This window comes from Lygodium microphyllum, chromosome 14 (genome assembly GCF_053477565.2).
Source record: "Lygodium microphyllum isolate KBCC chromosome 14, Lygodium_microphyllum_v1.1.10, whole genome shotgun sequence".
Classification (NCBI taxonomy): Eukaryota; Viridiplantae; Streptophyta; class Polypodiopsida; order Schizaeales; family Lygodiaceae; genus Lygodium; species Lygodium microphyllum.
Genome location: NC_141148.1, coordinates 139793035 through 139937213, shown reverse-complemented (window position 1 = coordinate 139937213; position 144179 = coordinate 139793035). Strand labels below are relative to the sequence as shown.

At 42.2% G+C, this 144179-nt stretch overlaps 1 pseudogene; it reads left to right on the top strand.

The window, feature by feature from the left end:
* The first annotated feature begins 77476 nt into the window (after positions 1-77476).
* LOC148026166 (putative glucan 1,3-alpha-glucosidase pseudogene) lies at positions 77477-132791 on the top strand (annotated as a pseudogene).
* Positions 132792-144179: the final 11388 nt, after the last annotated feature.

Genomic DNA, 144179 nt, shown 5'->3' with positions numbered 1-144179 from the left:
AGAGGAGCACACGGGAAGATCTCTCATCAAGTCGTTGAGTACAGATAAGAAAATGCATCCATAGCTTTTGAAGCTTTAAGGATTAGTTATAAAGCTTCAAAAGAAGCTTAACTAAAAGCTTCATTAATCGAATTCATGTATCTGCGGTGGCAGCACGAACTGACCGTCGTCAAATCTGGCGAAAACGTCCTCTGGTCCTCAAAATCCAAGCTTAATCATTAAAGCTTAAAACTACAAGTCTTCTAAGTTATCCAAGTTATAAAGGTCCTACAAGTCATCTTCAACAACTACCGTAGAGGCAGTTCATACTTAGCAACTCAGGAATCAGTCTACTACCCTCTGGAAGCCCCTATTCACACCTCTAAACTGACAGAAGTAGATTACAGCAAACAATCATCAACGCGCAGACTATACGCAGTCTATATGCAGTCTATATGCACAATTATTTTCTTGGAAGACGGTTGTGACATCGAATTTCACAATCGTAAAGGACAAATACTACAAAAGCCTAACTAATATATATATATATATATATATATATATATATATATATATACAAGCCTTGTAAACCCACCTTTGAGCTATGCTCATCCCACTAACAAGGTTTCGAGTGTGTGAGGTCTTTTGGAATTTTGCAGGATGACTGATCAAACCATGGAAGATTTTATGGCTGAAGGTGATCTACCCGAACCAACGATGGAGCAAAAGTTGGATTTGATTATGATGCAGCTTCAAGAGGAACGAAGAGCACGACAAGCTTTGCAAGTTCAATTGGCCAATCTACAATGACCTACCACTGACCAAGATGGATCACAACCTGAAGATTTTATACGGTGTACCATCGATGCAACACTTGAAGCCCAATCTATTCGGAAAGAAACAAAGATAAGTAAAAGAAACTTCAAATTTCGTACTTTCAATGGATCACGCGATGGAAAGACTGTTCTTGCTTTTATCAGTCAATTTGATGATTATTTCCATGAAGAAACATATGCTGAGAAAGACAAAATTAAATGTGTCACTAACCATTTAGTTGACCAAGCATCCTTATGGTGGATTGTGGTCCGCAAAAGCGTTGATTGTCCCACTACTTGGGAGACTTTCCAAAAGAAATTTTTGCAGAATTTCCTTCCTCCCCAATTCCACAAAAAAGCAATCAAGCAATGGGATCTTCTACAACAAAGGGATCGCGAACCTATTTCACAATATACCGAACGTTTCAGGAATGCTCTATTGCAACTACGAATGCTCGAAGATGTACCTAAAGCAACTCATAAACGCAAGTTTATGTCTGTCTTACTTGGACATTTTTATGCGGAAGTCAATATGTTCAAGCCAACAACCCTTGAAGATGCAATTTCCTTGGCACATGACACTGAAGACAAAATTCGTGGACGAGACAAGCGACCACAACAATTCCCAACTAATGGTAACTTTGGTTCCAAACAATTCATTCAAATTTTCAAAGATTCAATCAAAGTCATTTTCTTCCATCTTCATTCCGTAAATCTTGGACACGACCACCTGCCTTGCCATCAAACACAAGTCCAAACCCTAAGCCATCCCTACAGTCAAATCCCAACATTCCTAAACTTCCTGCCATTACCAATAATGTATCCAAATCAAAACCCATAGTTTGTTATAAATGTCATCAACCTGGACATCTAGCAGCCAATTGTCAATCCAAAAAGCCATCCGTCCATATCAATTATCTGGGAGCAATAGAAGATGAAGAACGTGAGGAAATGTCGAACTTTACGGAAGATGATGATGACATTGGTACTACTTCTGATACTTTGCCAGGTATGCCAACTTCCCATTCCTTATTAACAATGAAATGTTTTGTGCATGGTAAAGAAAAGACTATTTTACATGATGATGGGAGCACACATGACTTTATTTCTGCAAAATTGGTCAAAGAATTGAATTTACAAACTGTTTCTACACATTATCGCATCAAGACTGCATTCCTAGGTACGAGATATAATGGAACACAAGAGGTGCATAATTTAAAAATTAAAATTGGTGATTATACTGAACGAAGAAAGTTATTAGTTGTACCTTTGCAGTCTAGTGGCATTATCTTAGGAATGCCTTGGCGTCATCAATACAATCCTGATATAGATTATTCTATGCATTCAATTAAAATTTATTGTCAAGGAAAACAAATCACACTACATGGTATGCACGCTTCCAATAATTTTCCATTGCTTACTCATACTCAGGCTAAACATGCATTACGTAAAAGTAGCAAATCTTATTTAATATGGGTGAATAAAATTCAAGCTAAAGAAAAACAGATGCATCCTAGGCATGCACAATTTCTTTCCCAATTCCAAGATTGTTTTGCTGCTAATTTACCACCTGGATTACCACCTTCACGTCCTGAAGATCATAAGATAGATTTAATTCTTGGAACACAACCACCATTTAAAGCACCATATAGACATAACCAAATTGAATAGAAAGAAATTCAAAACCAAATAGAAGAATTGCTTAACAGAGGATTAATTAGACCTAGTAGTTCTCCATTTGGTGCACCCGTCTTATTAATGAAAAATAAAAATAATACCTATCGCATGTGCATTGATTATCGTGCCCTAAATAAAATTACTGTTAAGAATAGATACCCGATTCCTAGGGTAGATGATCTTATGGATAAGTTACAAGGATCTCCCATATTCAGTAAGATAGATCTTAAATCTGGATATCATAAAGTAAGATTGGACAAATCTAATATATTCAAAACTGCATTTAGAACACAATTTGGACATTATGAATTTCTAGTTATGCCTCTCGGTTTAACTAATGCACCAGCCACATTCAGTCGTATGATGAATCGCATATTTTTGAAACATCAGCATTGTGTCATTGTTTTCTTTGATGACATATTAGTTTTCAGTAAAAATGAGAATGAGCATTATGAACATTTGTCTTTATTTTTTAAGTTACTAAAAGACAATCAATTATATACAAATCCAGAAAAAGAGTGAATTCTTCCAAACAGAAATTGAATATCTAGGACATATTATTTCATCAGAAGGTATTAAAGTCGACCCTAAAAAGGTACAAGCAAATTTAAATTGGCCGATACCCAAAAATGTTCATGAATTACGTTCTTTTCTCGGTCTTGCTAGCTTTTAGAGAAAATTTGTGAGGAATTTCTCATTACTTGCATTACCTTTGACAAAACTCTTAAAGAAGGATATCGTCTATAATTGGTCTGACAATCAACAAAAATCCTTTGATTTGTTGAAACATACTTTAACTCATGCTCCTATATTACAATTACCTGACTTCAATAGACCATTCTTCTTAGTAGTTACTGACGCTAGTGGATCTGGAATAGGAGCATCCTTATGCAAGATTCTCATCCCATAGCTTACTCTAGCTGCAAACTCAAACCATCTGAACTTAAATATTCTACCTATGATAAGGAATTGTTAGCAGTAGTACAAGCCTTATGTCAATGGAAACATTATTTAATGGGATCTGAATTCATGATCAAAACTGACCAACAAAGCATCAGACATCTCCTTAGTCAACCACAAATATCTGTCCGACACATTAAATGGGCCGCTTTTATTCAAAGTTTTCATCCCCTTATACAATATCAACCTGGAAAAGAGAATGTTATTGCTGATGCTTTGAGTAGAAGACTGACAATTCAAAATATTTTTGTGATATCATTTGATTCCCTCATTCCTATGAAAGATACTTATCATCAAGATCCTACTTTTCAAGCTGATTGGAATAAACTAGTTGCAAATAATTGGATTCCTATTGATTCATTGTCTTACACTAATGGATTTATGTTTTATGAAAAAAGATTATGTGTGACGGTTCCATTTCAATCATTTGTTTTGCATGAAATTCATTGTCCCCTATATCAAGGTCATAGATGCATTATATCTACTTTGCGTACATTGATTGAAGATTTTTATTGGCCACATATGGACATTGATGTATCTAATTTTGTATCTGAATGCCTAATTTGTCAACGAGTAAAAAGACACCATGGTAAACAATATGGTTTATTAATGCCATTATCCATTCCATCACGACCATGGGAACAGATTTCAATGGATTTTATTGTCAAGATTGTGGGAGAGAAGGAAGGAGTCTCACTTGTAGCTTTCTTGCTTGCACAATGGGGGAATACACACAAAGGTGGAGGCTGAAAACAGTTTTCCTCTTCTTAGTTGTGTAAGCCAAAAGAACTCTAATACAAAGAAATAGAAGAACCCTATATATGGGTCTCAAACCAAACTCAACTAACTAAGGTGGCATACTAACTGAGCCACGAACTAGAGTAGATAAGGATAGCTGTTATCTAGCTATTATTCATGGGCGGTGTACCAACCGCGTCTGCAACTGACAAGTCGGTGACATAAATACACAATGGTCACCCTGGCGTATCATGAGTGGAGCTCGATATCTCAACACTTCCCCTCGAGCTCAATCCCAATTCCTGCACACCAAGCAGGTCTCTGAACTTGTGCAGCTTCTCTGCGCCCAATGCCTTCGTAAATATGTCAGCTACCTGATCCTCTATGCTGACATAAACTAGATCAATAAGACCTAGTAAAACCCTCTCCCGCACATAGTGATAATGCACCTCAATGTGCTTTGTTCTAGCATGATAGACTGGGTTATTTGCCAAGTGTATACTACTCATGTTGTCACAATAAATGACAACTGGCCCATCTGTAGACTGATGCATATCATAAAGTAGCTTATGCAACCAAGCTACCTCACATGCAGCCATTGCTGCGCCCCTGTACTCGGCCTCTGTGCTCGACAAGGCAACTGTAGGCTGTTTCTTGCTGCTCCAAGTGACTGCAGCACTCCCAAAAGAGAACACATATCCACTGGTAGATCGTCTATCAGAAATACTACCAGCCCAATCAGCATCAGTGTATCCATGCAGCTGTATCTGAACCCCAGTCTCATAAAATAGTCCATACTGCAATGTGGACTTCACATACCTGAGTATGCGTCTAGCCGCATCCAAATGCGGTTTCCTTGGAGCCTGCATAAACTGACTTACCAATCCAATAGCATAGCTCAAATCTGTCCTGGTAATAGTCATATAAATCAAGCTTCCTACTATGCGTCTGTACATAGTAGGGTCTTCCAGAAGCTCACCTGCATCTGCGCTCAGCTTCACATTCTGCTCCAAAGGAACTGAAATAGGCTTACAGCCTGTCATCCCATATTTGGACAGCATGTCCAATCCATACTGCCTCTGCAAGAGTTGTATCCCACTTGGTGATCTAATCACCTCAACGCCCAAGAAATAACGCAGCTCTCCCAAATCCTTCATCTCAAACTTCTGCTTCAATAGCATTTTCACATGAAGGATATCTTCATCACTGTCACCTGTCATAATCAAATCATCAACATAAATGACAAGTAGCATGATACCTTTCTCTGTTTTTCTCACATAAAGTGAGAAATCTGCCTTGGAAATCTGAAAGCCAATAGTGACATGATACTGTCCTATCTTGTCAGACCATGCTCTAGGTGCTTGCTTCAAGCCATACAATGCTTTCTTCAACCTGCAAACAAACTCAGGATGAACAGCATGCACATAACCTGGTGGCTGCTCCATATATACCTCTTCTTGCAAATCACCATGCAAGAAGGCATTCTTTACATCCATCTGATGTAAAGACCATCCCTTTGATGCAGCCATAGCAATGACTGCTCTTACGGTTTCCATCCTTGCAACCGGACTGAATGTTTCTTCATAGTCAATGCCATATGTTCGTGCATACCCCTTGACAACTAATCTTGCCTTGTATCTGTTCACAGAACCATCTGCATTGTGCTTCACTTTATAAACCCACTTACAGCCAATTGCATTCTTACCTTTAGGCAAAGGTACCAATTCCCATGTAGCATTTGCTTCCAAGGCATCCATTTCTTTATCCATGGCTTTCTCCCATTTTTCTTTTCCCATGGCTTGCTCAAAAGAAGTGGGTTCTGGTTCCTGTATCACTTTGACCATATATGCATAGTGAATGGCTGTAAATCCATCATGTTTCAGCCTATCCACAGGATACCTAGCTCTCGTAGACCTGCGCAAAGTAGGTTCACTCCCAGGTGCTCTCAAAACATCCCTGGTCTTCCTTACTCCAGGTGTAACAATAGAGGGGATACCCAACTCATCATCAATGCTCTGTTCTGAACCACTGGATTTACCATCCACATAAGAGTGACCTGCATTCACATCAAACATGGGCTGATCAATCTTCTCTTTTCCTTTTCGTGATACCTGCATACCACTATCTGCATTGCTTTGAGAAGATTCTCCTGATCTCAATCTACCTGTCCATGGTGAAGAATGTGAACCACTGCTAGAGGACGCTCCAAGTCCACTAATATTTTGTGACTGCTGCTGTGAATTCTGTGCAGCATTACCATTTTGTGCATCTACATCATCAATCACATTTACTGGTTTATACCAGCTACTCATCTCATAAAAAACAACATCTCTGCTCACTGTAAACTTACGAGTAGAAGGGTTATAGCATCTATACCCTTTTTGTTGCAGAGAGTAACCAATAAAGATGCACTTCTCAGCTTTTGGATCCAACTTGGATCTCAACTCATCTGGCACATGCACATAGGCAATGCAACCAGAAATTTTCAAATGAGAAATATCTGGTTTCCTACCAGTATACCTCTCCTCTGGAGTCATTCCATGTATTGCTGCAGTGGGAGTCCTGTTCATTATGTAGACTGCTGTAGCAACTGCTTCAGTCCAATAAAAATCTGGCAAGTCTTTTTCATTGAGCATGGCACGAGATACCTCTCCAATATGCCTGTTTTTCCTTTCTGCAATTCCATTTTGTTGTGGGGTATGACTGCATGAATATTGCTGCTTTATGCCATGCTCCTGCAGGAACCTTGCAAACTCATTTGAGAGGTACTCTCCCCCTCCATCTGACCTTAGGCATTTTATCTGCATGCCTGTTTCTTTTTCAACCATAGCTTTAAGAGTTTTGAAGTGCCCAAAAACTTCACTTTTCTTTTTCATAAAATACACCCAAACTTTTCTGCTATAGTCATCAATAAAAGTGACAAAATAATGACAGCCTCCAAGAGATGCAGCTTTAGTAGTCCACACATCAGAGTGGATTAATTCCAATGGCTTCTTACTTTCTTGAACATGTCTAGGAAATGGTTTCCTTGCCTGTTTTCCAAACTGACAGGCTTCACATACCTTATGCATTTCTGCAACCTTGAATTTAGGCAATTCTGCAACAATATTTTGGGCCTGCATTGATTTAAGTCGTTGTACATTAACATGACCAATGCGTTTATGCCAGATATCAATATTTGCAACTACACCGGTCCCATGTGCAAACATTGCTGCACTCAATTCAGACATGTCTGCATCCAACGTAAACATTCTGCCCTTCTTCTTTCCTTTTGCTATCAAGCGACCTTTATTTTTCATATCCTCAACAAAGCATCCATGAGGATTAAATCTGACCTGCAAGCCCTGCTCAACCATTTGACCAACAGAAACCAGATTCTTGGTGATATTCGGGACATGAAATACATCGGACAGGTATTTCTTTTTCCCATCTTGCATAGACAAGGGAATTTTTCCAATCTGCACAATAGGATGTGCAGTATCATCACCAGTCTCCACAAATCCAGGTTTTTCCATTTTCCTTGCATCCTCCATCCATTCTGCATGACCTGTCATGTGGTTTGATGCACCTGAGTCAACATACCATACATCGTTGCTTTCTTCTGCACTTGTCACAGAATTGTTCATGTGCTGCACCATAAACAAATGCTCATTTCTGTCATCACCCTGTCTACTAGAAGATGCATAATTCCCTTGTTGCAGTTTTCCATTCATGATGTCATTCTGCTTTTTATAGCAGTCTTTAGCCATATGACCCATTTTACCACAGTAGTAGCATTCAACATTACTGTTTGCATTTTGACCTCTTTGCCATCCACCACGACCTCTTTGGCTCCCCCTGCCTCTAGAGTTACCACGTCCTCCTCCATAGGACTGGTTTTCTTGAGTTTGCTGCATATTCTGATTTCTACCACGGCCTCCAAATCGGCCTCCTCTACCTCTGCCTCTGCCTCTTCCAGCATTTGAGTAGAAGACAGCTTCTTTTGAAGTTCCTCCTGAAGAAGATGCACCACCATTTCTCTGCTCCTCAGAAATTAGAAGAGCAATCAACTCCTCAAAATCAGGAAATCTTTCACGAATTGAAATGGATGTCCGAAACTGTGCGTAATCCTTTCCTAGACCATTCAAGGTCACGGAAACTAAATCATCATCTTCCACTGGCGACCCAATGGAAGCAAGTGCATCTGCAATCTTCTTCACCTTCATGTGGTAGTCATTGATGCTCATATTTTCTCTTTGCACATTATGCAACTCTTGCTTGAGCTGCATTTTCTTGGCTTGCGTATTTGTGCTATACATTTTTGACAAAGTATCCCATGCCTCCTTTGGCGTACTTGCATCCTGAATATGCACAATCATAGAGTCTGAAATACTGATAGACAGCCAGTACATAACTTTCCTGGCTCTCTCATGCCATGCTTTGAATGCCTGCATTTGCTGTTGATTGGGAACATCAGGAAGAACTGGTTCTTCTTCATTTCCTGCAACAAATTCCCAATATCCTTTTCCCATAAGGAAATTCGTCATTCTAAACTTCCATGCCTGGAAGTTGTTTTTGTCAAGCTTTTCAGTGACAATCTGTGAAAGAGAATCAAACGCCATTACAGAATATTGCAAAAAATTTTGTCACTGCAAAAAACACAGCTTCACCCTCACAAGGGCAAATCTGCAAAACTGGCGAAAGTGGTATTTGACCACACAGTCACTTCCTAGTGACGATTTTGCATAAACAGGAACCAAGGATGATTCTGTAACTCCCAATGTCTCTGCACATGAGCATACGATGCAATTTCTACAGTAACTTTTCACCGACCTGTAGAACAGTGGTCGCACATCATAAAACTGGGCCTTTTCCTGAGTGCGTGCAGAAAACTTCCGCCTCCAAAACAGGCCCCGAAATGGCCTCAAATAAAAAAAACAAGGTCGCCATGGGCTAAAGCCCTCTCCCCAGCATATACTGCCCTCTTGCTTCACTGCGAAGGGCATCTCAACCTGAGACAATGCACTCCTGCACTTTCCGGCTGTGCTACCTACAAAGATCTGCTCCCAAAACAGAAAAAGAAAGCAACACTGCTCCTCTTACCAGAACACCGCGATCTTGGCTTGCTTTCTTGAGCTCCTTACCACGAACAAGGCTCTGATACCATGTCAAGATTGTGGGAGAGAAGGAAGGAGTCTCACTTGTAGCTTTCTTGCTTGCACAATGGGGGAATACACACAAAGGTGGAGGCTGAAAACAGTTTTCCTCTTCTTAGTTGTGTAAGCCAAAAGAACTCTAATACAAAGAAATAGAAGAACCCTATATATGGGTCTCAAACCAAACTCAACTAACTAAGGTGGCATACTAATTGAGCCACGAACTAGAGTAGATAAGGATAGCTGTCATCTAGCTATTATTCATGGGCGGTGTACCAACCCCGTCTGCAACTGACAAGTCGGTGACATAAATACACAACGGTCACCCTGGCGTATCATGAGTGGAGCTCGATATCTCAACATTTATCACTGGTTTACCTAACACTAAAGCTAATCATGATATGATTTGGACTGTTGTAGACAGGTTCAGCAAACAAGCATATTTTATTCCATGCAAGAAAACCTTAACTGCATCTCAAGCTCCTCAATTGTTTTTGAAAACTGTTTTTACTAACCATGGTTTACCAAAAGTCATTATTTCTGATCGTGATTCTAGATTCTGCAATAATTTTTGGATTACTTTGTTTGCTAACTTAGGAACAAAGATTGATTTTTCATCTGCATTTCATCATAAAACTAATGGTCAAACAGAAGCTACTAACAGTACTATTTTAGATCTTTTGTATGCTTACACCATTTCAAAACCACACATATGGGATACATATCTACATTTACTTCAGTATTCATATAATAACACACCACATACAGCTACAAAGAAAGCACCATTTGAAATTATCTATGAATATCGATTGTCTACACCTGTTACATCATTATCAAACAAAATTCAAACTGCTGATGATTTTGCTAACATGCATGCCACTATTTTTTATGAAGTTAAAGATATGATTGCCAAAGCCCAGCAATCATACACAAAACAAGCAAACAAGAAAAGACAGGCTATGAATGTTAAAGTTGATGATTATGTTTGGTTACGAATTGAAAAACACAGATTACAAAGTGTAGATAAACACCCCGTTGTCAAATTAGCACCTAGATTTTATGGACCATTCAAGATCATACACAAAATCAATGACAATGCATTTAAACTAGAATTACCACAACATTGGAAAATCCACAACACCTTCCATATCAGTTTATTATGACCTTTTAGAGGACAACTACCTGTACTCCCTGTCTATGAAAACCCTCCTTTGCTAGATGATGAAACTGAAATCCTTGAGCCTGAAACTATTATAGATACTAACTTTATGACCACTAGAACTGGCCGTAGATATTCTAGATATTTGGTCAAGTTTAAAAATCATCCTGTTGAAGAGGCCCAATGGATGCATGCTAGAGACCTAAATGCTTTCCCCACACTGTTAGCTCCACATTGAGCTAATAGCAATTGAGGACAATTGCTATCCCACCCCGGGGGTATGATGCCAGGAGGCATATTCCACAGTGGATTTCGTGAGGTTTTGCGGTGGATTTTGTAAAATTTTATTACTGGGGATCATACACAAAGTGGATTCTTTGTGCGAAAAGTCGATGGGGACGCCTATCCTTTTCGGGCGCTTTGTTAATTTAATGTGTAAGTGGGTGATTCCATAACAAGTGATTCCGCAAAATACATATTTAAATTAATAAACGTTTATGAGTTTAGAGTGCGCACTCGTAATAAATTAAGGTTAGGATTGAGTTCTAACCAATTTATTTTTGTAGCTGAAGACTGCTAGGTATTCACTTTTGTCGGTTTAATTGTATTATTTTTCTAACAATTGTGAATGCTTCAATTGATGTGTAGAGCAAGCAGCGGTGGCATTGGGAAACATTGGAGGACATCGCGTATTCAAATTATCATCAATTTTTTATGGGCACGTATCTTAGGCATGGCGTCCATATTTTGAGGTGCTTATTTATCAAAGCGCTTGATATTTATTTATTACTTTTGTATGCGCATGGGTGCACGATTTAAATATTTGTATTGGACATTGTATTTGGGTACCGCCTGACTTCTTGGGCGCCCAATAGCTTTAATTCTTTAGTGGCACAAAAGCAAACACAAAAGCTAAAGCGTGCTAATTGTAAATTGGGCTATTTTTTGAGCTTGAAGATGAATAATATATAAAATACATGCTTTGTGGAGAGCTTACACAAGGCATGGGGGGAGATTGCACCCAATTGGTCTATTGTTCATGTTGTGTAAGATTTCTTCATTGTTTTTTGTGCAAAAAGTAGAGTTCTTTTGTTCTTGGGGACTTTCTGACGCTCACTATGCATGCATACGGCGTCCGATCTGTGCACCAATGAAGTAGAGTATACACACATACTCTACACATGCTCTAGTGCATATAGGCACTTGTATGCTGACCTTTGCTCCCCTCTTGTAGACCTGCCTAGCCATATTGAGGGCATCATCTTGCCTTGCACCTCCATTCATTACCTTCAATTTAGCTTCAACGTAGCACATAGTGCACAATGTACATTGCATGGTGCATATGTGTACACATGCACACATACATGTTGCATATAATCACATAGTACTCACACTTGCATCAATGCATTGCACCTAGTGTATACATCATGTGGCACACCCTTTTTTGTAGCCATTTAGTATCTTAGACCTAGCCCCACACACCAACTAGTGCACACATGCACACATGCAGAAAGTATGACCCACATCTGTAGTATGACACACTAGCGCTAGCCGATATAATAGCATCACTAATTCATCAACCCTATATTAGGCATCCCACACCTACATCCTGGTGCACTACAAAAATGCATTAACATGTAATCTTAGTGCACAATGCATGATGCACATGTATGCACAGATTGGTACATAGTGCACAATGCACAATGCACGATGCACATGCATAGTGGAGCACACCTTGTCACGCATACTCAAGCACCTCCACTTTAGAATATCCTAGGATATTCATTAAACCATAGTTTCACATTGTTAATCAAATGCAATCACTTATTTTATCCTAGTGCATAGTGCACATGTACACGTGTACTAGTGCACAATACACTAATGCATAGTACACACCTACACACGTACACCAACTTTTCACAACCACTCTTCAAATGCTCCTACACATGAACTTCACATAGAGTTATTGTGCAAGGGTTTACCTAACTGTTGCATGTTGCATCCTAGTGTATGTAGACTAGACCATTAGTAATCCACTGCACAAGCTGAGTGCACTATCCCACTACACTACAATACTCTCACAAACTTGGCTTAGAGCATCTTTTAACATATATTGATATTGATAGCCTTTGTGTATCATCCATTGAAATTTATACCTTAACATATGTAGAACCATTCACACATCTTGCATCCTCTCATCCATAAAATAGGCACATAATCCATGTAAAATCTCCATATGACTACAACATGTGCATGCACACACTTGGCCAAGAAAATCAAATAAAACATGATTAGCAACACATATGAGAAGAGAATGCATAAAAATATAAAGGGAAATTGACCAAAATAAATAAATGAAGGGGAAAAAGCAACATAAACAAGAGAATTCAACTAGAAAACCACTCATATGGTTGAAACTTAACTAAGGAACAATTGTGTTATTGAATGAATCATAATAACGATTGAAAATTATACTAAGCATTGGATATAGATTGATTGTAAAAAAAAGATTGTAAAAAAAAAAGCATATTTGTGCACATCACATGAAACATATAAGGAGCACAAGATGATTGAGCCAAGACAAGCCTTGCCTTCCAAGCCATAGCTCAAAGATGGGGAGGGATCACTCGTGAATGTATATATCATGTGTATTTAAAATAAGGGGTTTTAAAATACCATTTTTATATATTTTTAACATACAAAATGGTATCATATAAAGGGATTACTTACACATTGAATAAAAAAGAATTGTATTTTATTCAAGAAAAAATAACATATAAGGATATTTGTAAATAGGCCTTTAACGCACATGGTATAAATGATATACATATAATAAACCCCTTGAGAGTCGTAGAGCCCATCACACCTGAGACCGTGTAGGGCATGAGGCATCCACCATTGTTAACACCCAAAATGATCCTAGAACCATCATGATTTATCGACCAAAGCACACAACCATCAACTCCTTGGTCCTTCCTAAGGCAGCTACACCACCTGAATTCTCGTGAGCGTAGATGGCCACCTAATGTCTCATAAAAACCCTCACACTATACTACCACCCTCAATTGCTTTACATGCCATGCCCAAAATTTTTGGGTCTCTCTTCAAATCAATGACTGCAACTCACTTTCCCCTAGCCATTCAAAAGAGTTGATTTTCCCACTCAATCTATGAAAGAGTGGAAGAATTGGCCCAAAAAACTAAGCTAGCTCTCACAAAGTGCTTCTTACAAATAGAATCCACCATTGGCATCTTTGCAAAACTTCTCACTATGATATGTTTAGGTCTAATTGATGATAACATGATTGTGCATGCATCCTAATGGTAGCCTATACCACAAAAACATTCATATCCACTAACAACTCTCCTATGAACTATGAACACTAATTGGATACATATCATATCCTTCCTAGCCAAACAACCATTACAAGGTTTAAAGACACAACCTAGCTTAAAGTACTCAAACAACAATGTACCTCCCTGTGTTGCTTCACATGGAGTTGGTACTAACTATACCATGCCGTAGCAAATAAAGGTAATCGCCTTTTCACCTTGCCTAAAAAGTATCATGCCCTCAGTTTGCTAGATATTGATCCCACATACTTTGGATTGAAATCCTTAAGGACTATCATCAAGTGCTACAAACTAGATGCATCAAAATATTTTCTACATCCCCTACTATACAAGATCATGAACAAAGATGAGCTCCACATCACCAATTCTTTTCTTGGTGGATAAGTCTAATAATCATTACTCATGTTTGCATATGGCAGTATAGCAAGTCCATTCATTGCAATGTTACCCATTTCTTGCCCAATACTAATTAGAGACCCTTTTTATGAGAATGAATTGGTATTACAGAGCTTGGATTTTGATCTACTTGTAAGCATGTATGGAGTGGGTTTACTACGATTTCAACTCCGTTCAACTTAGAAGGTTTGGTCAATACATACCAAACCACTAGAAAGTTGATAGACAAATTGTTGAAAATAAAGCTCTCTAATAGGCTCATGTGAATCCTGTCTTATTTGCTTTAAAAAGAGGAGATATGTATTTGGACCCTTTTGAGAAAAATTGTTTGAAATTGACATCACTACTGGTGCAAGCAAGCTACTTGTTTAAGCCTATAAAAGAGACTCTATTCCACATTGTAAAGTTGCACTCTACAATCAATCATTCTCTATAAAGAAGACTATGTTTTTACTTTGAATCTCTTTGTGGCTTACTCTCTTTTCGTCTTCACACACACATTCTCACTTGCGCACAACCATGAGCACTTTAAAATACCATCCACTATAGTTATATCCTTGAGCTCATGATCATGTGAAAATACAAAAATTCTAGCACAAATGTAGCTTAACTAACTAGATCAAGGCCACTACAATCAATATTCACTTCATGACATGTTCAACCCTTAAAAAAAAACTACCACCAAGATAGCAAATCTCATAGATTCTCATATACCTTAAGATATGAAGACTGGTTTATAGAAATGATAAAAAAATTTGAACTGATCAGCCCAAAATTGATAAAGGAAACTGATAAATTTTTTTGTAAAAGAGCTACAAAATCCAGAAGCATCAATCAATGAGTGTATATAAAAAGAAGTAATAGGTGTCAAAAGAAGTAAAAGTTTGTAAAATCATTCTCAAGCACTAGGCTCACGCTCGTGCAAATGGTGTGTGGCCATCTCTTACATGAAAGTTCTCAAAAAGATAGGGAAAGTCTTGTGAGAGCTTGTGAGCTTGCTCTTGGTTACTATGGAAAAATTCTATTGCTTCCTCTCACCTTCTTAGGATCTTCCCAATTTGAAAGGTGGAAGATTAGAGACTTTTTTGCAGAGATAGAGAGCTAGAGGGGCACTTGGCAGAGAGAGTGCGAGAGGGAGAATGAGAGAGAGGGAGAATGAGAGAGAGAAAAGAGGTAGACTTACGTCATCTTTGGCAGAGAGAGTGCGAGAGGGAGAATGAGAGAGAGGGAGAATGAGAGAGAGAGAGAGAGAAGAGGTAGACTTACATCATATTTGAGGAATAAGTGACAGAGATCAACTCTTTGCATGAGAAGGACGAGGAGTGACAAAATTTTGGTGTAATATTTCCACAGCAAAATATTAAAGATCCTAGATCCTGCGCAAAAGCGATTCAAAGTAATCAAAAGCCTGAAGGGAGAGGCAATATCAGTTACCTCCGACTGTCTGCCTGACCCTATCCAAGGGGGTTGTTATTCGCGTCGGGTACATGGACCGAACCCGCCGTGAGAGGTCTCTCCCTGGGCGCTACTTGGAGCAGGAGGATGCTTGGGTGCCATGGGAGGCTCTGGCCATAAATTCCTTGCCTCCAAATCCTGCACAAGAGGCCGATGTGACTCGAGATGGGATCTTGAGGCCCGTATACTAGTCAATGGGCAAAACTTGGAATAGCGATCCCTGAGGATTGCTGGGATAGCCTTCGGGTATGTTATTTGATGTATTCCAAAGACTATGATAAATAAATATCAAATGTTGAAAAAGGAACTTGCTTGACATTGTTTTTGTGTGTCAGTGCCTAAGTTACATGAAGGAACCAATGATCAATTGGTTAATTAAGGAAGCTGTTTTTTCTTGTCAAACTAAATTTGGTAGGTAATTAGATAACTAAAGCAACCCGAGAAAAGTGCGGTGGACGTGACTCTGGATCCGTCCTATGGAAGGGTGGTCCCGATTGGCTAGAAATTTTTCTCAAAGGAATTGACAGCGAGGTAACAATGACCTAGAATCAATAGAGTTAGAGTGTCGATTTATGCTATTTTAGGGGAACGGAATGGGACTATGCCTTACGGGCAGAGAGGTCGAGCTTCACATCCCTCTCATTTCCCATTCTCCTTGTTCCAAGTGTAGTATAAATCTGCTTCGACCCTAATGTTCTACGTAAAGTGGTTTGTCTAGGGCTCGACGCTAGCTACCTCCTAGGAACTTGACTATTAGGAAAACCTTGATTTAGGTCGGTCCTAAGTGGGAACGGCTAGATGCTTCCGCTTTGTGGCAGACTCAGGAAGACCTTGATTGCAAACCCCATGACATTCCTTGTGAGTGTGGGGCGGCGCTTTCTAGACTCTCTTCCCAATGGGCTGCCAAGACGTGTCCTACAAGTGGACAGGGGACACATTACAGTTGGTATCAGAGAGAACCAACGGATCTAATATTTACAAGGGAACTTAACGAGGGGAAGTAGAGCAATGTTTTCGCTGTCGTAGAGTTCACGCAAGGGCTGCAGAACACGGGGTTCAAGATACATCAATGAAAGAGACTAACAAGAAGAAAATTGAATGTTTGATGCCAAAGTACATTATAATCCTTGTCAAGGGAGTTACATGAAGTTCATGTTCAGAATAATCTAAACATATTCAGTTTTACATTCAGATACTTGAGTTCAGTTTTTCCATTGGCACTTGATAAATTCTGCTGGGTAATATTTCCTGTGAACAAATTTTCAGGAATCCACACAAAGTAGGAGTTTAGTAGGCAACAAAATATGTATGCTCAGGTAAGCACAAAATGAGGAACAATCTGATTGTATCTCCAAAGCCAAAGCAGGGTATCAAATTGTCTTCATAAAAAGGTGAGAGTATTCATTTCTGAGAGAGGATAGGCAGGCACTTCTCTTAAGCCACAAATATGTTGCTACTCTGCTGGTCTTTCTGGCCTTGTGTTGTGGCCATGCAGCCACCCATTCCATCAGACCTGTTGCAAGGTTTTCCAAGACCTACTGTATCCTGCTTCATAGAGTTCAACCGTTTCTTTTGAGAGAGTCCTCCAGGTCTTCTTGTGTTTCCTGATTAGTTCCAGGATTTAGAAAGGCAGGCTATAAGGAGGGGCTTCCTCTGTGTCTTGCCTGTCTTTGCCCTGCGTATAGCAGCACATGCTGCCCAGTTTTGAGCAATACCTTGTTGCTTTGTAAGCTTCACACTGACAGAATTTGGTGTTGAAGTATCTTCTTCCTATTCATCATTCTGCGGTTCTTGTTTCCTACCAGTTGGTTGGTCCTCATTCCCCACTAATGCACAGCACAGAATGTACTTGGACTCCTCAAGTGGCATGAAGTAGGGTGAATTGGAGATAATCTTCAAAACCTCCACCCCAGGCACATCGCCACCTTTGTGCAGGCCCGGAATTCAGCAATCTAAGCCAGACCGGCAGAGAATAATGTTATCTGCCAAAGAGGTTATCTTGTCTGATGCACGATTTGCAACATATGCACCTGTGCTGGTAAGTGAATCCGCACCAAGGACCACACCGCCGTTGTACTGCACGTCCATTATGGTCGTCCCCATGGTGTGGGCGCGTTCATCCAGTCGGCAGTCTAAGGCTCCATTTTCGCTGGGGCAATCGACAATAGAATACGCTCTCTACCCCCTGCCTCTGTGAACAGCACTCCAAGTCTCCAACAGCCCAGGCTATCCTGTACAGCCTATCCTAAAGGGGAAGCAAGGTTCTAGGACGTGGCAATCCCCTCAGAATCCAGATTCCTCTTCTCTTCGTTTCCCCGTTTGATCTGCGTCTTCTTCTTCGCCATCTCAATCACAGCAACATCCGTCCGGCATCCACATCAGGTTGATTCTTTTCCTCCTCCATTTCGTTGTTGACGTGTTCTTCTTCTTCCACCCTTTTATTCTTCTCAACAGTGCGGTGTTCTCCTTCCGCAGTGTACAAGCTCAGACCAGCAGGGCCTTTCAGAGCTCACAAACTCTTGGATTTGTTGACATTGGCCACCTCGTCGTTCTTCAACACTCGTTGATGCTTCATGTTTGCTAAAACAATCATTACCAGTCTAGCGCTGATCAATCAACCTTAATTGCAATCTGTCGATAACCAGTTAGCTGATCGAAGCATGTCGAAATGCAACGCCCACTTCTTGTTTCTGATTATCCTCCTTCTTCCCAAAGGCGCCTGAAAAATCCCTTGTTTTTTTACCAAAAGATGCTTTTTCCCTCCAAAAACGGTTTTTGAAACCAAATTAGTCTCCCCTTCTCCTCTTTTAGTTGAGCAGGGATTAAAAAAAACCTCCTCTTTGACAAGATAGTTTCTGTACACCCTTACAAGATCTAAGCACCAACATTGATTTTGACTTTGAGGTTTATCTTTGAAGTCATGCATTGCCCTTTGTCAGTCAGCTTTACAATGCGTAATCTGCGCATAAACTTCGACTTCGGCCTTGAAAATTGGATGGCAAAATACTCCCTTGGTGCTTCACTAGTGCTTTGCTCGCTTAAGCAGCTTTTGAGAGACTTCCTTCAACTCTATGTCATGGGAACTTTTGAACTTAGATGATCGCTTCCACAAACCTTCCTTTGATTCCATAATTCCCTGCACTTTTCTTAGAGATCATCATTGAAATTATCAGCTTGATAATGTCCTTTGGCATCAGTTTTTCATATTTTTCTAAAACACACACATCATGCATCCAAACAAAATCATACACACACACAAACGGAATATATACGTTGGATGCGGATTATCATAATGCATCTCACACACAATGAATCACACGTAGAAAATAACACAAATGCACAACAAAAGAAATGGAGGTGTATACGACTCGGATGCGCAGCAGCACGACATCCACCCCCTCTAAACCTGCGCATCCTCCGGATGAGCCAACTATCCAGGATCATTCAAATCCACAAACAGGTCGAGTCCATCTTCTGTTTCTAGTAGACCTGTTTCTCCATCAGCTTCATCATCCACATTCTCTGCTTCTTCTGCTTGACTTTCTTCTACCTGCTCTTCTTCTGTCAACGCTTCAAGTGCATATTCTTCATCTTCTCTTCTCTTGAAAATCTTGACTCGTTTTCCAGCAATGGGCACCCTCAATACTATTCCATCTAATTCAGCCAACTCATAGGTATCATTGTCAAAAACCTGTTTTACCTCATATGGTCCAAACCATCTTTGAACCATTTTTCTCATGCTATTATGCTAATTCTCTAGACTACTGTCGTAGACTAGAACCCAATCTCCTTCTTTTATGGCTCTAGGCCTCAAGCGATGCCTTAAATCAAACCTGTCCTTGTTTCTGAGTCGGGCTGCCTTCAAACGATCAACTGCTAGCTGCACATCTTCTATTCTTCTCTCTAGTTGACGAATCCGAAGAGCTAGAAGCTCCTCCCTTGATAAATTCTCATGCCACAGAAGAACACTCCAAGTGAGAGCACAAATTTCTGTAGGCATGATAGGTTTTTGCCCATACATCAACTCTGCAAGCATGTATCCAGTAGTCACACTATGTGTAGAGCGATCAGCCCACAACGCAAAAGGTAGTAATCTTGGCCAATCCCCAATCCGACCTCTACAAGCTTTTGCCAATGCTTTAACTATCGGCGGATGTCCTCTTTCACTCTTGCCATTTCCCTCTGGATTATAGGCAATAGTAAGAGCCAATTTAATCCCAAACCGTGAGAAAAATTCTCTAGCTTCATCTGCATCTAGCTCTCCACGATCAACTGTAATCTTGCCTATACATCCATACCTGCAACATATTTCTTCCAACAAGAATTTACATACAGTAGTGGTGGTCTTTGTCCGCAAAGGTCTGCCTTCAACATAGTTTGTAAGATCCTCCCTAGCCAAGACAAGATATCTCATCTGCCAAAGTCCCACTGGTAAAGTAACCAAGTCTACCACCCACTTATAATGCATACATAGTGGATAAGTCGGATGCAACTCATCACGATGTCGCACTAAAGAGTAAAGCTAGCAGTCCCTACAAGTCTCCACAAAGTGAGAAACATCTTTATACATCCCTTTCCACCAGTATCTTTCTTTGATTTTCTCATAGGTAGCCCACACACCTCTATGTCCAGCCCATGAGCTCTCATGAAACTCTCGCATAATCTGTATCTGCATCGCTACATCACAAACTACTCTCAAGGGAAAGCCGCCTCTCTTCTTTGGATGCTTCCAAAGAAAACCATCTTTCAAGAAATACCCATAAGCCTTCCTTCTGATTTTCTTGAATTCATCATCTGTCCAATCAGCTCTTCGAGTCAATGAACTTAGATACTGTCCAATTTGCAGCCACTCATCAACATAAAGTTCTTCAATAAAGGCTTCAACAGTAGATACATGACAATCATGAACAAGAACAGAAGCTGCTAGCTCTGTCTCATCATCTTCTGCAAGCATTGACTCCTCATCCTCATATCTTGCTCTAGATAGCATGTCAGCAACTGGATTATCTTTCCCTGCTATGTGTCGAAATTCTGGATTCAATGATTTGATATAGGCAATCCACCGAAGCATCGCTATATCTGGAGTCGAGCAACTAGTAATCATGCCAAGCAAAGGCAAACAATCTGTTTCCACAACAACTGAAGCTCCAATGAAATACCCTTTATCACACTTCAGTGCAGTAACTACTCCCCACAACTCTCTTTTGATCTGCAGATATCTCCTCTGTCGCTCATTAAGAACTTTAGCTCCAAAGCGGATTGCATATCTATTTCCATCAGCATCATCCTGTCCCACTGCCCAACCTATGCCAATAGGGCTAGTATCAACTGTCAACATGATCGGCTGTCCACACTGATAATCTGCCTTGCGAAGAGTAGGAGCTGACTGTAACAGCTTCTTGAGTTTACGCATGGCTTTCGAATGCTTTTCATCCCAATGAAATTTCTGCCCCTTTTGAAGCAGCTGATAGAGAACATCTGCTATATGAGCAAAATGAGGAATCCAAATCATGTAAAATACACAAGCTCCCACAAATCTCCGCACCTCTGAAGTAGTCGAGCAATACTCTGCAATCCTGCTTATGGCATCCACCTTTGCAGGTGAAGGCTTCCTGCCATAATATCCAACCATATGCCCAACTATGATGACTTCATTAACACTAAAGACAAATTTCAGCCCTGAAAGAGTCAAGTTTACCTCCTCTAATCGTGTCAATATTTGCTCACAAGCAACCAAGTGGTCAGCCACAAACTGTCTACATCCACGCAAATCAAGACTTTCATTCTTTTCTTCTTTTGCACAACCCTTAATAGGCACATCATCTAGGAAAGGCATGGTATACTGCGGAATATAGTCTCGTAGAACTCTATGCATAGCATTCATCATATGAGCAACTGAGTTTGTGGCACCTTGAGGCAAGGTACAGATCCTCACAAGACCAATAGATGTCCGCATAGTAGTAATATCCCTGCTTTCCAAGGCAAGCTGAAACTGATCATAACCTGAATACAAGTCACCTAGAGAATAGATGGCTCGTCCTGCAAAAGCCTCAGCAAATTCATCCACAACTGGACCTGTTTCCACATTCCTGATTGTCACTTTGTTCACGGGCTGCATATCCTAAATAAATCTCAAAGTACCATTCTTCTTTGGTACAGTAAACCACCTGTTAGAATAGGGTGCAGAAGAGGGTTCCAAAATCCCCATCTTAATCTTCTCATTCAGCAACTCTATCAGCTTTGGCAAGTGTGTTTTAGGCACAGGTATAGGACGTATATTCCATGGTACATGAGGAACAGTGAAGATGACCATAGGTGCAACCAATTCGGGACTAATGCAACCAATTTCCTGTGGAAAGAAAGAAAATGCCTTACCATGACGTCCAAGCATCTCTCTAAAACATTCTTTTTCCACTGGAAGCAAGAAATCATCATTTCCAATCTTCAATTCTACAAGAGTTTCAGCTGTAAATTTATGTCCAATATTTGCAGGATCTCTCAACATAGGCTGCTTCATAGCTTTTTCAATCTGCTCATCACTATCAGGAGGAAGCGGCCCTGCAACCGGCTTAACCTTCTTATCAACTGTTTTATACTTCGTGTCAACCTTGGCATCATTCAAGCACTCTTTTCTTTGCTGCAATTTTTGCAAATTTTCAGCAACTCTCAACTCTGTTGGCTGAAAAATTTCAGCCCTTTGCTCTATGGATTGCATAGGTGTAGCCTGAAATTCTATATGCTGAAATTTTTCAGCATTCACCTCTGTTGGCTGAATGGATTCAGCCCTCGGCTCTATGGACTGCAAGGGTGCAGCCTCATACTCCATATGCTGAATTTTTCCAGCATTTAACTCTGTTGGCTGAAAGGTTTCAGCCCTTTGCAACTCTGTTAGCTGATCAAGATCAGCCATAAATTCAGTTTGCTGAGTTTTCTCAGCCTCTAACTCTGTTTTCAGCATAAAACCAGAAATTTCCTGAAACATATCCAAGGTTTCCACAGGTATGATCTTTGAACCCTTACATACATCAGTTTTCAGCATTGCTCCCATCTCAAACAATGTAGCTGCATAAGACATGCCTTCATACAATCCATCTACATGCTCTTCTGCTTGCAAAATACCTGCATTCTTCAACTCTTTCTCCTTACAACCAATGTACTGCGTGGCAGCTCTAGGCAAATCTGAAATTTTCTAATAACTCACTGAACTATCTGAAGAAAAACCAACAAAATTATTGGAGAAAGACTGGCTGCCAGAGGCGAGATCTCCTCTTTTCTCCGTTCCGTACCACTGGCGTCTCGCAAGACAGCGGTACCTAATGAAAATCCAACTCCTTCGCAAGTAGTGGTGCCTCACGTAAGGAGTCCCTGTTTCTCGGATGATTTACCCCAACAGTCATAAACTGAACAGCTCGCATACCATCTTTACTACGTATCCGCGCATAAGTTGACCCATCATCCATCACTTTCGTTTCCATTCTTGCTTCTGTAATGAAAGGCTGTCCAAGAATAATCGGATAAGAGCAAGAATCCTGAACAAAGCAATGATAATCCTCTTCAACATTACCAATAGAAATTCTGATACTCGGACAAGCAGCATACATATCACCAGAAGTATTATTGGCGGCTCTCATGCGCCAGCCATGCCTTGCATCCATAGGCCACTTGCCACTCTCATAAACACCTCGAGCAATAAGATTAATCTCAGAACCATGATCGACTAAAGCGATCAAAGGAATTTGTTTCTCTCCAATCCTTACCACCGTCTCAGTGGTTGCTCTAGCCCAATGACTTCATGAAAAATGGCTGCGAGGAATGAGAATAGGGGTATCATCATCTTCATACTGCATAGGTTGAACTATTTTCTCCAATTTCGGATTAACAGAAGCATTCTCAACCATCACTGCATCATCATGCTCTTCCCCAAGAGCTCCATGCCACAATCCCTGTAAAGCAGGTCCTTCCATCACATGTCATTTCCTCCGCAAAAGATCCTGCATCTGATCCTGTATTTCTCTTCTAGCAATCCCAAGAGCTTCTCCAACAGTAAAAGTGACTTCACTATTCAAAATTCTTTCATGAAAAATCTTACTCATATCCGTCTGCATATCAAGGTCTGACAAGAGCTTGAATCCTGGCTCCTTTCTTGGTTGCCTCTTCTCTTTCATCTGCTTATCTCCCATAGGTTGTTCAGGACCTGATTGAGCTGGAGAACTTGACATAGGTGGAGCTGTAATAGGTGGTGAAACAAAGTCACCCCCTCTAGTCTTTTTGGAGGTGCTGGGACCCTCCTCATCTCTTCTTCTCTTTTCCTCAACCATGGCATCTAAACCCTGTGTTTTAGCCATATAAGCAAAAATAGAATACCTGTCAACAGGAGAATCCCATCCCGTTTCTCCTCGGATGCTGGAGCCCACACAAGTCATAGTAGATGCCTGAACTTTCCCTCTTCTCGCTATCTCCAAGGTAGAGGACCATAAAGCAGAGTCTCCATCTGATTTCTGCTCAAGCTGGACTCCATAAGCTGAAGCATCTCCTCTAACACTCACATAAGCTGATCGCACAGCCATATCATCAACAAGCTTCTTCATGCCTCCCTTACCAAAGTTCGTGTCAAGAGGAGCGCCAGTCTCTGTAAGCCATATCTTCCCATCTTGTCCCCAGAACACTACATTCTTCTTACGCGCTTCCTGAAAAGCATCACAATCTCTGCAGTGTTGGTGCTCTGTACTATCGCACCAAATACATCGTCTCCCTTTTCTTTGACCAGCTGGAAAAGCAGTCGCTGGAGCAAGTGCTACAGCAGGTACTGACATAAGTTTCTCCTTTAACTTACCAACTTCAGCTTTGACTGCTTCAATCGTCAAATCTGCCAAGCCTTTAATAACATCATGTACAGATAAGGGCACTGGAGCAGCAGGAACTGGTGGATTCACAACAGGAGGAGTAGGCTTAGGTAAAGAAGTTGCAGCAGGGGTAGAAGAAGAAGTCTCCAAGGATTTTTCAGAAACTGATCCTGTATTACGATGCAATCGTACTCTCCTGCGCTACTTCTTAACAAGAGCATTCACAGCATCAATGACATGTCTCCACTCGGTCTTTAAACCTGAATCAATAGCTTGATCTTCCAAAAGATCATCCAACTTTTCCTGTAAATCAGCATCAGCAGCTTGTAAAAATAACTCCACTTTCTGCATCTCCAAAGCTTGCTGCTTAGTTCCATCCAACTAATCATAACGGCTCTCAAACTCTTGCAGAAGAGCGGTAACTGAAAGTCCCTTATTAGGCATAGAAACCCATGCTAAGAAATTCCTGCGATTCATAAGACCTGTATCCTCCAGGAAATATTCATCTTTTAATGCCTTCTTAAACTCTGCTCAACCTGCATGTGTTTCTTGAATTTCTGAAATTCGGACTTCAAGAGCGCGCACCACGATCCGCAAAAAGTAGCAGCTCCAAATATCTTGAGAAACCCCAAAAAACTTCATCTTTTCTTCATACAAATGCAAGTAAGTTGACACTTGCTGGCCATTAAACTGCTTCATCTCCTGTTGGACAGCTTTCAAGGCATCCATGGCATCACTATCATGTTTTGTGTGAGCTTGCTGCTGCATATAAGTGGTAAATGACTGAAACATGTTCTTCATGACATTATCATCTGTCATCTCTTCTTGCGAGTCTCCCATCTTGCTGAAAAGTGATGCAGCACTTTCACGTCGGCTTCACCAGAAATCTCGTAGAGTTCACGCAAGGGCTGCAGAACACGGGGTTCAAGATACAGCAATGAAAGAGACTAACAAGAAGAAAATTGAATGTTTGATGCCAAAGTACATTATAATCCTTGTCAAGGGAGTTACATGAAGTTCATGTTCAGAACAATCTGAACATATTCAGTTTTACATTTAGATACTTGAGTTCAATTTTTCCATTGGCACTTGATAAATTCTACTGGGTAATATTTCCTGTGAACAAATTTTCAGGAATCCATACAAAGTAGGAGTTTAGTAGGCAACAAAAGATGTATGCTCAGGTAAGCACAAAATGAGGAACAATCTGATTGTATCTCCAAAGCCAAAGCAGGGTATCAAATTGTCTTCATAAAAAGGTGAGAGTATTCATTTCTGAGAGAGGATAGGCAGGCACTTCTCTTAAGCCACAAATATGTTGCTACTCTGATGGTCTTTCTGGCCTTGTGTTGTGGCCATGCAGCCACCCATTCCATCAGACCTGTTGCAAGGTTTTCCAAGACCTGCTGTATCCTGCTTCATAGAGTTCAACCGTTTCTTTTGAGAGAGTTCTCCAGGGCTTCTTGTGTTTCCTGATAAGTTCCAGGATTCAGAAAGGCAGGCTATAAGGAGGGGCTTCCTCTGTGTCTTACCTATCTTTGCCCTACGTATAGCAGCACATGCTGCCCAGTTTTGAGCAATACCTTGCTGCTTTGTAAGCTTCACACTGACAGAATTTGGTTTTGAAGTATCTTCTTCCTGTTCATCATTCTGCGGTTCTTGTTTCCTACCAGTTGGTTGGTCCTCATTCCCCACTAATGCACAGCACAAAATGTACTTGGACTCCTCAAGTGGCATGAAGTAGGGTGAATTGGAGATAATCTTCAAAACCTCCACCCTAGGCACATCGCCACCTTCATGCAGGCCAGGAATTCAGCAATCTGAGCCAGACCGGCAGAGAATAATGTTATCTGCCAAAGAGGTTATCTTGTCCGATGCACGATTTGCAACATATGCACCTGTGCTGGTGCGTGAATCCGCACCAAGGACTACACCGCCATTGTACTGCACGGCCATTATGGTCGTCCCCATGGTGTGGGCGCGTTCGTCCAGTCGGCAGTCCAAGGCTCCATTTTCGCTGGGGCAATCGACAACAGAATACGCTCTCTACCCCCTGCCTCCGTGAATAGCACTCCACGTCTCCAACAGCCCAGGCTATCCTGTACAGCCTATCCTAAAGGGGAAGCAAGGTTCCAGTACGTGGCAATCCCCTCAGAATCCAAATTCCTCTTCTCTTCGTTTCCCCGTTTGATCTGCGTCTTCTTCTTCGCCATCTCAATCACAGCAACATCCGTCCGGCATCCAAATCAGGTTGATTCTTTTCCTCCTCCATTTTGTTGTCGACGTGTTCTTCTTCTTCCACCATTTTATTCTTCTCAACAGTGCGGTGTTCTCCTTCCGCAGTGTACAAGCTCAGACCAACAGGGCCTTTCAGAGCTCACAAACTCTTGGATTTGTTGACGTTGGCCACCTCGTCGTTCTTCAACACTCGTTGATGCTTCATGTTTGCTAAAACAATCATTACCAATCTAGCGTTGATCAATCAACCTTAATTGCAATCTGTCGATAACCAGTTAGCTGATCGAAGCATGTCGAAACGCAACGCCCACTTCTTGTTTCTGATTATCCTCCTTCTTCCCAAAGGCGCCTGAAAAAGCCCTTGCTTTTTTTACCAAAAGATGCTTTTTCCCTCCAAAAACGGTTTTTGAAACCAAGTTAGTCTTCCCTTCTCCTCTTTTAGTTGAGCAGGGATAAAAAAAACCTCCTGTTTGACAAGATAGTTTCTGTACACCCTTACAAGATCTAAGCACCAACATTGATTTTGACTTTGAGGTTTATCTTTGAAGTCATGCATTGCCCTTTGTCAGTCAGCTTTACAATGCGTAATCTGCACATAAACTTCGACTTCGGCCTTGAAAATTGGATGGCAAAATACTCCCTCGGTGCTTCACTAGTGCTTTGCTTGCTTAAGCAGCTTTTGAGAGACTTCCTTCAACTCTATGTCATGGGAACTTTTGAACTTAGATGATCGCTTCCACAAGCCTTCCTTTGATTCCATAATTCCCTGCACTTTTCTTAGAGATCATCATTGAAATTATCAGCTTGATAATGTCCTTTGGCATCAGTTTTTCATATTTTTCTAACACACACACATCATGCATCCAAACAAAATCATACACATACACTAACGGAATATATACATTGGATGCGGATTATCATAATGCATCTCACACACAATGAATCACATGCAAAAAATAACACAAATGCACAACAAAAGAAATGGAGGTGTATATGACTCGGATGCGCAGCAGCACGACACCGCTAAGAACATTTTAATCAATAGAGTTAGAGTGTCGATTTATGCTATTTTAGGGGAACGGAATGGGACTATGCCTTTCGGGCAGAGAGGTCGAGCTTCACATCCCTCTCATTTCCCATTCTCCTTGAACCAAGTGTAGTATAAATCTGCTTCAACCATGATGTTCTACGTAAAGTGGTTTGTCTAGGGCTCGACGAGAGCTACCTCCTAGGAACTTGACTATTAGGAAAACCTTGATTCAGGTCGGTCCTAAGTGGGAATGGCCAGATGCTTCTGCTTTGTGGTAGACTCAGGAAGACCTTGATCGCAAACCTCGTGACATTCCTTGTGAGTGTGGGGCGGCGCTTTCTAGACTCTCTTCCTGATGGGCTGCCAAGACGTGTCCTACAAGTGGACAGGGGACACATTATAGTTGGTATCAGAGCGAACCAACGGATCTAATATTTACAAGGAAACTTAACGAGGGGAAGTAGAGCAATTTTGCCGCTAAGAACATTTCCTTACTTACTTATGGATGTTGGGCTACAGAGCCGCGAAGCATGGAACAAATTCTTGGTGTTCCAGGTTATGTTTATGACTACAATGCATGCTTCAGGTTATCAACGGAGGCTAGGCATCATGAATATTCTAGATCGCATCTACAATCCTTCACCCCTGTACGTGGAACGGAGATGGATGGGTGAATTAGGGATATATTACATAGCAGCCCACCAACTTGCATACCTTCAGACCAACTTGAAGAGAATCAAGTGGATGGAGGATTTAAAGATCGTGAAGCTGTTCATCTTTGTCCAGGCTCACGCAAATGCAACCCTACATGTCGGCAGTCGGAATGTCAAGCAGAACAAGTATGTGTACGAGGAAGTGACTCGAATAATCCCTGCCAACAGAATCAAGGTATTGGGACGTTATGAGAAGAATGAGTATCAAAGGAAGGGATATCCCAAGCTTCCTATGACCTATCGATTCCTGAAAATCCATGACCCCTCTCCATATAATTACTCAGTCCTCATAGCCGAATGTAACACAATCTTATTTTTCCCAAACTGATGTGCCAATCAGCTTGTTCTACCTTCCCAAAATAAATGTACTAAAAAGGGCTATGCCCACATGAATGAATAAGATTTTTTATTGCTATCTGTCATGGCTATAAGTGTTGGTAAAGGAGTTAAGTGATTAGGTCACTTGGCTAAAAGCTGAACTGGACATTTTTAACGCAAAGAATCCTATTGCCTAGGCGCAACCTCAAGTGAAGATTCCTAGTCCGACCCCTGCACTAAGTATGGCTATAATTCAAGAGAAGAAGTTCCTTCTCAAACAAATCAAGCCACCTGAATTCGATGGTAAGGGAAGGACCGTCCAAACTAACGTTGAGGTCTGGATTGAATCCATGGAGGATTATTTCGAGGTAGCAGGAACTGCACCCGCTAACCAAGATATGCTTGCCAAACAAAAGCTTACCGGCGAAGCAAGACTTTGGTGGAAACAATGGTGCAGAGACCAAGGGATCTCGGAAGGGTCAGTTACCTGGGAGAAGCTTAAAAAAGTTGTGCGAGGGAGATATCTGCCACCTACCTACCGCACACAGAAGATGAAAGAATTCTATGAATTAAAGCAGCTTGGACTATCCTTGGATGCATATTATTCAAAGTTCGTCTCTCTCTTAAAATACGTGCCACAAATGGATATGACACAGCAGGTGTCAAAGTTTTGTGCCAGGTTAAATCCACCCATAAACACCCGCTTGGAATCAATGCACCCAACGGACCTACAAGACGCGCTCATTCGAGCTGCACCGATAATACAGGAGGTGCAGACCAAGCCAAGGAACAACAAGACTTGGTCTTACAAGGATCTAAACAAGGGAGTGTGTAGGTCTCAGGCTAAGAGAGTGCAGGACCAAAACTAGGGACAAAGGAAGAAAGCTAGGGCGAACACTGTCAACAACTTTGTTCCTACACAAGGATCAGAACAAGGGAGTGTGTAGGTCTCAGGCTAAGAGAGTGCAGGGCCAAAACCAAGGACAAAGGAAGAAAGCTAGAGCGAACGCTGTCAACAACTTTGTTCCTACATAAGGTAATGGCCGCAATCTTCGTTGCTTCCATTGCAACGAGCCTGGACACTTCAAAAGGCAGTGTCCCAAGCTTAGCAGAGGACAACGCCAAGGGCCATTCCAAGGAGCCGTCCATGGCCAAGGAGCCATCGTCAGGGCCAGAGGGAGAACCTCCAGTGTTGCCAACAAGGAGCTGGGTGATGAAGAAGATCCATCCATGGAAGCTGACATTGAGAGGGCAACGGTTCATGCCGCCCTTCACAAGAAAGGCCCAAATCGCCAATTCTCGATGATTCAAACTCCATCGGATTATCAAGGTAAAAGCTTTAAAACCTTGATTGATTGTGGTAGTACAAATTCCTTCATTTCACCAATTCGTGCAAAAAGATTAGGAATAGCCACAAAAGATACACCTACCTTACTTGTGGAAATAGCAAATGGTCATGAGGTCTCTTGTACCAGGCAAATTGCTAAGGTGAAATTCCTACTGGGTGGAAATTCGACTTCGGTCAGATTCAAGGTAATGAACCTAGGTGTCCACAATTGTTTGCTCGGAATGGATTGGCTAATACCTAATGATGCCCACATTCACTATGGAAAGGGCCAAGTCTCCTTTCGAAATTCTAAAGGGGAACTAGTCACAACTCAAGGAGAGGCTGTTAAGCCAAAAATTCAGCTCACAAAAGCAACACGGATAATAAAAGGAGTTAGGAAGGGCCTACCTGTCTATTTGATTAAACTAAATAAGCTAGATCAGAATCAAGAATCTAGGGAAGAACCTTCCTGGTTAAAGGAATATGTAGACGTATTTCCTGAAGAGCTGAGAGAACTTCCTCCTCAAAGGGAAGTCGATCATGAAATCAAGCTGGCGCCAGGAGCTGCACCAGTGTCGCAAAGAGACCATATAGGATGTCCATCCTAGAAGTGATTGAGCTGAAGGAGAAACTCAAGCAACTGTTAGACCAAGGCTACATCCGTCCTAGCAGTTCGCCATGGGGAGCTCCAGTGCTGTTCCAGAAGAAGAAAGATGGAACGCTTCAGCTATGCATTGACTACAGAGGGTTGAATCAATCGACCATTAAAAACAAATACCCCATTCCAAGAATAGATGAACTTCTTGACCGTCTTCAAGGTGCGAAGATCTTCTCCAAGATAGATCTCAGGTTTGGATATTATCAGATAAGGATTAGGGAAGAAGATATCCCGAAGACCGCATTCAGCATAAGGTACGGACACTTTGAATTCCTAGTCACGTCATTCGGGCTAACAAATGCTCATGCTACCTTCAACAGGTTAATGCAAGATATCTTTAGGACCTATCTTGATGACTTTGTACTTGTCTTCTTTGACGATACCCTAGTCAACTCCAAGCAGGAAAAAGATCATGAACCCCAGCTTTGCATTGTCCTTGAAACAATGAGAGCACACAAGCTTTATGCCAAGAAGAAGAAGCGTGCATTTTTTAAGCGACAGATCGAATATCTAGGATTCATTGTATTAGCGAAAGGAATTTCAGTAGATCATCCGGCCAAGGTTAGAGACGTTTTCGAATGGCCAACACCAACTTCTGTCAAAGAAATACGTAGTTTTCTTGGATTGGCAGGATGGTACAAGGTCTTTATCAACAACTATGCTTTGATTGCAGCGCCTCTGTTTGACTGATCTACTAAAGAAGCAAGTATCAATTGTATGGTCACTTGCTGAACACTCCATCTTTGATAAACTAAAGCAAAGCTTGGTATTAGCACCCATCCTGAAACTTCCTGATCTTAATAAGAAGTTTGAAGTGATAACTGATGCTAGCACACTTGCCTTGGGATGTGTGTGCTCATGCAAGAAGTTCATCCCATAGCATACTCTTCAAGGAAACTGAAGAGCCATGAAAGAAACTATGCTACCCACGATCTGGAGCTGTTGGCTGTCATCCATGCTCTCAAAATTTGGAGACACTACTTGCTGGGTAACAAATTTTCCCTAGTAATGGACTACAAAAGTCTAAAATGGATTTTCACCTAGAATGAGCTCAATATCAGGCAACGTCGATGGATTGAAGTACTGAAAGAATATGACTTTGAAATCAAATATCGGCCTGGAAAGAAGAATGTAGTTGTTGACGCACTCAGTCGCAAGGCATTTTTGAATTCTCTGATTTTGCAAGATCCATCGACAACAAGATCTCTAGCCACAAAGGTATCCATGCCAGACAACCCAATACTCAAACTAGCTAGAGAAGAGGCATGTCATGACCCAACCTATCAGAAATTGCTAACGGAGATTCCCATCAAAGATCAAGACCCGAAGCTACAAGCACAGTATCAAGAATTTTCTATCAATAGTGGACTTGTCTACTTTAGGACAAGATTAATGTATCCCGACAAGCCAGCCACTCAAGCAGAAGATACTTTGGGACCCATGACTCCCCTTTCTCAGGACATCCTGGCTATGCCAAGACCCTTCATGCGGTCAGGAAGAGCTGTTATTGGGATAGGCTCAAAGGTGACGTTCTCAAAAATGTCACGGAATGTTTGTCTTGTCAACGCATTAAGGTCGAACATGTCAAAATGCCAGGGAAATTGCAACCACTTGACCATTCCCCAAATGAAATGGGAATTCATTAGTATGGACTTTGTTGTTGGCCTGCCCCAACTTTAGGGAGGATACAACTCCATTATGGTCGTGGTAGATATGCTCACCAAGGTTGCATATCTTATCCCTGTTAAGACAAACTATAAATCCTCAGACATCGCTAGGTTATTCATCAAGGAGATATTCAAAATGCATGGGCTACCCAGAAGAATCATTAGTGATCGTGACTCTCTCTTCACCTCACACTTCTGGAGGGCTATCTTCGAGGCCATTGGGACTCAACTATGTTTCAATACAGCTTACCATTCCCAAATCGATGGACAAACGCAACAAGTCAACCAAGTCATTGAAGATATGCTTAGGGCACACTGCTGCCGCGAACCCAAAAAGTGGATTCAATATTTGCCACTGGTTGAGTTTGCCTACAATGCTTCTTACCAACAAAGCATTCAGATGACCCCTTTTCAAGCATTGTATGGGCATGATTGTCGTACTCCTTTGAGCTTTTCAGATCCAACCTTGAGGGTTGAAGCTTCAAAGAAAATGTGGAAGATATGGATGACCGAATCAAATCAATAAGACAGGACATCCAAGCCGCCAAGGACAGACAAAAGGCTTACGCGGACTTGAAACAACAAGACAGATCCTTCGTTGAAGGTGACATGGTATTCATTCACGTACCTCCAAAGAAGAGTTTTCTATCCTTGGGTAAATGCAAAAAGCTAAGTCCAAGGTATTGTGGACCCTACAAGATTCTCAAGTGCCTAGGGCCTAATGCTTATAGACTTAAACTCCCTGAAAACCTAAAAGTTCATAATGTATTCCATATCATCCTATTGAAAAAGTATGTGCCTAACCCTAGTCACGTGCTTGATGATCAACAAGTTGTAATGCCCAGCCAAGGAGTCCTTGAGCTACGGCCTGATAGAATCTTAGATGTTAGGGAGAGGCATTTGAGATCTAGGACCTTGAGAGAATACCTCATCCAGTGGAAAGATTACCCCGAAGAGGATGCCACTTGGATGGATGAAAGTACTCTCAACCAACAATACCCCCAGATCTTCTCGAGATGAGGACATCTTGATTCCTCTAAGGGGGAGAGAATGTAATATTTCCATAGCAAAATATTAAAGACCCTAGATCCCGCCAAAAGAGATTCAAAGTAATCTCCCGCAACAAAAAAAACTTTGGGCTAAGTGCTCCATCCTCGTGCACCAACAAACACCAGCCCTGCGTTGTGCATAGGAAACCGTGGCTCAAAACCGTAACCCACCGCGGGAACGCCCCTTCAAGGGAAAAAGGATAATGAATTATTTGCAATTGTTTTTTAAAAACTCCCTCCCCTTCACCCGTTGCATGGCGGGGAGAGGGAGTATGTGTTGGAGCTTGTGGAGGGGCATGGGGAGGAGGGCATGCAATCTACCACTTGTGTGGCCACCCCCCCACCTTCCCCCTATAAAAACCCCCCCGCCGCCTGTCTACGCCACGCCGCCTGGCTGCTGCCGCCCCCATCATCATCATCCTCATCGTCATCCTCTCCTTCATCATTATCACCATTATCACCCCAATCATCTCCCCATCACATCTCCACGTCATCTCCCTGTTTATCTAGAAGCTTGAGAAGCTTCTATTGAAGCTTCCTCTAGGCCAAGTTCACCCGTGCCTCCTGGTTTTTTATTAGATTGTGTCTTGCAAGGCCCATTTCCTGTGCAGGGAAGGAAATATCGAGCAGCAATGACTTCGAAACGCGTAAGAGAGCCAAGGGAGAGTTCGATGAGTCGAAGTTTACTTCGTCAATGGCTCCTAAGCAAAAGTGAAGAGGAGCGTATGCGGGAGCTTCCACCCAAAGTACAAGAGTGGACAACGCCCTGATTTTGAATGCCCAGGTTCCAAAAAATATTCCCGCATGGAAAGGATGCACAAAGCATGTTTTAATTCACATAGGAAACTTAAATGCATTGGAAAATTTATATACTCGCTCGATTTACAAAGTGTAGTTGCACGACGAGTGCTTGCATTTGCTTGCACTTTCGTGGTCAAGGGTAGTTGCATTTTTGAACGTATGATGCATAAGTTAAAAGATGAAATTGTGCGAAGGCGTCCTTGTTGCATCACGCAAAGGATAGGGAATATAACACATAATGCACTTACGTAATAAATTCCTGGTTGTGACTCGTGTATAAGATAATCGTAGACAGACATTAAATGATGTCTAAATAGTTGCATTGAAAGGAAAAAGATTTATGAACTTTGACAATAAAACATATATATTATGCAATTCACATGCAATGATAGCTACATTTTAGGTTGAGATAAGCAATAAAAGAAGGATTAAATCAATGATGTATTCATTGGCATCTGTTCATGAAAGAATGATGCATCCATGCATGGAATTCTTTTATCAAAGTTTAAATTTGGGAAAGGATGCATCTTCATTAAAATACTAAAGCTTGAACTCGATGCATAAAACGTAGGGTTTATAAGAATAGCTCTGAATGTCAATCAATATCACATAGGGCAAGGAAAAGAAAGATCACTATAGATCCTATAGTTGCATAAAGGCAAAAGGTCTATGGTCTTGAAATTGCATATTCCATGGAATGATACATCTCATACATCTTGTAGTTACTTACATCTTTTAGGGAAAGTATTTGCATATCTAAGGGAAAGATCACCTTTAATCGTAAGACAATTAGATAAATTAGGTAAATCGCATGTAATTGTGTAACTCACATGAGATTCATAAAGGCGTGAATAGTTAGCGTACGACGAACACATCAATGTGCTGGGTTAGATTAAGTTATGTTAAAGTTATGCCTAGTATCGCACTTAGGATGCCGATTTAATATTTCCGATCTTAAAGGTCCTACCCACATTCTCGAAATGTTAGGATTAGGGTTCTCACCCTAAGGATCAATTGACCAAATGCTAGACTTCCGCAAGGAATTTAGGGACCTTAGGGCCAAGGCCTAGTAGGGTTAGGGTTTTGGATTGGGTCAATAGGACTCCCAAGCCCTATATCTTGATCAAAGGTATTCTTGATCAAGAAACACTGTACGATGAGAGATATAATCCCACAAGTTAGATACTGACACCTATCTCGTGCTACAAGCTGCAACGTCATATGCCCTTGTGTCTAAATCACAAAATGGTACTGCTACACCTTAGGCCGAGTTTGGCAAGTTCTAATTACAAGTCAAATTTCCTAGGAATTGATCGTTCCACTACAATACTCTTCCTTGGAGATTGATTTGTCAAGCTAGGGTAGTTATGAATTGCCAAGAAAGCAATTGACCAACCAAGTTAGGGCGACGGGGTTGTCCAAGATTTATTGAACATAATATAAGAAAACCTAAGGTAGTCACAAGTTGGGTCAACAGGGTATAAACCCTAGCCCAAGGAAAAATAGTAAACAAGAAACTCAACTTACGAAACCCTTGGGATCTTGCCAAGTCATGAATGATCTAGGTTCGAATGTTGGAAGTATTCATAGAGAAGGAATTATACCTTAGCAGTTGGCCGTACAAACGACCACTAGAATGCTCGTGACTGTACACTTAGGTGCACAGTTTTTACTTATTTGCTCAAAGAACTAATTCAGGAAAAATAACTAATGCTTCAAGTTAAAAGCCTGGAGGGAGAGGTAGTATCAGTTACCTCCGACTGTCTTCTTGACCCTATCCAAGGGGGTTATTAGCCGTGCCGGCGGGTACGTGGACCGAACCTGCCGCGAGAGGTCTCTCCGTGGGCGCTACTTGGAGCAGGAGGACGCTTGGGTGCCAGGGGAGGCTCTGGCCGTAAATTCCTTGCCTTTGGATCTTGCACAAGAGGCCGACGTGACTCGAGATGGGATCTCGAGGCCCATATACTAGTCAACGGGTAGAACTTGGAATAGCGATCCCTGAGGATTGCTGGAATAGCGTTCGGGCAGGTTATTTGATGTATTCCAAAGACTATAATAAATAAAGATCAAATGTTGAAAAAGGAACTTGCTTGACATTGTTTTTCTATGTTACTGCCTAAGTTACGTGAAGGAACCAGTGATTAATTGGTTAATTAAGGAAGTTGTTTTTGCTTGTCAAACTAAATGTGATAGGTAATTAGATAACTAAAGCAACCCGAGGAAAGTGCGGTGGACGTAACTCTGGGTCCGTCCTATGGAAGGGTGGTCCCAATTGGCTAGAAATTTTTCTCAAAGGAATTGACAGCGAGGTAACAATGACCTAGAATCAATAGAGTTAGAGTCCTGATTTATGTTGTTTTAGGGGAACGGAATGGGACTATGCCTTACAGGCAGAGAGGTCGAGCTTCGTATCCCTCTCGTTTCCCATTCTCCTTGAACCAAGTGCAGTATAAATCCGCTTCGCTTGATGTTCTACGCAAAGTGGTTCGTCTAGAGCTCGACGCTAGCTACCTCCTAGGAACTTGACTATTAGGAAAACCTTGATTCAGGTCGGTCCTAAGTGGGAACGGCCAGATTCTTCTGTTTCGTGGCAGACTCAAAAAGACCTTGATCGCAAACCCTGCGACATTCCTTGTGAGTGCCGGGTGGTGCTTTCTAGACTCTCTTCCCGATGGGCTGCCAAGACGTGTCCTACAAGTGGAGAGGGAGACACGTTACATTTGGAGCTTGTAGTTGCACTCATGAGTCGTCTCAAAGACAATAACTATATCATGCAAATCATGTGTATCCATTTCTTCACCAGTCTCCCTTTGAGTCCTTGCATCAAGTAAAACATGAGCTTCATAATCCTCTTCAGATGCATTAAGTAAATCTACATATACATGGGCTGAATCTTCCACTATAGTATCTTCCAAGGCATCTATGGCTGTCTCAATATCAAATTGCAGCTTATATCTTGGTTGTTTGTCCTTCCTTTTGCTCTCTTGCTTGCTATCCTGTTTCTGGTCCTGCACAACCTCTTCCATAATATGCTCGAGAGGTGGCTGATTTGTAGCTTTAGGCTGATTCACACTTTTTCTTGTCACTATCTTAGATTTCCCTACACCATATTCATCTCTCTTTTGTTTCTCTTCCACAAGCACATCCATGTTTTACACTTTTGCTAAATATTCATCCACTGTATATGCATCTACCGGTGATTCCTAGCTAGTTATGTCACGAACGTCCTGCCTTGCATGAGACATTTTACTATCAGTAACTTTCCACTTTTTAGTTGCATGCAAAGCATGTATCCATATTGCAACCTTCAGACATCACTTGGCTAGGCATTCTATCCAAAAGTAGAAGCATGTACAATTGTATAAGCATTTTGGATAGCCAAGTCTTCCAACAACTTTTGCATACCTCCCTTTCCAAAATTCAAACCAAGAGGAAATCCCATTTCTTGTGCATGGATTTTTCCATCTTTCCAAAAGATGAGCTATCGTGCCAAGGCCTCTTGATAAGTAGCAAAATCATTCCTTTCATGTTGCAAACTATCACACCACATATATCTTTTCCTTGATTTAGGGGCTGCTGCCCATCCCCTTTCCTCTTGTCCTTTTTCATCTAATTTTGCAACCTTCAACTGAAGATCCCACATGCCTTTAACTTATTCATCTAATATATCTTCCCTAACAGTAGGAACAATAGGTGCAACCATAGGGTTAGCCATAGACATGGGTGGCTTACTGGATACATCAACTATTTTGTCTGTAACAGTGGGCAAGAAAGATACATGCAATATTTCTCTCCTTCTATGCTTTTTCACTAGTGTAGTAACAACTTCCTTGACATGCTTCCACTCTGTTTTAAGCCTTGTCTCCGTAGTCTAATCCTCTAACAAGTCTTCCAACTTCTCGCTCAGGATATTTGTCGTTTCTTGTAGAAACAATTCAATTTTTTGACTTACAAGAGCTTGCTTTTTTGCAAGATCTAACTGCTCAAATCAACTTTCAAATTCTCTTAATAACTTTGTAGCCCCACAAGACCCTTATTGGGTTGTAGAACCCACTCTTGGAAAGTCTTGCGAGTAATCAAACAAGTGACTTGAATGTAAAATTCTTCCATGAGTGTCTTCTTGAAAGTTAACCAATTAGCATCTTGCATGTACAATTCAATAACTCGGGCTTTCAATTAATGTATAGTGACCCATACAGAATACTGGCTTCATGCAAGTTGAGCCACCACAAAGAACTCCATCTTTTGAGCATAGGTATGCAAATATGAATATATATTCTTTTTATTAAACAACTCCATCCCACAGTCTATTTCTTGTAGAGCATTCATCACAACAATTTTCGTTTGAGCAGAAGCCTACATCACTTGTTGTCATTATTGTACATGAATAAGCATATTCATATTTTGCACTAACTGATGCAAAAGATAACTAGAAAGTAGGCTTGAAGATTCTTACATCATGTCTTTCCTTCCAATGACCTTTCACATCGGGTTCACCGATGTCGGAGGGGGTTTTAGTCGAAAGTTCGTATCGATCGGGGATCAGAGAGAGAAGAAGTAGAGAATAGGAGATAGAAGAGAAGAAAAAGAATAGAGAAGAGGTACACAAGATAAAGAAAAAACTCAATGAATCAAAGCATTATGTATTGATAGAACCTGAAAAGATAAACAAAATCCTTGTCTGGGACTACTAAGAAGAAATCTCCAAGCATTAAATCTCCTAGAGCTCCTTGGTAGACAAAAAAACATGCACCAAACACTATCTTCTTCTCTACTATTTAGATCACAAATTTGATGGTTTTGTTGACTTTGAAAGTGGGGTAAAACCCTAGGACACTTGCTCAAAATTCCCCTAGATTGCTCCTTCTTCTTCTTCCCGTTCTCGAAGTGTTGTTTGTTGCCTAAAAACCGCAATTGCGCACTGCATGAATTTGGAAGCCACTTCTTTTTTTGCATGACATCTCCCAAAATTAGCTGAAAAACCACTTGTTTTTTGCATGTCACCCTATTTTAGAAGTTTTCTATATCTTTTAAAGAAATTTACAAGAAATAATATCTAAAATATTAAAAATAGACTAAACTTGTCCAAAAATCTCATATTTCGAAACTATCCATACTATGGATACTGACACTAATGATAAATATGGCATTGAATCTCTAGATCAATAAGAAAGGTTGGATGATAATGCACTCCAGGGTTTTTCACAATGTGTCCACTAATGATTAATATGGCATTGACTCGCTAGATCAATAAGAAAGGCTGGATGATGATGCATTCCAGGGTTTTTCACAATGTGTCCACGTATAGCGACACGACAATGTTCTAGCTCAACATGAATGTGATAGAGAGCTATTTTACCATTGTTACAAGGATTATTAGATGATTGATCCATAGCTAAAGACATGATTTGCAACTCTGAATAAAAAAATACTATGTGAATTCAAAAATATCGAAGAATGAGTAAGTAACCAACAAGGAGAAGAAGAAGAAAAAGAGAGAATGAGGATGGAGGGAGGTAACAAGATGTCAAAAACGTTTAAATTAAATAATTTGTTCTACTTCTATCAAGATAAGGTCAGATCCTTTTTAAATAAGTCATCATCATCTTTACAGTAGCCTATATTTCTAGGTTTGATGCAAGCCACAAGAATATTATGACAATGATCTTTTAATAATTTTAGATGTATTTATTTATTCAAATATTTTTAAAGTTTCAAAATATTTTTTATTTTCTAAAATATTTTCTCTCTTTAGGGCTTTTTCGAGACCTCAAATCTCTCCTAATGGTTGAGTACTTCGTGCGTGAGGATTGAGTACTTACGGACTCTTAAAATGGTAGGATCACCCTTATTACCTTAAACCCTAATGCATCTGCTTATTCCAACCACTTGAGTCACACTTGGACCATGATTTTCTAGGCAAGCAAAAACCCCATGGAGGCAATCCACCATTGCATGATTCTCAACACCCTAAGACTTAGTGCTCGTCATTTCAATCATACAAGAGACACTCTCTTGAAGTAAGTTGGAAGCCTTGAATTACCTTTGAGTGCAATAGTACCAAAAAACCTTTTGAACAAAGGTAACCCAAGTCGGATATAAATATATGGAGCACTAGATGATTGTTTCACTAGAGACAACCCTTGTCTCTAGTAAGGAATATCTTTTATCCCTAAAAGAGACATTATTTTCTGATCATCTCAAGAGAACAATAACTACCTACTTAGCCATTAAGGGTCACAAGGAAACTAAGCTTAAGCACTTACAAGTGCTAACATTACACCACATTGACTCAAGATAGAGAATATCTTAATCCTGCACAAGGAACACCCTATAGAAACTCCTAGTATTTTCTCAGGGCTCATTATCCTCATGGAGATGCTTGTAACCCAAGAGTATCCATAAAACATGGCAAGAACGAGTTCAAATACTGACTCTCTAGAGTTTGATGCAATAGAATTGGCTATAGATATCCAAAAGCTAATATCACTCTATGACCAATGCACACTATTTGAGAGAGAGATATGGAAGAGATCATGTGGTGGATGTAGAAGCCAAGAGGAAGCTTGAAAGGGATCTCATTAGGCAAGTTCAAGATTTACACAAAATCAAAGATTGGATAAGCAAAGAAAGGAGACAAAGTTAGGCCAAATCCAGTGCATCTTGGATCTAGCAGGTGGAACCACTGCATGAGAGGAGATAGCCAAGATAGAAACACTTAATGCAGATCTTAGCCCATCCGATCAAAAGATTGCTAGACCAAACTTCAATAGAAAAGGGTAGTGTTGCACTAACTGTGAAACTTTTGATCAACTTGGGGACATCTTGGAAATAAAATCCAAACGAAGATATCAATAATCACAAAGCATGTTGACAAGTACAAGGTAGGGGATGACCCTTGTAGCTTCATTAAATAGCTTGAACAACTCTACAAGGCAAACAACCTCATGAATGTATACAAGAGAGCACAAGATTTTGGGTTATGTCTTGGGAAAAAAGACCGCACTTAATTCACAAGCCTCACTGACACAAGAAATAACAACTTTGATACTATCAAGAATTTTTTCATCAAGTGCTTCTCAGAGGCTAGATACTTTGACAACCTAATCATCAAGCTCATGAACATGAGCTAGAAAGAAAATTCTCTATAAGAAAATCCTAGAACTTGAGAGAGCCATGGCTAGGGTGGTGTCAACAATATTTATCAATGGGATAAAAAATGAGAAGTCTCTATAAGACAATCCTAGAACTTGAAATACCCATGGCTAGTGCGGTGTCAACAATATTTATCAACGGGATAAAAAATGAGAAACTGTATAAGGTTTTGGCTAGCAACTCAAGTTTGCAATGAGATATTTTGGCTAATGTGTTCGATGAAGCCATAAGGGTGGATGATCTATTGAAGGAAATAAGCACCAAAACTACACAATTGACTAGAATTATTACTATTCATAGTGAAAGGTTCACTGTTTGTTAGCAAGCAAGCAATATCTGAAGTAGAGGAAAAAGGAAAGAGTGTGGATTTTTCTTAGGAGATGTCTAACTTCAATCTAGAGATTATCAAGATTCAAGACGCCTTGTGAAGACCTACTAAAACAAACATTCAATGGTGCCATGAACCAAGACCTAGGACTTGTACTAATTGTGGTAGGTATAGACATGAAGCTATCCATTGCAGGTTGCCTCAACACTTTCCATACCAATAACCTTATCAACCATTGTATCCAATGAATCACCCATTCCAATTTGGTCGAGGAGCTCCATTAGCTCTCCCAACACCCAATGAGCAAAGGCCAGCTACACCAACAAGGGCAAACGCTAACCATACCAACAACCTTGTCAATCACTGTATCTAATCAATCATCCTTTCTAATTTGGTTGAGGAGCTCCATTAGCTCTCTAGTTCCCAATGAGGAAAGGCCAACTGCACCAACCAACATAGCTAGACCCCTAGCACTAAGTATCACTTTGCCATAGAGCAATACTCTAGTACATTATGTAGAAGAATTACCTGATCAGTATGTACTACAAGCCCATCTTGGTGATCACATTGGGTAGAGAAAGAGGATGAGGTTCTGGAGGAATGCAGCCATAAGAACCAGTGACATGTTGGAATTGCAATCATCTTGGATGCATTTCCTCCCGATTCCCTAAGAAAGAATAAACTAGCAAAGATGAAACTGCGTTGTGGTGCCTTGAGTGCAGCATAACACACTTGTATGTGGATTATCCTAGAAGAAAAGCATCAACATGTGGCTCAAACATGCCATTAGCTCCCTTAAGACTATTTAGAATAGAGACTCTTGCTGATGACACAACACCCATACCACTTAATGTGATGACTAGGACACAAGCCAAGCAAGTCAGAGTGGCAGTGCGCTTGGGACTAATAATATGGATGTTTCATTGTTGAGATATTGAGCTCCACTCGTGATATGCCAGGGTGACCGTTGTGCATTTATGTCACCGACTTGTTACTTGCAGATGCGGTTGGTACACCGCCCATGAATAATAGCTATATGACAGCTATCCTTATCTACTCTAGTTCGTGGTTCAGTTAGTATGCCACCTTATTTAGTTGAGTTTGGTTTGAGACCCATATATAGGGTTCTTCTATTTCTTTGTATGTGAGGTCTTTTGGCTTACACAACTAAGAAGAGGAAAACTGTTTTTAGCCTCCCCCTGTGTGTGCATTCCCCCATTGTGCAAGTGAGAAAGCTATAAGTGAGACTCCTTCCTTCTCTCCCACAATCTTGACATGGTATCAGAGCCTTGTTCATGGTAAGGAGCTCAAGAAAGCAAACCAAGTTCGCGGTGTTCTGGTAAGAGGACCAGTGTTGCTTTCATTTTTCTGTTTTGGGAGCAAGTCTCTGCAGGTAGCACAGCCAGAAAGTGCAAGAGTGCATTGTCTCAGATTGAGATGCCCTTCATGGTGTAGCAAGAGGGCAGTATATGCTGCCGTGAGGGGATTTAGCCCTCGATTGCTCTCTTTTTTTGATTTGAGGCCATTTCGGGGCCTGTTTTGGAGGCGGAAGTTTTCTGCACGCACTCAGGAAAAGGCCCTGTTTTATGCTGTGCGAGCACTGTTCTATAGGTTTGTGAAAAGTTACCGTCGAAATTGCATCGTATGCCTATGCGCAGAGACATTGGGAATTACTGAATCATCCTTGTTGCCTATTGATGCAAAATCGTCACTAGGAAGTGACTGTGTGATCAAATACCACTTTCTCAGTTTTGCAGATTTGCCCTTGTGAGGCTGAAGCTGTGTTTTTTACAATGACAGAATTTTTTGCAGTGTTCTGTAATGGCGTCTGATTCTCTTTCACAGATTGTCACTGAAAAGCTTGACAAGAACAACTTCCAAGCATGGAAGTTTAGAATGACGAATTTCCTTATGGGAAAAGGATATTGAGAATTCGTTGCAGGAAATGAAGAAGAACCAGTTCTTCCTGATGTTCCCAATCAACAGCAAATGCAGGCATTTAAAGGATGGCATGAGAGAGCCAAAAAAGTTATGTACTGGGGCTGTCTATCAGCATTTCAGACTCTATGATTGTGCATATTCAGGATACAAGTACGCCAAAGGAGGCATAGGATACTTTGTCAAAAATGTATAGCACAAATACGCAAGCCAAGAAAATGAAACTCAAGCAAGAGTTGCACAATGTGCAAAGAGAAAGTATGAGCATCAATGACTACCACATGAAGGTGAAGAAGATTGCAGATGCACTAGCTTCCATTGGGTCACCAGTGGAAGATGATGATTTAGTTTCTGTGACCTTGAATGGTCTAGGAAAGGATTGTGCATAGTTCCGAACATCGATTTTCATCCGTGAAAGATTTCCTAATTTTGAGGAGTTGATTGCTCTTCTAATTTCTGAGGAGCAGAGAAAGGGTGGTGCATCTTCTTTAGGAGGAACTTCAAAAGAAGCTGTCTTCTACTCAAATGCTGGAAGAGGTAGAGGCAGAGGTAGAGGAGGCTGATCTGGAGGCCGTGGTAGAAATCAGAATATGCAGCAAACTCAAGAAAACCAGTCCTATGGAGGAGAACGTGGTAACTCTAGAGGCAGGGGGAGCCAAAGAGGTCGTGGTGGATGTCAAAGAGGCCAAAATGCAAACAACAATGTTGAATGCTACTACTGTGGTAAAATGGGTCATATGGCTAAAGACTGCTATAAAAAGCAGAATGACATCATGAATGAAAAATTGCAACAAGGGAATTATGCATCTTCTATTAGATAGGGTGATGACAGAAATGAGCATTTGTTTATGGTGCAGCACATGACCAATTCTGTGACAAGTGTAGAAGAAAGCAACAATGTGTGGTATGTTGACTCAGGTGCATCAAACCACATGATAGGTCATGCAAGATACAAGGAAAAGGGAAAAACCAGGATTTGTGGAGACTGGTGATGATACTGCACATCCTATTGAGCAGATTGGAAATATTCCTTTGTCTATGCAGGATGGGAAAAAGAAATACCTGTCGGATGTATTTCATGTTCCGAATATCACCAAGAACTTGGTTTCTGTTGGTCAAATGGTTGAGCACGACTTGCAGGTCAGATTTAATTCCCATGCATGCTTTGTTGAGGATATGAAAAATAAAGATCGCTTGATAGCAAAAGGAAAGAAGAAGGGCAGAATGTTTACCTTGGATACAGACATGCCTGAATTGAGTGCAGCAATGTTCTCAAAGCAATGCAGATAGTGGTATGCAGGTATCACAAAAAGGAAAAGAGAAGGTAGATCAGCCCATGTTTGATGTGAATGCATGTCACTCTTATGTGGATGGTGAATCTAGTGGCTCAAAACAGAGCATTGATGATGAGTTGGGTATTCCTTCTATTGTTACACCTGGAGTAAGGAAGACCAGGGATGTTTTGAGAGCACCTGGGAGTGAACCTACTTTGCGCAGGTCTACCAGAGCTAGATATCTTGTGGATAGGCTGAAATATGATGGATTTACAGCCATTCACTATGCATATATGGTCAAAGTGATACAGGAACCAGAACCCACTTCTTTTGAGCAAGCCATCGAAAAAGAAAAATGGGAGAAAGCCATGGATGAAGAAATGGATGCCTTGGAAGAAAATGCTACATGGGAATTGGTACCTTTGCCTAAAGATAAGAATGCAATTGGTTGTACGTGGGTTTATAAGGTGAAGCACAATGCAGATGGTTCTGTGAATAGATATGAGGCAAGATTAGTAGTCAAGGGGTATGCACAAACATATGGCATTGATTATGAAGAAACATTCAGTCCCATTGCAAGGATGGCAACCGTAAGAGTAGTCATTGCTATGGCTGCATCAAAGGAATGGTCTTTACATCAGATGGATGTAAAGAATGCCTTCTTGCATGGTGATTTGCAAGAAGAGGTATATATGGAGCAGCCACTAGGTTATGTGCATGCTGTTCATCCTGAGTTTGTTTGCAGGTTGAAGAAAGTTTTGTATGGCTTGAAGCAAGCACCTAGAGCATGGTCTGACAAGATAGGACAGTATCTTGTGACTATTGGCTTTCAGATTTCCAAGGCAGATTTCTCACTTTATGTGAGAAAAACAGAGAAAGGCGTTATGCTGCTTGTCATTTATGTTGATAATTTGATTATCACAGGTGATAGTAATGAAGATATCCTTCATGTGAAAATGCTATTGAAGTAGAAGTTTGAGATGAAGGATTTGGGAGAGCTGCGTTATTTCTTGGGCATTGAGGTGATTAGATCACCAAGTGGGATAAGGCTCTTGCAGAGACAGTATGGATTGGACATGCTGTCCAAATATGGGATGACAGGCTGTAAGCCTATTTTAGTTCCTTTGGAGCAGAATGTGAAGCTGAGTGCAGATGCAGGTGAGCTTCTCGAAGACCCTACTATATACAGACGCATAGTAGGAAGTTTGATTTATATGATTATTACCAGGTTAGATTTGAGCTAAGCTGTTCGATTGTTAAGTCAGTTTATGCAGGCTCTAAGGAAACCGCATTCGGATGCGGCTAGATGCATACTCAGGTATGTGAAGTCCACATTGCAGTATGGACTATTTTATGAGACTGGGGTTCAGATACAGTTGCATGGATACACTGATGCTGATTGGGCAAGTAGTATTTCTGATAGATGATCTACCAGTGGATATGTGTTCTCTTTTGGGAGTGCTGCAGTCACTTGAAGCAGCAAGAAATAGCCTACAGTTGCCTTGTCGAGCACAGAGGTTGAGTAATAGGGGTGCATCAATGGCTGCATGTGAGGTAGCTTGGTTGCATAAGCTACTTTATGATATGCATCAGCCTACAGATGGGCGAGTTGTCATTTATTGTGACAACATGAGTAGTATACACTTGGCAAATAACCCAGTCTATCATGCTAGAACGAAGCACATTGAGGTGCATTATCACTATGTGCGGGAGAGGGTTTTACTAGGTCTTATTGATCTAGTTTATGTCAGCACAGAGGATCAGGTAGCTGACATATTTACGAAGGCATTGGGCGCAAAGAAGCTACCCAAGTTCAGAGACCTGCTTGGTGTGCAGGAACTGGGATTGAGCTCGAGGGGGAGTGTTGAAATATCGAGCTCTACTCGTGATATGCCAGGGTGAGCGTTGTGCATTTATGTCACCGACTTGTTAGTTGCAGATGCGGTTGGTACACCGCCCATGAATAATAACTACATGACAACTATCCTTATCTACTCTAGTTCGTAGTTCAGTTAATATGCCACCTTAGTTAGTTGAGTTTGGTTTGAGACCCATATATAGGGTTCTTCTATTTCTTTGTATGTGAGTTCTTTTAGCTTACACAACTAAGAAGAGGAAAACCATTTTCAGCCTCCACCTGTGTGTGTATTTCCCCATTGTGCAAGTGAGAAAGCTACAAGTGAGACTCTGTTTACCGCAGTGCAGAGGAGCGGGAAATGGAAAAAAGGAAATAGCAAAAGGCGTAGGACAAAAAGAAGAAAAAGGCGCCTTAACCGGTAACCAGACCCTGGAAAAAATTAAAAGCACGGGCAGGACCCTCAAGAAGTCTTAGAGTCGCCCAAGGAGAGTAAAAGAGTAAAAAGCGCACCATTAAGTGTGAAAACGCTGCCAAATCCTTGTAAGAGAGCACCAAGCTCACTCCTGTGCACATTGTATGCATTAGTTGGGAATAGGATAGACTAAACGGTGGGAAATGAGAAATGGGCCTAGGTTAATGGCCAGCCATGTAAAAAAGGGGATGACCGCCCATGAAAAGTAGGGCATGTATATAAAGTTGAAAAGTGAATGAGAAGCTCATTCTTGTGTGTGGCCAAAGCTTCTTCTTCTTCTTCTTCCTCTTCTCTTGTTTCTTGCCTCCTTGCTTTGCTTGAGAGAGGGATTGAGAGAGTGTGAGGGAGTGAGGGAGAGATCATGTGAGAGTGAGGGATCTTGGAGAAGAAGCTCTCCATCTTCTCTCTTCATCTTCCCTTCCTCTCTTCTCTTCTCTTGTCTCACGCATGGCTATGGAGGATGGAGCTCTTGGGAGAGGGATTGAGGTTGCTTGAGCTTGCCTCAAGGATCTTGGAGCTACCGGTGTGCAAGAGAGAGGAGGGTACTTGATCGAGCAACAAGGTAAGCTCACTACACCCGTAAGGTAGGCATTGCACGTCAGCTATGTGAGAGGTAGCCATGGCTGCTCGGTTCGAAACACTTGAGCAATAAGTGGTCTGTAGGTATCGGGGTAGAGCTTGAAGTTCCCCTCCATTTTGGTTCCGTTGCTGGGACCTACAGAATCGAGCCTTGAGCGCCGCGTGCATCAAATCGAGCATAGAAGTAGGGTTTGCAGCCTGAACCAGTGCTCGCAATAGCTAGGAGATTTAGGAGGGTTTAATCCGTGAAACAAGTAAGTATTTGGGTTTGTTGGAAGCATGAGTTTAGGACTACCATTTTGCATCTCTATTTTGCATTTTGGCTGCACTAGATTAAGGTTAGATTAGGTTAAGAAAAGAGAAAACAGAGGTTTTAGCTGCTGTTGGAAATAGGGAAACAGGGGACCAGATTCAAGTTTCTAGGTGAAACAGGGAAAGGGAACTGGCTGTAAGGTTTTGTAGTGCTAGGAAAGGACCTTAAGAGGCTTGGGAGGCCAGGACAAACCTCATTTCACTGGTTAGCTTTGTGTGTGAGAGAGAGAGAGAGCTTCTAGTTGGCAGGAAGAGGGAGCGCTATCAGGATTCTGGGTGCCATCGATTTGTGCTGCTCTAGGTGAGTCTGGTGTTTTCTAATAGTGATCTAATCAGATATGGAAAGTCTGTCGTGATTGTGTGCAGCAGACATCAAGAGGGATCCAAACGCGTTGGAATTGTGTCCGCCGCAGACACAGTTGGACCAGGTCACAGTGGTCCTATTCCCAGAATCGGACCACCCGAGTCCCGGAGTCGGACCGTCCGATTCCCAGAATTGGACCGTCCAGATGAGGGAGTCGGACCAGCCTTGTCCGATTTCCAAAATCGAACCGTCTGATCAGACGTGCCACGTGGCACTTGGACTGCCCACTAGAGTCGGATCATCATAGTCGGACCATTATAGTCGGACTCGGACCAATCCATAATCGGACCACTTTGAAAATAGGACCACCCTCCTAGTCTGATTCCCAGAATCGGACCACCAAGATCAGACGAGTCCCAGAATCGGACCAACCCCGTCCGACTACTAGAGTCGGACCAGACTTGTCCAACTGCAAGAATCGGACCGTCCAACTCCTAAAGTCGGACCAGCTCTGTCCGATTCCCAGAATTGGACCATCCTGCCAGAAGGAAAGGATAAGGATCTTTAGTTGACCCTACCATAGACCTGACCCCCAGGATGCAACCCTGAACACCCCCAAGACCCAGTTTGACCATTAGAACCTCAGAGACCAATCGAACTTAGGGCAGAATAGAAAACACAGCACAGACCTGCAGAAAGACCATAGAATAGCCGGGAACCGAGTTGAGAACTCAAATTAGGCTGGGAATGTGGAGGGAAACAAGGTGGAGTTCGCATTAAACGCTTTCTGCATCGGTATTTCACTCTTGTGTTCCACTAAGTCGGCATGGCAAGAAAAGAGAAAAGCCTATTTTTGCACCAAGCACCATGAAAGCACTAAGCACAACGTGTGAATAAGGATCGCAGCTGCTTTCGAATAACAAGGAACACACTCGGATATCTAATAACATTAAGGAACCCACTAGTAGGAAAAGACCCCAAGACTTAGACAGGTGCGTGAGTGCCCTACTAGTAGTACCTGGAGAAGACACGAAGACATGGGAAGCAACAAGATAGAGGATTGGACGCTACCGGAGCTAATTGGATTTATTGACAACCTCGTGGAGCTGGAAGCAGAAACAATGTCAGGATCAAGAGGCAAAAAATGGGAGGACCAATTAGACTTAGGAGAATTTCCAACCTCGGTCCAGGAAATGGTCCATGACTACGATCTACTCACCAGAACCGTGATCCAAGGCAGACCTGTAGAGGAAGTGGTAGCTAACCTGGAAGAAGAGAGAAGAGCTATCAAGAGAGCGCTGGAAGACATGATTGCCTACAACCATGAGCAAAGGGCTAGAAGGCTACAGCAAGAAGTAGATATGTACGAGGCTAGACGAGTACTAGACCTAGCTAGAGCGGCCAAATCCGGACCGAACGTAGAGAGGGAATGGGCAGTAGAGGCTGACATGACATTGAGTGAACTGGTAGCAAAGCGACTCATGGACAATACGTCCGTGGAATAGAGCACTACTGCCCTAACCACCGCGCTACTATCGGGAATGGGAGTCACGCAAGGGGCTAAAGGGCAGGCTAGAATCCCCATAGTAGCAAAACAACTAGCTAGATACGAACCTAGCAATGACCCGTACAGCTTCATGGAGCAGTTCGAGCAAGTATGTGAGGCAAACGGTCTTACTGACCCTGCGCAGCGAGCTCAAGCCTTCAGCCTGTGCTTAGGTGATAAGGGGAGGACCTGGTATTCTAGTCTGGATGATGCAGAAGATACGAACTTAGCTTGCCTTAAGGGCCTCTTCATCAAGAGGTTTTCGGAGGCGGGGTATTCGGATAACCTCATTGTTAGGTTGATGAATATCAGTCAAAGGGAGAAGGAGGACGTTAGGGATTACGTCACTTAGGTGCGCAGCCTCTACAAGAGAATCCCTGCAACGAGCGACCTACCGATAGGGCAGTGTCTACAGTGTTCATGAACGGGATTCGGAGTGAGGAGCTCTACAAGGCTTTGACCAGTAACTCCACCTTGCAAGGAGATGTGCTAACTAGAGTCTTCGAGGAGGCAATACGCGTAGATGATCAACTCAGGGAACATAGCATGAGAACTACCAACCGAGATAGTGCAAGCTAGAGGGACCCTGAGAGATCAACCACTTTGGGGGAAAAAGCAACTGCTAGTGTGCAGGATAAGGGAAAGAGTGTAGACCATGACCAAGGGATGGCAGAGATGAGAATGGACATTGCACGGTTGCAAGAGCTTGTGAGGAAGCCTGTGAGATCGCATGTACAATGTGTATACTACAGTGGCAATCACCTCCGGGTTGAGTGCCAAGATCCTAGATCTCGGCCGTGCTCAAATTGCGGTAGATTCAGGCATGATGCAGTGCATTGCAGAATGCCGAGGAGATTCCCATACGTGCAGCAGTACAACCCTCCATACTTAGGTAATAGGCCACCTAATTTCTTTGGGAGGGGAGCCCAGTTAGCTCTTCCAGCACCGATTGACTCAAGACCTGCTGTGCCTAGGCTGGAGATGAACCCAACTGGTATACCCAGGCCACCAGGGCCTTTTGTAACCCACCCATCTAGCGATACTCCTATTCACTTTGTAGAGAAGCCTAATGAGGAAGAAATATATGTCAACCCATACATATCCTATGAGGAGGAGGGCAATCCAGTCCTGATGGACTATCGGCCAGTGCCGGTGATGGCTTTAGGAAGAGAAAGAGGCAGAGGCTTTGGATGGCCCAGCCAGGATCCAGTCACATGCTGAACTTGCGGCCAGCTAGGCCACATTTCATCACGCTACCCAGAATGAGAACCAGCTAACAAGGACAAAGCGGATCTCCGATGCAGAGAGTGTGGAATCACACATCTGTTTCCTGACTGTCCTCGACGGAAGCCATCAACCAGCTCTGCCAACATGCCGTCAGTGCCTTTGGGGCTCTTTGGAGTGGAAACCTTTGGTAGTGAGGATACGCCCATCCCACTACGTGCTATGACGCGAGCTCAAATGAAACAAGCAGGCATCTCCTTGCCAGGGCCAAGTAACCTTGACGCAACCTCGATAGGGAAGAAAAGCCGGAGGAGACGGAAAAAGAGAACCGATGCAAAGATAACCCTTAAAACCAAGGAAGCGACTATACTAGTAACGGGAAAGAAGGTCACAGACGCAGAGGCAAAGACCTCGGCTCCTAAGACAGCTGAGCTAGGGAGTGCCAAGGTAGGGGAATATCCCCACTCCAAACGGCAACTCGAGGCTATAACCAAGGTCAAGGAGTGGGTCAAGGACGCCCAAAAGCACCTCGAGGATGCTGAACCCATATTAGAAGATCCTATGGACGACTTCTCCAGTGTGAGCACACCAGTCTCACCCTCAAAACCACATGCTGCGAGCATACCTGCACCACTGGGAGCGGCTCAGTAGCAAGACCGGGGGAAAAGCTACCAAGGTAGACAGAACGCATAGCCTAGAACTGCTAGCCTTAGAGGAGGACAAGAGCCCAGTAAACTCCTAACAACCTTGTTGTCCACTCCAGTAACTCTAAGCTTGGAAGGTCTACTTAGGAAAAATCATTCCTTGTGGCAGGAGTTAAAAGACTTGATCGAGGGACACACAGGACTTGCGGGTGCTGATCCACAAGATCATGATGCAATTACACAGATCCCAAGTCTAACTCTACACTCAAATCCTAAGTCTTTGCACATCAATGCTTTTTGGGAAGGCACTGAAATGCACACAGTTTTGCCCGTCCTAGCCTTAGGAGATATGACGCAAAAGGGAATTGTAGACATAGGCGCAGGCGTTAGCGTACTAAATCATGCAGTCTTAGAGGCATGGGAAAACCCTCCTGTAGAGACTGCCAGGTTTAATGTCACGTTAGCAAACGGAATGAAGGTAAGACCATTCGGGGTCTTAAAGACTTGGCCAGTAAAGATTGTCGGTGTGCAATTTTTGATAAACTTCATTGTCATGAAGGGAGTGGATTACGACATACTATTAGGCTGACCTTGGATGAGGAATGTGCGTGTCATAGAGGACTGGGGCAATGGGTTGATTTTCCTAGGGAATAGAACTAGTGCGGTAAGGGTAGAGATGGATACTTGGAAGACGACACCTGTTGACCTAGCTACCATCTCGGCTATGCTGAAAGGCGATACTCAAACGACCAAACCCTATGGATCACTTGCTAAATATATTCCTTGCCTTGAAGATGAGAGGGATTGGATGCACGTCTTGGCAACCATTGACCTACCATTCTCGGATGAGGAAGAACCATATCGGTAGGCTGCTAAAGCCGCAACCATGCCAACTGAGGAGCCAGTTGTGCCACTTTGCATGATGGCAGGGAGCTCACTCAACCCGGAAAAACCAGCCTCATTCCATATCCCCAACAATAAATTAGAGCTTTAGGAAATCATAGAGTATCTGACCAATAAATTGGATGGAAATTTGGCTGCTAACTTAAAACCTCTATGTTGAGATATCGAGCTCCACTCGTGATATGCCAGGGTGACCGTTGTGCATTTATGTCACCGACTTGTCAGTTTGCAGATGTGGTTGGTACACCGCCCATGAATAATAGCTAGATGACAGCTATCCTTATCTACTCTAGTTCGTGGCTCAGTTAGTATGCCACCTTAGTTAGTTGAGTTTGGTTTTGAAACCCATATATAGGGTTCTTTTATTTCTATGTACTAGAGGTCTTTTTGGCTTATACAACTAAAAAGAGGAAAACTGTTTTCAGCCTCCACCCTTGTGTGTATTCCCCCATTGTGCAAGCAAGAAAGCTACAAGTGAGACTCCTTCCTTCTCTCCCACAATCTTGACATGGTATCAGAGCCTTGTTCGTGATAAGGAGCTCAAGAAAGCAAGCCAAGTTCGCGATATTCTGGTAAGAGGACCAGTGTTGCTTTCATTCTTCTGTTTTGGGAGCAAGTCTCTGCATGTAGCACAGCTGGAAAGTGCAAGAGTGCATTGTCTCAGGTTGAGACGCCCTTCGCGATGAAGCAAGAGGGCAGTATATGCTGCGGGAGAGGGTTTTAGCCCTTGGTGACCCTGTTTTTTTTATTTGAGGCCATTTCGAGGCCTCTTTTGGAGGCGGAAGTTTTCTGCACGCACTCAGGAAAAGGCCCTGTTTTATGCTGTGCGAGCACTATTCTACAGGTTTGTGAAAAGTTACCGTAGAAATTGCATCGTATGCCTATGCGCAGAGACATTGGGAGTTACAGAATCATCCTTGTTGCCTGTTGATGCAAAATCATCACTAGGAAGTGACTGTGTGGTCAAATACCACTTTCTCAGTTTTGCAGATTTGCCCTTGTGAGGCTGAAGCTGTGTTTTTTACAGTGACAGAATTTTTTGCAGTGTTCTGTAATGGCGTCTGATTCTCTTTCACAGATTGTCACTGAAAAGCTTGACAAGAACAACTTCCAAGCATGGAAGTTTAGAATGACGAATTTCCTTATGGGAAAAGGATATTGAGAATTCGTTGCAGGAAATGAAGAAGAACTAGTTCTTCCTGATGTTCCCAATCAACAGCAAATGCAAGCATTTAAAGGATGGCATGAGAGAGCCAGAAAAGTTATGTACTGGGGCTGTCTATCAGCATTTCAGACTCTATGATTGTGCATATTCAGGATGCAAGTACGCCAAAAGAGGCATAGGATACTTTGTCAAAAATGTATAGCACAAATACGCAAGCCAAGAAAATGCAACTCAAGCAAGAGTTGCACAATGTGCAAAGAGAAAGTATGAGCATCAATGACTACCACATTGTTGGGGGTAAAGGCGCCTCCGCCGTGCCGCCCCGTGTATTACTACACTGACAGTACCCGCCACTACACACTGCAGGTGGCGGGCGCCCGTCACCTCACTTTATTCTTTATTCTTTTAGTGACAGTTTGAATAAAGGAAGGCCCAGTCACACATTGTGACTGTTGGAGTTCCCATTTCTTGTCTCTCTCTTTCTTGCTCTTGCTCTCCCGCCATAGCTCGCGTGCAAGCTTCGATCCTTCTCACCTTTCAACTGGTATCAGAGCTTGGCATTCTCTTGCTCGAGCTCGACTCGGTGCTTCCCAACCTTCGCATCGACTCACTTCACGCATTGGGTCTCCATCCCGGCAGCCATAGCCGACCTCTCGAGCTCCCGACTCTCCCCGGCTTCCCGAGCTCCATCCCGGCCTTCTTGAGCTTCATCAGGGCCTTGCCCTTGAGGTATTGCTTCAGCATTTGTAGGCATTTGAGTATATTCTCAGTTTGAAACAGGTTGTAAACAGCAAGGGCAGCCATGCCTTCAAATCCTTGAAGCTTATTCTCCTCATATTGTGCCTTACACCTATCAAGGCTCAAAGAGGGTTGTCATAGGCCTTTGATAGGCCCTTCTTGAGCCCCCCATTACCCCCTTTTCAGCCCATGTGGAGCAGCAGCAAGTTCAGCACCAACAGGGCAGATTACATCATCTTTTTCCAAGCTGTGAGCACTCATCTACTTCAGCTCCACACTTGGCCATTGCTTCTTGCTCTCTACCTTGATCAAGAGGGCTATAGACTTCATGTTTGATGTCATTCAAGCTTTGGGCATTGGTCTTGATCATTCGGGGCTGATCTCTTCAGATTTGGGACTGTCATAAACTGTCATAACAGGCTGAAAATAGGGCAGCACCATTGGCATTAGCATTTGTTTCTTATACTCCATTCCGGTTGTTCTATTTGATGCCCGTATGCGGTCTACATGATGCCTAGTGCCTTGGGAATGTACGCACATGATTATGCCATGATTTTGGCCTAAAATATTGGCTGATTTGGGACTGTTATTTACTGTTATACAGTGCTAGAAACAGGGCAGCCACACTTGGCATTGGCATTTGATGCTTATACTCTACTCCGGTTACCTTATTTGATGCCCGTATGCGGTCTACTTCCTACCCGGATGTATTGGGGATATATGCATTTGGTTTGACCATGATTTTGGCTTGAATTCGGGGCTGAAATCTACTGTTTAGAACAGTAAATACATGCTGGAATAACAGTGGGCTGAAGGTACTTTACATGCTTTGGCACTTACCTACCGATACCGGATGTATGCTTTGAGCTTTGGCATGATGTCTCTGACATTTGGGGACTTGGAGCATATGTATGAGATTATGGGATGCTTTTGAGCTTTGCATTAGCTCCATCTTCACTGGCATTTGGACCGACTTGGCATGCTCGTGGACCGCCTATGCCTCATGTCTCTGCTTTTGACAGTTAGGCTTTTGCATTACATGCTTTGGTTCGTGACATATGCTATTTGGTTCGTGTATGCCATACCGACATTTGGAGCTTGGATTTGGATGTATTTGAGCATTCCCGGCTTACTTGATCACTGATCTTGGTTGCTATTTGGATGTCATTGAGTTGACCGAGAGCTTATTTGGGCTTATGTATTGCTTCATGGTTAATACGACTGGTGCTTTATGTATGTCATGCTCTCTTGGATGCGCTTGATGCATTGACAGGGTCACTTATCACTGGTGCTTTCTCTTGGGTTGTTTGAGCTTCTGAGCTTGCTTTGTACGCCTTTTGTGCCAGTGGGAGCATTTTACATGCTTGCTTGACCTTTGACAGTTGCATGTTATTGGAGCACTTACATGTATTTGGAGCAGTTTATGTCTTGAGCAGCTACATACGCATTGAGACTTTGGGATCATACTCCGATCTTTATGGATATGCATTGATGTACTCTTGGTTCACAGGATGCTTATGAGCTGAGTCTCATATTTCGATCTTTCTCTTTGAGCAGACACCTATTTGTGTCAGGTTTTCGCAGTTACAGGAACACTTTGCCTAGAGTGTCTGGGGGTGTGCCTTTCACTGGCAGATGTTATTTTGACATGCTTCGGTGTTGAGCTCATGTTCTTTTCACTGTCATTGGCCTTGCTTATGTCCGTTTCATGCCGGCTTTGGACCTAGCATTGTCTGCTTGACATTGGATCCTATTTTGGGACAGTTTGCTCTCTAGACTGCATACCAGCAATTTATTATAGCAAGCAGTTATTGGTCGACTGAGGTGTACTTTTCATGCTGAAATATCCTGATTTGGTGTACCACACCTAGTACTAAGTGGGTAGCAACTTTTGGCACACTTTGCTCGCCCTTTGGACCCCGTTTTGGTCATTTTTGGGCAGTTTCTACAGTAAAACAACAAGCAATTTTGGGTTGTTTGGGCATTTCCAGCCTGCATAATGGCGTCATCTTCGCATGATAGTGCCATCTTTAACATTATAAAGTTGGATGGTATCAACTACTCTTATTGGAAGAGTCAAATTTGGCAGGTCTTGGTGCAGAAATCTTAGATTAAGCCACTTCGGTTGAGTGGGGAGCAGCCTGAAACTATGGACAATGACGACTGGCTTGAACTTGATGAGCTATGCAAGTCCACGATTGTATTGTCTCTCACTGAACAGGTACATTATAATGTATTTGAGGAAGCACAGAGTGCATGGGATCTATGGAATAAGATCAAGAATCTTTATGATAAGAAAAGTCCGGCAAGTCAGATGTACTGGTTGAAGCAGCTTATGGATCTGCGCATGAAGGATAATGCGACTATGTCTGCTCACTTGAGCCAGTTCCATGCTATACTAAAGAACCTAACTTCGCAGGATATCACCTTTGGAGAGGAAGTAACTCCTCTTTTCTTGCTTGGGACTCTGAATGAGTCATGGGATGTTTTCCATACTGCTCTTTGTGCCTCTAGTGCTACTCTAAAATTGGCAGATATTGAGAGTGCTCTTCTTCAGGAAGAGGTGAATCGCAAAAACTTGGATGCCTCTCGTGGTAGTCATGCTTTGACAGTTAGAGGCAGGAATGACAGGTATGACTATGGTAATGGCCGAGGCCGTGACTCGCAGAAGGGTCGGTCTAAATCTCGTGGAAATTCGCATAGTAAGTCGCGTGGGTGCAACACTAATGTCACTTGTCATCATTGTGGAAAAAAGGGCCATATTAGACCACAGTGTCATGAGTTGCGCAATGAGAAGTGCAAGGATAAGGGGAAAGATAAAGTGCAGGAGAAGTCCTCTGATCGCAGCATAGTACCTGCGAAGTCGAGCGTCAAGATTGAGGAAATTAATGTCATTCAGACTGAGGAGTCCGATGGTGGTGATGAGTTTATACTTGCACCTAGTTCTTTTGATGCTTCACACTTGACTGAGACACCTAGTATGTATGCACAGTGCTGGTTATTGGATTCAGGAGCATCCTTCCATGTGACGCCTTACCGTGAGTGGTTCCACTCTTACCGCACTATATCTGGTTCAGTCAGACTTGGAGATGACAGGTCTCTTGACATTGTGGGCATGGGTGATATTCAGTTGCAGTTTTCCACTGGCAGTTTATTTTTGCTTAGGGATGTACGTCATGTACCTGCGCTTACGCTCAGTCTTATGTCTGCAGGACAGTTGGATGATGCAGGGTTTCATGTCTGTTTTGGGGATTCTGCCTGGAAGATCACCAAAGGCAGACTTGTGCTTGCTAGAGGCGCCAAGGCTGGCAGCCTCTATCCTCTTGTTGTATCTGGGTCTTCTGTAGACCATGTTTTGGCAGTGGGCTCTATCCCACATGTATCACTTTGGCATGCCCGTTTGGGGCATATGTCTTTAAAGGGAATGAAAATGTTATCTGGTTTGCAGTATCTTCCACCTTTGGATTATGCATGTTTTGACTCGTGTGATCATTGTCTTTATGGTAAGCAGAATAGGTCTATGCATAAGAAATCGGGTAGGCCACGCATGAGTGAGCCCTTGGCATTAGTGCATTCCGATGTTTGTGGGCCTATGCCTTGCATGTCTATGGGTGGCGCGAAGTACTTCGTTACCTTCATTGATGATTTTTCTAGGAAAGTGTGGGCTTATCCCATAAAGCAGAAGTCCGATGTCTTGGCAGTTTTTCAGAGATTGCTTGCTCTTGTTGAGAACCAGACTGGGTATAGGCTGAAATGCCTTAGGACAGATAATGGGGGAGAATATGTCTCACATGCTTTTGAGCAGTTTTGTGATGATAGGGGTATTAAGCGTCAGTTGACCGCCCCTTACACCCCACCCCAGAATGGTTTGGCTGAGCGCATGAACAGGACTATTCAGGAGCATGTGCGCTCTATGCTTAGCCATGCAGGCCTACCCCAGAGTTTTTGGGCTGAGGTAGTTAGTACGGCAGTGCATGTCATAAACCGATCGCCTTCTAGTGGATTGGATTTCCAGGTTGCAGAGGAAGTTTGGGCTGGTAAGCCACCCTCTTATGCGCATCTCCGTGTCTTTGGATGTGAGGCATTTTGCCATGTGCCCAAGGACAAGAGGAGTAAATTGGATCCAAAGAGCATTAAATGCATATTCCTTGGCTATGGTGAGTCAGGAGAGATGGGCTATCGCCTATGGGATCCGCAGGCGCGGAAAATAGTACGCAGCCATGATGTCGTCTTCCATGAAGACAAGATGCACAGGCAGCCTGAGAAGGTGGTTGAGATCCGCAGAGTGATCTTTCAGGAGGAGCCTAGAGCTCCAGCACAGCCAGTAGTACAGCCTGCAGCAGTTCCTCCACAGGGCCAGGGTGTTGGACAGGCAGTTAGACAGGCAGCAGAGCCTGCGGTGAGACGGTCTGCTAGAGACAGACGTCCACCTGACAGATTTCAGCCCTCTATGCATTATGTTTTGGTTATAGATGCAGGAGAGACTTTCACTTATGATGAGGCTATGCGTAGGGGTGACAGTCACTCCTGGGAGAGGGCTATGCAGTCTGAGATAGACTCCCTGCATAAGAATGAGACTTGGGATTTGGTTGCCTTGCCTAAGGGCAAGAAGGCTTTGCCATGCAAGTGGGTGTACAAGCTGAAAAGTACCCTTGGACACCCCAAGCCGGCATACAAGGCTAGATTGGTAGCAAAGGGTTTTAAGCAGGAACATGGTGTGGACTTTGATGAGGTCTTCTCTCCTGTGGTTAAGATGACCACCCTGCGCTTGGTCTTGGCTTTGGTTGCACAGCTTGACTTAGATCTATATCAGATGGATGTCAAGACGGCTTTTCTACATGGGGACTTGCATGATGAGATCTATATGGATCAGCCTAAGGGCTTTGCAGAACCTGGCAGGGAGCACCTAGTGTGCAAGTTGAAGAAGAGCTTGTATGGCTTGAAGCAGGCACCTAGGGAATGGTAGTTTGCTTATCTTGGTACTCTATGTTGATGACATGCTGATAGCAGGGAAAGCTCATGATGAGCTAGATGCTCTTAAATCTCAGCTGAAGAAGAGCTTTGAGATGAAGGATTTGGGACAGGCCTCACATATACTTGGGATGCACATTAAGCGCGATAGGCATCAGGGGCTTTTGTATCTCTCACAGCGGGAGTACATTCATAAAGTCCTTGAGCGCTTCCGCATGCAGGACATAAAGCCTATTGGCTGTCCATTACCTTCTTATGTGAAGGTATCACAGGCCGATTGTCCGCAGACAGATGAGCAGAGGGCCGAGATGGCCAAGATCCCTTATGCTTCAGCCGTGGGCAGTTTGATGTATGCCATGATAGCCACTCGTCCAGATATTGCGCATGCAGTTGGTGTTGTGGCACACTATATGGCTACACCTGGCAGCAGACATTGGGATGCCGTGAAGGGTATCATGAGGTACCTGAAGGGCACAGCAGATATGTGTATTTGCTATGGCAGCCAGGATACAGGGGTCTTGGGGTACACTGACTCCGATTATGCAGGACATGCAGATAGTAGGAAGTCCACTTCTGGCTATGTATTCACCTATGCTGGAGGGGCTGTCTCTTGGATGTCCAGGGTTCAGAAGTGTATGGCTTTGTCTACCACTGAGGCCGAGTATGTTGCAGCCACTGAGACTTGCAAGGAGGCCATATGGTTAGGCCGTCTAGTTGCTGACCTTGGGATTGATGCTACACCTACACTACATTCGGATTCTATGAGTGCCATTCAGTTGGCTAAGAATCCGGTCTTCCATGCGAAGACGAAACACATTGAGGTGAGGTATCACTTCATACGTGGTGTCATGGAGGACAAGTCTGTTGACCTTGTCAAGATCTCCACTAACGAGAATCCTGCAGATCTGCTCACGAAGAGCCTCACTACTGAGCGCTTTGCCTTCCTCAGGAGGTTGATGGGCGTTGGATGAGATGTCGCCTTTCCTCATCCCTTGTACCTATGTACATTTGTACTGTCTTTTCTTTTTCTTTTCTCTCTCACTAGGGCAGATTCGCCTTTAAGTGGGAGGTTGTTGGGGGTAAAGGCGCCTCCGCCGTGCCGCCCCGTGTATTACTACACTGACAGTACCCGCCACTGCACACTGCAGGTGGCGGGCGCCCGTCACGTCACTTTATTCTTTATTCTTTTAGTGACAGTTTGAATAAAGGAAGGCCCGGTCACACATTGTGACTGTTGGAGTTCCCATTTCTTGTCTCTCTCTTTCTTTCTCTTGCTCTCCCGCCATAGCTCACGTGCAAGCTTCGATCCTTCTCACCTTTCACACATGAAGGTGAAGAAGATTGCAGATGCACTAGCTTCCATTGGGTCACCAGTGGAAGATGATGATTTAGTTTCTGTGACCTTGAATGGTCTAGGAAAGGATTGTGCACAGTTCCGAACATCGATTTTTGTTCGTGAAAGATTTCCTGATTTTGAGGAGTTGATTGCTCTTCTAATTTCTGAGGAGCAGAGAAATGGTGGTGCATCTTCTTCAGGAGGAACTTCAAAAGAAGCTGTCTTCTACTCAAATGCTGAAAGAGGTAGAGGCAGAGGTAGAGGAGGCCGATCTGGAGGCCGTGGTAGAAATCAGAATATGCAGCAAACTCAAGAAAACCAGTCCTATGGAGGAGGACGTGGTAACTTTAGAGGCAGGGGGAGCCAAAGAGGTCGTGGTAGATGGCAAAGAGACTAAAATGCAAACAGCAATGTTGAATGCTACTATTGTGGTAAAATGGGTCATATGGCTAAAGACTGCTATAAAAAGCAGAATGACTTCATGAATGGAAAACTGCAACAAGGGAATTATGCATCTTCAAGTAGAGAGGGTGATGACAGAAATGAGCATTTGTTTATGGTGCAGCACATGACCAATTCTGTGACAAGTGCAGAAGAAAGTAACGATGTGTGGTATGTTGACTGAGGTGCATCAAACCACATGACAGGTCATGCAGAATGGATGCAGGATGCAAGGAAAATGGAAAAACCAGGATTTGTGGAGACTGGTGATGATACTGCACATCCTATTGTGCAGATTGGAAATATTCCTTTGTCTATGAAGGATGGGAAAAAGAAATACCTGTCGGATGTATTTCATGTTTCGAATATCACCAAGAACCTGGTTTCTGTTGGTCAAATGGTTGAGCAGGGCTTGCAGGTCAGATTTAATTCCCATGGATGCTTTGTTGAGGATATGAAAAATAAAGATCGCTTGATAGCGAAAGGAAAGAAGAAGGGCAGAATGTTTACCTTGGATGCAGACATGCCTGAATTGAGTGCAACAATGTTTGCACATGGGACCGGTGTAGTTGCAGATGTTGATATCTGGCATAAACTCATTGGTCATGTTAATGTATAGTGACTTAAATCAATGCAGGCCCAAAATAATGTTGCAGGATTGCCAAAATTCAAGGTTGCAAAAACGCATAAGGTATGTGAAGCGTGTCAGTTTGGAAAACAGGCAAGGAAACCATTTCCTAGACATGTTCAAGAGAGTAAGAAGCCATTGGAATTAATCCACTCTCATGTGTGGACTACTAAAGCTGCATCTCTTGGAGGTTGTCATTATTTTGTCACTTTTATTGATGACTATAGTAGAAAATTTTGGGTGTATTTTATGAAAAAGAAAAGTGAAGTTTTTAGGCATTTCAAAACTCTTAAAGCTATGCTTGAAAAAGAAACAGGCCTGCAAATAAAATGCCTAAGGTCAGATGGAGGGGGAGAGTACCTCTCAAATGAGTTTGCAAGGTTCCTGCAGGAGCATGGCATAAAGCAACAATATTCATGCAGTCATACCCCACAACAAAATGGAATTGCAGAAAGGAAAAACAGGCATATTGGAGAGGTATCTCGTGCCATGCTCAATGAAAAAGACTTGCCAGATTTTTACTGGGCTGAAGCAGTTGCTACAACAGTCTACATAATGAACAGGACTCCCACAGCAGCAATACATGGGATGACTCCAGAGGAGAGGTATACTGGTAGGAAACCAGATATTTCTCATTTGAAGATTTTTGGTTGCATTGCCTATGTTCATGTGCCAGATGAGTTGAGATCCAAGTTGGATCCAAAAGCTGAGAAGTGCATCTTTATTGGTTACTCTCTGCAGCAGCAGAAAGGGTATAGATGCTATAATCCTTCTACTCGTAAGTTTACAGTGAGCAGAGATGTTGTTTTTTATGAGATGAGTAGCTGGTATAAACCAGTAAATGTGATTGATGATGTAGATGCACAAAATGGTAATGCTGCACAGAATTCACAGCAGCAGTCACAAAATATTAGTGGACCTAGAACGTCCTCTAGCAGTGGTTAACATTCTTCGCCATGGACAAGCAGATTGAGATCAGGACAATCTTCTCAAAGCAATGCAGATAGTGGTATTCAGGTATCACGAAAAGGAAAAGAGAAGGTAGATCAGCCCATGTTTGATGTGAATGCAGGTCACTCTTATGTCGATGGTGAATCCAGTGGCTCAGAACAGAGCATTGATGATGAGTTGGGTATTCCTTCTATTGTTACACCTGGAGTAAGGAAGACCAAGGATGTTTTGAGAGCACCTGGGAGTAAACCTACTTTGCACAGGTCTACCAGAGCTAGGTATCCTGTGGATAGGCTGAAATATGATGGATTTACAGCCATTCACTATGCATATATGGTCAAAGTGATACAGGAACCAGAACCCACTTCTTTTGAGCAAGCCATGGGAAAAGAAAAATGGGAGAAAGACATGGATGAAGAAATGGATGCCTTCGAAGCAAATGCTACATGGGAATTGGTACCTTTGCCTAAAGATAAGAATGCAATTGGTTGTAAGTGGGTTTATAAGGTGAAGCACAATGCAGATGGTTTTGTGAATAGATACAAGGCAATATTAGTAGTCAAGGGGTATGCACAAACATATGGCATTGATTATAAAGAAACATTCAGTCCGGTTGTAAGGATGGCAACCGTAAGAGAAGTTATTGCTATGGCTGCATCAAAGGAATGGTCTTTACATCAGATGGATATAAAGAATGCCTTCTTGCATGGTGATTTGCAAGAAGAGGTATATATGGAGCAGCCACCAGGTTATGTGCATGTTGTTCATCCTGAGTTTGTTTGCAGGTTGAAGAAAGCATTGTATGGCTTGAAGCAAGCACCTAGAGCATGGTCTGACAAGATAGGACAGTATCTTGTCACTATTGGCTTTCAGATTTTCAAGGCACATTTCTCACTTTATGTGAGAAAAACAGAGAAAGGTATTATGTTGCTTGTCATTTATGTTGATGATTTGATTATCACAAGTGGCAGTGATGAAGATATCCTTCATGTGAAAATGCTATTGAAGCAGAAGTTTGAGATGAAGGATTTGGGAGAGCTGCGTTATTTCTTGGGCATTGAGGTGATTAGATCACCAAGTGGGATAAGGCTCTTGCAGAGACAGTATGGATTGGACATGCTATCCAAATATGGGATGAGAGGCTGTAAGCCTATTTTAGTTCCTTTGGAGCATAATGTGAAGCTGAGTGCAGATGCAGGTGAGCTTCTCGAAGACCCTACTATATACAGACGCATAGTAGGAAGTTTGATTTATATGACTATTACCAGGCTAGATTTGAGCTAAGCTGTTCAATTGTTAAGTCAGTTTATGCAGGCTCCAAGGAAACCGCATTCGGATGCGGCTAGATGCATACTCAGGTATGTGAAGTCCACATTGCAGTATGGACTATTTTATGAGACTGGGGTTCAGATACAGTTGCATGGATACACTGATGCTGATTGGGCAAGTAGTATTTCTGATAGACGATCTACCAGTGGATATGTGTTCTCTTTTGGGAGTGCTGCAGTCACTTGAAGCAGCAAGAAATAGCCTACAGTTGCCTTGTCAAGCACAGAGGCTGAGTATAGGGGTGCAACAATGGCTGCATGTGAGGTAGCTTGGTTGCATAAGCTACTTTATGATATGCATCAGCCTACAGATGGGCGAGTTGTCATTTATTGTGACAACATGAGTAGTATACACTTGGCAAATAACCCAGTCTATCATGCTAGAACGAAGCACATTGAGGTGCATTATCACTATGTGCGGGAGAGGGTTTTACTAGGTCTTAGTGATCTAGTTTATGTCAACACAGAGGATCAGGTAGCTGACATATTTACGAAGGCATTGGGCGCAGAGAAGCTGCACAAGTTCAGAGACCTGCTTGGTGTGCAGGAATTGGGATTGAGCTCGAGGGGGAGTGTTGAGATATCGAGCTCCACTCGTGATATGCCAGGGTGAGCATTGTGCATTTATGTCACTGACTTGTCTGTTGCAGATGCGGTTGGTACACTGCCCATGAATAATAGCTAGATGACAGCTATCCTTATCTACTCTAGTTCGTGGCTCAGTTAGTATGCCACCTTAGTTAGTTGAGTTTTTTTTTGAGACCCATATATAGGGTTCTTCTATTTCTATGTACTAGAGTTCTTTTTGGCTTACACAACTAAGAAGAGAAAAACTGTTTTCAGCCTCCACCCTTGTGTTTATTCCCCCATTGTGCAAGCAAGAAAGCTACAAGTGAGACTCCTTCCTTCTCTTCCACAATCTTGACACTCTACGTGATCTTTTAGCTAAGCCAGAATGGAAATGGACCAAGGTCCACGACTTGAATTTGTTATATAACTGGGCTTTGGTAACTGATGACAAGGAGATTGAAGAGGGAAGCTTGGGGGATGATGAGCAGTCAAAAGGAGAGGACTCGGATGATGAGGAGTATGAGGACTGTCACTCTACGGGAGAAGAGAGCGAAGAAGAGATAGACACAATAGAGTACGACACGGAAGGAAGAGCGATAGAACAAATCAGGGCAGACTGAAGGCCTAGGAAAGAAGGGACCAGTCAGAACGAAAAAGGAGTCATGCGGATGGAGTGTGACAGATCCTGGCTAAAACGCACAAGAGCCGTGGATTACGAGCAAGCTGGAGTGGCACAACCATGGGTAATCCCAGTGCTCAAGACGGATGCACCTACGGAACTACGACCCCCTAGGGAAACACCTTCCTCAAGTGAGGGATGCGAGTTTAACTCAAAGTAGGAAGTCAGCACTGAGAGTGATCTCGCGATACCGCAACCCTCTAAGGTCAAATGCACCAAGGGAGACTTGCCAGTCCACCTGAGGCGCAGGAGGCTAAAGGAGGAGGCCGGGAAGCAAGCAAGGGACTCAGTAGCAGAAAGGCAGAGGAAATCGCAGGATCTACCCAAACGGTTTACAAAATTTAAAAAGGGTGGCAGAGTGGTGATTCTGCTAGGTGCAAAGAGACAAGGCCAAACTAGTGAACCGATCGAGGGACCCGCCAAAGTCAAGGAGGTTAACTTGGCTGGGGAAGGTGAAAAGCCAAGACCGGTGTTCATTGCAGATGACTTGGCAGAGGATGAAGAGACCAAACTCATTGTGCTCTTGCAGGAGTACATTGACGTTGACGAAGGAAATTCGGTATGGCAGCCTCTATACTATGCCAAACTCCCTTCTGCCACAAAGTGAATGAGGTAAGGGCACCACCTAGTCATGGAAGAGCGGACTAGGACGCTATGCAAGAGGGAGAGGAGATTGTGAGGGAGAAAAGAGGAAAACTAAGAGAGGGAGAGAGAGAGAGAATTATGAAAAAAAAGATGAATAAATAAACTTAAGAGATGGAGAACCCTCGGGACATAACCAAGATACACAATATGGACACCAATATCATGGGCTTATTACATTGTAGAGCATACATAAGCTATAGTAAGGGAAGGAATTTCATAAGCTCATGAGGGAGAATGGGGAAGGCTCAATAGGGCTGAAGAAGGCCTCTTTGCTCTCTCTCTTCTTCTTACAAATTACAAAGGAGAAGGCCTCTTTATATAGGCCTTGAGGGTGTTTAGGGAGGAGGTTAAGATGTAATAGGAATTAACACCACCAAAGCTGCATTAAGGCGGTTCCACCAATGTGGAAGATCCATCTAGATGTTTTGTTGACCAATTTGTACTTAATCAAGCTCCATCATAGGTGAGTTGTCTCCATTCTCCCCCCCATAGCTTGAGTCCAAGAGCTCTCCTATAAAAAAATATAGAGAATCTTCATAAAATAAGATCATATCTAGCAATAATAGAGAGAGAGTAATGAGAGTTCATACATTACTACTACAATTAAGGATGATTTGAGGGTGATTTAGGAGGGGAATTCTAATGGTTTATTAGCTTGAGAGAGAGGAGAAGAGAGGGGAAAGGATTGGGGGTCTAATGAATTATGTTTTATGGAAGTGTTAAGTGTGGGGAAGAAAGTATGGATGTGTATAAAATTGGGAGGTAGTCTCCACTGCAGTTAGAAAAAGTTGGCATCCACCATTTTGGCCATATCTCCCAACTCGTAGCTCCAAAAATTTATAAAAAAATACCAGCCGAAACTTCAGCTCACGCGCTCCGACTTTTATGTTGAAAAGTTTTTTTGGATCAGAGTGGAAGTATTTTTAAAAAATCTTACAAAATCATGTGCCTGATTTTTCTTCCACTAATGCTTCCAAGAAGGGTCCCATTTAGTTGAATTGTCATAAGGCTCCAAAGTCATGACATTATGAGCCTCACATGCCCTTTGGATGGCTTCAAATCTATTTCATATCTTTTCTTTTCACATTATACATTATCCCTTCACCTTCCTCCATTGATCTTTACTCTTCACCCCCCCTTGGTAAACCAGTCCATGAAATATTTTCATCCAGTGATTTCTTGGATTTCCCAAGAGGTTGTTCCCACCCTCTTCTTTATTTCAAAGCTCCAAATGTACAAAAAATCAACAAAGTGTTAGACAAATATTTTTTTGTGATTTTCTCAGATCAACGTATTTGCTTGGAACTTAAGGGAGTCGACCCTAGGGTCGTGAATCATAATATCCCAATGGTCCCGGATGCAGTGCCAACGAAAGAACGACCTTACCCCATGAATCCCAAGCATGCCCATGCAATAAAAGAGGAGATTGATAAACTCATGAGGGCAGGATTCATATATGAGATCGAGCACACGGACTGGGTATCACCTATCGTGATTGTCATGAAGAAAAATGGAAAAATCCGAGTGTGCATGAACTACAAGAAAGTGAATGCCGCTACAAAGAGGGATAACTATCCTTTACCCTACATCGAGCACATGCTTGAGAGGGTAGCATGTAAAGAAGCCTACAGTTTTCTGGATGGTTTCTCGGGCTATAATCAAGTGCAAGTGCACCCCGACGACAGGCACAAGACTGCCTTTGCCACAGAATGGGGTGTGTTCGCCTATATTGTCATGCCTTTTGGGCTAATGAACGCACCTACAACTTTTCAATGCCTAATGTGCACTATCTTTAAGGACATGCTTAGGCGCGAACTGGAAGTGTTTGTACATGACTTATGCTTACACTCTAGTTGGGCCGAACACTTGGAGAAATTGAGAGCTGTCTTTGAAAGGTGTAGGTTGTACCACCTCTCGTTGAACCCCTTAAAGTGCCAGTTCTGGGTGAAACACGGATGCATCTTAGGGCACGTAGTGTCAAGGAACGGCATTGCCACTGACTTTTCCAAAGTCAAAGTCATTGTTGACTTACCACCACCCGATAACTACAAGGGAGTTCAGTGCTTCTTAGGACACACTGGATATTATCGACGCTTTGTACTAAATTACACACTAATTGCTAGACCATTGTACAAGCTATTGATAGTGTTCGAGTGGAAGGAGGAATGCCAGCGCACATATGAGGAGTTGAAAAAGGCTCTTAAGACTGCACCAATCTTACAAGCCCCAAACTGAAACATAACGTTTCATGTACACATAGACGCCTCTAAGTTCGCTATTGGAGCCATGCTATGCCAGCCTGGTGAACATAACTTGGATTACCCAGTGAGTTTTGCCAGCAGGCAGCTCACAGAGACTGAGATGAACTATTCCACGACAGAAAGAGAGGGGTTGGCCATGGTATTTGGGGTAAAGAAATTTAGGCATTACCTGTTGGCCACTCCCTTTGTCTTCTTTGTTGACCATCAAGCCTTGCTGTATCTTGTGAACAAGCCTTGCGCTACGGGACGCATAGCTAGATGGTTACTCCTTCTACTGGAGTTTGACTTCTCTGTGGTTGTACGCAAAGGAAAGCAGCATTACATGGCTGACCACATGTCCCGCATACCCACAAGAGAAGCCGCTGGACAAGGCATACCTGACGATTTTCCGGATGCTCATCTCTTTAACCTGTCTAGCGAGAGAGAATTATTTAAAGCTGATATGACGGCGTATTGGGCCGATGACATAGTGCATGCGCTAGAAAACGGACTACCTGAGCGACCCATTGAGGAAGCCAGGCTGAAAAGACTTATCTTGAAAATTCAGCCATACCAACTGATAGCCGGCCAACTCTACAGGTTGGGACAAGATGGTTTATTGTGCAAATGCATGTGTGAGCACGAGATGCACGATGCCTTGAACGAAGCACATGGCGGAATCACTGGAGGACACTTTAGTGGGGACACGACAGCCCGAAAGGTGCTACAATCCCAACTATGGTGGCCCACCCTCTTCCCCGATGCAGCTAAATTCGTAAAGCACTGCGATGAGTGCCAACGGACCAAAGTGCCTGTGCGGAAAGACAAGATGGAGTTGACCCCTGTCATAGCCCGACAACCCTTTGAAAAATGGGGCATCGATTTTATTGGACCGATCAGTCCTGCGGCACAATATTCCCAATCTTGCTACATCATAGTGGCAACTGACTATCTAACGAAGTGGACAGAGGCACGAGCCACGAGGAAGAATGATGCTAGGACCACTGCAAAGTTCTTGTGGGAGCAGGTCATTTCACGGTTTGGCTGTCCAATCGAACTGGTAAGCGACCAAGGCACGCACTTCGTTAATGAAGTGATTGCCCACCTACTCTCTACCTTCCTAATAATGCATTGGAAGTCCTCTCCCTATTACCCTTAGGCTAATGGCCAAGCTGAATCAAAAAATAAAATCCTAGTCAACGTGCTTACAAAGGTCGTGTCTACTTCAAGGAGTGACTGGGACAACAAGCTAATGGCGGCCTTGTGGGCCTATCGCATAGCTTATAAAACGACGGTAGGACAGACGCCTTTTAGGCTGACGTACGGAACTGAAGCCATTTTGCCCTTAGAATTCTTCATCCCTAGCTTAAGACTAGCAATCCAGGAGTGTTGGGAGGGAAGAGAGGCTTGGACCAATCGCTTAGTGGAGCTAGAGCGCCTAACGGAGACTCGACTCCTCGCCACTCACTCTCTAATTTGTGAGAAGGCTCGACGAAAGATGTGGTTTGACAAGCATGTCAAACAGCGAGACTTTGAACAAGGGGACCTTGTTCTACTATACTCTGTAAAAGGCCATAAACAGAAGATGAAGTTTCGGGGGCTAGGGCCTTTCAGGGTACGCATGATTGGTAGAATAGGGAATGTTGAGTTGGAGACACTTGAAGGAAAAGGAATAGGATTTTTTAATGGCAGCTGCATCAAGAAGTACTACCCTCCTTCCCATCCATTACATGAGCCATCCATGCTAGAACCCCCAATGAACGTCTGCATGGCTACTATAACCGACCTTACAGATCAGGACGAAGAAGTAGTGGGACTGGCGTACCTGCAAATCAAAGTCACAGCAGGAGTGACGTATTCTTTTGATGCCTTGATTGATGAAGGTGCCGACTACAACATCTTGATGCATGACCATTGGACATGCATTGGTCAACCGACACTACAGCCCACTAATGCCAAACTCACCCCGTTTGGGGGTACTGCTTATTCACTCCTAGGAAAGTGCAAGGTAGTCATTTCCATCGAGTTTGAAAGTTTACCAGCTTTCTTCTAGGTGTTTCCTGACACTAAAGGAGCCGGTAATGTGTCACTACTGGGTCGCACTTTCAAGAAGCAAACAAACTGTAATGTGGATTACAACCTAAATTGCATTCATCTTGCTATCGGCAATGTGTGTATAGTGACAACTTTCAGCAAGGGCTGTCTTGATTCCTCCACCATTACGAAGCCACCGGTAGAAACCCCTACGACCACGCTCCAGCCTGAGTCTAAACAGAAGAAAACTACGGCCTCGTGCCAGGCTCTTGACCCCAAGCCCAAACCCACCAACAGGACTCATAAGGCCAAGGAGTCCAAGTTTATATGGGTGCCAAAACGGCAAAAACCACATCCGGGTAGACCACCCAAGCGTGATCCTAAACGCCGAAATCATCAACCGTCATGGCCTAAGATGTAGTCTAAACGCTATCGACGTAGATACACAACTACGCTGCGATGGATCCCCAAAGATCTCTTGCGAGCACAAGGATACTACGAGGGCAATCCTTGGATTTGGGCGCCTAAAAATGGCAAGTTTAAAAGCTCATCTATAAGAAATCTCACCCCAGCGAGGGAGGCTTGCACACATGGTGCCCAAGACATAGTCAGCAAACCATTGCCCACTGTGGCTAGTAAGCCCCAGCTCATCTATCGACCAAAGCAAACGCCACAAGACTTAGACCTACCTAATTCAGAGAACTTAAATACCCCCATGATTGCTCACTCAGAACCCAGCACAACTCCCATGCCCCTAGAGCTTTCTACAGCACCTCACAGTGCTTCGGAGTGCACAGCCACACCTGTGACATCAATGATGGAGTCGCCGCTATCCAGTCCATTTGCACCGTTACCACTAGCAGGTCTTAAACCTTCCTACACCTTACGACCTTTCCTTTCCTTGGCTAGAGACCTCGCCGCGACTTCTGGGGATGACTTAATAACCTGCATCAAGATATTGGACAAAACTTTCACTACCTTCGCTAGAAGTTATGAGAGGCTAGACCTAGGTCTTCTTGACAAAATGCTTGCTTCGGATGTTCGTGCATTACCATGCACTTGGGAAGAAAACAAGCTTATGACCACTAAATTCCCAAAAATTGCTGCCAAACTGATAGCAAATGACGAAATCTCAAAGGAACAAGCTACCCTCAGAAGACTAATCACTTCGTATCGTAAGCCTCCTCGTTCTGTTCTTGAACATGAGTTACAAGAGCTCTTGCAGATGGCAAGCTCGCCTTGCACGTTCTTGCAGCAGTGGTTTACTCTAAGAATCCAATGGGAGGAAAAAGGTTGCCGGATAATGACCAATGATGAGCAATGTAGGGCAGTTAAAACCATCGCATATGACCCTACTTATGTGGCACCTATATCGTTTAGGGTTTTGGCCATCGCCCGTAACTAGCATTTAGACGACCAGGTGCTCGCTCACCCCTACATTGACCACTTCCTCACAGAAGAGGAATTACATGTTGCCAGCCGCCTTAATACTGGAGATCTCTTTCACGATGTCTTGACCTACATCTCCCAAGTCTCCATCCAACCATCTGCTCTTGATTGTCATGCCCAACTCGAATACAATCCAAGCCTCTATGATTGGTTATTGGCTAAGTAAGTCAACCCATGACAAAACAGCGTTTGCCTCGTCCATCCCGTGCTAATCCTAGGAAGGATTCCTTGAAAGATCCATGACGGGGGGGAGCAGTGTGAGCAAGAGCAGAGAAAAATGAGAGTTATGCTATCTAGCTAGCAAGATGTTATGATTAATTAAGTTTCAATGGAAGAATACCGCAAGTAAACAATAGCAACTACTACTGTGGCCCTGTCTCTAAAATTCAAGCCTCTAAGCAAGTATACCAATTTTGGACGCATACATTTTTCTCTCAAACTTGAGTTTTGATTAGAAATAAGCTGATTTTTAATCATTAATGTTGGCACGGTGTATTGACAGGTAACCACCATGGTAGAACAAGACAAAGGGGGAAAGCTCCCATTTTCTGAAGAAGAGATGACCAAGTTCGGCATCAGCGTCGAGACACGAGGATTCAGTCAATTCACCTTCAAGCACACGCTGAATCTAGATGAGGCCATCCTGGAGGAACCTGCGATCAAAGACTTGGTGGACAGATGCCACCTCCACAAGTATGTGGAAAAGGTGGGGCAGGCCGTGGATTACGGCATGATTGTAGATTTTCTGAGGAACTTTGACAAGGGCAGGAACTGTGGCACTGTCACAGTGAGGACAGGGGAGCAAGAAAAAAGAATTAAAGTGCCACTCAATGCGGCAATTGTAGAGAAGGCCTTGGAGCTCGTACCCAAGAAAGAGAGGCGGTCGAAAAGGGATGTTTACGCCATGCTGGGGGTAAAGAAAGAAGAGGTGCACACCGTGGATGGAATCAGCTTGGCTGACATCCCAGATCTAGTAGTGAAACTGCAAGCGAAGATGATCCACACGCTCTTCTCAGGCCAAAGGTACAATGCATTGATGAACATGATTGGGATCCCAGTGTTAGAAAGCATCGCAGTAGGAGTCCATGAAGAGGTAGATTGGAATGGGTTCGTGCAGAAAACCATTCAAAGCTCAGCTGCCCTTCTCACTCCAGCGGAAGCACCAGCAGGAGGAGAATCCCTTGCCTCAACCGCACGCTCCACAAGGAAGAAACCTACCTCAAAGGCAACCACAATCAGATACGGTGGTCTTTTGACAGCCATCCTAGATGAAGCAATAAAGGACGCTGGCGTCATGGAGGAGCGAGCTGCGCATCAAAGCCCACCTCACCACGAAGGAGGAGAATCAAGCGAAAGAACGATAAGTGACAAGCGAGAACAAGAGGTGCCGCCTACATGAGCAAGCAAACCCGAAGAACAAAAGAAAGGGGATAGGAGACAGAAGGAAAGGAAAGAGAAATTAAGCAAAGAAGAACGAGCTGACATTAAGAGGGCTCAAAGAGAGTCTAGGAGGGCTAAGGAAGAAAAATTAGAAGTACTGGCCGAGATGCACCAAAGGCTCAGCATTGTAGATCAAGCCAAAGGGATTGCTGAAGAGCATCTGGCTCAGAAGTTAAGAGAAAGAAACCAGTTATGGTTTCTAACAAATGAGCAGCAACAGGTAGTAACCACCCTAGCGAGCCAACTGGAGGAAGAAAGGAAAAGGATGGAGGAAAGAGCTATGGAATGGGAAAGGAAAAATTTTGACAGGGTGAGGGACTTGACCGAAAGCCTAGCAGTGGTAGAATGCAAAAGAATGCTTGCAGAAGCTAGGGTTGAGGCTACCGAAATAACTATTAAAACACAGTGGCAGGCCTTTCTCAACACGATGCTCCACATCACACAAGATGAGGGCGATGATCCAGTGGAAAAGATGAAAAGAAAGTTGGAGCTAACCACCCGAGCTCTAAGATACAATCTTCAAGAGCGGGAGCTTCCAACGAGTACAGGGATCACTAAAGAGCAACAATTCCGCTACCTATGTTGTACGGGCCTTTCCACTGCTAAGCTCAAGGAGCTAGGTTTTCAGGAGCATGAATAGTCACCACCACCACTGCCAGTCATCCCATCTGTGGTTGAGCGACATGTCAAAGAGGGTCCGGATTTTGAGCAAGCTGATGAAGAAGAGCAACAAAGAATGCCAAGTCCGCCTCAACCCGATATCCCACAGGAAGAACCTACAGATGCCCATCTACCTGAGCACATAGTTGCAGCAAGGAGAAGGAGACAAGAGTTAGCTGAGGAGGCCCAACGCCGAGCATGCACACTTCCAAGACAACTTCCTAAGGAGCCCATGCCACTGAGAAATGATACACATCATGTAGACTGGCCCCAGGAGTTGGTCATCTGGCGTCAGCGAGAGTTCCATAAGAGGACGTTTGAGCTTTCGTTTGCTTTCCATGCTCTCTGCCCTACCTCTAGGAGTCGTAGCCAAGATCAAAGATCTGGCTAACGAACTTGCAAACAGGTGGATAGAAGAGAGGAGCATGATAATGACTAGGTAGCGACAAGAGCCACAGGAGTACTGGGAAGATAAGGTCAATCTGGCTCCCAAAACTGCCCAAGGCTACGAGGCACAACCGAAATGGTGGAGGAGGATTTGGGACACCAATTTTGATGCATGGACTGCCTTTTGTAGTTCACTCCCCGAAGAGCGCAACGATCCTATCTACATGCCCTACCCCCGTAGGCATGGAGTGGACTATGATAGAGATTTGCATGGGGATTATGACTTCCCGAAAATATATAATGTAAATACTAGGAGCCCTGAGGAGTGCTTAGTGTTTAGGTTAGAGTATTTACTTCCCTCTATAAACCGTTTTCTTGTAGACTTCTCTTCTTGCCCTGATCTAGCATTTTTGACCACTTGTAATTACCTCCGACTTATCAAATTCCTGCTACTCCAAAACCCTGTAGCAGAGGAAGCCCATCTCCCCCCACTCTTCTTTGATATTAACCTAGGAATAGATAGTAGAGCTATGACTAGATTAATGATGCGGGCTACTCTCCTTCCTTCCTTCTGTCTAGAGCTCTTAGAAAATATGACTGACACCCACTTTGCAAGGTGTAATCACCCTTTCTTGTCAACCACTCCTCTGAGAGCTAAAGCTAATATTAAAGAATACCTACAAAGTCGTGCATTCTTATCACAATGCCTGCGACCGCCCCATGATTAAATGGGTTTGATATACCTTGCCAAATGTACTCTCTCTCTGTCTTATTCAAAAAAAAGAAGAAGAGAAAAACAAAGGAAACAAAGACCAGAGTAGGACCAGAGCAAAAATAGCAAAGATGAAAGATGAATTTACTACTAAGCAGGTTGACAAGGAGGACACTTCACATGTGCTTGCAGTCTCCCTTCACTGTTATTGTACACCACACTCACTGCATCTAGGGTTCTCTCTAGCCCCTCCCCCACTTCACACTTAGGGCACATCAAGGGCAGGACTTTCAGACCTATCACCCTAAGTTTTGCACCGCACCTCCAACGACGCACGAACTAGGTCCTCAAGTGTGGGACATTACCAAGGGCTTGCCCCAGGTTAGACCCATCTCCCAGTCCCACTGGCATGGGCACCATGCACTACACAGTGAGACAAACACACCCCCTAGGAAGTGCATAACTTTTCTTGCAGGTTATGTTCGTGTTTCCAAAATTGGCTGCTTGGCTGAAGAAGATCATCCACTACATCCTCCAATGACAAGGAATTTTTCCATGAGACGAACATGACTCCATTCCCACACCTTTGAAGCTTCACTATGCGAAGGTCTAAAGGGCTCAACAGACTTCATGTCGCCAAACATCTGTCTATTGATGGCTGCCATGACTGAACCAAATCAAACAGAAGGAAACCCCAGTGATGGATCGGCCATTGGCATAGATCTTGGAACCTCATCGTCCAATGATCCCTGCCCAACGCCTCAAGATCTACAGATCGCTTATTGATTCCACAAGCCTGAAGACCTTCAACTCAAAACTGAAGACCATCTACTCAAAGACAAGGATCTTTAACCACAACCACAGCTTTTCAAGGCAAACAACGTTTGGGGGGTTTCTCCAGAATAAATCCCTCCAATACCATCCTTCTAAGGGATTGCTTATTGCTTCAAGCGTTTCAGATACTCAAAGGACAACTGGCTACCTAAAGGGGCACCACAACAGTGTGAAAGATGCCGAGTATCTTCATGGAGCCTAAAGCACACCGGAATCTCTCCTGGTCATCATCATCAAACCCCATCACTTCTCATTCACAAGCATCGATGTCATCTACCCACCAGTTCCACCTCGCAACAGCATCATCTATCCCACTACCTCCCACCACAGTGCCATGGGACTGGCACTTGGCTAGGAGGGGGGTAATATTTACCGCAGCACAGAGGAGCGGGAAATGGAAAAAAGGAAATAGCAAAAGGTGCAGGACAAAAAGAAGAAAAAGGCACCTTAACCGGTAACCAGACCCTGGAAAAAATTAAAAGCACAGGCACGACCCTCAAGAAGTCTTAGAGTCGCCCAAGGAGAGTAAAAGAGTAAAAAGCGCACCATTAAGTGTGGAAACGCTCCCAAATCCTTGTAAGAGAGCGCCAGGCTCACTCCTGTGCATATTGTATGCATTAGTTGGGAATAGGATAGACTAGAACGGTGGGAAATGAGAAATGGACCTAGGTTAATGGCCGGCCATGCAAAAAAGGGGATGACCGCCCATGAAAAGTAGGGCATGTATATAAAGTTGAAAAGTGAATGAGAAGCTCATTCTTGTGTGTGGCCAAAGCTTCTTCTTCTTCTTCTTCCTCTTCTCTTGTTTCTTGCCTTCTTGCTTGTGCTTGAGAGAGGGATTGAGAGAGTGTGAGGGAGTGAGGGAGAGATCGTGTGAGAGTGAGGGATCTTGGAGAAGAAGCTCTCCATCTTCTCTCTTCATCTTCCCTTCCTCTCTTCTCTTCTCTTGTCTCACGCGTGGCTATGGAGGATGGAGCTCTTGGGAGAGGGATTGAGGTTGCTTGAGCTTGCCTCAAGGATCGTGGAGCTACCGGTGTGCAAGAAAGAGGAGGGTACTCGATTGAGCAACAAGGTAAGCTCACTACACCCGTAAGGTAGGCATTGCACGTCGGCTATGTGAGAGGCAGCCATGGCCGCTTGGTTCGAAACACTTGAGCAATAAGTGGTCCGTAGGTCTCGGGGTAGAGCTTGAAGTTCCCCTCCAGACTCCTTCCTTCTCTCCCACAATCTTGACATTCATCTATTGGCAAAAAGAGAAAAAAGAAAAAGAAGAAGAGAGTCGAAGGGAACATTAATTTGAAGAGCGATATCAGGAAGGCAAGTACTTGATGTAGAACCCAAAACTCTGCACCAAAAATGGAAAAGAAGGAGAGTGTTGAGATAGAAGAGTATGTTGACCCGAGACATCAAATGGAGATCATGGCGGAGAAGGTGAGGGGATGTATCAAAGAGGCTCAAGCATAGATTAGACAATCTTTATCGAACATGAAGACCATTAGATATCTAGTAACAATCACCCTCCTTATCAATCTACATACAAACGATGACTAGCCAAGGGCAAAGAACCTCATTTCTAGCCAGATGAAACCACCTTGCCGACCTAGGGATGGAAACCCAACTCCCTAGATGATATGCAACCATGTAGGATTATTAGCAGCTCTTGTGTCAATGCAAGTGTCATTGCCTTTAGGGCAATCGATGAGGTGGAATCAAGGGTTGTGGAATACTTTTACGGCGTGGGTTGAGAGGCAAGAGATAACTATGCCACCAAATGAAGCAAATAATGACACTCACATAACCAATGTGATACCATCTCCAGTGACAAGGTCACTCAAGTCCATGCTTTCTAGGAAAGGATTGAGATACATGCTACTGTACTTGTGATAGCATGCACTGCAAATCCATGCTTTCTAAGAAGGGATTGAGATGCATGCCATTGTACTTGTGATAGTGTTGGGAGACACGATACAAAACGGCATTGTAGACACTAGGGTAGGAGTGAGGGTTCTTAGCCATACAGTGTTATAAGCATGGTGGAAGTCCACCTATTGAATTTGTTAGATTGAATGTGAGCTTGGTCAATGATATCAAGGTTTGCCTATTGAAGTACTAAAGGATTGGCCAATCAAGATAGATGGAGTTTAAATTTTAGTAAATTTCACTATGATGATAGGAGTGGTGTGAGGTGCCTCCTCCAACAGACTCGGACGTGTCCTCTTAGTAGTCGACTGAAATTCATATCCATGCACATCACCATCCTGTCTCCCCACGGGAAACCTTGGACTTAGTTGAACATGGGAATCTTAGTTCTACTTCACAGGGGAAGCGTGAACAAGTCACCCCTAATAACAATCTAACCGTCCCACCTAAGAAAGAGCACTTTGTAATCAATCAAAGGCAACAGTGAGGTTAACACCGCACGTGGTTCAAAGAGACTGAGAGACGGGGGATAGTGTGACTCAATCCCCCTACCCATAAGGTAAAATCTCAGCTCCGGTCCCCTAAAACGGTGCTAAACGTGGTAATTAATCCTACTGATATTGGGAGGGTCATGATTTAATCAACTCTATCTAGTGTTGGAAAGTTACTCGACTTATCGGGTCCACCCACCCATAGGCATCCAATCATCACAGGATCAAAGCCTCCCACTTTCCTCGATAGATTCACTTAGTTTTCTAATTAGCAAAGCATACTACCACACTATTTGGACATGTAAAATTAGCTTCATTTTATTACTCTGTTAAACTAGGTTTGTTAAATTGAATCTTTAGCACATAACAAACAATTCAAAAATCAGATAGTTTATTTTATAATAACATCCAAAATCATCACTTTGTAGAGTGCTACAAAACCGTCTTTCCACAGAAAGACACCATCCAGCCTATGATAGGACCTTCCAGCCTAGGATAGGACCTTCCAATCCCTCGGGATTGGTTAGTGTCCTTCCGCAGAAAGACACCGTCCACCAACCTAGGATAGGACCTTCCAATCCCTCGAGATTGGGCTATATGTGATCACACTCCATCTGTTCGTCAACATGGAATTTACTAGCTCAGAGCCCCTCTAAGCTTCCTGAGCCTCCGGTGCTGTCCTACATAACAAGGGCACTTACCACTTGGCCCTTTTCCCTCTCAGGTGCATGAATGATCAAAATCAAAATCACCTATCTCCCTCGAGAGCGTAGGACCCCCACCTGTAGGTGAGCTTTTCCACACTCCGTAGAGTGTAAGGGAGCATTGGGTTGGGGACCCCAATGTCCGAAACCACCACAATCTACAACTCATCTATCTCTACAAGCACGGAATTATAAGAGCCATAATTCATCATTCACAAATCCAAAAGTAGTCATAACCAACAAACATTATTTAACACAGTTGTCAATATATACGATGCATAGAATCCATTCCCTTCATAAATTTCCGTGGTCTTTTCTAAAAATCAATTGATAATGCTTTTTCAAGTTTAAGTTCTAACTAATCATAATCATTTTCTTATGTACTAGCTTTATTATCTCCATTTGGCCGTTCATCATGATTGGAGGTTATGGCCGCAACCTCGATTTGTTGTGGGATGATTGCTTCTTCGGTTTGAGTAGGTTCGGGGCTAACTTCCACTTGTGCTTCAACTTTGTGTTGAGTTGCCTTAGTAGCAGCAACCACTTCCTCGTGTTGGGGAATTCTTTGAGAGTGACATTGCTCAGCATCTCGACATCTCTTGGGAGCCATGGAAGAAGCTGATGGATTTGAGCAGTTCTTCTCTATAAGAGTGGAGAGAGAGAGAGAGAAAGAGAGGCTTGGCTGATTGCAGTAGAGCTTTGTCACATCAATAGCAATTGAGAGACTTTTGCATGGATCGTTGTGTGTCCTTGACGTGACATTTTACCCATGTTTATATAGTAATGGAGGGGGGGGGTAAAGAGAGGGCACCTGCTTTTTAGCATTTTTGATGATGTCATCGATGACAAAGAGAAAACACTTTCTTTTAGTGTTTTTGACAACGTTAGGGAGGGGCTCCATTTTTGCAGTATGAAGATAAAAATTAACAAATATATGGGTGAGAGTGCACTATGTGTCGTGTGGTCATCACTCCAAGGCACACGACTAAGGCGGCGACCAAGGCATAGATCGTGGCATACTTGGCAATGGGCTATGAAGGCTTCGTTGGTGCTGTTGACTGTGCGTGAGAAGTTCCCACTAGCTTGTAGGAAAATCTTCCTGGGAGGTCACCCATCCCAATAGTGTCGTTACCCAAGTGCACTTAACTGCCAAGTGACTATCCCACTAGGCTAGTTCTTTTTGTTGTTCTATACTACAAACATATTTTTAATAAGCTAGTCTTGGGAGGGTTTTCCAAGTCTTTCTTCCATGAACTAGCATATAATGCCTTATTAATAATAAGAATTATCTTCATAAGTAGAGCCAGTTCCATAAATTTTTTAAAAATATTTAACATAAATCAATTTTCTTTGGAATGTATACGCGCATTGTTTATTAAAATAAACTAACTAATGGAGACATTACAAGTGGATTATGATATCTTATTAAGAAGACCATGGATGTGAAGTACTTGTGTAATATAGGACTAGGGTAATGGATTAATGTTCTTGGAAATAGAAAGGAAGTAGTTCGGGTAGAGACGAACACTTGGAAGACCTTACCAGTCAACCTAGATGCCATATCAACCACGCTCAAGAGAGAATCACAAGTAGCTTCAACTACGGTCCATCAAACAAATATAGTCCCTATCTAGAGGATGAGCGAGATTGGATGCATGTGCTTGCAACTGTTGACTTATTGTTCTCTAAAAATGAGGATGATTACAAGAGGGCTATGGAAAAGGTAAGCGCTTCAATGAGAGGGCTAAAGTCCATGCACAAGGGATGCCTTACCTATAATACCTCTATGCATGATGGCACGAAGCTCGAATACAAATTTGTTGCCAATGAGCTATCATGTTCTAACAAACAAATTAGAGCTATACAAGGTCCTTGAGTATCTAGCAAAGAAACTAGCTTGCAACCCTACAACCAACTTGAAATCTCTCAAAGATCTCATGGAAGAGATGGGGTGGAAATGGACTAGAGTGCACGATCTAAACCTATAGTTATACAATTGGCTCTACCAAGGGAGAATGGGAACTTGAGGACAATGAACTAGTGTATCTATTGGTGATGCATTAGATGATGATGATGATGATAATGATGGTGCATCTAGTAGTGATGCATTGAATGATGATGATAATGATAGTAATGTACAGAAAAAAAGCAAGAATCACTAAGCCTTAATGGACTAGAAACATCACCTGGTACTACATTTGTAGTTAGCCCTTGGTTTTGGGAGACTAAGGAGTAGCCCCACATCTTCAAGTGGATCCGCAAGTGTTGCAAGTAAAGACAAAGGGAAGAAGAAGGTATTGGATGCTTATGATGCATCTACTAGTTGTTTGGGATTTAATGTAGATTCTAGTGGTTCAAAGAGTTTGGATGATAAGCTTGGTATTCTTTCATCAGTCAGGACACCATGTGTTCAGAGAGCACATGGTAATGTCAAGGCTCTACTAAGTGATCTAGTGACACACAAGTCTAGCATGGTCAGATATCCTTTAAAAGATTTTCTTTTAAAGATTATGCAACTCACTATTATACTTATATGGCAAAGATGGTTGAGGATATTGAGCCCACTTGTGTTTAGGATGTTGTTAGTCATGCTCATTAGGATGCAACAATGGATAAGGAGATGGCTGCATTGGAAGCCAATAAGACTTGGGGTCTGGTACCTTTTCCTAAAGGCAAGAAATCTACTGAGTGTAAGTGGGTTTACAAAATCAAGAATAATGTAGAGTATAAGGCTATATTGGGTGCAAAAGGCTATGCTCAAACATATGGCATAGATTATGAAGAAAAAGTTAGTCTAGTTGCTAGGATGGCAATTTTTAGATATGTGATTGCTTTGGTAACATCCAAAGTTTGGAGTTTGCAATGAATGGATGTCAAGAATGCCTTCTTGCATGGTGAATTGTGAGAAGAGGTTTATATGGAGAATCCAATAGGTTATGAAGATTTAGAGCATCCCACATATGTGCACAGGTTAAAGAAAATGCTCTATGGGCTGAGGCAAGCGCCTATAGCGTGGCCTGACAAGATTGGAGACTATCTTATCAACATTGGCTTTTATGTTTTTGATGCTGAACACTCACCTTATGTGAGAAAGGGAGATGCAGGATTGGTCATCATAGTCATCTATGTGGATGACTTAATTATTATAGGTGATAGTGATAGTGGGATTGTTGAAGTTAAGGATTTTCTAAAAAGGAAGTCTAAGATGAAGAATTTGGGTGAGCTAAGGTACTTTCTTAGTATTGAGGTGATTAAATGTGATGATGATATATGGTTGTCCCAAAGGCAATATGGCTCGGATATGTTGTCCAAGTATGCTATGATAGTATGTAAACCTTTTTTAGTACCACTGGAGCAAAATATGAAGTTGAGGGCTAATGTTGGGGATGAGATAGAAGACCTTACTATGTTTAGAAGGATATTAGGGAGTCTAATTTACATGACTATCACAAGGCCAGATTTGAGTTATGTTGTTGGCCTTGTTAGTCAGTTTATGCAGATGTCTAGAAAGCCTCACTTGGATACAGTTAGACGCATATTGAGGTATGTGAAGTTCACTTTGCATTATGGAAATTTTTATGAGGCATGTAAGGATATACATGTATTTGGATACACAGATGTAGATTGGGTTGGTAGCATATCTAACATAAGATCTACTAGTGGATTTATGTTTTTCCTTAGTAGTGCAATAGTTACATGGAGTAGTAAAAAGCAACCTACAGTTGGTTTATCAAGTACAGAGGATGAGTATCGAGGTGTTGCTATGGCAGTATGTAAGGTAATATGGCTACAAAATTTATTGGGTGATTTGGATATGCAAGGAGATGGTCAAGTTGTCATTCACTGTGATAACATGAGCAACATACAACTAGCTAGGAATCTAGTGTTTCATGCTAGGATAAAACACATTGAGATGCATTACTACTATGTGAGAGAGAAGGTACACTTGTAGGAGAGATTGACTTAGTATATATTAGCACACATGATTAGATAGTTGACATTTTTACAAAGGCATTGGGTGCAGAGAAGCTTTAAAAATTTTGAAGCTTACTTGGAGTTGTAATGATACAGTTGAGCTTGAGGGGGAGTGTTGAGATGATAAGCTCAACACATGTAGATGATGAACCACCTAGTTAGATGTATTTGCACATCTATACTTAGCACATCAATGGCCATTATGATTCTCACATGGCCACTAACTTATTACATATTATATTTAGTTTGTTATACCTACCTAGCAACTGGTATGGTTATTGTTCCAATAGATTGTCATAATCATTGTTATGCACTGTTGTTTGACTAAATAGGTCACTTTCCTTTATATTGTATCTTATCTATACTTTATGTACATTTTATTGTGTGTGGAAGAAGAAGAAGAAACCAGCAAGAAAATGCTTTGACCACCATCTCTTTTCTTATGTTCTTGAGTGAGCTTTCTCTGGTGTGTTTGGTGTGTGTTTGGCATAGCAACTCTTGCAAGTCCCCCTCCACCACACAATTCTTAATATCCCTAGGTAGTTTCCATGCCTTGTATCTTTCTAAGTGATTAGGTAATTTTATAGGAGAGGCCCATGATGTGCAAAATCAGAGTGGAACTATGAGAGTGTGCACAAGAGGGAGAGAGAGAGCTCAAGTACAAGAAAAAGATATTGCTTAGTAATTTGTTCAAAGGTACAACTGGTACACTCTCCTCTACTATGAGAGTGACCTTTAGGTAGTTTATATAGCCTCTAGAGAAGTTAGGGTTAGGGTTTTCCCTTGCTCCCCTGTCCTCCAGTTCATTTACACCTAGCTACCCTTATCTCCTCTTGGATAGTTCACATGCTTACTTCTTAACACCCCCCCTCAATGCCAGGTGGCATTGGATAAAGCATGATAGGATGCCCCCCCTTAATCCACAATGAGATGCCTTTATAAATCAAACTACAAAAGATGGTTATAGGTAGAGAGTTTACAAGACTCAAAAGAGTCGATCATCTATGGATTGGGAGGAAAAATTGGCCTCCAATTCCTTAGGTATTTCTGGAACACTTGGATACTTATTGGTAATATGCCTAGTATTTTTGCATTTATTGCACTTGATTTTTTTGGGATACTTCTTTCGGAAATTACTTACAATATGCCCTTTTTTATGACAAAAGGAGCACTTTGTAGAAGCTCATGAGAAGTAAATGCTAAAGTGCCTTTGTTATGGTTCCTCTTCTCTTCATTCAAGCATGACTGGATGGTACTTGCCAAAGTTGGGTTTGGGATATTAGTAAGGGTAGTAACAAGGGTTGGAAAGAACTTCTTTACAGACTTCAAAAGGATGGAAATGGCATCTTCATCATGACTTGGTGCTTGAACTCTGCCAGATGTGCCATGAGCCCCTTCATATGTGAGATAAACTTACTTAGATCTTCTCCCTATTTATACTCCAAGCTAAAAAACTCAATCTTTAGAAAAATCTTGGACTTCTTCCCTATAGCACCATAGAGTCTTTCAAGCTCATCCCACTTCTCCTTTGCAGTGGAGAGTTGGTCAATATGATCAATTAAGGATTCATCCAAATGAAGCATGATGATGGCGTGAACTCTTTCATCGTCTTCTACATGAAGGGGATTTGATGGGTCAATAACTTTGGTCCCTTTTATGAAGGGCCAGTAGCCCCGTTCCATCATTTTATATTTTACCAGGACTTGCCATGGATGGAAATCATTTCCATTAAACTTGTGGATTTGAGGCCTTACATTTGCATAGGCCATGGCCATTATAGGAAGGTTTGTCTAGTCATCTACAAGTGGCCAAGTACGAACCAAATAATAGAATTGATATCCCTACAAATGATAACCAACTTCAAAGCTGTAAGGATGAAAAAGGTTGGAAATCATACATATGTAATATCTCAAGGTAAGATTTTGGCAGTCCTGTCCTTTAAACAACCCTTGATTTAAGTTTCACTATTTTCTTAGGTTTCAATGAGGTGAACTTTGACTGAGACTTCTAGCTCCTCCCAACCTTGTGGTTTGGTGTACGAGCATTTGGTTGAGCAAGGTCGATTAATGACTTCGACACTTGGTGAAGAGTCCGAGGAGATTTCAATCACATCAATATTCATGTTTCAACATAATGAAGTAGCACTAATGTCACTAAATGCCTTTTCTGTGCTTAGAAGCACTTATCTCAAGATTGAGATGTTCAGATATTTATCTTGTCAAGCTTGGTGAGATACTTTACTCATTATCGATGTTGAAAGCATGCTTCTTGATGAACTTATGATGTCCCTCGAGTATTGGAGCTTCTCATAGATCAAGAACACACTTCAGAGCATATGATTTAGTGATTAGAATGAGTGTTAATGATTCCAGATTGAAAAATAATGGAAAATAGGAAGCTTGAAGCTTCTTGGCTATGGTTGCTAGAAACCCGCAGTTAGGGTTTTGCTAACAGCAATCAGTAGAGAAGGAATTAGTTCAAACCCTCTTAGAGGGAGATGGCCCACTAGGGGGGCTAACAAAGCCTCATGATAACGACTAACATTGCTCCTTCTGCTGGTTGTGATTCAGCTTGAGGCAGGTTGGTGTCGAGAAACTATGCCAAATCTGTGTCTACTGCAATGCTGCCCTCCACATCCCTTAATCTTTAGCTTTGATGTGCCATGTTGAATTGCCCTCAATTGGGGAGAAGATCTCTAGAAGGAATCAAGAGCTAGAATTCTCTCCTTTGCTCTGCCTAGGGCCTCCAACAAGTGGCTTTGATACCATGAGGAAAATCAGAGTGGAAGTATGAGAGTGTGCACAAGAGGGAGAGAGAGAGCTCAAGTACAAGAAGACTCTCCTCTACTCTGAGAGTGACCTTTAGGCAGTTTATATAGCCTCTAGAGAAGTTAGGGTTAGGGTTTTCCCTTGCTCCCCTATCATCCAGTTCATTTACACCTAGCTACCCTTATCCCCTCTAGTATAAGGAGAGTTCACATGCTTACTTCTCAACACAAAAGAGGGGGTTGATGAGTTAACACATCAAAATCCATGAATACTTGAAAAATGGCTCACCTGCATATGCTTTTATACTTATTTACCTATACCTTTATGAAATTGGTTGACTAAAGCACTGGATGGAGAATCACATCCTTGTGCAACATAATTCAAATTATAGGCTAAGCTTCTATCAAGAGGGAGAATTAGAAAAGTGGTGCCAGATTGTACAAACCAAATGCATATGAATCTAGCAAGACTCAAAAGTTCGTAAGAGTCACAATTTCTAAATTCTTAGTAATAAGTAGCTAGTAACTACTCAGTACTTATATTGCCAAAGGTTAGAAACTGTAATACTCCCAATCCAGTCTTGAATCATCTATTCTTAATCTAGATTTTTTGAAAGTCTACCTATACATAAAAATGTAAAACATTACTGGTCTTTCCTCATTGATTGCTTGCATTGGACCTATCTCCACCATCAAAATGGTTGCCAAAACTAGTTTGACAATTGGTTGGGAGTCCATAGAGACATGCTGGCATGTACGAGAGAAAATGAGGTGGATAAAATATAGTACTAATAGCACAAAAAGTGATGTTGTTGTGTATTTTTGGCCAATAGAAAATTGACTTTGAAATTAAAGAAAAAACAAACTTCATGTAATATTTCCACACAATAAAAGTTATTTGGTTAGTTCAAAAGTTAGTTAGTCAATTAATAAGTTAGTAAGATTATTAACTTAAAAAAAACTAACTAATGTTAATAATTAAGGATTTTTATTTTATTAAAAATATATATTTAAAAAATTGAGAGTCGTAAATCCGATATTTTTCTTAGATTGACAAGGGCCGTAGCCACCCTTCACGGAAGTTACAACGTGAACGAGACTTATGAGCTATATTAATCACTAGTATTAATGTGTATAGTTTGGATGGTCCAAAAATATTAGATTTTCGGCAAAACTAGCATGTTCTAGATATTTTAGATATTATCCTAAAAAGATATGGAGATTTCTAGAATTGGATGCCATTTAAAAGAAAAGACAAGTAATGTTTTAGTTAGTTTTGAAGATTTTATAAAAAGAAAAAAAAAAGAGAGGGATTTGCAAAATGGCGTGCGCCACGATTGTAGTCTATAGAGACAGAAAATAACACTTCGAATAGAGAAAAGAAGGAGTGAACTGAGAGCTTTCTAATCAAGTGTCTTAGGGTTTTACCCCCCTTTCGGAGCCAATGGAACCATGAGATTTCTGATCTGAGCATCAAATCACTGATCTTTCTAGGATCCCCCTCCACAAAGAGCTCCTCTTCTCAACCACAAGCCTCTTCTCTAATTCACTATAAATATGAGGCATGGGGAGGCACAAGAAGCATAAGGAGACCCCAAGAGGCTGCGAGAGAGAGGTAGAGAGAAGGATACCCCTCTAAGAGGTTGTGAGAGAAAGCTTGAGAGAGAGAGAGAGAGAGAGAGAGAGAGAGAGAGAGAGGAGGGAGAGAGTTAGCTCAATTCCCTTGTCTCGATCTTCAACTAAGCCATATTCTCTTACGCTCTCTCATCTCGAATATATTCCCTATCTCTTGAACCACTTATGCACCATGGCTCCAAAGAAATGAGGTGGAAAAAACATGGGGACCAATGCAACCGGTCAAGCAACGGGTATTGCCAATGATACGGGAATGCCCGAGGTTGCCGGAGTTGCCGCTACCAAATGGAACATCAGGTGCAGCTAATGCAAGTGCAAGTAAATATGAAATCCCTAATGTCGTCATGCTGCCAAATCAGGTTATTCATTACTAGATTATTATTTTGCTATATAAAATAATTACATAAGATATTAGCTTCCATATTCTTCACTTACACGAATTGATAACTCATCTAGAAAACATATTAGTACAAGTATAAACAATTAATTATTATGAATTGCAACTAGATTAATTAAGATTCTAAGTCATAGAATAATGTTAGAATTGATTGCCAAAACTTATTATACATATGTCTTTATGCACATTCAATATAGTTATGGTCAAATGTGACAAGGCTAAGAGTTGACTAACACTTGTTATAGAAACTGATTGTCTATTTAAGAGTCCTATAAGTCATCTCGTTGAGTTATTGGCACAATATATTTTGTTAAGGAATTTCACTTATGTTGGGAAAGATAGCCCAAATGGGAAATTCATGCCTTGCTTAATATGTTACAAGAGATATATTCAACACTTCTTTATGGGGAGGGGAATCCTGATTAGAATGTAAGGTTACCTTAGGATATGGTCTACCTTGTCTATGTGAAGCTGTGAATTTCATGATGGTGTGATTGTCATTGCATCATTTGATATACATTTGAAAGGACTGTTTGTGTTTTCTAGAATCTAGATCTCTAATTGAAATTATTGTCAAACAGAATAAAAGGAAGGATCACGCTAGGCTACCCCCAAGCTAGCGGCGAGACCCTACTCCAAGGGGGTCACAGTTACTGCTGCTACAAGAGGCTTGGACCGGCTCAGTAGGCGAATGGTCTATCAATAGGGATAGTCTCGGGCAGTAGGAAATGTGGTGCTAGAGGGGGCTCTGATTGTAAATCCTACATTGTTCCTAGAATCTGACGAGCCCCTTCGTGACCCAGGATGGGATCCTAAAACCCTGAATACTAGTTACAAGGGTGGAGTCTTGGTGGGTAGTATACCCTCATGGAAGTCTGTGTATCTTCCCTGGGGTCGGAAATATATGGAATTTGTGGTGCCATGTGATTTGGAACAATTACTTCTGCAGGGTGGAAGGGATACTTCTATTGGACAGAAGGGATACATAATTTCTTTTGTATGGACGTGAGACAAAGCTTAACTTGAAGATAAGTTAAGGAACTTGTTTGAACTTGTTTGTCAAAGGATTGCTTGCTCTGTTTTTGTGTTTGTGCTATAAATTATGCGAAGGAACCCTGTTCCCTAAAAGGCTTAATTAATGAAACTGATTTTAAATGTCGTGCATAAATGTGGTAGGACCTAATTAGAAAACTAAAGCTATTGAGGGAAGCAGGTGGACGGAACCCCCGACGAGTCTGTTCTACAGTAGGGTGGTCCCAGAGAGCTGGGAGGCTTCTCACAAGGCTTCACCGTCTTTGACCTTAGAAATTGTTAGGATAGAACCCCAATTCATACCATTTTAGGGGACCAGAATGGGACTATGCCCTACAGGCAGAGAGGTCGAGCAACGCATCCCTCTCGTTTCCCATTCTCCTCCTTGAACCAAGTGCTGTATGGGTCAGCTTCATCTTGGGTATCTCTGCGTACAGTAGGATGTCGAGGACCCAACGTTAGAATGCTGTCAGGAGACCTTGGCTAGTAGGAGCCCAGATTTCAAGTCGATCCTAGTGGGTTCAGTCGTGAACGTTTCGTTGCGAGGCAGATTTAGGAAACCCTGGGTGACAAACCCTGGAATATTCCATTGAAGTGTTGGGCAGTGACACGCAGAATTGTTTCTCGATAGATCGCTAAAAGCGTGCTTGGATAGCCAATAGGAGGGCACCTTACACTTCATTAGAGAATCACCTTACCAATGGCTAAAAGAGGTTTTGAGTTTGTAAACTTGATTGCTAACTTTAGCATATGTGAATCCACTAGCTTGACAAGGAGTTCCAAAACTGGTTGGAAATCTCAACCTAGTGGGAATAGTGTACTCTACACTGTCTTCACCTTTGCAATGTATACATGCCTCTCAACTTGAGCCTTTGCTTGTAACTTGTGACCTATCCATTGGCCACCTCCTCACTACTATCCTCGGTTGGAGTCCACATAGTCCTCAGTTCAATACTTTGCTAGTAGAATTTTTATTATACCCCTAGCCACATATATTCCATATTACTAGCAAGGTGAAGTTTGAGTGCATTGATTAAGATACATCCAACCTATACTTTGAAGCACATTACAAAACTTGAAATTTATGAATGCATAATTCAAAATATCAATATGATTAATATGATGTGTTTTATCTCATGACTAGTCTTTGATGCATATATACATATTATATTTTGAGACTAGACTTTACACTATAAAGTATATATGATTCCCTTTAGTAGCTAATATTTGCCAATTGTCTAATTTTTTTTATATATTTATAACTTTTTTGAAAGTTGAGTAGGCTGAGTTTTGACTGCCTACATTTCTAAGGTATATGGAGGTTACGAAGGCTCTTTTGCCATTCATATGAAAGCAAAATCCAAAGAAGTAGGTTAAATTCTTCTCACTATTTATAAGTTTTGGGATATATATATATATATATATATATATATATATATATATATATATAATATAATATAATATAGTATATAAACATTTTCCATAATGATTTATACTTAAGGTTTATATAGATATTGATCAATAATAGAAACATTCTAACATTTTAAGAGAAGATCACATCAAATGTTAAGGGATAGTCTAGTATTCTTGTAGTGAGCACCTTAAGAGTAAGAATCCAAATTGGGAAAAATAAAGATTGTTGGGGTTTGTAGGGATATTGTTGACCATACATAAAAGGCATTATCAAATAGAGCTCACATACTATCTAGAAGTCTGGCTAAGATTATGGCTTATGATAAATATACTAGCCATCGTTGCTCACATAAAGATTTTGAGACATTATATCAAATGCATCTCAAGTCCTCTATTTGTACTCTCATCTAACATCACTGAGAAGTATAGAGAGTGTTGAGTGTTGAAATGACTTGTTTTTTGGCTGATTTTTGTTGTTTTTGAGAGCTGAATGGTTGATTTTATGGGATGATTGGTTGATTAGGAAGTGGATTGAGAGTGTTTTGGATGATATTGATTGTGTTTTGGAAGTTCATGATGTTTGTTGATGGTTCTGTGATGTTCTGATAGGTTCTGAATGGTTCTGTATACCTTCTGTTTTGTTCTGTTTTGGTCTGTTTTGTTCTGATTGTCTTCTGTAAGGAGGGATGGAGTATTGATTGATGAAGAATGAGATATTGTGAAAGCTTATTGAATGTTTGTGAGAGTTTGAAATGGTTTGAGAGTGAGTTATGAGGTTTTGATAACCTTCTGTAACCTTCTGTAGGTCTTCTGTAGAGCTTCTGCTTCTGTTCTGTCTCTGTTCTGTTCTGTACTGTAGCTGTTCTAGTACTGTTCTGTAGACTGTTCTGTATGCTTCTGTAAGTGTTCTGTGGAATGTATGTGTGACTTTGGGAAAGTTTTCTAGCCTTGGAAAGAGGTGAATACAAGTGCAAAAGAGCTGAAAGAAGTGGAAGAAGTAGCTGCTGAAGACTCAAGAGAAGACTAGAGTGAAGTGACAGTAGTGAGCTATGAAGAGACACTGTAGTGGCTCTGGTGACTCTTCATATCAGACATACCTCTTGGGAGGGGTATCCACGACCTAAGAGTGATTATTGAGAGTGATTTTGAGAGATTGTAGTGAGGATATGATGTATTATTGATGGAGTGAGAGAGAGAGAGAGTCAGAGATAGCCAATTCTACTCAAACAGAGTGATTGTATATGAGAGATTGAGAGAGAAGACTATGAAGATATTGAAGATAAATACTATGTGATGTATTTCCATTCTAAGATGGGGTATTCCTTTTCTTTCTTTGTTCCATTGATGGATTTTGTGAAGATGTTGAAGAATATGGTTGATTCTATTAAAATACGTGGAAGATTTACATGATGTTGCATGAAGATTTGTTGTGCCTGGTGTTCTTTTCTTCATTGTGATCATATGAAACATGATAAACAAGCTTGTTGATGTTACAAGATAGATTTTCTTGCAAGAGAATTCCCTTTTCCTTGGTGTTCCTCTTGGGGCTCCATGTTTTTGGTGCGCAGCCGGGGAAACTTACCATCAACAAGCACCAAAAGAGGCTGAAAATGAAGGAATTGGCATTGCCAAGAAGAGAAGAATTCAATGGATGTTTGTAAAGTTCCTTCTTCCACTGAAGAGTTGGAATTCCTCATAATCAAAGCCACTTTCCACAAGAAGTTCATCCCACAATGGCGGAAACATATCACCATCATGATGCATGCTCTATGTGGTGGACAGTTTCCTCTTCCTGTTGAAGCAGCAGAAACTTGCATCTTGGTGGCAAACTGTTTGGGAACGAACTGAAGAGCAGAAACAAAGAGAATGACCATCCATGGAAGATTTGGCATTTATTGAAAAGTTTCCAGACAACATCAAGTGGGAGATTGTGAAGAAGCTTCAAGAGTCTTGGTCTGTAGAGGTTCATAGGGACAAGAAGGAAAAGAGTTGGAATTTGTTCGTGGACGCTCAACAGCAAGATACATGGGATGCTTGGTGTACTGATAATCTTCTGTTTGTTCAATTAGCAACCCACTGGAAGTTGGTAGACAAAGTGTTTTTCACAACATACACTGTTGAAACCATCAGAAGCTGGCATTACTATGATGATGGCACCACCACAATGCTCAGACGTATGCATTTTGACACCTTCAGAACCGAATACCTTCCTCTGTGCAGTGGCATGAAAGCCGAATTCAGGGACGTTGAAAAGAAAGAAGTAGAAGAAATGTTGGCAAGAGAGTCCTCCAGAGACTGAAGCCTTCTGTTAACCCTCTGTGGAGCACTAACAACATAGTGGAGTCAACCCCCTGATGAATGACGCAATAAAGAGGCAAGCGTTAGAACGAGTCCAGAGGTACGTGAGAAGAGAGAAAGCAAGGATCAGAGCCGAGAGCGAGCTCGCAGCAGAAGCCGCCTTTGACGCCCTTGCGGAACTCTTTACAGAAGTCCCAATGGCACATCAAGCCCTTCCTCCTCCTGCTGGAGGTCCACTTCCAAGCCAGATCCGTCCTGGAAATATTGATGACAGGCCAGCGAATGTAGTCCCATTGCCAGTTTTTAAGGGAGAGTACAATGAAGACCCCAATCTTCATGTAGCAGAGTTTATGGTAGCGTGTGTGGCTAACAATGCCAGAACCCCTGAGCATTGGTTAGCGATATTCCCCGCCACTTTCAAGGGCGCGGCGTTTCAGTGGTATGAGAGACAAGCAGCAGGAACTTTTGGCACATGGGACGACCTGAAGTTGGCCTTCCTCACTAAATTCAGGCGTGAAGGTTTTGAAGAGCGGATGAGAGAGGAATTCATGAACCTAAGTCAGTCCTCTGGAGAAAGAGTAGAAGCCTATGTCTCACAAATGGAATCCATCCTGAAGAGATGGACTAACCATAATCTAGATGATGGCATTCAAAAGGGGGTATTTCTCAGAGGATTACAACCAGAAGTCCATAAGTTTGTGGAGCTACAAAGACCAGCCACCCTGCAAGCTGCAACAGAAGGTGCAAGACTGTACGATGAAGTGGAAGCTAGATTAGCGATGAATACAGGAAGAGGAGTCCTACCTCCTCTGATGTCAGGAATGATGTATCCACCAAATGCAGTTCCAGGGACTGTTCCCTATCCCTACCAACAGATGCCCCCGGTATCACAGTACAGTGCACCAAATCCACAGTGGCCACAATCCATGCCTCAAATGAGGGCTCAACCACAACAACAATGGTCCCAACCAATTTCCTCAATGCCAAATCAGCAGCAACAGTGGAATCCTACCAACTGGAGCCAACAGCCAACAGTTCAAATAGGAGCTCTGAATCAGAACCAGAACAGAGACCCCTCTGTACCAGCCCAACCCGTTTATGCAGTAATTACAGAGACTCCTCAAAACCCTCCTGCCAGTACGTCCGGAGGAGAAAGCTTGAAGGATTATTTATCCAACTCAGTTGCAAACATTAAAAAGAAGTTGATGGATGTGATTACAGAGCAACTACAGACGTTGAAAGTGAATACCGCTATCCAACGTTGCAGGAGTAGGAAGAGATGTGATACGGTCAAATACTTGGTGTGGTAAGTGTCATCAAGCAGGCCATTTAGCCACTGAATGTACACGAAAACCAACTATTCCTGGGGCCTTCTGTTCCTACTGTTTGCGGAAGAACCATACAGAGGACATTTGCTCTCTGAAGGAGATGCATGATAGGAGAAGGAAGGAAGAAGACGCAAGATTCAACCTGTTGGAATCCAAAATGACAACACAAGATATTGGACCCAAGCCTCGAGAGTTTGGTCCTAATTTCGCACCCAGAAGATTTCCTTCCCAAAGTTACAGAGGCAGACAGTCTGGCGGTGGTCAGAGATCAGAAGTGGAGTGTTACAGATGCGGGGAAAAGGGACACATCTCACCAAATTGTCCAAATCCTCGAAGGTCAGTGGATTACAAGCCCTTATGCAGTCGATGCAAAGGAGAAGGCCACACTGCAAAAGATTGCCCAAGTCCAGCCCCAGTAAAAAACAGTGCTACTGATAGTCCAGCCAAGGCCCAAGAGCCTACCTCCAATTTGGTGGAATTGGAAGTTGCTGCCATCACGCGTGCAAAGTAGAAGGAACCGCCTACCCAGAAAGAAAATAACCCTCCTGCCAGAACAGTGAAGTTCAATCTTCCACCAGAAGAACAGAACAGAACAGAGCCTAACAGTGCCGTACAGAGCCCTACAGTGCCACAGAGAGTTACAGAGACAGTTACAGAGACAGGACCAGAGGTCCAGGATACAGAAGAGGAGGAAGTGCCACAAGTGGCAGAAGAAGTTCCTGTAATTCCTCTGTTGGACGAAAGAGGAAAAATGAAAATGGGTGTTGCCCCATTCCCTAATCGGTTAGAGAAGCTAGTGGATCCTATTAAGGAATACGATCTGGTCAGAGATCTAGATACCTTTAAACCAAACCTTACATTCCGACAATTATTGATGTTGTCTCCCAGTTGCGGGAAAAGGTTCAAAAGTATACTGACAAGAAGACGTGGCTTAAGGATTGCTCCCTCAACAGTAACAAAGTCCAACAAGGCTCCAGAGCCTGTAAAAGAAGTGGATGTGGCTAATGCTTTCCTAGATCCGGGTACTCCAGAGACTGGCGCATGGATAGAAGGCTGCTTCATTGCAAATGCACTGATTGATGGTGGTTCATCAGTGAACATTATGACGGATGTGACGATGAAGGATCTAGGCCTACAAGGTGTGCAACCCACCCAATGGCTCATCAGACTGGCGGATCAGAGTAGAATCAAGCCTTTGGGCATTCTCCCATATGTGAAGACTACAGTGGCTGGAAAAGATTATTGGCTAACCTATCTGGTGGTGAAGCCAAACTCTTATGGTACGTCCTATCCCCTGTTACTGGGCAGACCATGGCTTTTTGAAGCCCGAGCAAGGACGGATTGGTTCAAAGGAACTTTGACCTTGGGTAGAGGACCCAACAAAGTGGTGCTGAAACTGTATGGTTCTCAAAAAGGACATGGATCCACCTCCTTGGAATTATCTTCTGACTCCCCTAATGAGGTTACGGATGGAACGTCAGCAGACGAAGATGCTGTCAAACAGATCCTTCCCAAGAAAACAGTGGCACATTCCTTAATAGTGGATACTGTAAGCCGACTTCCAAAAGATGCAAAGCCATTATCAATGGGTGAATACTTTCTGCCTGAACCGGGAATGACTTCTGAAATCACTTCTGACAGTGAGATAGAAGCATGGATGTACTGTTCTCCCTGTTATATGGCCATAGCAGAGCTAGAGACAGAGACAGGAGAGGAAACAGAGAATCTGTTCTTCTGTTACAGAGCTCTTACAGAGACAGAAGCAGAAGCAGAAGCAGAGACAGAAGCAGACGCAGAGGCAGAAACAGAGGCAGAAGAGGTTGAATATGATACGGACGAAGAGAATGATGAAAGTCAGCCAGAAGAATCTATCCCACCTGAAGAGGATACATTTGAGGAAGAAGTTCTAGAAGTATCAGAAGCCGATGAGCTCATGCTATGGGACAGAATGGCGATGGTACCATTCGGTCTGGTAAATGGATCTGCTCATATGCAAAATCTTTATAAGAAATGGATTAAGAAGAACAAGCCATCTTTTGAGAGTGGCTCCTGCCGTCCTAACCTATCCTTGCCAAAGAAAGATGATGATGATGCACCGTGCCAACAAGCACCAGTCCCACAAACCCAACAGGCATCAGAGGGTCCCTGTTATGTGACGTTCCTGGATGTGTCATCATCAGAAGATGAGTCTTCAAGCCAAGAGGTAATTAATTTTGACACCAAACCCGAAACGGCTCTTATCCCATTTCAACATCTCAAGGAGCAACCTAAGTCTCCACCAAAAGAAGAAGTGAGTTCTAGTGGGACATCAGAAGAGGACACCACTCCCTTGAAGGAGTCGGATCTGTATCCAGAAGCAGTCCGTGGGACCTTCATCCATGAAGTAGAAGGTGAAAGGCAGTTAACCTTTGTGGATGCAGATGGCACTGAACGCCACTTGAAGGTGGGTAGCAGTCTCCCAGAAGAGGAGTTGTCAACCTTGTACAACTTGTTGAAAGAGAATTTGGACGTGTTTGCATGGTCTTACAAAGACCTAAAGGGGATTGATCCCATAATATGTCAACATCATATTGACTTGGAGCCTGATGCCAAGCCAGTACGGCAACGACAGAGGCGAATGAACCCGAATTATTCCACATTGGTGAAAGCGGAGCTGCTGAAGCTTCTGGAAGCCGAGTTCATCTATCCAATGGCAAATAGTGAATGGGTTTCACCCATCGTGGTTGTACCCAAGAAGAATGGCAAATTGCGAATATGTGTGGATTTCCGAAAGCTTAATTCCAAGACAAAGAAGGATCACTTTCCTTCACAGACCAACTGTTGGACACAGTGGCAGGACATGAACTTTATTCTCTTTTGGATGGATTCAGCGGATACAACCAAGTCCAAATCGCAGAAGAAGACCAATCCAAAACAACCTTCACCACAGAATGGGGGACCTACGCTTACCGAGTGATGCCATTTGGGCTCTGCAATGCCCCTGCTACTTTCCAACGAGTCATGATGGCCGCATTTCAAAATCATCTGCACGACTTTATTGAGGTATATTTGGATGACTTCTGTGTCTATAGTTTGATCTGTGAACATTGGGAACACCTGGAACAATGCTTTGACCGATGCCGGGAGTATGGGATTTCCCTCAACCCCGACAAATACATCTTTGGGGTTTCTTCCGGAGTTCTGTTGGGCCACATTGTCTCAGCACAAGGGATATCAACAGACCCTGCAAAGATCGAAAAGATCGCAGCTCTGGCAGCACCCACCAACCTCAAACAGTTGAGGGGATTCCTAGGCCATGTGGGTTACTATAGGAGGTTCATAGCTCACTTTGCAACAAAGGCAACTTCCTTGCACAAGCTCCTGAGGAAAGATGCAGAGTTTACTTGGACAGAAGAATGTGACAAAGCCTTTCACACTCTGAAGCAGTGTCTGATTGAGGCACCCATTCTACAATCTCCTGATTGGACGAAAGAGTTCCATGTACACACTGATGCATCAATTGAAGGCTTAGGTGCTGTCCTCTGCCAGAAGGGCTCCTCGAAGTTGGATCAACCGATCTATTATGCAAGCCGAAAAGTCACTGATAGGGAACGGAACTATACAGTGACCGAGCTGGAGTGCTTGGCAATGGTGTTTGCCCTGGAGAAGTTTTGCCATTACCTCCTATCTACCCACTTTAAATTTTATGTGGATCATGAGGCCCTATCCTTCTTGATGAACAAAGCAGATGTGAAAGGACGATTGATGAGATGGCTCCTTTTATTCCAGGAGTTCGACTTTGAGGTGATTACTAAGCCTGGTCGTTCCCATGTTCTGGCTGATCATCTGTCGCGTATCCCACAAACTGCAGACGAGGAACGAGATGATCCAGACCTCCCTGATGCTTCCCTATTCTTGGTAGAAATTGTCACTCCCTGGTATGCGGACATTGCCAATCTGTTAGCAACCCAACAGTACCCTCCTTGTATCTCTAGTCGGGAAAGGAAGAAGCTCATGCTAGAGTCAGCCCCATACACCCTGTTAGGTGGTGCATTGTACAAGAAAGGCAAAGATGAAGTGCTCAGAAGATGTGTTGCAGGGGATGAGATTGGGATTGTTCTGAAGGCTTGCCACGACGAGCCATGTGGAGGTCACTTTGCAGGAGAAGCTACGGCCAGGAAGGCTCTGCTAGCAGGTTATTGGTGGCCTACAATTCACAAAGATTCCTATGATTACTGTAAAAGATGTGATGCTTGTCAAAGAATGGGGAAACCCACGAAGACAAGTGCCATGCCATTGCAACCTATCCTTCCGTTGAAGCCGTTTGAGAAGTGGGGCATTGACTTCGTAGGTCCGATCGACCCTCCCACCAGAAGGAAACAGAACAGATACATCCTTGTATGTACGGATTATGTCACAAAGTGGTGTGAAGCTAAAGCCCTAAAGCGGGACGATGGTAACAGCGTGGCCCTGTTCATGTACGAGAATATCATCACCCGTTTTGGCAGTCCCTTAGAGTTGGTAAGTGATAGAGGCACTCATTTCCTTAACAAAGTCATGGAAGAGTTGACAGAGTTGTATAAGATCCGCCATCGCAAGTCCACTCCTTATTACCCCAGAGCCAACGGCCAAGTCGAAGTCACCAATTGCATCCTCTGCTCGATTCTGACCAGAACAATTGCCGCACATCGTCGTGATTGGGACGATCGACTTACAGAGGCCCTCTGGGCGTACAAAACCTCCCATAAAGCAGCAACGGGACAGACACCTTTCCAGTTGGTGTATGGAACAGAAGCTGTTTTTCCTATTGAACTAGAATTACCCTCTTTGAGAGTGGCTATCAAAGAGCGTTTGGGAGATGATGATTCACTGCAACGCCGTCTCCTGCATTTGGACTGTTTGGACAAAATTCGTCGGATGGCTCTACAGTGCATGGAAGCCACGCAAGCCCGACGTAAGGCTTACCATGACAGTTTCATCAAGCACAAAGAGTTCAAAGAAGGTGATTTGGTCCTAGCCTATGATTCATGCTTTGGCAAGTTTCCTGGCAAGCTCCAACAGCGGTGGATGGGCCCCTATAAAGTACTTGCAGTCAACCCTAATGGTTATGTCCAAGTGCAGACCGTTGATGCCTCTGATGATCCTTTTCTGATCAATGGATATCGCCTGAAGAAGTACTTCCCTCCTTGGGGATCTTAACAATTACAGACACTTGATCCTTTCCCTCATTGGCGCGGCACTGTACTTGTTATGATGCTACTTCTGATAGCCGTTCTTCAATCACTCCTGATGAAGTGGACGCAATCCTCTGTCCCCTCAAATCCCCCTTCCAGCCTTGATCTCTTATCCTCTATTTTCCACCAGCGACAGTGGCGAGGTTGGTCTTGAGACATGGTTTTTCTACCATTCCCTTGCTCAACTGGAAGAGAAAAAAAAAAGAGAGAACAACAAAACAAACAAAACATATCGGTCATGGGAGAAAAGGACTTAGGTCCCTGTCATGCCGACCTATTCTTCGAGAAAAGGTGGAAACACCCTCGGGAATAGGGGAAAATAAGAAAAAGAAAAAAAAAACAAAGAAGAAAAAAAAAAACAAACAAAAAACAAACAAATCTGTTATGAGAGAAAAGGAAGCAATTCCCTGTCATAGCAGGCCTCGTTCCAAGAAAAGGTGATAAACACCCTTGGGCGAGAAGCTGGCTGTGGAAAAGGTGGTAACACCCAACAGTCCAGAAAGTGGATTCATTAATTGATATCCCTAGGATCCAATTCCGAAGCTGCCTCCCTTGGTACGCTGTGTCCTGGGTCTCTCTGCAAAGCGACTACCTGTCCTCCAGCAGACGCTATGTTCCTGTCCAATACAACGTTCGATTTGATGGCTACCTCCCTGGGTACGCCTCTTCAACTGATGACGCGATCTTCATCGACAAACAATCGAGTGATTTGAGCTTTCATCCTAACCGATTGGGGAAGTGAGTATGGGCTGCCCTCTTATATCTATCACCAGCGAGTGAGACAGAGGGTGGGGTGAGAGATCAGTCTTTTCCTTTTAAATCGAATGAGAGGTGAGAAGTGTGAATGAAGTGTTGCACGCACGGGATGGGCCTCTCAATGCACAAAGCACAATTTGTTTCTGTGCACTGCACCATAAGGCTCCCTTGCCTTCCTTCTCGCACCGTATGCCGGCACAGGGCGGGATGCACTGTTGCACCATCAAATGCGCACAAGGCATACAATCTTTGCATAAGTGACTGTGAGGATTACATCAATGGGTTTCAGGAAAAGGTTGCCCTTCTGTATCTATCAACAGAGCGTGAGACAGAGGGTGGGCTGAGTGTGACTGGAGTTTCTTCAATCAATTACCGAGAGGTGAGATTGAGGGACGTTACGACACTTGGAGTCAGGTATGTTCCTGTTTCCCTATGCACCCACGGGATGGGTCTTTATTGTCATCACAAGACACATCACCCTGTTCTGTGCACTGCACTGTAAGGCTCCCTTGCCTTTCTCCTTGCACTTATGCCAGACAGGTTGGACGCACTAATGCACCATCAACTGTGCACCCTGGCATACTCCTTCTGCACCATTCCCCCTTGTCGATTTCTAAACCGGGTATGAGATATGGGTTTTAATCATTCTTCCGCGAGTGATATTAGTCATGGGACGAGTGACTGTTCTTTCATCTCGTTTGAGTGACTGTGAGTTGAGTGTAGTATCCCTCATCATCATCGACGAATTTCCTGCGATTCCTTCCATCAGCTACCTCCCTGGGTGCTGTCGCATGGTCCCTTCCATGACGGACGTGTGCCGAGAAGATGCCTTGGTCCCTCCAGTGCCGACAACCACACTGGACGTGCCGTCGACACTCAACCTTGATTCTTGACGAAACGGGCCAAGTTTTTCTAACCCTACAACTTCTGTTTCTTAGTGATGGTCATGTTTTAAGTGTGGGGACGTTAGTGGATGGTCTATGGCGTGGTCCTAGGTCCTTGTTGCTCGGTTAACCCTATCCGTTAAGGTCTTAAGTGTGGGGACGCGTCCCTGCGCGTCCATATTGCATATCCTCTGCATATGCCTTACCCTGCTCATGCATGTTTGCCATGCCTTGCTTTTACCCTGATGGGGTCCCTTCCCAACCACCCATTCATTTTCCACCCACCCTTGGGGCTGTTCCCCTGCAGTTTTCCTTCATTCCTTGATTTTGAGATCCTGCCATGTGAATGCACCCTACGTTCACCGAAGTCCAAATCCAACATTATAGCCCTGTTCCCCCCATTGAATTGATCATTTTTCCTTTTTACCTACCCCTGTTCCGGTGCACGGTTTTTGAGTTATTAATTTTTGAACCATTTTGCATACATTAGACGGTTTTCCATGTGAACGCACTTTTCTTGCTTCAGAACCGTGATCTGACATCCTAGCCCTGACCATCACTTTTCCCCTGACATTTTTCCTTTTTATTCCGCATCATTCTGATACACGGTTTGTCCAATATTAATTTTCTGGGTTTTTAAGACTTTTTCATGCGTATTTTTGACATTTTTCCATGTGAACCTGCCCTATTTGCATCGGAATTCCAATTTGATTTGACAGCCGTGTCCCCTGTGCCTTCCCTCACCTTTTTCCTTTTTCCTCCACCCTTTTTCGACTTCTGGATTTTTACTTATTAAATTTTAAATGACTTTTCAGGAGTATTTTTGGAGTTTTTCACATGTGAAACCCTCCTATTTCCGCCGGAACTGCGGTTTAACGTAATAACCCTGTCCCACCCCTTACTGCGGACATTTTTCCTTCTTACTGCATGTTATTCCGGTGAATGGGTTGTCCGATATTAATTTTCGATCCCATTTTCGGGTTTGTTTTTTGGGTTTTTCCCATGTGAACGCGACTTATCTCAGTCGGAATTATGTTTTGATGTGATAGGATTGTCAGGCACATCTTTTTGCATAGTTTTCCTTTTTTTTGCACTTCATTCCGATGCACGGATCTTTCGATATTAATTTTTAAATAGCATTTTTGGTTCGTTTTTTGTGTTTTTTGCACGTGACCGCCCTTTACCCCTCCTGGAACCCCCGTCCCGTATTTTCCTTGTTTTCCCCCTGTCGTCCTGCCCACTTTTTGTTTTTACGCTATTTCGTTTTGACGTCCGGATTGGGAGTTATTACTTTTTCTTTTTACGTTTTTTTTCGCGCCCGTTTTGCGCATGAACGCGCCCTTTTTCGATTTTACGCGTCTCCACGCGCCCCGGTCGTGTCCGCGTAACCCGTACCCTCTTCTCTCCCCGCCATCCCTCCCCCAGCGCCTCCCTCCCTCACTCCTTCGCCTCTCTCCCCCAGCGCCTCCCTCCCTCACTCCTTCGCATCCCTCCCCCAGCGCCTCCCTCCCTCACTCCTTCGTCTTCTCCCCCAGCGCCTTTCTCCCCCAGCACCTCCCTCCCTCACTCCTTCGCATCCCTCCCCCAGCGCCTCCCTCCCTCACTCCTTCGTCTTCTCCCCCAGCGCCTCTCTCCCCCAGCGCATCCCTCCCCCAGCGCCTCCCTCCCTCACTCCTTCGCCTCTCTCCCCCAGCGCCTCCCTCCCTCACTCCTTCGTCTTCTCTCCCAGCGCATCCCTCCCCCAGCGCCTCCCTCCCTCACTCCTTCGTCTTCTCCCCCAGCGCATCCCTCCCCCAGCGCCTCCCTCCCTCACTCCTTCGTCTTCTCCCCCAGCACCTCCCTCCCTCACTCCTTCGTCTTCTCCCCCAGCGCCTCCTTACCCCCCCGCAGCCTTCCGCCTTCTTTCCCTACCCCGCCCGCCGCTTCCTTCCTCCCTACCCCCGCCGCCGTCTTCTTTCCTCCTCCCGCCAGCCGCCGACGACTTCCCTCTCTTCCCTCCCCTTCCCCCAGTTCGTCCGTCCCTCCCCCTCCTCCGCCGGAAGTGCCGCCGCGCCCTGGAATTGCCACCGCCTGGAAGTGCCGTCGCGCCACCCCAGGAGCCGCCGAGTCGCTGCCGCCGCCACCTTTCTGCTCCACCTCCTCTCTAACCCTCCTTAGGTTAGTTCTACTAACTTTAGTTAGTTCAACTAACCCTAATTAAGTTAGTCTAACCCTCATTAACTTACACTAACCCTAGTTAGTTCCAACCTAACTAACCTAACTAAGACCACTAACTTTAGTTAGTTCCCTAAACTAACCCTAGTTAGTTTACTAACCCTCCCCTAGTTAGTTGACTAACCTAACTCTAGTTAACCTAGACTTCCCTAACTATAGTTAACCTAGACTAACCTAACCATAGTCAACTTAATTAACTAACCCCTACCTGGTTAACCTAACTTAGTTGCCTAACCTAACTTAGTTAGTTAACCTAGCCTAGTTGACTAACCTAAGCAACCTAGACTAACCTGACTAGACTTAGGTAGACTAACATGACTTACCCCACTAACCAGACTTAATTGACTTATGCTTAACTGACTTATTTGATTAATGTGATTTAGGTGACTTAATTAATCACTACATTAATTTTTCCATTAAAAAATTTCAGAAAAATTTCTAAAAATTCATTTTGCCTTTTGTCAATTTTTGGGAATTTGTCTGCTGGTAATTGCCTACCCTAAAAATTCTGAAAATTAAATATTTCCTCATTTAACCCCCAAATTGCCCATAAATATAGAAAATTCATTTAAAACTAGTAAAAATTTCTAAAAAATTCTTAAAAATTCCCCTCACCTCCCTTGCTCATTTTCCATTTATTCCACCATCAATACTCACAACTTAACAAAAAAATAAAAATAAATAAATAAATAAATAAATAAATAATCAAAAATAAAAAATATATAAAATAAAAAAAAATAATAACTAAAAAATAAAAAATAAAAATCAAGATAAACAACCAACACAAACCACATCCACCCATCCGCTAAGGTGTTGTCATTGTTGTTTCATCAGTGATCTTTACTTTTCCTTTCCTGGATTCCCTTCTTTTGGTGGACTCTTCCGTGCGCATTTCTGCATTACATACACACCCCTTCCAGGTATTTATTTTATGTGCTTTATTTATTTTCATTTCCCCCTTAATCACAAATTAATTGTTAAAATGAACCCTTTAATTCACCCACAGTTTCCACGCGCATTCGCGCTAAACACACATACTTTTTAATTAAAATAAACCAGCCGTTCACTTAGCACGCGCTACGTGCGCTAAAGAGGCACTTTAAATTTTTAATTAAAATAAACCAGCCGTCACATGAGCACGCGCTGGCAAAAAAGCGCTCCACATCACTTTAATTTGTAATCAATGACTTGCATTTAGAGACCTAGTCGGGAATCGAAGTCCGGGAATCGAATAACTGCACCGTTTTAACCTAATAATTGGTAATTAAATTTATAATAAGGAACCGTCGTTTTCTTACTAAGGTTTATCACCTAATAAAAATTCATCCATTTTTAATAATTGATTAAAATCAACCCTTCATTAAATTAATTCCCCCCTCACTGCACTTAATTCCTTTTTTTTAATGAACCGTTTCGTGGGATGGGTATACGCAGTCATTAGTGTTATTTTCCATGGTCCAGTCTTGGTTTATCACAGATGTAGTTTTGATATGTGTCAGATATGGTCTTATTTTGGTTTCCTGTCTTAGTTACGGTTACGAGTACGGTATGTAGTTTTTTCTTTTATTGCTTGATACGGGGTTCTGGGTGTTTGTCTGATGCATCGCATGAAGCTTTCGGTCGCATTTGTCTCGAGGTCATGTCAAATTTTTTCTAGGATGTGGTTTGCTTGGGGTTAGTTGGTCGAGTCACGTTTTATTGGTAATTCTCTTATCCTTGTTTTTTTTGTCTGTTGCTTTGCAGGCATTCTCCTTGATTGTCTGTGTTTGTGGTGTGTGTGTAACCATCTGAATGGCGCCTTCTCATGCTCCTCCCCCTATCCAGTACGTCCCACTAGTTAGTAGGGATTACTCGTCCCTACTTACTTTTGAGCCCCTCACGAAGGCGGGACTTGCTGCTTTTGTGGCCACTCCTTTTCCATTACTTCCCGAGGATCCGTCCTTATGTGATGAGTTCCTGGCCTCTTACAGCAAGAAGACAGGAGTAGTCCAAGGCATGTCTATGACTTTGACATCTCGAGGCTTAGGGAAGGCTTTGTCTTTACCCTTCAAAGGAGAACCTTTTGTGACCACTCGTCAGCTCTTCTCTAATGAAGAGATTCTCAAGCTGTTGCAGAAGCAGACAAGGGAAGTCCTTGATGTTAAGAAGGTGATAAACTCTTCAGGAGTTTCTTTTTCTATGATCACTGATCCCATATGGAAGACGATCTGTCATTTCCTTCAGGACAGGTTCATGCCTGCCAAAACGCCATCCCACTATTTGTCCAAAGAGCTTTTCACAGCTTCCAGGATGGTGCTAAAAGGAGTTGCTATTGATTGGAGCACTTACCTCCTTACTAAAATGGATCAGCATTTTGTTAAAGTCACCAGGGGTAATGTTACCAACGTTACATACGGATCATATTTGTCTGCCTTCTTGACCTATTCAGGTTTACAGAAGACTGTACCTCCACCTCCTCCATCAGATCCAGTACCTCCTCCTCCACCTTCAGACGAGTCAGTCCCTATTGACATTGAGGATGATGATTCTCCGCCTCCCCTGGTCATACAGCGCAAACGCTTGAAGAGGGTAGCGGATAAAGCCCCTGCTGTACTTCCCTCAGTGCCTATCCCTGCTACTTCTGGCAGTGAACTCCCTGGGTATCTCACTTGCAATAACCTGTTCAGAGCACATCGAGAAGGATCCTTGGAGATCTCAGTTCCCTCCCTGAACAGTCTCGTTTCAGGAGATGCCATTCCTTTCCTCTGCAAGGATATTCAAAGTTCCATTGAGTTGTCAGTGACAGCCTGTGTTCAACAGCTGTACGCATCTTTCTATGAGGAGCTCATGCAGTCCAAAGACTAGTTGCATAAGGCAACATCTGAGTTAGCTTCTGCTAAGGATACCCTAGCAGATCTATTTAAGCAAATGGAACAGCAAACCCAACTGGTTGCCACTCAAAGCGATGAGATTTCTTCATTGAAGACCCAGTTATTCGAGGCTCAGTCACAGGTTACTAGCCTTTCAGCAAAGAAGGAGAGGATGTCCAGAGAAGCGACGGAATTCCAAGTTATCTTAGATGACAAGCTTTTAGCTTTACAGATGGCTAATGACACAGTGGCCAACCAAGCCTCCCAAATCCAGCAGTTGCAAGATCAGCTTGCAAAGTCCCGCTCTGTTCCTCCCAGCCCTCCTGTTCCATTAATTCCTTCTCTTTCACAGCAGGACTTGGCTGCCTTACAGAGACAGGCTACTTTGTGCCCTCTATTCCAAGATAAAGTGGAAAGATTGCAGTCCAGAATGGACTTGTTATGGTCTACCTTTGAGCAGTTTCAGGAATATGTCTTACCAGACCATTCTTTCTTTGTCCACTACCACTTACAGAAGTTGGTCTTCTATATGAAGCTTTCCACGATGGATTTACCTTTTCCAGAGGATGGCTGGAGTGGGGCTTTGTCTGCTGAGTTGTTGACAGAGGTAGTCAGAATGGTCTTTGAAGATTCTGTCACGCCAGACACCATGTTGATGTCATACATGTATCTACGAGGAGATTTGTTAATTCCAGATGAGGTAGATATGGCATGGTATGTGGGGGATGTGGTCTTACAGGCTGTTTTATATGTCAATCTTTTGGAGTTGCGCATAGCTGATATGTTTCAAAGTTATTCCTCCAAAGTAGCTGATTGTCAGGATAATTCGTGGCATCCCATGATTGATTCGGTGGTCCTCAATCAAAGACAAAACACAGCTCCTACCTTTGTACAGAGTACTAACCAACTGAGGATGGATCTCTTAACCTATCTTTCCAAACATAATCCATTTGATGCTACCTTCTTTGATGCCTATCAGAGACGATCTCTCTTGGGACCTTCTGTTCCTACCCTCCTCTATTACCAACAATTGGCTCACTGCTATGCTATATATATTTCCCTTTGTCAAACTAATTCCACAGTAATTTTACCACTTCTTTTCCAACCTTCAAATTTCCTTCAAATTCCTATTTTCACTTACTGTTCCTTTATTGAGGATAGGGTATTTTCCCCTTCTCCACCCTGTCCTTTACCCCTCATAAATGTTCCCTCTACATTTCCTATTTATCAGTTAACACCGTTCCTTAGTGATTCCTTACAAATTTCTGCCACTCCTTCTTTAACCTTTTCTTCCTTTTATGATTTTTCCTATCCTTCCCTACATCCACTTTCCCTTATTCAATTATCCTCTCCTAACACTTCCATATCTCAACCACCTCAGTTGGTTAGTGACTGTGACGGTTTTGATAATCAGATTTCCAGAAGAAGGGGATGGAGTTCGGATGATTGCCTTACAGGACCGCAGATTAATTGGCCAGTAATTCCAGGAGAATGGACAGCTTCCAGTCAAGCTTATCAAAACTATGTTCATTTTGCCCAACAATATTCACAGTCTGCAGATCCCTCAGTGAGATTAACTGCTCACTTTGCTTGGTACCTGGCGTATATGCATAGGCACTCTCATACTGATTCAAAGCCTATTCCAAAGTTGTGCATGAATGTCAATGTTAGCATTGATTCCCAACAGCTGGAGATACTGTATTTTCATGCCCTCTGTTTGCCTAGCAGATACTTGGTCCCGTTGGAAAGGATGTGCTGTCTCCAATTTTTCCAAAATCCTCCTAAAAACTTTGTAGATGAATCCTTATCTATGGATTGATTCCGACAACATCAATATTTTAAGAGGGATCATCTTCATTGATGCCTTTCCAATGTATGGTGGAAGCTTTTAATGAACAACTCTCTTTTTGAAGGAGTCATTCAGATGGTTGTGTTGTGTATTAGTGTTTGTGTTGTGAGTTCCTTTATGTCAAACGAACGTGGTGGTTTCCTATTGGATTTTGTGTACGAGCTATGTTTTGGAGATTTGTAGAGATGGGGTCGTGGTTGGAGAGTTGAAGCTGATGCTGATGAAGAAGAAGCAAACTCTTATATCCTTTACAAATTTGTGGTGATTTTTAGTTTGATAAGAGGTGTTAATTTCAAAAGAGTTTTCCTTTCTTTGTATTTTTATATCAGAAACAGGTTATAAGATGGGGTCGTGGTGGATGGATTCTTTGTAAGAAGATATTGAAGATCAAAGTTGAGCTTTTCCCTGAACTTGTATTCCCTTTTTCCTGGGTCGCGAGGACGCTTCCTTATTAAGTGTGGGGATATGTTAAGTGTTGAAATGACTTGTTTTTTGGCTGATTTTTGTTGTTTTTGAGAGCTGAATGGTTGATTTTATGGGATGATTGGTTGATTAGGAAGTGGATTGAGAGTGTTTTGGATGATATTGATTGTGTTTTGGAAGTTCATGATGTTTGTTGATGGTTCTGTGATGTTCTGATAGGTTTTGAATGGTTCTGTATACCTTCTGTTTTGTTCTGTTTTGGTCTGTTTTGTTCTGATTGTCTTCTGTAAGGAGGGATGGAGTATTGATTGATGAAGAATGAGATATTGTGAAAGCTTATTGAATGTTTGTGAGAGTTTGAAATGGTTTGAGAGTGAGTTATGAGGTTTTGATAACCTTCTGTAACCTTCTGTAGGTCTTCTGTAGAGCTTCTGCTTCTGTTCTGTCTCTGTTCTGTTCTGTACTGTAGCTGTTCTAGTACTGTTCTGTAGACTGTTCTGTATGCTTCTGTAAGTGTTCTGTGGAATGTATGTGTGACTTTGGGAAAGTTTTCTAGCCTTGGAAAGAGGTGAATACAAGTGCAAAAGAGCTGAAAGAAGTGGAAGAAGTAGCTGCTGAAGACTCAAGAGAAGACTAGAGTGAAGTGACAGTAGTGAGCTATGAAGAGACACTGTAGTGGCTCTGGTGACTCTTCATATCAGACATACCTCTTGGGAGGGGTATCCACGACCTAAGAGTGATTATTGAGAGTGATTTTGAGAGATTGTAGTGAGGATATGATGTATTATTGATGGAGTGAGAGAGAGAGAGAGTCAGAGATAGCCAATTCTACTCAAACAGAGTGATTGTATATGAGAGATTGAGAGAGAAGACTATGAAGATATTGAAGATAAATACTATGTGATGTATTTCCATTCTAAGATGGGGTATTCCTTTGCTTTCTTTGTTCCATTGATGGATTTTGTGAAGATGTTGAAGAATATGGTTGATTCTATTAAAATTCGTGGGAGATTTACATGATGCTGCATGAAGATTTGTTGTGCCTGGTGTTCTTTTCTTCATTGTGATCATATGAAACATGATAAACAAGCTTGTTGATGTTACAAGATAGATTTTCTTGCAAGAGAATTCCCTTTTCCTTGGTGTTCCTCTTGGGGCTCCAGAGAGCAAATCTACATTTCCAATAGTTGACTTGGCATTGCCATTAGAAACTTAAAACTTGCATAATAACTCATATAAGAAGAGTACTTGGTAGTTCTTGGCATATTTGGAACATTTAGAGACATTGCTAAGGTAGAAAGATCTTCAAATGAAGTGGTGAAGTTTTCCTTCTTTGTAAAAGAATACATGAGATTCATTATGGTAATAACCCTTGCCTTATATTTGCATAATCTATCAAAGCATTGTGCATAGGAATTGGCTTTGCCTTCTTTTCCAATTCAAAAGTATACTTGGCCATTGTCATTTTATAGCCACTAAAAAAATCATGCACTGATTGCATAATGTTGCATATTGAAACATGCATCTCGCATGCCCCATGGACTAGGGACTTATATATCTCACATCATATGCATTTTATGACTCCTTTTCACCATCCTATAAGACACATTTCAACCAAGGAAACTTTTCTTTCCATTGGGCTCTAAATTTCCTTACTGAGTCTTGTTTTTGTTCCCCTTGGGATATTTTTGAAGCACTATCTACATTTTGTGAAGAAGTTGCCCCTTCCAATCCATGCCTGTTACTTGCATTTTGAGTAAAAGTTTTCCCTTCCCATGTATATCCATATCCTCTTGCAATCCATGATTAAGATCAAAATCAAGAGGAGAATCGATAGCTTTCTTAATAACTTGAGTAGGAGCTACCCATCCAAAGAGTTCTTTGAGAGTCTTTTGCTCGTTCTTCTTTGGGGGTGCCATTGATATATATACCCAAAAACAAAGTATAAAGTATCAAGTTGTTTAATACTATAGTTACTTTTTAAAAATTTGATAGAGCTTAAAGCTTCTACCTTGGTTTGAAATCAAGAAGGTCGTAGTTGAAGTTTTTAGAGTTTATGAATCACCTCTCTAAAATGGCATTGTTCTCAAAGTGTTTACCATCAATATCTAATCAAAATTCATACAAGACAAAGAACATATTGAGTTTAGACACATTATGTTTGCAACCAACAAGCATGAAGATTCTAGACAATTTGTAGAGTGTAAAACACATACTCAAATCTATTTTTGTTATAGTGTACACAATCTACACCTATGTCAATTTACAAACATTGCAATTTACATGAAATGGATTTCATCATCTAGTCATTGAAAGTTTATCCATCATGTGATGTCTAGATAAAGTTATGCCAATTGTGAAGCCCTTTGCAAAATCCTTTTAGCTTAACATGAGCTGTAATAATGGTTGTAGAAAAGGATAAAAATAAAAGAAGAAATTTTTTTAGTGATCCCATTACAATATTTACCAAATTATTATAGGGCTTGTATCACCATATGCACCACACTAAAACCTCCCATAGGCATTCACTCAATATATTAACTAGTAGCAAGTAGTGATTCACAAATTTAAATGCTAGACTCTGGAAACTAGAGAGTTTTGAAATGCAAACTCACATGATGCATTGTGCATCTCAAAAGGAATCAACTTTCGATGGAAAGTTACATCCCATGGACAATTATTAGTTGTCAATGGAAACAAGACTAGGGTCCATGTGCAAACCAAGTTTCCATGTTTCTTTGCATTGTAGCCCATTGACACTGATCAATCATCATTGACCAACAACCATGTGCAAATGAAGAGCTTTAATAGTCCTAGACCCATTGAGATTATCATGAAATTGATATAGCTCATTGAGACTATTGTGAAGTTGATATAGCTCATTATGTAGTAGCTATCATTGGTTCCTATTGAGAGTTGAGATCATGTGGACATTATGTAGCCCCAACCCCCATTGATAGTGCCAACCAAAAGCCTCGTGAGCTATAACCCTAGGGTAGAGATGCTAGCATCAAATAGAGACCATACTCCACTATATTAAAGTAGCATATATATTATTTTCTCTAAGGTTCTCATATAAGTCTACTAGCCATATACTTGGCTAATGTATCTACTAGTTTTTAGATACAACAAGTTGTCCAAGAGAAATGGTCATGAATCATGAGAAAACTTGACATCTTATCACTTGGACACTCTCAGACTTCAATCTCTGGAGTCCATATTGTGTCTCAAACCCTTTTGCAATACGTGTTCCAAAAGAAATCTCAAAACAAATTTTGAAAAGAGGTGGGTAGCAACTCATGGGCACTTGGGACTCGAGAGTGGGCACTTGGTATGTCCATACTATAAAGTTACAAATTGACCCATAGGCCAGGGCCCAAGACAATCAAATAGTGCCATCTTACCCAAGCCACAAGGGCCACGTCCTCGGCTACTAGCTAGTATTATATTAAATTTGACTTACAATATTTTAACTCTACCCTTCAAAATTATGCTATTTGAAATATATGTACTTCATAGGTCACAACTGTATTAGAAAATGGAAAGTAAAATACTTGCTATACACCTAAAAACATTCATGAAATCCTCCAAATAGCAATACTAATTGAGTTGAAGTTGAAGTTGATAGAGGGGTAAAGGGGCCAATTGCAAAACATGCATTAGTCATGAAACACATTCTAGATAGTAGAGGGGCCTAGTAAGAAAATGATTTGTAGTAAAGAAAATAACACAAATTCTTGTGAGGGCTGATTGGTTTATGTGAATGTGGTTACATCCATTGCATGTGATTTTAGATCAAACCCTTATTTTTTAAAATTTGGAATGCTAAAATTTTTTAAATGTGATTTAGGTTTCAATATCACGGACATTGCCAATGTCCATCATGTAGGCATAATTTATGCTTCCCCTTGATGTTGCGAAACAATCAAGAGCAAAAGGTTGATAGATTTTGCATCAATTGATGAAAGCATCCTACATTAGCTTAAGTGTTCTACTACCGGCCCCTTTGACCTAGTGATACTAGCTTCAACTTCAACTTCCAACTTCTAAATGTTTGCATGCCAATGAAGCTAATGGTAATTCTTGTGTGCAAACAAGCCCTTGGGTTTTGGTTGGGGGAGAGAGGGAAGGGATGCAAGGGAGGCCATTGGGGGGGAGAGAGAGAGAGAGAGATAGAGAGAATCACACTTAGAACCATTGGGGGCTAGATTGTGAAGAAGGAGGAGAAGAAGAATATGAAGATATGCCATAGAGATTGATCTCAAATGGAAGACATTGATGTCAAGAATCGCGTGGTGGGGGGACTTGCTCAAGATGCTGCGCCGAACACACACAGAATGCACAAGGAGAAGCTCACTCAAGAGACAAGAAGAGAGATGGAGACCAAAACGTTTTCTTGCTGGTTTCTTCTTCTTCTTCCACACACTTTATGTTACGTGTTTGCCTGCAATCTTTAGGACACGTCTTAGCAGTCCATCGGAAAGGATGTCTAGAAAGCTCCGCCCGGCACTCCCATGGAATGTCACGAGGTTTGCGATCTAGGATTTTTCGCATCTGCCACGTAGTGGAAGTACTCTGGCCATTCCCACTTAGGATCGACCTGAATCAGGGTTTTTCCTAATGGTCATTTCCTAAACGGAAACTACCGTCGAACCCCAAGTAAACTACTTTGCGTAGAAATGCCAGGGCTGAAGTGGATTTACGTTGCACTTGGTTCAAGGAGAATGGGAAACGAGAGGGATGCAAGGCTCCACCTCTCTGCCATAAGGCATAGTCCCATTCCGTTCCCCTAAAACAGTGTAAACCGGGATTATTGTAACTTAGACTCTAGGTCAACACCCTTTCTGTTTGTGTCCTTTGAACGATCTTATTGTTGTCCATCAAGATTGAGAAAAATTCCCGGCCAAGCGGGACCACCCATCCATAGGATGGACCCGCCACATCCACCGCACTTTCCTCAAGTTGTTTTAGTTATCTAATTACCTACCACATTTAGTTGGACATACATCAAACAGCTTCCTTAATTAGTCTATTAGGCACTGGTTCCTTCACGTAATCATAGCACTTGACATAGAAAATCAATGTCAAATAAGTTTCTTTTCAACAGCTTATCATATTTATCTTTGGAATACATTTATAACATCCAGCCTGTAGGCTTATCCATAATCCGCCCGAAGGCTATCCAGCAATCCACAGGGATTACTAATCCAAGATTCTGGTCATAGACTAGTATGCAGGCCTCGAGATCCAATCCCGAGTCACGTTGGCCTCTTGTGCAGGGCCCGAAAGGCGAGGGATTTACAGCCAGAGCCCCCCCTGGCACCCAAGCATCCTCCTGCTCCAAGTAGCACTCAATGGAGAGACCTCTCGCGGCGAGTTCGGTCCACCTTCCCGGTGCGGTTAACAACCCCATTGGTTAAGGTTAGGCTGGCAGTCGGGGGTAGCTGAAGCTGCCTCTCCCTTCAGGCCTTCAACCTGAAGCATTAGATATATTTTTCATCCTTTAATTCTTTGAGCAAACAAAGCAAACAGTGCTCTCTAAACTATTACAACCACAATCATTTCCAGTGGCCGTTATTTTTGGCCAACTGCTAAGGAGTGAATTCTTCTTTCCGAATGCATCCAGCACTCGATCCGGGATCAATTGCAACTTGGAAAGATTTCCAAGGGTTTGTTTGTTAACCGTATATCCTTAGGTTAGGGCCACATCCTATTAACCCCACTTAACCAAAACCTTAAGTTCTATTAATAGTAAATATGTTATTCCAATTTACTGATTGGTCTTTTGCTTCCAAGCAAATATCTAATCCCCGTATCTTGGTCACTTTACCCAAGAAAGGTACTATATGAGGACGATTATTCATCCTCTTGCAAGATAAACTTGCGTAAGAATCTGCCAATCTCATTTCGAGGAATTGGCCATTCCCTTGTGATTAATTCACAAGATCATGCGACTCTGAAACTTGTTGCATGAGTGTCGCATCAAAAACCATGGGACTATTTTACCCATCGAATGGCGTCTTCTAATCATAAAATCATGATTAGATAAGAAACAGGGATTGGATGTCTTCATAACAATCCATTCCTGATTGCACTAGGCTGACATTATCGGTCCTAGGGTTTCAATTTCAAATCGAGTTTCATCCTTTTAGCGAGCGAGCCTTAGGGTAAAAACCCTAGATCATTTCTCGAAGTATATCCTATTGTCCCTACATTCCGTGAATGTGGGCAAATCTTTAGGGTATAAGAGTTTCAGCTTTGGCAATAAGAGCAATTGGGTCATGTCCTCAACGTGCTAAATCCTAGTTAGCACTTGGGATATGTTGCATCGATTTAACCATTCCTACGAGTCCCTCGCAGTTTAGGTGTTTAGGTTAAGTCAATTTACTTGTCCATTCTTGAAGATAATTACGCTACCATTCTCGTAATCATATGATTCATTATCTATGTATGATTTGATTTACGAACCCTAACTTTTCTAGTTAAGATCAAAGCATATGTTAAGTTATAGCCTAATTCCAATTGATCCTCCTATAACATGCAAACAAGATTCATGCTACTAGGCTTTAGGATTTTATGTTTAACCATGCAGCCTTTTTTCTAACTTCTTTTCTAGATGGGATATTCGTACGTTGAATGAGCATTACACAACCTCTCATAACTATTTACGTAGTTGATTGAGATTTAGCCAATTGACTAGTGTTTAATCTACTTTATGCAACTCAAGAACCATTTCCTTGCCTTGCAAATTCCTACGAATTATTAGCAACTTCTTTTAATTCATCATTTTGAAGGAAAGATGCCTAATAATGCGACATGCAATTTATTCTTTCCATGCCTAATGGAGGTGTACAATAATAATTTTGACTTTATAAAGATGATCTTTAGTGGATCTAAATTTGTTACTTTGTAATGCATAAAAACCACTTTGCTAGGAATGCATAGAGATCTTATGCTCTTTTTTCAATCGTTTATTTGAAAAATACAAATGACCGATTCTTTGATCGTAAGCCATTTAGCCAAAGTATTTCAATCAAAAAAGTGCATCCTAATTTCATAAATGATCCATGCACAATCGAAATATTACAACGTTAATCAAATTTAGGAAGAAAAACCTGGACTTGTGGTGAAATGTCCACATGGATGTTAGGAGATGATCCTCCTACGGTTGCGCCTTGTGCCTTCTTAGGAGCCATCGCGAATTCGGCCTTTTTGCCTTGGACGTAGATTTATGATGTTGGTCGTCTCCTTCGCACGCGAAAACTCCCCTTTTGAGATTCGGCTTTCTTGACCAATTTCACCGTCTTTCAGAATCGGGCTTTAGAAGGACGTGAGGGGGAAATCCATGGAAGGGTTAAAATTGGCTTGTGGAATACAAGGGCTTAAATTCCCGGTTTGAAAAACCCACTTTGTAGGGCCGATGGGAAAAGGGGTTTTGAACCTGGAAGTGAGGATTTCCACGGGAAGGTTTACTTTAAACCCAGGGCAATGTGAGCTTATAGGGTTTTAGTGGGACCCCATGGGAAAGGAGGTGCTTAAATCTTAGGGGATTATAAAAACCCTCTTGAGAGCCAATAGGAAAAGGGGTTTTACGAAACCCGGGGCTAAGAGTGGCTAAAAAGGGATTTGTATGGAACCCAGGGGAAAAGGGGGGTTTTAAATGGACTTAGTGGATTGAAAAAAAAGAAGAAGAAGGGGGTGTATAGATCACCTATGAAGGGGTGAAATCCTGGGGGGGGGGGGGGGAAGGGGTTATAAAAACCCTCTAGAGGAGGGCTTAAGAAAGCCATAGGAAGGGGGGCTTAGATCCCTCCCCTTAGAAGCTTCCAAGAAGCTTCTTGGAAGCTTCTGCAAGCGTGCTTACAACACGTGGAGAAAGAGAAGATGATTTTGGATGACACTTTAATGGCGGCAGCTGGCGGGTAGGCCGAAATGACGGCTTCGGCGGCTCTTCCTCCTTCACGGCACACCAGAGCTACGTTAGCTCTATTCCCTCTAGCGGTGTTATGGCTCCTCCTTCGACTCTCTCTCTCCTCAATCAGTCCAACGTTACGCCCTCTTCAATCTCTTTCTTCCTTGGCCTAGGCAGCGTCCCGTCCTATCTCCTTTCCTTCATCATCTTCCATGGCACAAGGCTTTTATAGGTGAGGGGAGGGGTCCTTCTCGCCCCCACGCGGCCATAGTGCATGGCATGTTTCTTCCGCGAGCTCCAGCAAGGAGCTTAATCATCCTTGATATACCCCTCTCCTCCAGCACGACTGTCGGCTAGGGGAAAGAGGGGATAATAAAAAAAATTTACCATAATTCCAACAATTATCCTTTTGGCCTCCTACCAAGAGGAGGTTCTTGTGAAGAATGTGGGTTACAAATCAGAAATATTACATTCTCTCCCCCTTGGAGGAATCGAGATGTCCTCATCTCGAGATAAATTGGGGATATTGATGGTTAAGAGTGCTTTCATCTACCCAAGTGGCATCCTCCTCGGGATAATCTTTCCACTGGATGAGGCATTCTCTCAAGGTTTTGGATCTCAGTTGTCTCTCCCTTACATCTAAGATCCTTTCAGGCCTTAGTTGAAGGACTCCTTGACTAGGCATTACAACTTGTTGGTCATCAAGTACATGACTAGGATTATGTACATACTTCTTCAATAGGCTAATATGGAATACATTATGAACCTTTAGGTTCTCAGGGAGTTGCAGTCTATAAGCATTAGGTCCTAGGCACTTGAGGATCTTATATGGTCCACAATACCTTGGACTTAGCTTCTTGCAATCCCCTAAGGATAGGGAACTCTTCTTTGGGCGAACACGAATGAAGACCATGTCTCCTTCCTCGAAGATTCTATCTTCACGCTTCAAATACGTGTATGCCTTCTGTCTATCCTTGGCAGCTTGGATGTCCTGTCTTATTGACTTTATTTGGTCATCCATCTCTTCCAACATCTGCCTTGAAGCTTCAACCCTCAAGGTTGGATCTGAGAAGTTTAGGGAACTTCGACAGTCATGACCATACAATGCTTGAAAAGGGGTCATCTGAATGCTTTGTTGGTAAGAAGCATTGTAGGCAAATTCCACCAAAGCTAAGTATTGAATCCACCTTTTTGGCTCACGACAGTAGTGTGCCCTAAGCATATCCTCGATAACTTGATTGACTCCCTCCGTTTGACCATCGGTTTGGGGATGGTAAGCTGTACTAAAACAGAGTTGAGTCCCAATGGCTTCAAAGATAGCTCTCCAGAAGTGTGATGTGAAGAGAGAATCATGATCACTAATGATTCTTCTGGGTAATCCATGTAGCTTGAATATCTCCTTGATAAACAAAATTGCAATGTCTGAGGCTTTATAGTTTGTCTTTACTGGAATAAGGTGTGCAACCTTAGTAAGCATGTCAACCATAACCATGATGGATTTGTATCCTCCTTGAACTTGGGGTAGGCCAACAACAAAGTCCATACTGATGAATTTCCATTTCATTTGGGGAATGTCAAGTGGTTGTAACTTTCCTGGCGTTTTGACATGTTCGGCTTTGATACGTTGACAAGACAAACAGTCAGTGACATATTTGAGAACATCATCTTTAAGCCTCTCCCAATAGTAGCTCTTCCTAACCGCATTGAGAGTCTTGGCATAGCCAGGGTGTCCTGAGAAAGGGGAATCATGAGCTTCCCACAATATCTTCTGCTTAAGTGACTGGCTTGCCGATATACATAGCCTCGTTCTATAGTAGACAAGTCCACTATTGATAGAGAATACATGATACTTAGCCTATAGCTTTTGGTCCTGGTCCTTGATAGGGATCTCCCTTAGCATCTTTTGATGGGTTGTTTGGCATGGACACCTTTGTGGCTAGAGATCTAGCTGTTGATGGGTTTTGCAAGATTAAAGAGTTAAGGAATGCCTTATGACTGAGTGCATCGGCAACTACATTCTCCTTTCCAGGTCGATATTTGATTTCAAAATCATACTCCTCCAGCACTTCAATCCACCGATCTTGCCTCATGTTGAGCTCGTTCTGGGTAAAGATCCACTTGAGACTTTTATGATCAGTCACTAGTGTAAACTTGTTACCCAACAGGTAGTTTCTCCAAAGCTTTAGAGCATGGATGACCGCTAAAAGTTCTAGATCATGGGTAGCATAATTCTTTTCATGGCTCTTCAGTTTCCTTGAAGAGTATACTACAGGATGACCTTCCTGCATGAGCACACATCCTAAGGTAAGCATGCTAGCATCAGTTACTACCTCAAATTCCTTACTGAGGTTTGGAAGTATTAGGATAGGTGGTGATACCAAACTTTGCTTCAATCTCTCAAAGCTGGTTTGTTCGGGAGTTGACCATGCAATGGAAGTTTGCTTCTTCAGTAAGTCTGTCAGAGGTGCTGCAATCAAAGCATAGTTTTTTATGAAGACCCTATATCATCCTATCAATCCAAGAAAACTGCGTATTTCTTTGACAGTTATTGGTATTGGCCATTCTAGCACATCTCTGACCTTGGCTGGGTCCACTGAGATTCCTTCCCCTGATACAATGAATCCCAGATATTCAATCTGACGCTTGAAGAATGCACATTTCTTCATCTTAGCATACAGCTTGTGTGACCTCATTATCTTAAGGACAATCCGAAGTTGGGGTTCATGATCTTCCTCCTGTTTGGAATAGACTAAAGTGTTGTCGAAGAAGACGAGTACAAAGTCATCAAGATATGGCCTAAAAATATCCTGCATTAACATGTTCAAGGTGGCAGGCGCATTTGTAGGCCCGAATGACATAACTAGGAACTCAAAGTGCCCATATCTTGTGTTGAAGGCCGTCTTTGGGAGATCTTCTTCCTTGATCCTTATCTGATAGTAACCAGACCTGAGATCAATCTTGGAGAAGATCTTCGCACCCTGAAGACGATCAAGAAGCTCATCTATTCTAGGAATAGGGTACTTGTTCTTGATAGTTGATTGATTCAACACTCTGTAAAATCAATACACAGTCGAAGCGTTCCATCTTTCTTTTTCTAGAACAGTCCTGGAGCTCCCCATGGTGAACTGCTAGGATGAATGTATCCCTAGTCTAGTAGTTGCTTAAGTTGTTCCTTTAGTTCAATTGCTTCCGGGATGGACATTCTATAGGGTCTTTTTGCAATTTGCGCAGCTCCCGGCACTAGCTTGATCTCATGATCCACTTCTCTTTGAGACGGGAGTTCTATTAACTCTTCAGGAAATACGTCCGCGTATTCCTTTCGTCAAGAAGGTCCTTCACTAAACTCCTACTTCTGATCTAACTTGTTGAGCTTAATCAAGTGGATAGGTAATCCTTTTCTGACTCCCTTTATGATCCGAGATGCTTTGGCCGATTGGATTTTTGGATTTTCAGCCTCTCCTTGAGTTCTGACCAATTCCCCTTCAAGTTTCGAAAGGAAACTTGGCCCTTTCCACAATGAATATGGGCGTCATTAGGTTTAAGCCAATCCATTCCAAGTAGAAACTCATGGATACCTAGGCTCATGACTATGAATTTGACCGAAGTCGCCTTTTCTCCCAGAAAGAATTTCACCTTAGCAGTTTGCCTAGTACAAGTGACCTCATGACCATTTGCTAATTCCACAAGCAAGATAGGTGCTTCTACTGTGGCTATTCCTAATCTTTTTGCACAAGCTGGTGAGATAAAGGAATGTGTACTGCCACAATCAATCAAGGTCTTGAAACCTTTACCTTGATAGTCCGACGGTGTCTGAATCACCGAGAATTGGCGATTCGGCCCTTTCTTGTGAAGAGCGGCATGGACTGTCGCCCTTTCAAACTCCACTTCCATGGTCGGATCTTCTTCTTCGCACATTTCCCTGTTGGCAACACAGACAGTTCTTCCTCTGCCTTGGGTAGCAGCTTCCTGGCCACGGCCCGTTCCTTGGAAAGGTGCTTGGCGATGTCCTCCTCCAAGCTTGGGACATTGCCTCTTGAAATGTCCTGACTCGTTGCAGTGGAAACAACGGAAGTTCCGGCCATTGCTTTGGGTAGGGACAAAGTTGTTGACATTATTAGTCCTTGCTTTCTTTCTTTGTCCCTGATTCTGACCTTGAACTCTCTTCATTTGAGGCCTAAATGCTCCTCTGTTCGGGTCATTATAAGACCAAGTTTTGTTACTTCTTGGCCTAGCCTGCACCTCCTGGATTATAGGCGCAGCTCGAATGAGTGCATCCTGAAGATCTAATGGGCGCATAGATTCGAGACGGGTATTCACTGGTGGGTTTAAACTAGCACAAAATTTTGACACCTGCTGTGTCATGTCCATCTGTGGCGCATACTTAAGAAGTGAGAAGAATTTAGAGTAGTATGTGTCAAGAGTGAGTCCTAGCTGTTTCAGCTCGTAGAACTCATTCGTTTTCTGCGTGCGATACGCAAGTGGTAAGTATCTTCCCTGCACGGCTTTCTTTAGCTTCTCCCAGGTAACGGATCCTTCTGCAATCCCTTGATCTCTGCACCATTGTTTCCACCAAAGCCTGGCCTCGCCGGTGAGCTTCAGCTTGGTGAGCATAGCCTGGTTGGCAGGTGCAGTACCGATTGCTTCAACGTTATCCTCCATGGATTCAATCCAAATTTCAGCATGCGCTTGGACGGACCTGCCTTTCCCATTAAATTCAAGTGGCTTAATCTGCTTGAGAAGAAACTTCTTCTCCTGGATTATAGCAGTACTTGATGTAGGAGGCGAACTAGGAATCTGTATCTGGGGTTGTGCTTGGATAAAGATTTCTTAACGTTATTACTTGTTAATCATTTATATTTCCTCTCCATTTCAGCTATCAACCAAGCAATCTAACCGCTTAACTTCTTATCAATTCTCATGAACAAAACAGATATTGATGAAAAGAAGTCTTATTGTATTTATATGGGCATAGCCCTTTCGAAATACAACATTTCTTGGGATGATAGGGCAACTTTTTACCTTTAGTTTGGGGAGAATAATGTTTTATTATATTTATCTATAGGAATTGGATAATAGTATGGTTTCGGGTTATGGATCTTCAAAAATTGGTAAATCATTGGAAGATCAAGGTATCCTTTTCTTTGGAACCCATTCTTCTCATAGCGCCCCAACACTTTGATCCTATCGGCGGGGATTACACGGGTCACTTCCTCATATACATATGAGTTCAGCTCAACCCTCTGACCTCGAATATGTAAAGTTGAGTTTACGTGAGTCTCCACAAAAATGAACAGCTTCACGATTTTCAGGTCTTCCAACCACTTGATCCTCTTTAGGTTGGTTTAAAGGTATGCAAACCGGTGGGCAGCTATATAGTAGATTCCTGAGGCACCCATCCATCTTCGTTACATGTACAAAGGCGATGGATTATAAATACACTCTAGGATGTTCATCATATCAACCCTTTGTTGATAATCCGGGGAATGCATCACAGTCATAAACATGACTTGGAACACTAAGAACCTGTTCCATGCTTCATAATTCTGCAAGATAGCATTGAAAGTAAGGAAATGTTTGGAACAGCAACATTTTCTTTATTTCTTTTTATTAAGATTTCTTACAACAAATCCTTCGTTGGTTCGCTCTGATACCAACTGTTATGTGTCCGCCTATAATCTTTAGGACAAGTCTTAGCAGTCCATCAGAAAGGATGTCTAGAAAGCTCCGCCCGGCACTCCCATGGAATGTCACGAGGTTTGCGATCTAGGATTTTCCGCGTCTACCACATAGTGGAAGTACTCTGGCCGTTCCCACTTAGGACCGACCTGAATCAAGGTTTTTCCTAATGGTCATTTCCTAAACGGCAACTAGCGTCAAACCCCAAGCGAACTACTTTACGCAGAAACGCCAAGGCCGAAGCGGATTTACGCTACACTTGGTTCAAGGAGAATGGAAAACGTGAGGGATGTATTTGAACGTTCTTCTTGCTGTCCATCAAGATTGAGAAAAGTTCCTGGCCAACCATGACCACCCATCCATAGGACGGACCCATGGCCACATCCACCGCACTTTCCTCAAGTTTTTTTAGTTATCTAATTACCTATCACATTTAGTTGGACATGCATCAAACAGCTTCCTTAATTAGTCCGTTGGGCACTAGTTCCTTCACGTAATCATAGCACTTGACATAGAAAAGCAATGTCAAATAAGTTCCTTTTCAACAGCTTATCATATTTGTCTTTGGAATACATTTATAACAAAACTATTACAAGCACAATCATTTCCGATGGTCGTTATTTTTTGCCAACTGCTAAGGAGTGAATTCTTCTTTCTGAATGCATCCAGCACTCGATCTGGGATCAATTACAACTTGGAAAGATTTCCAAGGGTTTGTTTTTTAACCCTATATCCTTGGGTTAGGGCCACATCCTATTAACCCCACTTAACCAAAACCTTAAGTTCTATTAGTAGTAAATATGTTACTCCAATTTACTGATTGGTCTTTTGCTTCCAAGCAAATATCTAATCCCCGTATCTTGGTCACTTTACCCAAGAAAGGTACTATATTAGGACAATTATTCATCCTTTTGCAAGGTACACTTGCATAAGAATCTGCCAATCTCATTTCGAGGAATTGGCCATTCCCTTGTGATCAATTCACAAGATCATGTGACTCTGCAACTTGTTACACGAGTGTCGCATCAAAAACCATGGGACTATTTTACCCATCGAATGGCATCTTCTAATCACGAAATCATGATTAGATAAGAAACAGGGATTGGATGTCTTCATAACAATCCGTTCCTGATTGCACTAGGCCGACATTGTCGGTCCTAGGGTTTCAATTTCAAATCGAGTTTCATCCTTGCGAGCGAGCCTTACGGTAAAAACCCTAGATCGTTTCTTGCAAGTATGTCCTATTGTCCCTACATTCTGTGAATGTGGGCAAGTCTTTAGGGTATAAGAGTTTCATCTTTGGCAATAAGAGCGATTGGGTCACGTCCTCAACGTGCTAAATCCTAGTTAGCACTTGGGATATGTTGCATCGATTTAACCATTCCTACGAGTCCCTCGCGGTTTAGGTGTTTAGGTTAAGTCAATTTACTTGTCCATTCTTGAAGATAATTACGCTACCATTCTCATAATCACATGATTCATTACCTACGTATGATTTGATTTACGAACCCTAACTTTTCTAGTTAAGATCAAAGCATATGTTAAGTTATAGCCTAATTCCAATTGATCCTCCTATAACATGCAAACAAGATTCATGCTACTAAGCTTTAGGATTTTATGTTTAACCATGCAGCCTTTTTTCTAACTTCTTTTCTAGATAGGATATTCGTACGCTGAATGAGCATTACACAACTTCTCATAACTATTTACGTAGTTGATTGAGATTTAGCCAATTGACTAGTGTTTAATCTACTTCATGCAGCTTAAGAACCATTTCCCTGCCTTGCAAATTCCTACGGATTATTAGCAACTTCTTTTAATGCATCATTTTGAAGGAAAGATGCCTAATAATGCGACATGCGATTTATTCTTTCCATGCTTAATCGAGGTGTACAATAATAATTTCGACTTTATAAAGATGATCTTTAGTTGATCTAAATTTGTTACTTTGTAATGCATAAAAACCACTTTGCTAGGAATCCATAGAGATCTTATGCTCTTTTTTCAATTGTTTATTTGAAAAATACAAATGACCGATTCTTTGATCATAAGCTATTTAGCCAAAGTATTTCAATCGAAAAAGTGCATCCTAATTTCATAAATGATCCATGCACAATCGAAATATTGCGACATTAATCAAATTTAGAAAGAAAAACCTGGACATGTGGTGAAATGTCCACATGGATGTTAGGAGATGATCCTCCTGCGGTTGTGCCTTGTGCCTTCTTAGGGGCCATCACGAATTCAGCCTTTTCGCCTTGGATGCAGATTTATGATGTTGGCCGTCTCCTTCACACGCGAAAACTCCCCTTTTGAGATTCGACTTTCTTGACCAATTTCATCGTCTTTCAGAATCGGGCTTTAGAAGGACTTGTGAGGGGGAAATCCAAGGAAGGGTTAAAATTGGTCTGTGGAATACAAGGGCTTAAATTCTCTGTTTGAAAAACCCGCTTTGTAGGGCCGATGGGAAAAGGGGTTTTGAACCCGAAAGTGAGGATTTCCACAGGAAGGTTTACTTTAAACCTAGGGCAAGGTGAGCTTATAGGGTTTTATTGGGACCCCACGGGAAAGGGGTTCTTAAATCTCGGGGGATTATAAGAACCCTCTTGAGAGCCAATAGGAAAAGGGGTTTTACGAAACCCAGGGCTAAGAGTGGCTAAAAAGGGATTTGTATGGAACCCATGGCAAAAGGGGGGTTTTAAATGGACTTAGTGGATTGAAAAGAAGAAGAAGAAGGGGGTGTATAGATCACTTGTGAAGGGGTTAAATCCCGGGGGGGGGGGGGGGGGGGGGGGGGGGGGGAAGGGATTATAAAAACCCTCTAGAGGAGGGCCTAAGAAAGAAACAAGAAGGGGGGCTTAGATCCCTCCCCTTAGAAGCTTCCAAGAAGCTTCTTGGAAGCTTCTGCAAGCGTGCTTACAACACGTGGAGGAAGAGAAGACGATTTTGGATGACACTTTAATGGCGACAGCTGGCGGGTAGGCCGAGATGATGGCTTCGGCGGCTCTTCCTCCTTCACGGCGCACCAGAGCTACATTAGCTCTATTCCCTCTGGCGGTGTTATGGCTCCTCCTTCCACTCTCTCTCTCCTCAATCAGTCAGCGTTACGCCCTCTTCAATCTCTTTCTTCCTTGGCCTGGGCAGCGTCCCGTCCTATCTCCTTTCCTTCCTCTTCTTCCATGGCACAAGGCTTTTATAGGTGAGGGGAGGGGTCCTTCCCGCCTCCATGCGGCCATAGTGCATGGCATGTTTCTTCCGTGAGCTCCAGCAATGAGCTTAATCATCCTTGCTATACCCCTCTCCTCCAGCACGAGTGTCGGCTGGGGGAAAGAGGGGATAATTAAAAAAATTTACCATAATTCCAACAATTATCCTTTTGGCCTCCTACCAAGAGGAGGTTCTTGTGAAGAACGTGGGTTAGAAATTGGAAATATTACACTTTACAGTGTACACAAAGTATAGATAAGATACAACATAAAGGAAAATGGCCTACTAAGTCAAACAATGCATAACCGACTACACTAGTCGACTGGCGCAATAACTATGCCAACTATAAATAGGTGTAACAACCTGAATATAATAAGTAATGAGTCAGTGGCCATGTGAGAGTGATAATGACCACCGACGTGCTAAGTGTAGACATGTGGACCCATCGAACCAGGCGGTCCATCATTAATGTCCGCATATGTTGAGCTTATCATCTCAACACTCCCCCTCAAGCTCAATTGCATCTCTGCAACTCCAAGTAAGCTTCGAAACTTTTGAAGCTTCTCGGTACCCAATGCCTTTGTGAAGATGTCAGCTATCTGATCTTGTGTGCTGACATACACCAAGTCAATCTCACCTGCTAGTACCTTCTCTCTCACAAAGTAGTAGTGTACCTCAATATGTTTTGTCCTGGCATGGAACACAGGGTGCCTAGCCAATTGTATACTGCTCATGTTGTCACAATAAATGACAATTGGACCTTCCACCTGCACATCTAAATCAGCCAATAACTTTTGCAGCCATACTACCTCACATGCTGCAATAGCAACACCTCTATACTCAGTCTCTGTACTCGACAAAGCAACTGTAGATTGCTTTTTGCTGCTCCAAGTAACTGCTGCACTACCAAGAGAGAACATGTATCTGCTGGTAGATCTTCGATCAGACATACTACCAGCCCAATCTGCATCTATGTATCCAAACACCTGTACATCTATACCTACCTCATAGAAAAGTCCATAATGTAATGTGGACTTCACATATCTCAATATGCGTCTGATTGCATCCAAATGTGGCTTTCTAGGTACTTGCATAAACTGACTCACAAGACCAACAACATATCTCAAGTCTGGCCTTGTAATGGTCATGTAGATCAAACTCCCCACTATCCTCCTGAACATAGTAGGGTCTTCTATCTCATCCCCAACATCAACACTCAACTCTACATTCTGCTCCAACAGGACTGTAAGTGGTTTGCATGCTGTCATACCATACTTGGACAACATATCCAAGCCATACTATCTTTGGGACATCCATATACCATCATCACATCTTATCACCTCAATGCCAAGGAAGTACCTTAGCTCACCTAAATCCTTCATCTCAAACTTCTTCTTCAAAAAGTCCTTGATTTCAGCAATCCCACTATCACTATGACCTGTAATAATCAAGTCATCCACATAGATGACTATAATGACCAAACCTGCATCTCCCTTTCTCACATAAAGTGAGTGATCAGCATTAGAAACATAAAAGCCAATATTGACAAGATACTCTCTGATCTTGTTAGACCATGCTCTAGGTGCTTACTTGAGCCCATAGAGCGCCTTCTTCAACCTGCACACATACGTGGGATGCTTTAAATCTTCATAACCTGCTGGCTGATCCATATGCACTTCTTCCTACAAATCACCATGCAAAAATGCATTCTTCACATCCATTTGTTGAAACCTCCAACCTTTGGCTACTGCCAAAGCAATCACACATCTGACAGTTGCCATCCTAGAAACTGGACTGAAGGTTTCTTCATAATCTATGCCATATGTCTGGGCATAGCCTTTTGCAACCAGCCTAGCTTTGTACCTACTAATAGAACCATCTGCATTGTGCTTAATATTATAAACCCACTTACATCCAATAGCTTTCTTGCCCTTTGGCAATGATACTAGATCCCAAGTCTTATTGGCCTCTAATGCAGCCATCTCCTCATCCATTGCTGCATCCCAATGAGCATGACCAACAGCCTCCTCAAAACATGTGGGCTCAACATCCTCAACTAGTTTCACCATATAAGCATAATGGTGAGCTGCATAACCTTCAAAACCAAATCTTTTAACAGGGTATCTGACCCTGCTAGATCTGCGTACCACCGGATCACTCAATGGAGCCTTTATATTACTATGAGCTCTCTGTACACCTGGTGTCCTGACAGAAGGAATACCAAGCTCATCATCCAAGCTCTCTGAGCCACTGAAGTCTCCATCAAGAACTGCATCAATGCCATCTGACACTTTATTCTTTCCTTTGTCTTTACCTGTAGTGCTACTAGATGTACCCAAAGATGTAGAGTTACTCCTTAGTCTCCCAGACCAAGGACTACCGGATGATGTATCTAGTCCACTAAGAGTCCCTGATTCTTGCTTTTTAGCCTGCACATGAGTGTCATGATCATCATCATCATCCAATGCATCACCACTAGATGCATACCAACTGCTCATTTCATCAAAGATGACATCCTTGCTCACTCTGAACTTACATGTGACAGGGTTATAACAGCGATACCCTTTCTGCTCTAAAGAGTATCCAATAAAGACACACTTTTCAGCCTTTGGATCCAGTTTCTTCTGCAACTCATCTGGCACATGAACATATGCAATACAACCAAACATTTTCAAGTGTGAGACATTAGTCTTCTTACCTGTAAAACATTCTTCGGGGGACATACCATGAACTGCAGCTGTGGGAGTTCTGTTCACAATACAAACAGCAGTATGAACAGCCTCAGACAAAAAATGCTTAGGCATATTCTTTTCAGCCATCAAGGTGCATGCAACTTCTGCAATATGCCTGTTTTTCCTTTCTGCAATCCCATTTTGTTGTGGGGTATACCTGCATGTGAACTGTCTCTTTATCCCATGAGACCTCAGAAAATCACTGAACTCATTCGAGGGGTACTCTTCCCCTCCATTTGACCTCAAGCACTTTACTTTCAAGCCTGTTTCTCTTTCAACTGCAGCCTTGAAAGTTCTAAAGTGCTCAAACGCTTTACTCTTTTCCTTCATAAAATATACCCATAGCTTTCTAGAACAATCATCAATGAATGTGACAAAGTATGAACTGCCTCCAAGAGATACATTTTGTGTAGGCCCCCAAATATATGTATACACAACATCAAGGATGTTTCTACTTACATCTCTGTCATGTGAAAAGGGTTGTCTTGCCTGCTTACCAAACTGACATGCTTCGCATACCTTATGAAATTCTACAATTCTAAATGTAGGCAAACCTGTAACCAACCCTTTGGACTGCATTAATTTCAGCCTTTGTACATTTGCATGTCCAATGCATTTGTGCCAAATGTTAATATCTGCAACAACACCTTTTCCTTTAGCATACATAGCAGCATTCATAGTAGGAATTCCAGCATCCAAAGTAAACATACGTCCAACTCTACTTCCCTTTGCAACCAACCTGCACTTGTTATTAAAGTCTTCTACAAAGCAGCCCTTTGCATTAAATCTGACTTGCAGCCCTTGCTCTACCATCTGACTGACTGACACCAAGTTCTTTGTAATAGATGGCACATGTAATACATCTGAAAGACGCTTTGTCTTACTATCATGCAAGGACAAGGGAACTTTTCCAATGTGTGAAACTGGGTTGCATGAATCATCACCCGTTTGCACATAACCTGCATTTTGCAAATCCTACATCTCTCTAAACCATTCTGCATGGCTGCTCATATGATTGGATGCACCTGAATCAACATACCAAACATCATCATGTGTTCCCTTTCCTGTAACAGCATTCATCATATGCTGCATAATAAACAGACGTTCATTTTTGTCTTCATTCTATCGTGAAGATGATGCATAGTTTCCTTGCTGCAACTTACCACTGCGAATATCATCTTTCTTAGCATAACATTGGGTTGCAATATGACCTGTTTTGCCACAATAGTGACACACAATACCAGAGTTGTTAGAACCTCTGTTCTGCTATCCACCTCTTTCTCTAAATCTCTCATTGCCTCTAAAGTTACCATGACCTCCTGAAACCTGCATATCGCCAAATTGCTGATTCAATCTGTTTTGCTGGTTGTCACTACCACGTCCTGTACCACGCCCTCTTGAAGAGAACCTGCCACGTCCCCTTCCTGAATTGAAGTAGAAAGCTTGGACCTGTTCACCACTTCTTTTAGATGTCTCACTTTGCATGTTGATGTCTTCAGTGATCATAAGGGAAACCAACTCATCAAAATCTGGAAATGGCTTTCTGACATATACGAAAGTTACAAAAGACTTCCAAGCCTTTTCATTGTTAAGTCCACCCAAGGTAGAAGATAGTAAATCATCATCATCGGGCATTGCATCAATTGCTGCCAAGGCATCTGCAATGCTCCTTACCTTCAGTGCATACTCATTGATAGACATCTTTCCTTTCTTCAATGTATTCAACTCTTGCTTGAGTTGAATCTTTCGTGCCTTTGTATTTACGGAAAACATACTTTCAAGTATGGTCCAAGCTGCATATGAATTCTCTACATTTCTAATATGTCCCAGTATATTATTGTCAATTACTGCAGACAGCCAATACATGACCTTTTTGTCTTTTGCATTCCATTCCTTTCGTGCCTTTGTCTCTTCTGCAGTTGGAGGATCACTCACCTCCGCTCCTTTTCTTCACCTGAAACAAACTCGTAGAGGCCTTTTCCAATAAGGAAGTTCGTGACACGGAACTTACATGAAGAGTAGTTGTTCTTGTCGAGCTTCTCAATGATGGAGTTTCCATTGTTCTCTGCCATTATCACAAAACCAATACCAAACAGCAAGCAAATCTTCTGCAACCCTCGACCTGTAGTGCACAGCAATACACCAGACAGCCTTTTTCACTGTCTGCTCAATAATACATGCATTCTGCAACCAGTTTATAGATAAACCTTGTGTTTATTCGCTGCTAAACACATTTGAGGTTACAGATCTGAAATCTGTAACCTGTGCACTTGTATACGGCAGACACAGCTGAAATTGCAGGGTATCTCGAACTGTTGTCTGCAACCTTGCAGCTCTAAAATGGAGCCTGAAATGACCTCGGATGGCCAAAATAGCAGCGGGAAAGCCCTAAAGGGATAATCTACAGAATACACAATGCTCTTCGAGCACACTAAATCTCACTACAATCTGAGATTTTTGCTCTGCCCTGCTTCTGGTGCCTCCATAGGCACTGTCCAAGAGAAAGAGTGGAAGAATAGGAGAGCTTCTTACCCGTGGCTTGCTTGCTCGAACCTTGCTTCTTCTCCTTCACTTCAACCTTTGAAATCAGCCTCTCTCAGTGGCGCGGCTCTGATACCATGTCAAAAATCGCGTGGTGGGGAGACTTGCTCAAGATGCTGCGCCGAACACAGAATGCACAAGGAGAAGCTCACTCAAGAGACAAGAAGAGAGATGGAGGCCAAAACGTTTTCTTGTTGGTTTCTTCTTCTTCTTCCACACACTTTACAATGTACACAAAGTATAGATAAGATATAACATAAAGGAAAATGGCCTATTAAGTCAAACAATGCATAACCGACTATACTAGTCAACTGGCGCTATAACTATGCCAGCTGTAAATAGGTGTAACAACCTGAATGTAATAAGTAATGAGTCAGTGGCCATGTGAGAGTCATAATGACCACTAACGTGCTAAGTGTAGATGTGTGGACCCATCTAACTAGGCGGTCCATCATTAATGTCCGCATATGTTGAGCTTGTCATCTCAACAATTGAAGGCACCAAAATATCCATCAACCAATCTCTTGTTCCCTCTCATGCTACTCCTCATCATATGGGTGACGAGCCATGTCCATAACTAGCATAGAGAGGAAGTGCAATCAAACCTCCTTTGCAAGAAAGCTTGAGCCCATTATGTGGGTCAGTCAATTATCAAGTATCTAATGTGATCCTTATAGATGGCCAAGTGTAAGCCAAGCTACTCTCTAACATCATTGATGGTGAGCCCTTATACCCCTTAACCCTTAATCTTCTCATCCACTCTAATGGCATCATGCAGCTCAAGATCAATGAGTATCATGATCCTACCATTGTCGATGCTAGCAAGCATGCATGGTTCGAAGCGTGAAGACACTCTAGATGATAAAACATTACATCTTTAGAGATTGTTAGGAAATGAGGGGATTTATGTTTTTTTATATGGGGTCCAACATCAAGGTTCATGTCCAGCATTGTTTATATCTAGGATGGTGAGTTGCATCTATTGTCTTTTAACAACAAAGGCTATTCCATTTTGATTAGCTGAGATATAAGAAAGAAGGGGAAGAATGGAAGGAACATTTCACACATATAGACTTGAAACCTCATGGTCCTCAATCTATCAGATTTGATGTGTCCTTCCATGGAGCAAAACATGTATATGGCATTCTTGAATATGCCATTAGTCTTGCTTCAAAGGAAACATGTAGCACAAACATCATTTCTAAGCCTTACTATTTGTTTAACCTTGATGTGCTTGAGTACATTGAGGAGTCTCAATTTGGACCATATGGATCTATTCCATTCATGTTGTCTCAAGTGTAGGTAGAAGCATTTACTTTTTTTGGTTGAACTCTCCAAAAATGTTGATAGATGTGTTAACTCAAGGCTAGGATAATGGGGATCCAAATGTTTCAAGAGAAATTGATACACAATGGATTAGTGAAAGCAACATTTGGATGCCTTTCTTCTCATAGATCCAAAACTAAAATATTTATTTGCACAAGTACACTATAGTAACAAGATTACCTGCAATGCATCAATCTTTTGCCATGGCATATCATCAGTCCAGTGGAACTACAAAGATGAGGCTGATGTTTATTTTGTGGATGCCTCCTTCGATGAACACAATATTTAATAATTATGTACTTTGGCTTAACATTGAGCACATAGATGGAAAGAGCTACTTCACATTCCACAAATATTTATTTCCCAATCCTAAGGAGATATAGGAGAAGCTTATGTCAAAGGTCTAAGATATGATAATGATTGGATCCCCACATAAAGCGAGATGACATGCTACCATTACACAAAGAAGTTACTTTCCAAGGGATACTATGTGAATGATGTTCATGGCAGGGGCTATGATGGATGGTGTTGGTCAATTTCATCATCCTATCTTGATATGCTAAATCCAAAGATATAGAGGTGGTGGGTTGGAAAGTTTTCTTATAATGACTATGAAGGGTGACAAGTCCACTCCTTCATTGTGCATTTGGAATGACATGAATGAGCCCTCGGCTTTCAATGGCCTTGAGGTATCAACTCTTATGAACTACAAACTATGAAAAAGCAAACAAAGGCAACGTTTTGTGTGTCTTTTTCCCTCTTCAATTTCAAAATTTGTATAGTAAATAATTTGGGTTTACACTAGTTATGCATCATAGTTTACTCAAGCTTGGCATTCTTTTTTTAGGGAACCATGCCTTGGGACTCTCTACAACTAGATGGTGTGAAAAATCACGATGTTCATAATGAATATGGGTATTATTTTCACATGGCAACAAGTGAAGGTCTTTTGAAAAGAGAAAATGGAAAAGACATACCCTTTGTATTATCTCATGCTTTTTTTACTGAGACCTAGAAGGTTGGGGAAGTTTGTATAGGAGACAATACTATTGATTGGGACCATTTGCAAGTCTCAACTCCTCATGTTCTATGTAGTGATCATACCCTCCTCCACCCTTTGTACCTATGGTTGTCTACCCATGATTGTGTGGCATGCTTGTATAGAGAAAGAGGAGTACTAGTAGGTCAATAGTAAGGCAAAGAGAAGCTACAATGTGGACCATTTCCTTTAGAGTAGATTTTGGGGGTGGTGTTGCTGTTGCATGTAGTTTTTTTTTAAAAGCAAGGAAATGCTTGTTATGGATGCACAGACTCTATCAAAGTGGTCTAGGATAAGTCAAATTAGTATAGACATTGCCAATCACTTGCATATACTTGAGAAATAAAGTATGATATGATGGCACAGTCTTGCAACAAGTAATGTCTACAAAATCAAAACAGAGGATAGATGGGCCTCGTGAATGGTGTGAACATGACAAATCCTCCCCACTAAAAATCACAAGCATAATATCCCTCTAGACTAGTAAGTGGAGAAACATGTTTGAAACAACATAATATATTTAGGGTGGCTTGGATATATTTTCTATTGTTGTTTCTATCATCAAAATATCTCAAATATATTAGGGTGGCTTTGGAAGCGATAGAGTTCCAATTGTCTACTATAATTGCTTGTATCCTTGACGTAGCTACAATATGATGTTCTGGTTAAGAACAACTTAAAAGATGTTGCTACCACATTGGAACTAGAGATCAAAAGTACAAAATTTTCCTTGTCCATTCATTCCTTTGGCATGTATATTTGAGCCTTCTATAAGATCTCAATAGGTTAGTACTTCCCTTCTAGTATCTCTTAGTACTTCTATTGTAAAACAATGAATATGTGTTGCTTTCTTTACAATTACATTAGAATGGCCCATCTAAACAAAGCCAACCTAATCTATGACTTTTACATACCTCAATCAATGTGTAGAGAATTGTCATTTTAACGATTAATGATTTACCACCATGATGAATCTAAATATTTTGATAATAAGAGACAGAACAGTTTATGTTGATATTATTGAGCCCATGCTCTATAGGAGGAAAGCACATCAACATGCCTAGCCTATGATAGTGGCCACTTCATCTAAAGTGATAGACTAACATGATTTGGGCTATGGCAAGGCAGATTTATGCACAATAAGCATTGAGAAAGAGTTTGTAGTTATAGATTGTTTGAGTAGGAGGTTGGCTCCACCATTTGAATAGGAGATAGATCCATTTTTTCATGGTGTTGTGGTCACTCTAGAAGCTGGTATTTTTTTTATCAAAGCTAGAATGCATTCAGTGGAAGTGATAGGCTAAGAATCATGTTTGAGAGGGTGGATGCTTAAGCATAATGCAATCCAAAATGCTATAGCTCCTATCAAGGTGGAGGTTGTTGTTGTCATTAACGAGCCCCCAGTTGGTAGTCTGTATGAAAGCCATTGTGAGAAAATTTTAAATGAGATATACAAAGAGACATGATGATGCAAAAGGGCTGAGTTCCATGTTTAATTGGGCAAGTCTTTGATGGTCATAAATATATGGAGACCTTCTAAATGTTTTGGTGGTCAAGGGATCTCAATAGGAGTTTGGCCATATTGATAGGATAAAGTTACAGTAGGAGAGCAACTAACCTTTTTGAAGTCTAAAGAGGGCCAATGTGATTTGTCCCTAGGAGCAGCTATAGGTGCCATATTTGAGTCATCTACCAAGGTTAATATGGAGAGAAGTTGTCAACATGGCAATTAGGGGGGAAAATCTTGAATTGAGTTCAAAGGGTAGTTGTTAGCTGATGATTAAGGTTGTTGTTGGACTATCTTCATGGGCTACTCTGTATTTAGAAGTACTTGTTTGGTGAGAAGCTACTACTTTAAGGGTAGCTACCATCTACATTTAAAGATATCAGGTAGGATATTGCATGCTTAGGCTAGGAAATAAGATATACATACATGGAATACATCCCCTTTGGCTCTAAATACCTTGTGTATCACATGGAATATGCCAAGATCAAAGATCTACATCATTAACCCAACTAATTTTCTTAGGTCACCTTTCTTTGCATCCCAAACAATGATATCCTCTATAACTTGCATTAATGTCTCTCTTGTATCTTCCATTATTTGTTTACCCTTGACATTATCCACATTCTCTTTCTTAGTATTATTCATTCCTTCAAACTTTGTAGCATCTACATCTTTATTTTTCATATCTACCCCATTAAACTCTATAGTATCCACATCCACGAACTCTGTATCATCTTCTAGCTCTTCTTCATGCTGAACCTTTATATTAGTTCCATGCTCTTTCATAGTTTCCTCCATATCTATTAGCAATGTATCCTATATACCCTCTCTCAATACATTATATACATATAGTAGCACTGTATTATTTGTATCTACAAGCTATGTAGCATTTGTACTTTTAGCCACAACATCTTCAATCTATATATCTTCATAAACTAAAACATGTATATAATGTACATCATCAATATCTACGATACCCTTTATCAAAGCATCCTACCTTTTCCCTTTGCTCTTTCTAGTCTTTGTTTTGCTCTTCATGCTCTTGTCTTTGGCCTTTCTTCTCTTTTTTTGCTCCTTTTTATTTTTTCTTTGCTCTTTTGGTACTTCCTCCATGATATGTTCAACAGTCCTAGAAGGAGGCATAGACTTCTTATTAGATCAAAATGTAGTTGTTCTACCTAGCACACAAGAGTTGATATGAAGGGTTCTTCTCAAGATCAATTGGCAGATAGAGTTGAAGAATATGAAATCAAAATGTTGAAACGTTTGGATCTAGAATATGCATTCTATTTGGATTCTTCTCTCTAGAGTATGTTAACTATCCTAGCTAGTTGTTTGCCTAGTTTCTAGATCCAACCATTGTAGTTGATGTGGATATATTTGTTTCTTATTGTTGGGTACTTAGATTAGTAGTGTTCATGGGCTCAATGATTGGGGATTTTAGAAAAACAATAATAGTTAATGCCATGTGTCTGTTGATTTCATTCACTTATTGCTAAGGTGTCCTAGTATTGTATTAGTACCTTTACGAGAAACTGTAACTATTTTTTGGGAAGATCTACTCCTAGCTACTACCACTCCTCCTCTAGTTGACTGACAAACTTCTTTTGCATGTTGGTGATATTAGATTGTCTACTAGCAACCATTCTCTTGGCAATCCATATCTATGTTTTGCTATTCAACCTCCTCTTAGCTTTGTATGTGACTCTTGTTCATGGTTTATAGCCTACATGGATTTGCATTTTGTTGATCCAGACCCAATTGTAGCTACATTTGTTGTCATAGCAAGTGACCCTATTGATTTTCACCCTCTAGAGCATACAGAAATTGCTACTCATTATCTTCTTCACTCAGATAACCCTTGAGGATTGTGTTTTTCTTCGTTTAGAGTGTAGATTTCCTTCAAGTGCTACCTCCTGATCAACTAGGGTAGTGTAGTCATCTTAGAGCTTTGCTCCATTGTGTTAGTATGATTCATACATGATTCAATGTTCATCATTTTTTATTCATTATCTTGTTTTGTACTATGGATTTTTTTCTCTCAGTATTTACCATACACTCTTGTGTTTCTCTTGCAAGCCTCTCTCTCTCTCTCTCTCTCTCTCTCTCTCTCTCTCTCTCTCTCTCTCTCTCTCTCTCTCTCTCTCTCTCTCTCTCTCTCTCAGAGAGCAGAGCACACAGCGGGTCCCAGTCAGAGAGGGGCCCACCCAGACGACTATTACACAGTTCTTTCAGACAGACAGAGTGAGAGCTACTATACCAGCCTCCAGCCAGACCTCCGGGCTCACACTACAGTAGGCTGAGGACCAGCGTACCCGATGCTGCACGAGGATCCGGGGGTTTCGAACCCCATAGCCACACCGACAGGAGATCCGGAGGATTCTTGATCTACATCGACAGCAGACTGAGATCCGACGACACTCGACACATTGGATCTCAGATCTCCAGTTTGCTCTTTCTCCACCGCCGATGTACCACATCCTGCATCCAGGAGGGATCACCTACTATTAGCGACTTCGACAACTGCTACTACATCCCAGGATAGTATATCTCCCTGCATCTGTTACATATACACATAGCACCACTTTATCACAGCCGACAGTTGTTCCCCTATCACAGCCGACATTTGTTCCCCTTTTGTAGCCATTATCTGGAGTACCAGAGCTACATACGCACATACACATATACGACACTTATCACACTCACAGCACCGTATTTTCAGTTTCCAATTTTTAGCTTTTCATTCAGCACTTTTATTTTGGATAGCTGGACCTCATCAGTTGTATCACAGTTTGTCTCATAGGCCAGTTTTGGTCTTTAGAAGACGTTAATATAACTTTCTTTCTTTCTTTCTTTCTCTCTCACACATATGGTATGAGTGTATGCTGTCCCATTATTTTTCTTGACATGGTATCAGAGTAGAGATGCTTAGAGAGCTCAAGATCCTCCTCATTAGAGAAGGCAAACAAAGTTATTGCCAAGACATAAAACATTATTATTCTTTTTGCTTTTCTCAGGTTTGCTAGTGAGATATGCTATTGTTATTTCATGTGTGTTTGTTGTACTTTCAGAATCTTGCTTATTGGTTGGTTAATAAGATTTTGTGTTTCAATGTTGTTGCACCTATTGGGATTTTCTAGGCCACTGCTATAAATCCTTTTTGTTGTAATTCACCTATAAATTGACCTACAACTTTGGACAAAACTAGTTTCCATTAAATACTAATACATTGTTTGCTAAAATAGCATTGGTAGATAGGGAATTACATGGTAGATATCATACTCAAGCTAGCTATGCCACAAGATTACTACATATGGAACAGGAATCAAGGGAAAACCTAATCATACATAGTAGGACACATGCTTTGAGAGAAGGGGAGGCCATCTCAACCACCTCCTCTTAAGTTCCAACTTCTAGCCACACCCAAAGCAATCAACTTAGCATATCAACTTGTCTTTCCTATATCTAAGCAGCTCCTTACCTTGCCTTATCTTAGAAGCAACTTTTGTGGTAGCATTGAGAGATACTTCAAGATCCACCTAGGGAGGAAAAGTTCCATACTAGTAGAAGAGCAAATCTCCAAGTAGGATGAAACTACAAGGGGATGGTAAGCATTCTATGTCTCCAACCTATGAAAGAGTCAATGTAAAATCTAAGGACAATTTCCTACTCTAAAATTTGATTGAACATGTTTTAATTTGAATTGTACAGAAGGGGCCATGAAAATGCACCTTCTCTTTGAATTTAAGATTTATACAAGGGATATAACTATTGCCTCTAAAATTCACAAACGGGTATATAAAGTGATGCAAAATTTTTTAAAGGAGGTTGTTAAATTATCTATGCGTTTATAGTTTTATAGTTTGGTAGTCCAACGTTTCCCTTTCTATAAACTCCACAGAGGGAGAACCCTTACACACTAGCAATAAATGCCACGATAATCACGTACATGGGAGGCAACCTCTCGGTAGAAACACCGTGGCCCCACTACAGCTCTCCTACATCGCAGGGATTGGTCCCTTGATGCGCTGCTCAACATATGAAACAAACGAACAAACTCCACTCTTTCATTTCGAAAATACTCCAGGAGATACCATGTGTCCTTACCAAACAATCCCCCAAGAAACGAACATCTATCATACGGCTTAGAATGCCTTTCCACACTCAAGCGTGGGTCATTGTCATCGAAAACAGGTGCTATGCATCCAGTCCTTTTATTCCGATACCATGGTTTACCTGCACATGCAAAGTGAATGATCCTAAAGTGCTCAAATATAATTTTCAAATCAGAGACGTGTTGTGCACAACCAGGCTTTTCAAATGCCTATTCACTAACCCGTTGCGGCGATGAAGGATAGCACCGAGACAACACTCGTGCTACTATCCTCTTAATTAAAATACCAAAACCTCTATGTCATGATGTGCATTAGAAAATCAGCAACAATCAGCACACAAATCACACCATTCAAACCTCCCAACCCCCTACATTTAGGTATTACTTTCGTTGCATAGGTGTAAAGGTTCATTTTGTCATGTTTTGATGTATAAAAAGCGATAATCTACAAATTTTGACAAAGAGATAGGGCAAACTGAGGCTAAACCTCATGTTTTACCACTACCACACATCCACAAACAATCACTATATTTTTCCTTATTTTTTCAAGAAATATTTCTATTTTTCCCTTATTTTTCTTATTTTCTTGATTTATTTGGTAATAAAATATACTATTTTCTATTTTTTCTTGTTCTAATCACTTCAGCATACTGACATTCAATTTATCTTCCATATTCTCCCCATGGGAACACCTTTTACCCACCCGAAATGGAAAAACCACCATTTTAACACTTAAAGATCACATTTCGGGTTTACGGGAATTAAATGAAGCATGTAAATCATTGCAAAACCAAGATTTTTTTATACACAGCAATTACTCATAATGCAACCAGTACACAAAAAACAAATTTTCATCCAATAAGAACATAATTATTATCATAAACTATCAAAAATCCTTCATTTTCTTTATAAAAATGGTCATACCGTGTTTTTACGTAACCCGAGATGCCTTGCATGACTGCATAACCAGCAAACAGAGCCTCCATTGCTCTCAATCCAATGCTGTACATCAATCTTCAGCATCTCAATCAATCTCCATCACCACTTTCCTTCATTCTCCTTCCCCGGTTCCTCCTTCAAGATGGTACACATGAACAGCCCATAGAGAAGAGAGAGAGAGAGGAGAGAGAAAGACTAGATTCTGATCTCTTCATCCAGACAGCCATATCTCGTGCGAAGACTGGCGATATCATCAGCCAAGAGGTAGAAGTTGGCGGGTATTCTCTGTTGCATGGCTTATTCACAGCCTCCAATCATGATGTAGGGGAGGAGAAGCGAAATTTGCGCCGTTCTGATGCAGGCTGCCATGCTCACGCCATTCTCACGTTTTTTGCATCAAAAAATTGGGGGGGGTTAAACGGTCCCAAAGGGCACCCCCCCTTTTGTCCAAGTTTTGGTCCACCTTTTCGAATCTTGGCCAATTTTTGGCCTCTTTCGCGTCCGGGCTGCGTTTCAGCCTCTAAAAAATCCTAGGCGTCCATCTTGACATCCCGCACTAACTGGCAGCTCCTGGCATCCCACAGGAAGTCGGAAAAATTATCAAAAATCCACAAGTGTCACTCGGACGCGTTTTAAAAGTCGTCTTTCACTTGGTGCTTTAAATCCTCCAAGCTGCAGCTGTCGCCTTCGATGTTAAATATTTTTTTCCTAAATTCCAGATTTTTTGGCAAATTTTAGGCACATCCCAGGCTCAAAACTCTACTCTCCAGGGGATAGGGTGACTCAGCCCATCGAATCCCACAATAGATCTACACAAAACAACCAAAGGAAGCATCAAGCTGATACAAAATAGATACATATTAAAACACAACACAATGCACACCCTACCCCCTGACAAAACCAAGGCATGAAATCCCCAAGGAGTAGGCCTAGCATAATCTGGTAGAAGGTCCGAAGCTAGTCACTAACAGACTGCTCCAACACGGCCAAACTAAAAAGAACTATCAAAGAAGTCACCCTAAGTGGTGGTCTGAACTACCTATCTAACTAAGGACAACACAACTAGGAGCTCCTACTAGATGAGGACTCCTATAGCCTGATCAAGAAGTATTTTCTTTTAGCACATTTCTTCTTTTAGGTTTTTTTTTCTCATACTCGAGCATGTAAAAAGGAGGAAGTTGAGCGTAGTGACCCAAGGAGAATAGGGCATTGGCCTCAGGTTCTGTCTCGGTACCCAAGAACCTACCAAGCCCTTGCAAGGCGACACTTAATCCTTTTCTGACGCTCACTTTTATTTTCGCTCCAACCTTCCTTACTTTCTTCTTTTCTAGTAAGACGCCATCCCTAGAAAGTCAAGGCATCGGCCCCGGGTCTGACTCATCCCCAGGAATCTACCAGGCCTTCGCAAGGCGAAGATCAACTGCTTATAAATTTTCCTTTCTTTTCTTTTCTATTTTTATAGGGGTTAGAATCCCTTTTTACACACCTTTTTATATATCTATTTTCTTTAAGATATTCAAGGTTTTTTCTTCTCTATCATCATCATTTTTTCCCTCTAGCAGGCTTCTCTAACTGCCTCACAACTAACAAGAACTCCTAGGACGACTGCGTAGCAGGCTAGCAGAATAGGGTCATTAGAACTGCCTTCTAAAACAGGTCTTTAATACCTGACAATGTCTTTACAGGTGGCAACAACTACTCAGACCTCCCTCGAACATATCCAACCTAAACCTGGGACTTCATGCCTTGGACGCCGGTCCCCAACAAGAAAAGAAAAATCCCCTACAAGTACACAGACACATAGAGCATAAAAACCACAGTACTCGTAAAGGAGAGATATCACCTGGATAGGGCCACGAGAAGTCTCCCGCGCGACATAGGTACCTTCCAAGCTCTTCTTTAAACCTGTCTAGCACAGAACTAAAACAAGAAACCATTAACCACACTTGTACTAAATAGACAGCTGGTCCTCTTGGCCTAAAGAAATAAAACATTTCACTATAAAACTGATCAGCCCTCTGGGCCTAATGAAATAAAAAATAATAGCACCTACACATCCCTCCCCGAAATAGTACAGATATACAATAATATACTCCTTTCCAAGGAGGAAAAATAGGGCTGACAGCCCTAAGCTAAATGCATAAGGTTATGACCCATCCCTCTTGCATATATAGCAAGAAGCGTACGCATAACATATTGTCTAATCAGCCTATGGATCCAGGATAACAATGGTAGATTGGTCTCAGCTACTCTTTGCATCACCCATATCAACCATTGCCTGCCATATATTGCATGCTCGGATAACATTCCCCACAATTGATCGGGTCCTGTCTCATTATTGATAGCAATATCTAAACTAGGACCATAGTTGAAGAAAATGTCTTCTTCGTAAGCAAGATTTGCCATTGAATCCGCAAACTGATTCCAGTAACGTGGAATCAGCTGAAGAGACACTCTCTCAAACTCCTCAAATAGGGTCATCGCAGTTTGATGATACATACAAAGGATGGGATTCCGCACTATGTATGTCCCATCTATTTGATTCAAGATCAACTAGGAATCCCCTTTTACTAACAACCGCCGAATACCACCTTGTTTGGCAATATGCAGTCCCATAATCAAGGCTTTATACTCCACCATATTGTTAGTGAATCCTACCCCGAGATAAGCAGCTAACTTCATCATAACTCTACGTCGGGGATCTCGGATTACTACTCCAACACTCCCCTTTTTATTAGGGCCTCTGGACGCTCCGTCAAAATATAATGTGTATGTCCATAATGGGTTTACACAGCCTGCCATCACGAACTCCTCTATTCGTAATTATGATAGTCAAAATTTAACATGTTTAGAGGGTGAACTGACGGCTCCATCCCATCTTCTTCATTAAACTCAACAGAGATACTTGTCAACATTCGTAAGCAGTGATGGTAGAAGACTTTGATCTCCCACACAAAGGTTATGTCTTCTTGCTCAATCACTTTGTATCCTTTGCTCCACCAAATAAGTTTCCCCTGATGGTATCTCTCCTCCAGATATGGGTGCTCCAAATAAGGAATTAACCGCCCCATCAACCAGCTTTAAGCTCTTTTGCAGGTCTCAAATCAGCCCCAGCATGCACCTGCAATGCATTTCTCCGTGTTAGCATACTCAGAAATAATAATGTTTAATCTTATTAAGATTAATCTTATTTTTAAATTCTACTCCCTACAGAATAGCTAGTAGAGCCGTAGACCTATTTTTTCCTATCCTAACAATCTTGTAGGGGCCATCCCATCTAGGTTTTCCAGCTTCCTTGGAAACAGCTCCCTACGCGCATCGTAGTACAAAACTAATTGCCCTTCTTTAAAGGTATACTTCTTTGCTTTAAGGTCGTGCAACTGCTTCATCTGACGTTTAGCTACCTCCTGGTGTAATAAGCTCTACAATTTCAGCTCATCCAAGGGGGCTATGGTCGTGAAACGTTCAAAGAGTGCATCCTCGTCTCCCAAAGAGTGGTTAATTGCAAACCGTATGGTTGGTAACTCGATTTTGAGGGGTAACACACACTCTTCCCCATAAACTAATTTAAATGGAGTATGGCCGGTAGCTCGCTTGAACGTTGTATTGTACGCCCATACTGCCACATACAACTTCCTGTCCCAGTCTCGTTTCTTCTCAGAGACTATTTTAGACAAGATACCCACAAGCTGCTTATTAGTACTTTCGACTTGTCCATTTGCTTGTGGATTATAAGGGTTTGTTTTATTGTGCTTGATTTGCCAAGCTTCAGTCAGGCTTTTAATCACTTTATTCAAAAAGTGGGTTCCACGGTCCGACACTAGTTCCTTCGGTGGACCCAAATGGCAGATAATCTGCTCTAAAAGAAAATTTGCAGTCTCTTTTGCATTGTCCTACCTCGTCACCCGTGCTTCTGACCATTTTGTGAAATAATCAGTTGCTACTATAATGTACCTCTTCTGAGTAGTAGACGATGGGGTGATAGGACCCACAAAGTCAATGCCCCACTTCTCAAATGGAAGGATAGCCATGATAGGCGTAAGTGGGCGTTTTCTATTCTCTTTGCTGTCACGTCTTTGACAGGTATCACATCTCGTAACGTACTCAAAGGAATCTTGGAAGATGGATGGCCACCAATATCTAGCTCTTAAAGCTTTCTGTGCCGTCAACCGTCCAGTGAAGTGCCCTCCACATGCAGAGTCATGGCACTCTTCCAAGATGAAAGGAACCTCGTCAAGCATCACACATTGGCGATAGATATCATCAACACCCTGCCGATATAGCATTCCTGCAATCAAGGAAAAATTCAAAGCTTGTTGTCTGATTTTCCTCTTTTCATATTTTGATAAACCAGCTCTAGTCTCTCCCATTGATAGATAATGCGTAATGGCAGCGTACCAAGATGGGATAGAAGCTGTATCAATTTTAAACATTTCTTCAATATCAGTTCCTTCAGCCAAAGTCTATTTCGGCTTCCCGAAATCCACAAGGCATTCCACAATACCCTGCAACCTCGTGGCTTACTCTTAATCTCATAATAGAACTCCTACAAAGTGATTAACCACTTTGCCAGACGATCAGGTGGTTGCAGCTTGTTCATAAGTAATCTAAGCCCTTCCGCCTTCGTATAGAAAACTACCTTCTCATAGAGGATGTAGTGCCTGAATTTTTTAGTCGCAAAGACTATCGCAAGGCACAACTTCTCCATGTAGATGTAGTTAATTTCTGAAATGCCCAATTTTCGACTAGCAAAAGCTATCGGATGATACCACTTTTCCTCCCAGATTTGGGCTAAACAGCAGCTGATGTTATGCATGGTAGCTGTTGAAAATATGTAAAATACATCGCCTCTTTTAGGTGCTTTTAAAACTGGTGCTTTTACTAGCTCCTATTTCACATCCTTGAAAGCTACCTTACAAGGGTCGCTCCATACAAATAGACAGCTAAAGGATTGTAAAATATTACACGGTGCAGCGAACAG